The sequence below is a fragment of the Gordionus sp. m RMFG-2023 genome, chromosome 5, assembly GCF_954871325.1.
Source record: "Gordionus sp. m RMFG-2023 chromosome 5, tfGorSpeb1-WG-v2, whole genome shotgun sequence".
Classification (NCBI taxonomy): domain Eukaryota; kingdom Metazoa; phylum Nematomorpha; class Gordioida; order Chordodea; family Parachordodidae; genus Gordionus; species Gordionus sp. m RMFG-2023.
This window is the reverse complement of record NC_088779.1, coordinates 1,298,221-1,421,478: the sequence shown is the minus strand read 5'-3', so window position 1 is coordinate 1,421,478 and position 123,258 is coordinate 1,298,221. Positions and strand designations below refer to the sequence as shown.

The window sequence follows — 123,258 nt, the reverse complement described above, 5'->3', positions numbered from 1 at the left end:
TGTCCCTCCCTTCCACAATAATAACACTGACAATTCGTAATTTAATAATTTTAGAATGAATATATAATTTTTATAGAAGGGAGAAAACCAATTTCCAAAAAAAACTATAGAGTGATTTTATAATTAATGCTTCCAATTATTCACATTGACTGAACGATCTATGTATATAAAGGGAAAAGGTAGATTCTTGTTTTATCGTGGATAATATTTTTTGTTTAATCTTTATGTATGTTTTAGTATTTTTTACTTTTGACCTTATCACCAAATGTTAACAAACATATTTATAGACAAGTTAATAAAATAAAAATGTAAAAAATTGAGTTTTATTTCCAATAATAAGTTCATCAATAAATTTAATGGGTTAGTAAATAATATTTACTATATTCAAATTATATTTCGTTTTTCTCTAAATTTTATATCTAAAATATAAAAAGGGGTAGAGAAATTATTAAAATGAGAAACTGAGTGAATACTGACTACATTTACTTAAAATATTTTGATAAAATTTCAAAGATAATAAATAGTTTAGGGATTAGAAATTATTTAAATATGAAATACTAATACTGACAATATAACACAACAATATTTTTTTTTAAATATATAAACGCAAGTGATAATATAGCAATAATAAAATTATTTAATTATTTTTTGACTAATTTTAGTTTATTTAGGCTTGGTTAAATTAGGATATGCGTAAGGTTATAATTCTTGGATTTTTTTCCCCCTCAAAATCAAAAATAGAAACAATTACATTTTTTACTTCCCGCACTATTTTTCACGAATAATTTTTAATAATTAAGCGATAATATTGGTTAAAATTTTATACTGAATGCCCCATTTATAATTGATAATTAATATCCTTGCCTTGTAATAAACTGATTAAAAAAGGTTCTAATAGAAAAAGAACTCTATTTTAAAAGTAATTAATTACCTCACTTTTCCTGTCACGTCAATAGGGCCGTTCTTCTCTTTAACGTTAACTTATATCCTGATAGAATATAATATAATTATTGTTACATTTTTTTTTAACTGTATATTTGCAAAAAAAATAAATAACAATAAATAATTATTTTAAAAATATGTAACTTTATAACTGTATTTTTATAGTGTAACAATAAAAATAGTCTACAAGTAGTTACATGTCAAAAATATTTTTTCAATAACACTAATAACGGTGTACCTATCTAGTAGAAAATGTTCAAATAAAAAAAATTTGTTTACAAAAAAACGATTAAATTAAAAAGAGTAGGATATTCAGATATGTATACTTAATAAAAAAAAGTTCATCCATCATATTACAATAATACCTACTATAAAATAAACCATAATATTGTTCAAATTTAACAAAAGAGGAATACATAATTATCAATTAAAATATAGCCTGCCCTAGTAGAAATAGTTCAAAATATTTTTTTTAAAACTGATTTAAAAATAGAAAAAGAGGTTATTATACTGATAAAAAGGTTGAATTCTATCAATAGTGTAATAACACCTTATTTAAGTATGTAAGAAACAATATTTATTTATACTTTAAACTAAAATTAACATTAGAGTAATTACAGAAAATATTAAAAAATAATATTTTTATTTCGATAATAATATAGAAATCACTTATTTCTACCATAAAATAAACGATAATATTATTCAAATTTAAAAAAAAGGGAGTTCCGTAATAATCTATTATAAATAGCTATACCTAGTAGAAATAGTTCAAAATATTTTTTTGTGGTTATTATACAGATAAAAAGGTTCAATTCTATCTAGTCAATTCTATTAATAGTAACAACATCTTAGTTAAGTAAATAAAAATAATAGTTATATATTTTAAACTATAATTAACTTTAGAGTAATTACATAAATTATTACTAATACTGTTTTAATTTTATTTCTACCATAAAAATAAACGATAATATGGCTTAAATTTTAAAAGAGGAGTACATAATTATCAATTAAATATAGCTTATCCAGTAGAAATTTTTCAAAATATTTTTTTGTGGTTATTATACTGATAAAAAGGTTCAATTCTATCAATAGTGTAATAACACCTTATTTAAGTAAGTAAGAAATAATAGTTATTTATACTTCAAACTATTATTAACATTGGAGTAATTACATAAATTATTACAATACTGTTTTAATTTTATTTCTACCATAAAAATAAACGATAATTTTTTAAATATATAAATCAGATTATCAATGAAATAGAGCTTACCTAAGTAGAAATAGTTAAAATTATTAAACAATTTTTATAAACAGATTAAAAATAGAAAAAAAATAAGAGGTTATTATACTGATAAAATCAATAGTAACATAAAAATGATTTCTCCTTTTTTAAATAATTAAAAATTCCTTATACTATATATTTAAATATTAGGCTATAAATACTTACATTATACTAAAATATATTCAAAAGAAAGAAAATTTCTTAAATATTTTTACGAAATCGATATGATTTACTCTATTTGGTGCTTGTTAATCCTAATTAATTACAATGTTTTGCGAGGTATATTAAATATATCAATTTTTATATAAAAAGAAAAATATTTATTGATAAAAATGTTATCTTTTTTTGATAATTATTTATTTTTTGTTACTAGGAACGAGAATTGTATTGTCGTAATACATTGTTCCTACTTTTTTTGTGTCAACTTAAATTGTTCAATAAAATACAATCTTTATGAGGATTATACTACTTAGATGTTGTTCGAATCATTAAAAATTAGCTGAAAATCTCAAGAATGATTAGGAATCCGAATTTTATAAATTTGATGATGGCTGAAACCGAAATCAGCCTATCCTGATTTATGCATCTTAAAAAAAACATTATCCTTAATTAACACTAGAGATCCCGATTGTCAACATTGCTTATGGCTAACCACCGCGTGAAGATGGTAAATGAATTTTAGGGGAGCAAAGAAAAGAAAAAAGAAGAATGAATAAAAGATATAAAATATAAGAAAATTTAATAATTTGTTTATACTTTAATACTCGAGGAATATAGTGTTTCAATATGTATTTTGCAGCCAGAGATAAATAATATAAGAAAATTTATAAATATGTCATAGATATGTCATAAATCATCTGAAATGTTAATAAGGGTAAAAATTGGAAGTTAAAAATTAGAATTTACTGTTACGGATGATGATGATGATGTTGTCAGTTTGATTAATATTAAGATAAAAAAATTTTTTTAAAGAGTATAAGATTTACTGTATATGGTTAAAATATAACAATAATTAGAATTTAAATTACTTATTTTTTCTGCTAAATTATTACTAGGTTTTCTCTAATACAAGTCTGACCCATCAAACTTTAACCCGAATAGGACTCTCTCCAAACTTACTTCTAGATCACAACTCTATTACTTTTTACAATTTAAATGATTTCTCTTAATTATGATTCTAATCATTATATTTTTTTATTAGCATTATTTCCTATTTTTTAAACGTATATTATATTATTATAGTAACTTTTTTCTAAAAAAATTTAAACAGTTTTTCTAAACTATTTGATGGTTCTGTAGTTTCTAAATTATTTGTATTTGATATATCTATGAATAAAATTTTTTTATAAAGGTTGCGAAATCAAAACGTTCTCCAATGGTAGCCTTGAAGAAAGAAAGATAAATGGCCATGTTTTATACTTAATTTCTGGTAATAACAAAAATATTTATTGAATTTACTTTTGAATATCATACGATTGAAATGTGGATGCTAAGAATTGAACAAACTAAATATTTAATTGGCCGTATGTGACGGATCACCTTAAGGAAAGCATCATTTCATGTTATAATAAACTGGGCAAACCGTTCCTAAGATATAGAGTCTTTAGGAATGTCCAGTCTTTCAAAATAGACCTAAAAGGTGGAAAAATAATTTTTACGATTTAAAATTATTATATAAAAAAAGATTGAATTTTTAAAAAGTACAGAAAATTTTCTTAAAAAGGCTTATCAGGTTATAACGATACTTTAGAGCCAATGCTTTATGGCAAATTTTTATCGTGAATATTTTTAGCGAAAACAGTGAAACATTATTTGAGAAATAATAAATATATTGCGAATACACTTGCTTAATACAAGGACAACGATCGCGATGTCTTATACTTTGTCACTTTATAGATAGTGTTTTTATTAAATTCGTCCTTTTTTACGTCTAAACATTTCCGAATTGATCTCTACTAATTCCCAAATTATATATCCCTCGACAAATATTGAGATAGAAATCCTGAAATCCCTATTTCCCAACCTCATAGGATTTTCCATCCTATGTTTATCATTCTTTTCTTTTAAAGATTGTTTCAATGAAATATGGGTAGACTAATTGGAATCAAAAAAAAATTTAACGCTCTTTTTAATTTTTTTTTAAAAAAAATTATCATTTAGATCATGAAGCTGGATCCATGAATAAGGATTACATTACCTTTAAAAATTGCAATGGAACACTGAACATTTATTCTGAGAGGAATGATGGATTTAGTAATATTTTTGTTACCATTTCTAACATAAACATCTGGAATTTCCTAAAAATGTTTTTAATTTTTTAAGAAGTTAAATTGGGTAGTTTTGAATTTCCATTATTATACAAAGATAAATATCATATTTATATTAAAGATAATATAACTTTTTTTAGTCAATATAACATGTTCAAGATTGCCTAAATAAGAGAATGTTACGTTAAAATCGATGAAAAAGTTTTAATTGAAATTTTTAACACTTTAAAATGTAACTTTTGTAAAATATATAGTTTGCAAAAAATTTGTGTATAAGAATTTTCGCGTTTAAATTTGTTATCTTCTATGCTTGTTAACTGTTTCCCAAATAATTTCATCTCGTATAATTTAAAACTCATTTCGTTAACATTGAATAAAATCACGAATGAATCCCAGTTTTACTTATTGGAAGTGATGTTCAAGAATATTTAAAAAAAATTACATATTTTTTTAAAAGGTTTTATCAATTCTTCTTTCGTACTTTTAAATAGCGATTACAATAGTAGAGGTGTTATGAATAAAAAATATAGATTTAACAACAAAGGAACTAACAGAACTATAAAAGGATGGGTAATAAAGTATTTATTTTTTTAACCATTTATCTTCTAACATTTAAATTATTATTATTCAATTTTTTTTTATTTAATAATTTTAAGCGTATAGCCAACGATCAAAATAATATTTTCGTACATTGGCGTAACTATTAGAAAAATTATTTCCTTAGCGAAAAATATAAAAATTTAAATTATCATGGTTTAAAAATGGGAGTCCTTTTAATTACAGAAATTTTTTTATTTTAATATTACTTATACATATGATTCCGGTTTATTAAAACTGAAAAGATGGGAATAAAACCATTAAATTATAAAATAAAACTTTATTTATATATTTTTTTAAGGGGGTTTTAAATTTTATTCTAAAAAATAATTTTTAAATTATCATGCTTTAAAAATTTAACCAAATTATAACATAAACTTTATGTATAAATATATTTTTAAGGTGGAAATTGAAATTTATAATATAAAATGAATTTTAAATTATTGTCACTTTATCGTATCTTAAATAAATAATTAAATAAATGGTAGCAAGGAATATGTACAACAGAGATCAGAATGCTTTCCCCAAACTAAACCAGGAGAAACATTGTTTCCAATACAATACGAATTGATATCTAATAGTTATAATTTTTCTCAACATTTTTATTTCTATTCATATTTTAAATTATCCTTTTCGATTTTAATTATGCCTCGTTTTTTGTGAGGGGGAGGGGGTTACTTGTAAATCATGTCCGATTTTGTAAAGTGACCATTTTATTTTTCTTATTTTGTATTAATTATGTTTTATTAAACTTTTGAAATGGGAAATCTCTTTATCTAAATCATATATATGCCCACCCCCATACTTCGTGATGACCACAGGACGCTTACTCCTGACATTTCTATGGACTTGTTTGAAACTATCCGATTATCCGATTATTGTATTTGTTGTATCTGTCGATATATAATTGACATTTATGGACATTTTATCAATTGATTTCGCATAAAAGATTGAGAGATTATTATTCTGCTGTTCTTTTAGATTTTATCAGGTGATCTTTGGTATGTAATAAAATTAGTTTATAGAGTTTTGGAGTGGTGTTACATTGTTAAGGTTAGGGTTAGCGTTAGAGTTTATTTAATATTAAATGCAATCATTACATTTTTTATCTTATCAGAATAGTATTATTTTATCTTAAATTCAAAAAAACTTTAAAAAAAACAATATGATTCACCTTAAATAAATGTGTATATAAGAAATTTATTTCTAAAAATAAAAATTCTTTAACGTTTTTTCTGATCATTCTTCATTCCAGTCTTATTTCGTAATTTAATTAATATATTAAAATTTATTAAACCATATTATCAAATTCATCTAAAATTTAATTTTTTGTTAGATTACTAGCTGATAGCTTTACCAAGAATGAAGGGGAATCAGTATTTTTTTCCATCTTATTTATTTAGATGAGAGATTATTCTAAAAATTTTCCATTATTTTTTTTATAAAAATATGTTTATGAAGTATATATTTAGTAATTTTAATTTATGTGCACAATAAAAAAAATCTTTTAAACTAAATTTATTCTATTTGTATTTGTAATTTATATTCCAAAAATTACATTCTTGCCAGTGGCGTCGCTAGGAGGGGGCGCGCAGGGGCTCGAGCCCCCTGAAAAATTTGAATAGCCCCCTGAAACAAAATTTATTTTTTAAATTGCTCCTTAATATCCTCTTGAACTTAAAAATTTTTTTAATTGCCCCCTGTTCTTTTACCAATTCTATTGAGTAATATAGAGATTTAATTCTATAATTTAAAAATTAATAAAACTATCTAAATTTTTATTAAAAGAATACTATTTTAATTATTAGATTAGATTATACATATAAATTATATGTTCACTTTGTCAGCTTGCAATCAAATTCTGAGTTAGAAATATATCAATATCACTCACTAAATATTAATTTAGCATTAACAGTTGAAGCTTAATTGACCTTTATTATTTAAATTATTATATAACCTTATTAAATAACTATAATCATTTATTAATTGAAAATTAACAAATTTAATATTGTAATTAGCCGAGTTCAAAATCATTTATCAACTACATTTTGATTTTTAAATTTAATTATCATGTCTCTTCCTAAAATGATTTTCAAGGTACAAATCCAAATGAGTATAAGATATTTATTTATAAAAAGTAAGTAGATAAATAGTTTATGATCCCTTATAATATATAATTATTTATTAAATATTAGGTAAAATGCCACTTTTACAAACATATTTAACAGTTATATAATATATTACAGTTAATAATTTTAAAATTTTAATAATAAATGTTGATAATAAATATAAGTAACAATATCCATTTAATTATTTAACGCCATCTATTTATTAAACATATTATTCAAATTAAATTTCTTATTAATTATTCATCCCACAGTGGATGTAATAAATTAGATATCTTTTCTTCTCTTTATTTACGTGTTTTTAGAAATATTTTTTTCTTTTTTGAAAAACAGTTTTGAGTTAAATTTTTAATACGAATATATTTTTGATATTATTACAATCTATTATTATTTTAAAATATAATATACCAACTAAAGGTGGTGCGACAATAATATATAAAATCTTAATTACTTTCATCATATCACTCTGGTTCTTATTTTTTAGTTACAAAATGTTTCATTTCTAATATGGCATCCTTGCCGTGTAAATAACTCAAAATTTCAATATATTTGTATAATTTCTTCTAAAGATTTTTACTGTTTTTGTTTTATCAATTTATCAATTTATCAATTTATCTAACATACTAAATTCGGATATGGGTTATCATCGTGAGTGTCATGGCTATGACTGCAAATTAACCAGCATATATTATTTGTGTGACTATGTAATTTAAGATTATTACTATAGCTGCTGAGAGTATATGATTGCATATTTTAGATAACAATAATGGTCAACTGTTTAGTCGTTTTTATATCATTAAAAATGGAACATAATCTTTTGGAAATTTAATATCTCACAAAAATTTTCTCAATTACTTATCTAGCTTCCATCATGTCATCTAAGTGGAAGCTCTAGCCACCATATAGTTTTATGATTTGGATTGATAGTTTATATTTTCTTCTTCAAGAATTGTTGATTTGATTAGGCCTATAAATTTTCCTCATTAGTCTATTCTATAAAACATTGTCTAAAATGGTAACAGAGAGTTATATTAGTTTCATGACCTTTTGTCAATGTAACTTGCGAGAATTATATAGCCTTATGTGGTTTGAACCATTATCAATTGAGGCATATGTATGAATTAATTAACCTTTTTATCACTTGTAATTCTTTACGCATAATTTTTTTATATCAGCAATCGTAAATATTTTATACTGAAATAAATAGATTTTGTATTATAAAATATTTTTTTAAGAAATGTCTTGTATTGTTTTAATTATTTATATGCTAGTTTATTTTGTAAGCAAAATATTATAAATGACAAAATATGAAATTCAGAATATTCTCTAGTGTTACCATATTTTAAAAATGTATAATATATTAATATAAAATCTGGGCAAAAGCGGGCCAAAGGCCCGCAAATTGGAGGGCATGGTGGGCGAAGCCTCCCATAATTTTTTTTTAGCTGAGCCCCATGAGATTGTAAAGGCTAGCGACGCCCCTGATTCTTGCTATAACTTATTTTCAATTTAACTTTGCCCCACAAAACACTCTTCTAGCAAGAATTTATTTTTTTTTAGAAATACAAATGAATAAAAAAATTTTTTAAAAGATTTTTTTGTGCAAATAAAATAAAATTACTAAATATATACTTCATTAACATATTTTATCAAAAATAATGGAAAAGTTTAGATAACCCCTCATCTAAACAAATATAAATGTCTGAAATCACATCTCATAAGATAGGAAAATTTCAGATTCATCCATTATCAAATAAAGGTAAAATTTATTATTCATCCATCATTGAATAAAGGATAAAATTATATTTCCCCGTCATTCTTGGCGGGCTATCAGCTAGTATATAAATTAATTGCAAATAAGTTTCATTAATATTAAATGACAATTTTGTAATTTAAATAGAGAGCATTTTTTTTTATTAACATAAAGATATAGCCCTTATCAAATTCTTCGCATAAATAATTTCGGAAAGGCAAGACATACATTAAATTTATCTGAAAAACAACAATAAACTAATATAATAAACAACAATTTATTTTCTAGATATAATTTTAATTTATCATTAGTACAAAAAGGTATAAGAATCATTTATTTTTATGTCATGGATAATGTTGCAAACATTATAAAAAATCAATTTTGTTAGAATTGTTGCAGTAGAGTTGAATTTCAATCCATATTTTTTTCCATAACTTAATTTTTGAGGTTATCTCCAATAAAACGAGGTAAAACATTTGTTATTTCTTATCAAAATATTAGGACAGACCTTATTTTGTTCTCTAATAAGTGGTGTTGAATATTGAAATTTAATGAACACGAATTGAAGATGCCAGTTTAATTTATTAAATATAATCAAAATCATTTAATAATAACATAAATAAACTCAAACGTAAAAATATAAAATAGAACTAAAAAATTATATTATATTAAAATTTACATAAACTCGATTTATTTTATAAAATTGTCCTTTAATTTGTTTACAATTTAAAATTTTCAATTTTACCTTTAAAATTTTTCAATTATCTTTACAAATTCTATATTCAAATTAACTGTTTTTTAAAATCATCATTAATACAATACACGTATTCGACAAGTGGTTCACCAGGGCTTTCCCAGTTTGCCTTATTACAAATTCACGTGTTTTTTTTAAACCCGTAGACTAACTGGTAAATCGGAGATTTCCCCTTCATTTATTGATAAATTAATTAAAAATTTAACTATCTCCGGTGTGAAAAATTTTTAAAAATTATTATGGATTAGGCTGGATATTCCTCAAAATTAATATGGACTTGAACCTGGCCTGGAAAATTTTTTTAAAATTATTAAGTGTTGAACCAGTGTTAAGAAAAAATTTTCAAAAATTATTATAGGTTGGGCTGGGCTTGGGAAATTATTTTAAAAATTATTAAGGTCTTAGATACTTAGATATTTTATAATATATAATATGGGCATTGGCCTAAAATAAATTTCTGATTAATATTAAATATTAGCCATAGATTTTTTAATTTTAAACATTCGTCATATAGGTAATCAGTAATATCTTGTCAAAAAATTTTGATATAGGGTAAAAGCTATTAAATATATTTTGACTCAAAATAGAGTATTCACTCTTTGTCATAATGGGTTGAAATTGACCTGAATATGGATGGAGGTTACAAAGTATCAAAATTGGATATGATTTTTAAATAAAAGGTAACATCTATCATAATAGAATGAATAAAATTATCTTTCCGTATCATTTATGACGGGCTATCTACTAATATATAATAATAACGAAAAACAGTTGTATACCTTAAATATAAATGTGTAAAAATTAAGCCACTATACTATTTATATATATTAATGTGAAGGCTTAGTAATATAAATACCAATTTTTATACTGAAAACATATCATAAATTTAAATACAAGTTTAATATATTAAACTATCAAAAGTGATTTGTGCAATTTGTTGCTGAAAGTTAATAAAATGAAAAGTAACTTATTAGAAACTTCCAAAATAGTTGGAATAATTTAACGCTACTTCTAACTAATCAAAAAATTTATACTTAGAAAATGAAAAATTTTTATGCATCCATTTAAAAGTGGTATATAATTAATATATAACGGGGCATTTTCTCAAATACCTTTGACAAATATTTTACATAGAAAAAATCTCTAGCCTATGGATGAATAGGTATAAATCGAATACCCAATGCGTGATAAAATAAAATGCCGTATTATTATTCGTACTTCTGGTTATTAAAGCTTTTGTATAATTCATATCTAAATATATAAAAATAAATAATAGCAGTTTCAATCATTTAAAATAAAATTATTTTCAAATTTAAGGGAGGATTTCTTTAAACATAAGATTTTAATCTTTTTTGGGCCATTTGCTCCATTTTCGATTAAAATGATTTTCAAAATTATTATATTATGCATTTTTTATATATCAGATAATTCTAAGCAATTTTTATCAACATTTATGGAAAGACTTGTTTTATACTATTTGGGCCTCGATGATCCCCAACTACAATATATGTTTTTAGAGTCCAAATACATATATTAAGGGGTAATAAAACGGACACAATTAATTTTTGAATAACTAACCGTTTATTCCTAATCCTAAGATTTCTTTTGTAGCCTTTTTCGAGTATATTTTATATAAATTTCCTCATCTTTGGACTTAAGTGTGGAGATTAGGTAATCCTAATAAATTAACAAAAATTATATTTTGTCAGAAATATGATTGACTGAATATAAATGTCAGTTAACAATCATATGTTAATCCATTATCTATGCAATGAGTGGTTGTAAAAAAGTCGCAAAACTTTCAAACGAAATTACCCACTACATAAAAAATGTACAAAATAAATTAAATATGGTGTATGAAGAACTAAATTGGAGATCAGACATTACAATCAAGGTTATTATATACATCTTTAACACATTTACTTATTTTATTCAGTCAAAAACCGATTATTTGCAATGTCCATTTAATCTTAATCATTACATACCTGAATATTCATTTAAAACTCATGTCGAAAGGTGCAAGTTAATATCTCTAGGCTATTCACTAAAAGATAAGGTATAATTTTAATAATTATACAAATTATTTTTAATCTATAAAGGAACTCCCAAGTTCAACATTTTTTTATCAAGGCAGAATTAATATTCAAACTATATATATTAGTAAACTTTTATTTTAAAAATATTTTTTTAATTAGCTATGTTTTTAGATCAGGAAATACAAAATGAAATACTAAAGGAGACAGCCAAAAAATACAATGCTCAAGGTTATTTTTATATTAACCAATTAACTTTCATAAAAAAAATAAGTGAAATATATATTTTTTATTCTCCAAAAGTTATTTATCTCATATGGTTAATGTTTATAGCTGAATTGAATGTGACTTACTAGATATTTTTCTTTTCTTGTTTCATATAAAATTACAAAAAATATTATCATATTTTTAGGTACCCTATCAAATAAATTAATTCATTAATATGAAATTATTGCCTAAAATAAAGTTATAAATAAAATTATGGGCATGGCAAAAATACACTTCCCTGAAAACTATGCATTTCATATAGAAGTTCAAATTTAAGATAATGTTATTTTGATTTTAAGATTTCCACAATAAAATTAATATAGAATCATATTTAGCTCTTTGAAGAGATTTAGAAAATGGTTTCTTTATATTTTACTAATTTACAAGTTTTTTAAAAAATATTTAAAAAAAAACTTAAACACTATTCAATAATAATTAATTTTATTAAATTTGCTCTTCTATAATAGGAAATACTTAGGGATGGTTAGTTTTTAAGGATGCCTATTTTAGTCATGCTCAACATTACTTATATATGTTAGTGTAAATGTGTGTTTTCTGTCAATATGTTATTTAATTAAATATGGTTTTATTAGCTAATTTTTTATAAAAAAAATATGAAAGGTCTGATTTTTCTGGAAATGTATTTCAGCATTTAGAATATCTACCCTAAGACTTTTATGCAATTTTAAGATTAAATTTTATAATTTACAGAGTTGTTAAAGTAGCTAGATGCAGAAATGTCACATCTGGATATGTATTTAGATTCACTTTATAAAAAGTATTATCTATATACATATATTATTCTAGAGGTAGATACTTTTATTAAACGCTTTTTTAATCTAAAAAATAAAAATTTGAATGCAAAATTTATTTTATCTAATATGAATATATAATTTAAATATATATATTAAAAAATATTTTGACTAATATAAAAAAATAATATATAGTAGCCTCACTAGTGTATATCCTTTTTTAAACATTATTATGATTATTTAAAGATTTGTGTAAAAAAAAAGATTTATATAAAGATAAAATGGTACCATTGAACAATGAAATATTCTCCTCTCGATTCCTTCCTGTTGAAAAACTGGCTATACATGATACGATAATTAAATTAGCTAATGACAAAAAATGTCTGCAGCATGAAGATGTAACAAATGGTATTCATTATAATATATACTTTTTATGGATAATTTTATTTACCTAATTTACTCATGTAAATATCAATAATTAGATTTCATAAGTTGCTATCGAAAATTATTTAACATTTTATATTTCTAGATAAATTTTTTTAACTGTAGTTTTTAAGATTACAATTTTTAAATAATAATTATTGTTTTGTTTATTATTTAAAATAACTAGAAAAATGTTCTAGAGATGCCAGGAAACTTTGCAAAGAAGTAGCCTCACGTAGGAATATTCCGATCAATAACAAAAATTATAACGAGGTTTTCCCTTCGTCCCGTTTTAATATAATTATCCTAACCCATATTTTCGTATGATCTGTTTTAATTGAAATACACTTCAATCAAGTGTTTTCATGTCCATAAATTTATTTCCATATAATACTTAATAATATACATATATACGGGATAGGTTCTAAATCGCTAAAACAAAAATCTTTTAGCGATTTTTTTTTAATTTTCAATTTAAATACAAGTATTTAATCCCTAAGTATCTATATTAATTTCAAATTTACTTTAAAATTTTCTAGGAGATATAAGCCATGTTCCCAATTTTTAGCGATTTAGAACGGGAACCATATATACATCTTAATACAAATCCTAAAACGAAGATAAAATAATTGCAATATATACACTCACGTGTATTGTTGTTAAACGGCTCGTTTTGAGCCGATTTTTAAAAACCGCTAGCTCAATATTTTGCCCTGAAAAATAGTAACCCAAGTCATAAAAATTTTGCTCATATATAGCACAAAGGTCTAGACATCGACTAACTGAATCTCAAGGCAATGAGCAACAACACTACTCACGTGATACGAAATCTTAACACAAAGATTAATTATTGTGTTATTGTATCTTCACGAAAAAAAATATTGAAAAACGTCACAACTATAATTATTTTATTTTTTATATCATATAAAATTAAAATTTCCCTCTAATAAAAAAGATGCTGAAGGATGTAATAGGAAACCAAATGACCCTTTTTGATGACGATACAGAAACAAGTCATGATATTGGATCGGCCGCCACTTCTAAATCGTAAATCAATTTAAACAAAGATAAGCGTTTTATTAAATTGTAATTGGGAGTTTAAGATATCTCCTCCCTACAATTTGAGGTTTATGTTTTATCCTTTTTTGGTTATTTTTTAAATATGACATTATACGTCATTTACTGTTAAACTATTCATGTGAAAAGGTATTATCGTGAACACGTTTCCGAGAATGCAATCAGGGGTCCAAAACCATAATAAATATTGGTTTCGCAAGTTTAGACAAAAAAATAAGTGTTGATCTCTAAAATAAGAAACTAGTAACGCCTGATTCAGTTACATTTTTTTTTTGGAATGTAAAACAATAGTAACTTTTGAAATCACGTTTTATATGTTATATATTAATATATGTATATATATCTCATTCATCATTTTCTCAAATTTAAAATGACCGCTTCTTAAATACAATGTCTCACTTTCATCCTACTTTTGTTAGAACTCATGGATTTTAAAAGGGTTCCAGTTCATATAAAACACGATTTAACAGCTGATTGATTATTAAAAAAAATTAATTTTATCGTTAATTCCAATTCATGATAATAATCATTACATTTTTAGTGTTTAATAAATAAATTCACCATAATTCCAAATTAAATTCCTAAATGATGAGCCTTGCATAATACTTTATCCATAACTATTATAACTTTTTTTTTAAATTGTAAGAAGCAAGCGAAAGATTAACAAAAAAGACAAGAGTCGGCACAAGAAGCATAAAAAACATAGGAAAGAAAAATGACAGATGCCAACGATACTAATTGATTTTAAAAAAATGTCACGAGATTATAACTGATTAGATTTTCTAAGAATCCTTATATCCCTTCCGGTGTAGCAAGCGTGTGCTCACGTGATCATAATTATTCTACGAGTTTTTTTTATATAAGATTTTATTTTCTACCATATAAATAAATATCATTTCGGTTATATAAAAATGTATCACATATACAAAAATCTGCAATTGTATATAAATTCGTTCAAATAAAGAAAACCCAGTCAACATGTTATTAAATCGAAATTGGTAAATGAATTACAAAATAATGGTAAAAATTTAATTTATAAAACCCTGTTAAAAAAATTTTTTGTGAGATGAATTCATGTTTTTGGAATATAAATAGGATTAATAAAATTATATGCGGATAAAAATGTAATTTAAATTCAAATAAAAAATTTTTCTCATAAATTTATAAATGGCGTCACGTATTGGGATTCAACTTCGAAACCGGAAATGAGTATAGAATGCTTGGTATAGGGTAAGTTTGTGTAAATTATTAGATGAGAAAAAAAGTGAATATCAATAAATATATTATCATTATAATTATATAAGCCTTAATAATAATGATAGGAAAATTTTTTTAAAATCAAAACACATTTCATTCTAATTTTATTAAAAAAATATAATATTTTTATATGTAAATATTTGTTTAAGTTGATAGAATAAATTTTAAAAAAAGATTCTATAAAATATCACAAAATTATACGAGACCAACACCTAAACTTTGCTATAATTTGACCAGTTATTACGGTCTTAGATGCGGCAAAATGTTGAGATTGATTAACCCTCCTCAATTCGTTCCAAGATGGCGGACAATTGTTATTGTAAAGGTATTAGAATTAAGAAAACAAGATAAAAGGGTTTTTCTAAAAAATGGATTCAGTTTGCGGAGAAATTTAAAAAAATCCCGCCAAAAAAATCATTTCGAGCTACTCAGAACGGTCCAATCGTAAGACATATTCTTGAGGTAAGTGACGGGTAAGCTGGGAGGGATAGGTGGCCATGCCCAGGAGCCATCGAGACGTTCGTCTATGCGAGTGCACGCTAGGTAGGGCGTTTTTTGAAGTATCTCGTGAAATTCTTGGTAATCTCTGCTGCGTTTTTGGGGATTGGTGGTCGCGGTCAAAATGGGAAAAGTGTTGACCTCTAAAGTAGCCGCGTGACCCATTATCAAGAAATCTCCCTCTTTTCGAATAAAAGAATAAATAATTATGTTTAAAACGTCACGAGAAGACTTGTCTGTCAATTTTTAATTAAGGTTTGGTAAACAAAAGAAAAAATTTAGATATTAGATCTTTCAAAAGTAAAAATTCGTACATATTTTCTTGGAATAGATTTATTTGAAAAATAATTTTTTTTTAATGTCACATGAATATAAAACAATTTCGTCTCAATGATTGGATAACCTTGACACCCTGTTAAAAATACTATTCTCTTTTTGTTTTGAAAACTTGGCTAGGCGCCCTAAAAAGGATTAATTTAACAAATAGATGTTTCAATATTTTAATGTTCTATGTCTCTTTAATACTATACTTCCAACTTCCATATACAACTATTAAAATATAATCCTAAATTTATAATTATAAAAAAATTGACATAGAACATTATAATAATAACTCCAACATCTCAAGGACTTAATATTAAATCTATACCTTGTTGATCATGCCTCTTAGCTAGGAGCCTCATGAATTTTTCCCCTCTTGCGTAATATTCTTCTAACGTTTCGCTGGGGTTGTATTGAACCTCAGGCATCTTTAATAATAATTATTTTTTAAAAATAAATTAAATTTAATAAAAATAAATAATATCAACAAAAAAAAACCGATTTTAAAACTTAGTTAAAAAAGTGTTACTTTGGAAATATTCGAAGAAGAAATTTCTAGATATTTTACGAGTATTGTGATGTAATGTAACTATAATAAAAAGATCCAATCCTAACTATTATGAGCTGGGGAACAAAAAATCTTAGTAAATACCCCCCCCCCCCCCCCCCCAAAGAGATTTAAAATAAATAAACCATCGTAACGTATGTAGTGTCTATATTGAAGCTGCAATTTTTGAATCTCTGAGGACTCATAAACACGGGTTTAACTTCTCGATGCCATCCATACCATTCAAAAAGCCCCGGTTCTATTCGTATCTTGAGCGCTTCGTCTAAACCTAAACCTTTTTTTTATTGTTTTAAAAAAATGGTTTGAAGATAAGAAATAGGTAGGGTATAAAAAAAAATTTTGTCGATTTTGTGGGGGGGGGGAAGGAAATAGTAAGCATATAATACAAGTAAATGAGATTTGGTGTTTACAGAAACAGCTTTCTAAGAAGCCAATCAAATCTGATATGAGGTTGATATCTGCCGGATAACCGATCCGATATATAATCACTACAACTTTTTTATGATTGAATATTGTAAGAGGACGCAACTGTATATCATTAGGCACCCATTCTAGGAGCTCTCGCTTGTTTGCCCAATTTTTTTAAAAAAATACAATTTTAAACATCTTACAGCGCGAGCTGTTATGTGTAAGATTTATACAGCTGCCTAATGAGGCTAAAATCCCACTAGGCCAAAAAAATGAAGCGTGGAAGAATGGCAAAGGCGTAAAAAGGTCTTAAGTCCTTCGATAAATTATAATTATCGATTGTTTAAACAACATTTATACAATTTCGATATATAAAATTATGAAAAGATATTTTTACCAAAATATTTTTAAAATATAACAATTATTTATGGGTAGGGGAAGAATGTAACAATGCTTAAATTTATCCTTATGAGTGTAATTTTTTATGAAAATACCATTTAATATTATATCCCCCCTCCAATAAGCCGTAGAGAGAGCTGCAAATTAGATGGATTGTAGTTAATGAAAGGACTGGGCAACATGGGTTAACCTGAAAAGAGCCATTAACAAGAAGAGGCTATAACCACCTACTTCCATCTCTCAAACAAAAAAGATCATTTTATGGCCTGCAGGCCCGCTTCAACTCGGGTTCTTGGCCCGCGGGCCTCTGATTATGATGGTCGGGTGGTAGGTGGGAATCGGCTCGAATCTAACGGGGACGCGCTGCGGATAACCGGTGAATATATTTCTGTTTCTTTCTTCCAAAAGTTGAAATGTTACCCACCACAACTTCCTTTTTTTCTAAATTAATAATTCAGGCTTTCACCGTATTCTAGCCCGCTAAAAAAAAACAAAGTTTTTACTACACATTTTTTTTAATATATATATATATATATAGTATATATGTTAGCGTCAATGTGTTTTTTCCGGCAATGTGTTATTTTTTTCAACTTTAAAGCAATTTTTAAGCGCGTTTTTTTAAATTTAAAAATCTGATTTTACCGGAAATGTACTCAATCATGCTTGGAATACCTACCCTAAGAAATTCAGATAATTTTATCATGAGCTTTTGAACCTAATATAATTTATATTATTTCTTCCATAAATTTTTCATATAAATTATAATTAACTCAAAATTTAAAGGTAAAATTCTCTACAATTCATAAGATAGGTATTCCAAACATGCTGGAATTCATTTCCGGTAAAATCAGATTTTTAAATTTAAAAAAACGCGCTAAAATATTGTTTTAAAGTTGAAAAAAATAACACATTGCCGGAAAAAACACATTGCCGCTAACATATATATAAATAAAGTATATTACCTTTAAGAATGTAATGCACAGTTTGAACGCACCTGAGTGACGGAGAGCAGTACACCCAATTTAGAGTCTCGTAGAAGCGGATCTTTTTAAAATATTGACCTAAATGCATATATGCAAAATTAGAGTTTTCTATTTTTTTTAAAAAAAATTTAAACCAGTTAAATAGGCTTCAAACATCCCTATTTCCGTGATAGAGGGATCCTTGAAAAATTCTCTGAGTCCAGTTTTCCTCTTGGGTAAATACCTCGGCATGTTCAAGTCTCTATAGCTATAATAGGGGGCTTTACGTGAATTAAAACAATAAATACGTGAATTTTGGGCATTATAAAAAGGCGATCCTTCATTCATCCGCTCTTGAGCGGGCACAATGAGTTTTTTTTTTTTGAAACTTAAATTTTTTTTAAACTCATATTTTCTGTCTCCTAGCGAGAGTTCCTTCATCCGAAATCACCAAAAATTATATACTAACTTCTTTTTTTTTTTAATCATTCAAAAATTTAATACACAAAAGTTTCGTAATAATTTATACTTGCTTTCATTCATTCTTTCTTTCTTTTTTCTTAATTTTATTATTTTCTTTCTCTTTAATCATTTCATTCATATATGATTGACATTTATTATTTCTCAAATTTACCAATGTTAAAATTTTTTATTTAAATTAAAGCTACAGAATTATTACTCTCGATGAGTGCGGCTCATTTTGAGCCGATTTTTTTAAAACGGCTAACCCAATTATTGTATAAGGAAAAAAAATATTATTGCGAGCCTTAAGATTTTGCCAATAGGTGGCACAAAGGTTTAAACATCTGTTACAATCTCGAGGCTTTACTCAATAGGTGGCACAAAGGTTTGAACATCTGTTACAATCTCGAGGCTTTGCTCAATAGGTGGCACAAAGGTTTGAACATCTGTTACAATCTCGAGGCTTTGCTCAATAGGTGGCACAAAGGTTTGAACATCTGTTAACGCAATCTCGAGAGACTTAGACAATATTTCTTCTGTCTAAAATACACTGAGTTACCCGGTTTTTAAAAAACCGGTTTAAATCGAGCCGATTAACAATCACTAACTTTTGATGAATTAATACATATTTAATAAGATGGAGGTTGTAATCAATGCAAGCGTTCCCCTTTATTTAATCATTTCTTTAAAGAAATAGATTCGCCTCTTAATATGGTTGGGGTAGGTGTTATCCATTATGATACCATTTATTTTTTATAAAAAAAAAATTTAAATTTTATTTATATAAGATGTTAAACGTCAAATAGGTTATTTTTTTAATTAAGTTTAAATCATATTTTATTAAGCGCCATTTTGAAAATTTTGAAAATCTGATTTTACTGGATTTACCAATGACATATATAATACCTAGACTGATGATTCATTCATTAAAAGTGTACATCAAGTGCAAATCAACTGGAGACGCCATCTTGGTTACACTAATCATTATTAAAATTTTAAATGCGTGCCTAATTTATTCCTATATCTATGCAAACTTTATTAAAGAATTACCGGATCATCGAGATAACAAGGAAGCAAGTTATCAATTTAATAGTAGTTTATAAACATGAGAATAATTACTATATATGATATCAAAATGGCAGGTCCAGCTGATTTTCTTTTAACGACGCTTAAAAACGCATTTTAATGAATGAATCGTCAGTCTAGGTATTATATATGTCACTGGGATTTACGTATATCTAACCTATGAATTTAGGACAAATTTGTTAAGAAACTTTAGAAGTTAATATAACTTAAATTAATTTTTCCATATATTTTATTTATATATAAATTTAAAAATGAGTCAAACGGAAAAATTTGTCTATAATCTTATAAAGTAGGCATTCTAAAAACAGATGGAAATATATTTCCGGTTAAAATCAGATTTTTTAAATTTAAAAAAAAAACGCGCCTAAAAAAATGATTTTAAAGTTGCAAAAAATAAGAAATTGCCGGGAAAAAAAACATATTGGCGACTAACATAGATATATAAGATAAAAAATAAAACTTTTCAACTACGACAAAAAAATCAAAAAATTATCGGCACTTTTTTTTACCGAGCCCTTAAAAGGTTTTTTTTTTTAAAAAATATATATATAAATGATTTTATCGGAATTAAATCTGTACCGAAGATATTGATTTAATATTTTATTTTTCGATTTATTTCTTTTAATAACAATATTCTTTGATTTAATTTTGCTTAAAGATTTCGTTATATCAAGAATCGCGTTTTAACCCCTCATTTACCGTTAACCGTTAGCTGTGATTCGCGCTAATTGTGAATGAGGGGTAAAGTTCCTAACTCAGGGTATGGGCCGAGATAAAGCTCCAAAGTTTTGATTTGGCTTAAAAAATTTACAACTTATTAAACTAACTATTTGAAAGTTTAAAAAAATATACGATAAATCGCCATTTTTTGGAGCTATTTGTCAAGGAATGGCCCTTTTATACATTCAAAATAATACAGCGATACCCACTAAAAGGTGACCACATCATAATCTCGACTCCTTTAGGTTCAGCCCCATTCAAAACTTTAAGGTGTTTATTTAATTTGGCAATTATCTCTGTTTTACCCCACAAAAAAGATATAATCGCCCAATTTTATGTGGCCACATAACGGAGGTTTCACCGTATAAAGTGTACTTATGTTTAAAATATATTTATTTTAAATTTACACGTTTCGGATTTGAAGACCGAATCGTACCAATCGGGCGCGAACGTTTGATCCGACCTCTCTCCGTGCCGCAACAATAAGTACCTATGTTTCACGGTCAATTTTTCCGCCTCAAAGTCGATTTCGTGATCAGGCTACGAGAGAAGATGAGGGGAGGGGGGGGGGTAATCGAATTTATTTTAAATAAGAGTTTATATTATATTATCAGATGTTATGATATCAATAGGGTAAAGAAAAACGTATTCTAATTCGTGGTTGCGTCATTCGCGAACTATATTGTATAGGTAGTGTTGTTAATTTGCTTGATCGGTGTACTCGGGACTGTTCTGAGCACAGACCCGGGGATCTAACCCAGACCCGGCACAAAAACCCATTTATTTTTAGATTTGGGGGGGGGGGAACTTAAGAATATAAGATTTATTCATTAGGAGAACAAGCGTTATATCTTGACTGTAGTAATCATAATCACTATTCTGGGTTGGTCTGCTGTTGTGAGACCTAAAATGGAAGGTCTCATAATGGCAAGCTCGTTTAACTAACGAATTTTTTTTTAACCGCGTTTTATTGTCATTTATTTGTTTTAAATGTATTTTTTCTATCGCACTTTAAAAGCTCGTAAGGCTAATATAATAATCCAATCAAAAATAAATTATCAAAAATAGGCATTTTACTTTTACTTATATATATATATTCCACAATAAATTTTTTGTATTTTAAAAAAAACTGGATGTTAAAATTAAAATACATATGCTTAACTTTAACAGTACATTTCAGTTTGCATTTGATTTTTCGTTTGCCTTAGAATAATTTGATTAATAACTTAGTTAACCATCAGTTCGAATTTATGATTTCTTTAAAAATTCATATTTAGAACTTTCCGGCTTTAACATCAGGCCCTAGTGTTGTTAACCGGCCCGTTTTGGGCCGATTTTTAAAAAAAACGATGCCTAACTCAATACTTCACCCAGAAAAAATATTACCCATGCCTGAAGATTTTTCTTCATAGATGGCACAAAGGGTCTGGACATATGTTATCGAAATCTCGAGGCTTAAAGCAATATTTTCTGGCTAAAATATTGAGTCAATCGCTTTAAAAAATGGGTTCAAAGCGAGCCGTTTGACAACACTAACAGGAACATTACGAGCGGAATTTCCCTCCATTTAAAGAGATTCCTATTCCTAATTCCAATGTTTCAAATGAGTCATGTATTGAAATTTTTTATAGGAGTTTAATGGGGGGGAGAGGTGGAGGTTTGTATGACTCTATCATCATTCATTCGATCATTACTGATCTCCGATATAAAAAAAAATAATCCAAAATATATATATTTTTCTATAAGTTAAAGAACGCCATCTTGCGGAAGAAAATATATTTTTAGTTTGAAAGCATTTACGTATTGATTTGGTTGTATTTTTTTTTCAAATGATATAATTTTAAATTAATACAATAAATATCTATGTAAGGTTAACATTAAATTGTACTTTTTTAAAAAAAAATAAAAATAAGCTAACGTTATTAAATAATATATTTATAATCGTATCCAATAATTCGTAATTTAAAATCTATATAAATTAGGAGCGTAAATTACCTTAAAACCTTTTTTGGTGGGGGCGTGTTATGATATGTTGTTACAAGTTGTACATTATAGTCATATGTGGAATGTATTTTTATTCCCCTATCTCTTATATAATGTCACATAATTTTTTTTATTTTAAAAAGGGTCAATTTTAGAAAAAAATAATTTATAGCGGACTTCACAAGTGAACAAGTTATAATTTATTTATCCATTTCTTTCAACGATATAATGTCTAACTAATAAAACACCAAAAATAAACCCCCCTTTTTAAAAATGGAAATAGGTTTTCTTTATAAGAAGAAATCTAATAGTTTTCAAAATTTTGAGAGTAATAAAAAAAAAATTTAGCGGTAAAACCGAGGACCGAGTTTAAAAAAACAAAAACTTTGCGAGGCCACAAAGCGAAAAAGAAATTTGGCGGTTCTTTAAACAAAAAAAATGCTCGGTTTACATCAAGGATTCCCAAACAGAGGCCTAGTTTAACCTGTAAAAACCGTTTTTGAACTCTTTTTCATATAAACTTATATTGAATTATATATATATGTTAGCGACGATGTGCTATTTTTTCAATTGTTTTAAATTTAAAAAATCTGAGTATACCGAAAATGTATTTGATTATTTTTGGAATTACTTTACCCCATGAATTTCAAACAGATTTTTACCACGAAATTTTAAAACTAAATATAATATACGTTAGTTTTTTTTTTCCATAGATTTTTTCACATAAATTATAGAATGACTCGAAGGTTAACGGCTAAATTTATCTACAATTCCTAACATAGGTATTCTAAATATGCAGGAAATATATTTTCGGTAAAATTATATTTTTATATTTTATAAAAACGCACTGAAAAAAATGACTTAAAAGTTGTAAAAATATCACATTATAGCTAACATAAAAAACACCCTTTTCCCTCTTCCATTTCATCATTAAAAACTAGTGTTGTTCAAGTCACCTACCCTTGACCGTCTTCTATTGTAGCTTAGCCAAGCTTGTTAGCCTAAAATAAAATTGAATTAAGCTTCTAGGTTGAGTTTCAACTTGAAGATTGATTCTAATACTTTTGGATAAAAATATGGCTATACGCTGTATTTATAAGTTGAACTTAAGTAATCTAACAACACTAATAAAAACACTTGTACACATATATATATTATATGTGTTTTTAAACGGCTCAATTTCAGCTGATTTTTAAAAACGGCTTACTCTATATTTAAGCCAGAAAAAAAAATTGATCAAGCCTCCTAATGTGGCTATGAGATGTCAAGGCTTTTGTATCTATGAGAAAAATCTTCAAGCTATGCCTAATATTTTTAAGGATAAAAATACTGATTTAGCCGTTTTTAAAAATCGGCTCAAAACTGTGCCGATTAACAACACTACTTATATATATTATTTTGATTTTAAAAAGGAATAATGTGATTAGCTTATTAACGTTGACAACAGTTATAACCTTAACTATTTTATGTTTTTTTTAGAATATTTCGAACTTTCCGGCTTATAGCAAAGCAAGCCCATTCCATTATAAGTGGCAAAAATTATAATTCGTGTATCGTAATTTTTTAGGAGGGTTTAAGGGGGGAATGTGGTTCTATCATCGTTCAATAAATCACTACCGGTTTCCATATGAATAAAAATAGTCTAGATATATTTTTTAAATATATAACGCCATCTTGCGGAAGATTATATATTTTTCTTTAAAAGCATTTTTATTTTTGTAGTTGTTTATATTTGGTTATTTTTTCCCCATTTTCATAAAAATAATATAATTTTAAAATTTATCTACTTAAAATTTATAATGTTAGGTTAGCCTTTAAATTGTTTTTTTTTAAAGTTATTAATAATTCACTTTAATCGTATCCGATAATTCGTTATTCAAAATCCATATAAATGAGGGCGTAAATTACTTTAAAACCAATTTTAGTGGGGGGCGTGTTGTAATATGTTGTTACTAGTTGTACATTATAGTCATATGTGGAGTATTTTTATTCCCCTATCTCATATATAATGTCACATAATTTTTTTTATTATAAACATCAATTTTTGAAAAATAAATTTAGTCGCGACTTCAAAGTGAACAAGTTATAATTTATCCTTTTCTTTCAACGATAATGTCTGAACTAAAAATTATCGGTAATTAAATCCCCTTTCCTTTTTATAAAATGGAAAAAAAATTTTAAAAACATTCACATTATTTTTAGTAATTTTGAGAGTTTAATTATGTATCGAAATCTGCAGGTTTATATCTGGAAAGTAATGTTGTAGACAAACGCTTTCGTGAACGAAGTTCGTAAAAAAAAATGACGAACAGCGTTGCCTGCCTCTTATTTTTGACGAACTTTGAACGTGAACGCGTTTCTTCATTTTTTTTGACGAACGCGTTCGAATTTAACGTTCGTTCAATTTTAAAAACACAATTTATTTTTTTATTTACTCGAAAAATTTAGTGCTGTTATTAAAAAAAAACGCGTTGCGTTCACGATGATGAACGCGTTAACGTTCGTTCAAAATTTTATGATAAATTTTTTTTTAAAATTAATTTTAATATAATAAATGACTTATATTTTTTTTTTATCACGACATATTAGCCATGTTAAAAAATAATATAGTTTTATTTTTTATAATATAAATTATAAATACAATATAATATAACAATTAATTTTTAATAACAAATGTTTTTCAAAATTTTTTATGTGATAGGACAGGAACGCCTGGCCAGTTAATACGGCATTGGATATATTAAAAACGCGCTCTACAGGGGCAGATAAGGTTATTGCTGTATTGTACGTAATAAGCAACTCCTTTTACAAGGGGAATTTATTTAAAAACATTTTGTTTTGTCCTTAAGCTTCAAAAAAAATTGAGATAGGTTATCCTCCTCCAATCCATCCTCACTCAACTTTCTCGTCAAAAAATGGGATATTTCGAAATTAATAGTTCTTGCATTATCATTTCTAAGGTTTCCAAATGCATTCCTTTTCAATAACACTATAAGTTTATTTTTTTTAAATAGGTTCGTTCTGTGGAAGTTTTCTCCCTGGCCATTTAAGCTTGAATACCAGATGTAATTGCAGGAAGAACATATTGATCTTCATATATATGTTCAAATCTTTTTTTTTTTTAAATATATGTAAATAATTTGATAGTGATAATCATATTTAATACTGCGTCTCTCAATAGTTGACCATATTTTAGGCCACAAATTTGTTTTTATTTTTAAAATAACTATCGATATTGTTGGGGTCAAATAGGCCCAAATGCATTTTTCTTCACTTTCTAAAAAAAATAATGAGAGCATTTGCAATAGGTTTCAATGATCTATTTTAAAAATTTAAAACAATTTATTCTGATTCTATAAAATTTTATTAGGAAGAGTATTATTCCAAAAAATGTTTTATCGTTGCGAAAGCCTGAATAATCCATTCCATGTCACACACTTCGTCAAACAAAATAGAATTTTCCTTTACTAACGAATCTATCTATTTTAAGGAAATATAATAAGAATTTCATCTTGTAGCAACCTTCTTTATAAGCAACCGTGAGAAATTTCTCTAAAATAAGCAGAAAATGATGTGGATTAATCTTGTTTATCCCAAAAATTTTTCCACTTATTAAATGCACTTTTTAAGATGTTTATTATATAGATAAATTTTTCTAATGCATTTTCAGCATATATGGATATAAAGTTTTCATCTTCTTATTTTGATTTTCAAATACCACATTTAATGATAATGGTACAAATTCATCTTCCTCATCTTCAGATATTTTTCTCAAATAATCTATTAAATACATTTAGTAAAAGAAAATTCTAATTTGTTTGACAAAATGTGTGACATGGAATGGATTAGCCAGGTTTTCAAGCAATGATAAAATTTTTTGGAAGCATTCTGTACAGTAAGTCCTAAAAAAATATTTTAGAAATTAAAATAGATCATTAAACCTAGTGCAACTGCGCTCATTATTTTTAAGAAAGTGAAGAAAAAAATGCATTTGGTGCTATTTGCCCCCAACAATAACGATAGTTATTTTAAAGTTTAACAAAAAAATTAGAGGCTTAAAATATGGTCAATCATTGATAGGCGCAGTATTGAATGGGATAAATAAAAGGTATTAAAGGTATCACTATCAAATTAATTACATATATTTTATTTTTTCCAAAGATTTGAACATATATATGAAGATCAATATGTTCTTTCTGCAATTATACATACAGTATTCAAGTTTCAATGGCCATGGATAAAACTTCCACAGAATGAACCATAAAAAAATTAACTTATAGCGTTATTAAAGGACAAAACAATAAATGTTTTTAATAAATTGCTCGCGTGAGAATAGTTGTTTATTAATACCACAATATCCTCATCTGCCCTTGTAGAGCGCGTTTTTAGTATAGCCAATGCCGTATTAACTGCCAAGCGTTCCTTGTCTATCAATTAAAAAAATTTGAAAAACAATTGTTATTAAAAATTAATAAATTTTTTATCAATATAAATATCTTTTTATTCACCATAATCAAATAAAACTATATTATTTATTTAACATGGCTAATATTTATTTATATTAAATTAAATTTATATTTTAAAAAAATTTTCATAAAATTTTAAACGAACGTTAAACGCGTTCATCCACGTAAAAGCTTCTCTTTTTTTGTCCAATGAACGTTGAACGCGTTTGATTATTTTAGAAATGTTTACAGCACTATTTAGAAGTAAACATTTATATTTATTGTCAACGTGACAGACCAGCTGTTGACCAATTTTTACTACCCGATTAGCGCGACAATAAAGATTTTCCCGACTCGGCTCAACTAAAACCAAAATTTGATTTTAAAAAAAAATTAATAATAATTAATCTTCAGATCATAAAATTGCGAAGATTTTTTTTCCTTTCAAGAAGATCAAAAAGGTTTTTTTGCAAAATAAAATTTGGAATTTTTAGGATAAAATTCGATCAAAAATCCTTTTTTTTGAAGCGTTCTCATAAAATCTTCTTTTCCAAAATCTCTTAAAGAGATTTGCATTTTTGGAAGAGCATTTTTTTTAAACTCCGACTAGGAACATAAAACTAATAGTTATTTTTTTCCAATTTATCTAAAAAAAATAAATATAAAAATTTTAATTTTTTTTTACCCCAACATTTATTTATATTCTTTTGGTATCATGTTTAGATAATTAAATTTGAATTTGTCAATTAAAATTATAAATACGTTTTTTTTATTAGAAGTTATCGCAAGTGAGACAACAGATATGCGCCATTTTAGTTTCCCCCATATTTAAAAATGGCAGTATTTTTTTATTTTTTTTCCACTATAAGATTTTCGTTAGCAAAAACGAACTGGTGGTTCTTTAGCAGCTTCTGTTACACAAATTCAAATGCGGAAAATTAGTTAGCCACTTAATACATCACCGTGCCAGAATTGTATATATTTATATAAAAGTTGTCAATCACATTGATGCCGCAACGTGATTGGTTGAAAATATTATATACTAAAATATTATTATTTTCTAATTAAGAAAAATGATAATTTATCTATAAGAATATGATATTTATATTCTACATTCTTTGTTTTTTTTAAATAAATATTTTTAATAAATTAGAATTTTACGAATAAAATATTTGATATAAAGAAATTAATTTTTAAATTTTAAATCAAGAATAATAATATCCTAAAAACTTCGGAACAGAATAATTATAATTATCATACATACCTTAGCCACGTTCCACCATTCCGATAGTTCTTCGGGAATAGACCTAGAGAAATCCTGGTATTTGGTAAACATCCTGTAGAAGTCTATCTTCGACAAGATCCTATTTCTCCTAGAAGGAGCCCCGTCTACTTGAGAATAGTTTTCGACCCCGTTAGATGTAGCCACGTTTTCCGGAGGAAGACAAAGGTAGATTGTACTTATTTAAAATTAAATAATATAAATATAACTCGCGAAATAAATATTTTTAGCAAATATTTTATACGTATTATTATATATATTTTCTATAAGATCTATATTCGAGAATCAACTTCATTCAGATAGGAGCAATTCTTTTTTTAAAAAATTTTTTTATCCACTTACTCTATAACATTCCAAGCACATATCTTGGGCACTTTACGCAGCCATTCCGTATGAACAGTTCTGTAAAGTCCCGTTTTGTGGGATATGGCTTTGACGGATTGGGATTTGCTGGAGATCAACGCCCTCGATTTCCGTTCTCCGGAGGAGCGAGTTCCCGCCAAAATGGCATCATCCACGCGCAATTCCTGGCTAACTTCGCCGCTAGACAAAACTTTGACGATCCCGCCGATTTTAACGAGCAGAGAATCCGACTCGCTTCGAGGAATGGTAGCAGGTACGCATAAAAGTTCGTCGTCGTCCTAGTTACGTTTAAATGAAAATAATAAGAACACAAGTATGGCTCAGTAAATAAATAAGGCGACCCATTAAGGGTTCGCTTTAACCCTTAGGCGACGTGGCAAAAAAAGATAAACTAATTACAGACCCTAATAATAAAATCAGGGGTGGGAACTGGGAATATTGATTTTTTTTATAAACCAGTCACGGATTTAGATCAGCTGATTATTAAATATTCCTATCAGGATTTTGTAACAAATTTAATTATCAGTATATGAATTTTTTTTTTTTAAATATATCTATCTTCCTTTTTCTCTCGTTTTTGTCCCATAATTGTTCCCCGATAAACAAAGAACAAATTATTGGCAAGCAGACGATAAACTTGTGTGAATTGGGGTGGCGAAGGGGGGGGGGGTAAAAATTTAAACTCACATCAAAAAGATTGACGTTGTGAACCGCGTAGACCGAACTGCATTTAGGGCTACCAGTCAGGGAGCGAATATCTATTCGAGAAATATCGTTAACCGGCTTGAACGAGGCCGAGTTTTCGTGTTCCTTAGCCGGGGTGACCAGTGATCTAAATATCTGGATAAATGTATAGCGTATAAAATAAAATTTTTAAAGAAAAACCCAATCATTTTATTTTGTGTTGAATAAAATATCACATGATTTTATTTCTTACAAAAGGAATCTAAGAAATATAAAAAAAAACATATAAAGTTTGAATCTTAACTTGGCACTGATTGAGTGTGTCGTCGATGGAAAGTAGATTTATACTGAAGGCGTCAGGTGATAAGCAATCTAACTCATTATCGCCATTTTTATCGACAGGGAAGAGCCCTTGGGGATAACAGTAGGTGTTGAGCAAACCCTTAAGCTTATTGGACAATTCCTGGAATTTCGTGTTGTCCATTTTATTCTCCAGCAGTTGTTGGAGCGGCGTAAAATGTGGTGGTGGAGGAGTATTCGGACTAGCGGCCATATTGGAAGAGTCTACCCGCTTTTCGGGATCGGATAGTAAATCCGGATCAACCGAAGCTAGGATTGGGAAGACGAGTTTGTCTTGACTTATCGGGGAGCACGATCTGTCCCACAATAAGGAGTAAAGCGGAACGGGAGTTATGGTTTTGAGTATATCTATTTAGTCATATTTTATAAGATAAATTAAATTTAAAAATTCTATAAATAATTATTTAACTAGCGAGGGGAACCAGTGTTGTTCGATTAAGGTCGATTTTTTTAAAAAACGGCCCGACTAAAATTATAGCCGAAATAACATTGAAGTGCGCATGCGTTGCAAGCGCTAATAATGCATTTCAAATGGCCTCGCGCACATTGGTATAAAAATTACCGTTCGGGCGTTAGCAACCATCATAAAAAACGCAAATAGGTTCGCTACGCTTTGTAATAAATAAACTTACTTATTCTCCTGAAAAAAAAGGGATATATTTTAGAAAATTAAAAGAAAATAAGAAGGCAGACGATAATTGCAATTTGCAAAAGACAAATCCTATTTTTTTTATTGAGAACTTATTTAAAATTTTGAATCGTCGGATATTAATTAAAAATAAGAAGACAGCCTCAATTCAAACAAGTTAGTCTCGAAATTATTTAATTTCAATATTAAGAAGAGAAATCACTTTTGCTCTTTAATAAATCGATCAGTTTGAGCGAGAATTCTTGAATAATCTCCTGAAAGTCTTTGCTGAGAGCGCAACCGATCATGTATTCGTTCATGTAAGGGGTCAAGGATAGGTGAGTCCTTTTCAATCTTTGGATCACGGTGGATGATTGATCAAAAACTTCCAGTAAAATGTTTATGTTCTTAGTCGATACCTAAAAGATATATAAAAAAACGACTTAGGATTGGTCAGTTTCGTTCACGAGATATAAAAATAGTGAGAAAAAAATACATAGCATTAAATAGGATAAATGTAAAAAACTTAGATAGCGAATAGAAAACCAAAGAAACTACTTACTTAAACCCTCGTTCCCAGTTGGCGCGAATTTGCAGTGGAGAAATATAAAAATACAGAATATTTTGTATAATTCGCCTCTAATTCCCGCTGACTGTGGAATATAGGGTTAAACCGTTGATTCATTCATTAAAATATATTTTAAACGAATCTTCTGATGACACTCCATTTTGTGTTTCCTGTATATATATATGTAGGATATTTTATAAGTAAATGAAACTTAGTATTGATAATGCAAGGTAAGATTGATTTGAAGATGGAGGAGGGTTATGGAAGAGAAGGAATTTAAAATTAATATAGAAAAAAGATAAAGGTAATGTCTGGAGGAGAAGATTTAGATTGGATCGCAGAGACAGACATGTGGTAATATGGTGTATGTGGGAAAGGAGTTACTTAAAAACTCCATCCATTTTACCTGCTGTTGTCGCAAATGTGTTTATAGTATGTGTAATGGTATATAGAGAACCTACATTAGGCAAACATGATGTTTGATTAAGTGTATGCATTGCACATTTATATAACCCTTCCATGCACCCTAATCAATTTAAAAAATATATATTTTACATTTTTTATATTAATTTATATATGTTTAAATATAAATTAAATTGATTAAAATAAATCTATCTAATATAATTTTAAAAAAATTAATTTCCTTGCTATATTATTTTCTATTTTCTTTATTATTCTTATTCCCCAGTAATATCACTATTCATGTTGGATAAGCAGATAATTGCACAAACATTTGCTTTAAAAAATTGGATTAAACACCTTAAACAAAGGTGTTCATGTTAAAATCCAATCTGTAGATTTATGAAAATAATACTGTAAAAAATTTAAAAAAATACGTTTTTTAAAAATACATATTTCAAGAATATAGCTATTAGTGGTTCCTATACAATAATCTTACAGTGTCTTTATGAGAGAAAAAACTTGGTAGAGATTCAATCCTCAACCCTTCCCACTCCCAAAAGAAATTTTAAACTTATCATATATAAACTGAGTTGAATATATATATATATATTCAAAAATTTAACAATAGTATGAAGGAGTGATCTGGTTCAACTTATTTTTTTTTGTAGGCCAGGCTAAACAGCTTTTGAACTAGGACACCCCTTAATTTGGTTTATTTTAAGTATTTAGTGGCATTTTATTTATTTTTTGCTATTATTTTAGACTATTTAGTAAAGAGTTGAACCAGTACAAACCCTTAGATTTGTATACAAGTAATGGCCATAAAATAAATGTAAAAACATATATATAAATTATCCCCCCCTCCAAAAAAAAATTTTAAGATAAAGAAAATATAGTATAATTATGAAAATCAAAATATATAATGAAATTGAATAATATATATTAAACCGTAAACATTGGAGTCAAAGGAATTGAAAAATAATAATCACATGTTGATGGATAAACATTCAAATGATTGACTAGATAGTCATAAATTTGTTTAACCAGGTAATTACTTGTACAACAGTTAGGAGAAAATGATAACAAAACTATATAATTTAGATCTTCATCTTTCTTTAATAAGGGGTCTTGATTATGAGACACAATCCTATTTATTACAAGAAGAACATAAAATTTTTATTATGTAGATTACCAATTAATCAACTTAGATAGGTCATTCTTTCCATTTATGGCAATGCTCTTCAAGCTATTGTAAAATTATAAATAAAAATTCCAATTTTATTAGTTATTTAACATGTTTAAAATATATTTGAATATTTTATTTATATTATAACCTTATTTCTTTTGAAAATCCAATATTAATCAATTGTTGAAGAATAGAATCCATTTTTTTTATGTATATAATAACTAGAAGCAAAGGTTATGATCATGCTGATTTAACAAAAAAATTTGAACATTTTATAACATATGGCATCTGGATCGCTGATAAGAAGTTTATCTAAATTTTTACTATATTTATTCTATTTACTTTGTCTACTCTCAAATATATAATAAGCATAAGATATATAAATCGATAAATTTAAAACCCAAGAAATTATTTCCCTGATTTCATGATTAAGCCTTATTCTAAGTAATATTTTTTGTTACGTTTTATTTTTTTACTTTTAAAATTCCAGTGTTAATGGGAGGGGGGGGGGGTTAAGTCATTTTCTCGATATATCTTATAAGGGGAGTAAGTTCACACAAATTTTTCTATAGATAAATAATTTAAAAACCCAGGGGGTGGTAGAAAAGGCTCTCAGGGGCAAGCTAATGTCTCTGAATATAAGGAGGTAACAGTAATTCCCCTTCCAAATTTTCACAAAAGAGCACTGCGAGGCATTTGTAAACTTTTTGAATATACAATTTTATAAACATATTGAAAAATTTTTTATATATTTAATTAAGCATAGCTATTTATTTTTTATATAATTTTACCTTAGACATTCAAAAAACTTATCATCTTAACTAAGATAGTTACAGGTCAGAGGCAAAGTATTATAGTTTACGATTTATTCTCGAATTTAATACAAAGTTTTATTTTGGTATATTTTACAAAATAATTGCGTTGTAAAATAAGGAAAAGCTTAATTTATTTATTAAATTTTTTAATAATAAATAGCTTTTAGTAACAAAAGTAAAGTTTATAAAATCCAAAAAATATTTTTTTAAATTAATAGATATTTTAATAAAGAGGAAAGGGTATATTTTGTTTTAAGTTATTCTTCTAGAGGAGTTGTTTTAGTTTTCGTAAATTTTTATTTGGGTAAAATTAATAATATTTTTAAGATAATATGTGATAACAAAAAAAGCATTTTATTTCTCGAGTTAAACTTGCATAACGAGAGAAATTTTCTTTTCCATTCTTCTTGCGAACTTCATCTCGCATTTAAAGAGTGATACATAATTCATTCGTTGACATTTAGGCGAAAAAATCTAAGCCTAAAATAAATATTACTCTTGTCTAAACATCAACCGATTGCTGGCTTCTGCCAAAATATCAATTTAAAATTACAAATAAATTATGTGCAAAAAAAAATAAATAACAAAAAATTTATTAATGTTAATATAAATGCACATAAAATAATTACCAAAAACAAATAAAATACTCACAAAATGTATAATAACCATAAAAATATCAAATAATGAAAGAGATGTGATTAAGCAAACAAATCATTGTTTAGAAAAAAGTTACAATAACATTGAAAGAAAATTAACCCAATTATAAAAAATGGTATCATGTAACGTAAGCAGATATATTGAATGGGTAAAAAAAAACCCGAATAATATTGGAAGGAAAGTAAACCAATAAATAGGCATTGTATTTGTTTCCTATATAATAAATATATTGTTGTTATTTTATTATGCGTGATGGTTCATAGGGAGAAACTTGGTCTCCGGAAGTAGAAAGTAAGGGTTTAAATCTCTCTGCTGCCAAAAAAAAACTTTTCATTTCCGAAGTCAAATTTAAATTTAAAACGGATTCCGGACTTCTATTTGGTCGGGCCGGATTGACCGAGGTTACAAAAATCTAAGTCGCCCTCAATTTTATAATATTAAGAAGATAAGAAAGTAAATTGATACATTTAAATTGATAAGATAGGAAAACGATCACTCATAGATTTTGGAGATTATATGTTAGATTTCCATTATTTTTTTCTTTTTGTGGATCATCTATGGCATACAATCTTCGAGATATATTTAGAAAAATTCACAAATATGTAAAAAAAACTTTGATGGGAATTAGCCGAGATATCGTTTGACTATTAGAAACTGCTCTTCAAATATAAAAAAAATTAAAAATTTAAATGGATAATTTTTTTTCTTCTTGTAATTTAGCTTACTCTCAGAAATAAAGGCCTTATCATATCGGTTCCATTAAAATTATAATTTGCAAACAATACGTTTAAGCTGCCGGGATTCAGAAAAAAGGAATAACAATTTACTATAGAAATGAGATATTTAAAAAAAATAAGATTGTCTTTATTTCATTTATACATAAAGAAACTCATTAAAAATATTTTGCCAGAACAAACAATAATAAAAAAATTTTTTTGAGAAAATTGAAATTTTTATTTAGCAATGGTATAGGATTTTTTTTTAAAGAAATCAGTGAAAATTTAGCGTTATATTTGATTCCATGTAATGGAAAAAAATTTTAAGCATATATTATAAAAAAAAAATTTCAATCTATGTTAGATAAAAAACACATTTAAGCCAACTCTTACTTACTTAAATAGACAATTGGCGCTTATGATTTAAGAATCAATGTGGGTAAATTATAATTAAATATGTCTTTTGATTAATGCATCGCAATATATTCATTGATTCGCAGTAATTCTTTCGCAATTTCGCGCATAAGCATTCGCGATAAAAATAAACTCACTATAATGCGTTCGCAATTAAAGTTTTGCTAATAAAGGTTTCGCTGAAATGTATTTACTCTAAAGTGTTCTCTGTTCAGTTTCGCATAAATAAATTAGCGGTAAAAGATTAGCGATATTTTCTCAGTGAATGTTTCGGGGAAACAATTCTCGAAATTGGTTTAGAAATATTACCTTTTCTCAATTTCTTCTCTATAAATAACATTCGATATAAAAGTTTCGATAAAAATTTTGGCGATAAATATTATTGATGCTGGGTTGGTTGCCTTCAAATTTTTTTTTATCAGTTACCTATTTAGTAAAAATACATTTTCATTATGTAAAACATTATTTAGCATTATAAAGGTCTACTGAAAACCTGGTCACATAAGTTTTTTTGAATAACAATTTTAAAAGCTCTCGTGTGTTACTGCTTCATTATATTACTCAGAGATTAAGGATAATAAGTACCTAAGGTTTTAAACAAGTCGGATTTTTGATTTTCTTGTTTGGATTACTGCCGCCATAAATTTATCAACCATTTATATATAAATATTAACCTGTATTTTCTACCACTAACCATTTTATACTTATAAATATTTAAAATTCATATCCAAAACTCTTATAATTATTACTGTATTTTTAATTTTTTACTATAAACGATACCACTAACCTGAATAAATTCTATTACTCTTATTTTATATAATACTTTAGGTAAAAATATTTACATATATCGGATCTAAAAATACTATTGACTTATCTTTATTAAAAAAAACTTTTAAAAAGTACTTAACATACTAAATATTCGTTTGTGATGCTGAACCCAAAGTTTTATTATAAATTGGAAAGAATAATGTATATTTATAAATCACAATTCTAGTACCATAATATCCTTATAATCTTGATTAAAAATGTTATAATGATGTTCCCGAAGATTTATTATCATAAATTCGATAGAATGTAAATATTAATTAATCACAATTTTAGCAAATATACCAAATGCCCTATAATCTAAAAATTGTTAAGTAAATCTAATGATTAATTACATCATAATTATGACAGTTAAGATTTGAAAATAACAATTAATATATAATTTTATTGTTTCATATGGATTCTTCTTTTTCTAAATTCTGTTTTTAATAATAAATAGAATAATTATATTATATAATGAGGAGATAAGTATAAGATGACTTTTAAAGCTAATCCTGGCTTACTCAGTCTTTATTACACGTATTTATTGACTCCAAATAATAACGACAAGCGAGTATCCTGCATCTACTTTAAAAATGTCTTTATCTACTAGTTCAACATCAGATATTAGTTAACCCCTACATTAATTACGAAATTTGTAATTTATATCTAAGATGTTTTAAAATAATTTTAATCTTTCCTTTGTTTATTTGTTTTTATATTGAGATTTGTAAAAAATTTACAAAATAAACCGTCTAAGCTAATGCATTTTTTTTACATTATATTAAGCAGAGCAGAAAATATTCCGATACATGAATCTGAAGTTTGTATTATGATAATCCTTCAATAGTAGCAAAGTTTTTAGTCTTTTCATAAATATACAAGATCCACTATTATTACAAAGTATCTATATCATTTTCAAAAAAACAAAAATTACTCAATGATATTTTAATTAAATATTGCAATTTTATATTTGTGGTAATAATTTTTATAAGAGAAATCATCATATATTTGGATTATATTTTTTTAATAATAAAAAATTTCAAACTCTGAGCCGACCTATTGAATATCAGTCCAACCCGATATAGAATTTTGCAATTTTTCACATCCTAAAGTATGTGATAACTACGATCTCCATTTTCATCTTGAAAATGCGGGAAATATAATTTAGGCATTTTTTTGCAGTTAACATGCAATACAAAAAATGGGTTATACTAATATTACTCTCTGATTAAAACAAACTTAATATATTCTTTTGGCATAGGCTATTCTTTGAACGAATCCCCACCCCTCGTTGGAGAACAAAAGCTCTACCTTTAATTTAGGGTTATGATGATCCAGCAATTCAGGGCCAATCTCGATTAACCTGAACTTATGAGGAGATTGATTTTTAAACACATATGCGTAAGTTGTGAAAGAAAGGGGTAGAGGGTAAAAATAGTTCCGATATTTAAAGTAGATTTCTATATAAAACTTATTAAGCTATTTTAGTGTTGTAAACGTTACTTGGAAACGGTATAGCTATTTTTTCATTGCAGTCCGAAAATAAACCAAATTTCCTCATATTTTTTATGTTATATTTTCAAAAATAAATAATGCTGTTTACTTTTATAATAAAATTGAATGACAGTTAAAAAAATTTCTCTAGATATTATGTTTAAAAAATAAACGTGATTGAAAAATATAGTTATTGATATAAGATTTACTATATAAAAGTTGTAATAATTATATTTACAAATACATTTTCTATTTTAAATTATTTCAAAATTTTAATCATATAACCAGAAATGTTTAGTATTTAACCCAACCTTTGCTATTCTTAAGAATCACTCAATTGCTGGTACCTGTAATCAATGTGTGTTGTTATATTTGATACAATTCATAGAAATTTATTTATCATTTAAAAATTTCTCTAATTTATTGCATTCATAAATTTTCTTTATAAAAAAATATTTTTTTCGTTTCTAATTGATTTAGCCAAATGTAATTTTTTTAATAATGTTATCAATTAATTAGCTTAGTAGTTTAAATTCATGTACAAATATGTAGTATTATAATACAAAAACAACATTCCAAAAATATTTTATCATTCACTGATTATAAAATAAATAATATATTTTCTATTATACTTTATTTAGGGTTAACTCTTTTTCTACCCTTAGCTATAAAAATTAAATTTTTCAAAATGATGATTTAATAATTTGAAATTCAGAATAATTAATGGTAAGCATTAAGAAAGGCCTCTTATTAGAATATACAAAACACTAGATAGCCATACAAAAATTTAGTTTAGGCTAGATTTATATAGAAAAATTCTTATGGAAACATATAAATCTTCAATAAAATTTTTTCTAATGTAATATCATCCTTCTTATTTGATAGATTTGCTTAAACCATTAAATATTTTTACATTTTCCTTAATAAATACTTATACTTAATTATAAATGTTATTTTAATTTTTCAATAGATAATATTGTTCTTACCAGGTCTAGCTTGCTTTTTTTCTATTTTCATTTTCAGGAATCATAAATAAAAAATTGATTAAGTGAATTAAAATAAAGAAATTTTAAGTTCTTTAGACTTTCGAAATAAATTTGGAGGTAAAATATTATATGTATCCTGTTAAGGTTGGCAGGGAGTAAGGAAGATAAAACAAAAAGATTTAAAACTTTTATTAAATAAATATATTTCATAAAATATTTCAACTATAATCTAACTCAACAATTATAAAAAATTTATCATTTATATATAAAATAAAACTATTAAATAATTAAATGAAACTATTAAGTTAATATAAATTATGTAAATTAATAATATGCAACATATAAAAATTTGCGCTATATAATAACCATTATAATAAAATAATAATCCATGTTTAACACATCCTTATCATCAATATTTATGACCTGTGTTCATAAAATGAACATTAATTATTTGATAAAATTTACAAAATTTTAACAGGGTTTAGTTAGGTTTAACAGGGTTTAGTTAGGTCATAATATATTGGAGAAGGGTAACTGCAGGGCTTTAGATTCTGCTAAACAAATTAAAATTAGGAACTTCACATTAATCGTTGATAATAAATTTTAATGGAAAAGTAGTAAAGAGGAATGGGGTTAGTTATTCTTGAAGGGTTATTTATCAAAGCTGAAAACATGATAATTCGAGAAATGCTGAGATTCTAGATTTTATTAAATTAACATTATGCCCTAGATATTACACTCTAGAAAGTGGGGTAATGGAGAGAATGATAACCCAAAAACGGAAGTTTGGAGGTAGGATATCATAGCCTAGTAAGATCGATAGAAATTCTTAAATATTTGTTAATTCATATCATAAGGTTAACACTTCATTTAATAACTAAGTTTAAAGGGTTGCCTACAATTCACCAGTGAGAGAATGGATAAGTTTAAAAATTATAGGGGATAGCTTTTAAATATTGGTATTAAACGAAATTCTCCCTTAAAATTAAATCTAAATTATAAAAGATATACACGTGGTTGTAATATCCTTTAGCGAATTGGAGTTAAACAACAAATAAATACATTTCGGCTCATAATAAAAATCGAGCCAACTTGGGGCAACTCGAGCCAACTCCTGAGATGACTAATGACCAATTTTTACAACTTTAGTGCAGATCCCAGAAGTTATTAATTAAATAAACATATAATACCCTCATTTTTTTGATAATATATGAATCACATATCTAAAAATCGATAAATTCTTATAATAAATATTTCTCCCTTAGAAGATAATCATTTCAAATTCGATATCAATTTTATTTAATTAATATGGAATTGAATTACTCATCTCCTAAATTTTAATTTTAAGATTATAAGATTTTTTTAAAAAAGGAATCTGGTTATTTCTATGCTAATATTGAAATATTCGTCCTCTATGCATAAAAATATAATTGAGTAAAATATTCACAATAAAATAATATAATAACTTGGTTTTGAGTTGGTGCTCGGGTCGACTCGGGTGGTGCTCAGATCGGTGCTCGGTTCTATGGATTTGGTCCACTAGGTCTACCCATTTGGTTGGGTTGGTTCTGGTTCATTTATTTTAAACCAAAAACCAGGGTAGTGGAATTGTAATTCTAACTAATTAACCACAATAGGTATTAGGCATGGCAAAGTATAACCCGTGTGGTATAAAACGCATTTCTATATACTTCAGAAATAATGAGCCACATATATGTTAAGATTTTAAAACCATTTGAGCTTATGAGATTTTGTTACCTTTCTTAGAAATATAAATTATTTATTCTTAATTTATGTAACATTATAACTAGAGCGTGTGGTAGATTAGTTATTATATTTTTCCCTCAACTTGAATAAAATATAAATCATCTATGCATATTATTTTTTTCCTTTTTTATCTAAAATCATTATTTGCTAAAAACAAAGAAAAATTTGATAGATTCGCATTTCCCTCAATAAACATATATAATTTATAAATATCATAATTCTTTCATGCACCAGAATCATAGTCGCCCTAGAAAAAGATATAATTAGGGTTACATGGAGATAATAATCTCCTGATAAAACCGCCTAATGAAGAAATGTTGATTTTTATTATAGGGTTATAAAATTTATTTTTAGTGACAAATGGCCTTGTTTAGTTTGATTCCCAGTTTCAAAATATAAAATATATAATAGTTTTATTTACGTCTATTTTCCTTTCTCTTTACTAAGATGTGAAATATAAATTAAATTACAAATGAGAAAAATTGTGACTATAAAAATAGAAATTAAAACATCAAAAGGTCTTCATCTCAGTTAAATCCTTCATAAGTTCGACCTTAAAAGGTTCATATTAGACTTATTATAACATTCAAATCAATTTCAAATTTTTTTTCTAAACTCATAACACGTCTGTGTGGTCACTATGGAGATTTCATCAATGTATTTATTATTTATGCATTGTAAATAATTACCTTAATTTATTTTTGGCATTTGTCATGTATCAGCCAGTGAGTTTTACGAATATTTATTTTATATCCCTGATTTAATAATTCGAATGTGCGAATTTTAGATGTATAATAAATTTATAAATTTTTATATATATTTTTTCCTATGGTAATAAAAATATGGTAACTCCAGGTTACGAAAATATGTATTTTTTTTAAGCTGGATTTATAAATATAACTTACATAAAATATTTACTTCCAAAACATTATTATATTAGTTGTGAAAAAAAAATGAAGTCAAAATTATCTATTTTTGTCATTTCATGTTTTGTATGATAAGTCTTTAATCATTGAAATAAAGATATTATTAATGTTTCTGTTTCCTGAATTTTTTTTGTAAATAAACTATTTAATAATATTCAATAATTCTATAGAATATTAGATAAAAAAAAATTATTAGATGAATAATATATTTTTTTTCTTTTTCGCATTGGATTCGAATTTTAGAATTGAATAAATTCGTTATTCATAAAATACGAATAGAATCGAATAAAATCAAATCGAATATCGGATAACGAATAATTTTTTAAGGTATATTCCTTATCAGATGGTTATCGTTAATAGCCGATATTGATAGAATTTTAAAATGTTATAAAAAACCTCTAAAAACAGTATATTCGAATAAAAATTTATAAAAGTTGTCCAAATATTTTCCAAAAACTTTCGAAAATGGATCCGAAACATATAGACACATTTTATATAATGGAATTCTACTACATACTGTTAATATGCAATTGCGATAAAAGAATTTTTTATTAGTTTAGATTAACTAAATTATTGCTATAGCTATGTTCTTTCTACAAAAATTGATATTAATTTTGCGGCTCTATTGTTATAAAATTGTCATTTCAAATTTTCAAATGTTGTACAATTATTGTATTTATAAATGCATCAGATATTTTTTTACTAAATCTATTTTAGAGTATTTATAAATAAAATTTAATTTTAATAATTGTATTTATATAAATTTATAAACCTTATATCACATTGGAACAAAGACCATCAGAAGAATTTAAAAGTACGATCTTGTTTGAGCAGATTTTTATGCTCATCCAAAAGCAGAGGAGAAATGGGCATAATTTTTCTGTAATAACGTTAAATCTATTATTATACTTAGATAGCCTGAAACAGATCTTGCCAAAAACTACTTAGCAATACAAATAACCGATGTCTTTATATTTCCCCAGTACTACAATAATGAGAATTGTTGTAAAAATACACAACGGCTGTTCATTGTCATTAATTAAATTTGTTTTTGAATAATAAAACGTGAGAGAAATTTTTAAAACTTTCCTCTTTTTCTTAACATTTGAAAAAATTATTAAAATTTGGGTATTTCTGTCAGTTGTCTTTTTTGTCAGGGCTTGTCCAGAAGTATTTCTTTTTCCAGGCGTAAAGCCGTTTTGTTCTGAATATTTTTTCCCAAGGATACTTCTGACCTATTATCGGGTATAATAAACAGAGATTATTACAAAAATTTTTTCATCTATTATAATAACAATAAAAATAATAAGTATATTTTTTAAAATTGTTATATGGATAGTAGAAAATTGTTAAAATCAAAATGTTTGAAAACTATATGTGCAGATCCGCATGAGAATTAGGGCTAAATAACAAATAAATACAATTCAAATCAAAATTATACTCGAACCAACTCTTCAGCTGACCGGAGTCACCTCCTGAGTGCGAGCCCACTTATCAAGTCGGCTTGACTTATCACCTTAATTCAATTAGGGGATGGAGTAATTGGCGGATGTAAGGCGGTTCAACATATTATATGTCTTCACTTTGAGGGAAATCTCACAAATGAAACACTTATTAAAATTAAATTTGATAATATTTACAATATCTTTTCCCGTAACTTATTGCAATTAGTGAGCACATTATACCCATGCTCTATTAAATTTCTATATTATTGTTATCAATATCCAATTTTTGCAATACAATTATAAAAAAAAATACCTTCAGCCTAGTGGATAAAAGGGTGATCTACTAATATCATAGGAACCCTTTTATTTTGTTTTGGAATTAATAAGATAATATAAACCATTATTTCAGAATGACACTTTCATTCAAGGTCTCGTATATAGAACACGGAATAATTAGTGAACCTCAAATGAAAATCAACCAAAAAGACAATTAAAAAAAAAAACTCTTAGGAGGAGTTAACATCTAGGTTCTATAACAAGATACACTAAAATCAGTTTCTTCCCCTATTCTACATTTGATGTCCTCTTTAAGCTTGGAGACTTTCTTGACATGCTACTCTCTAATAAATCATTCTTCCTTCTAAAAAGTTTTTTAACATAATGCATACTTTATGCTCTGGGCTTAACTCGTATTTTTTAAATTTCCCATCCCTCTTAGCATTTAACAAAAGGTAATAAAAGATCTAACAGAAAATATCTTTAACCTAAAAATTCTAAGAAAATCAATCGACTTAATTACCTACCAAAAGGGGTGCTTTCGATGCTTAATTTCTAGTTGTCTTTTTCTAAATCCACAATCATTCCCACAACTTAAATAGGACTTTACCTTAGATGGTGCTATCCTGTTATTTAAGACAGGTGTAGTTAATTTCCCATGGCCTGAATCATACAGGTCGAAAGATTAGGATACGTCAGTTGTAGTTTGCGGCGTTGAATCTCTATTATCTAGCATACTATCAAAGGTTCTTTCATTAATCCTTTAATTAGTGAATCCGGGCTTTAATTTTTGGAAGTTATCCCTATTAAAAATTTTCAACTCCAACTCACTAACTATGAGCTTACCCACGCTATTGTAGTCCACCTTAATTGTATGATAACCTTTTATGACTTTTTAAATCTAGAATTTGGGCCAATTTCACGTTTGGTTTTATTCTAGTAAAGATTTATTAGGCCTATCCTGTCAAACTCTAAACTCTCGAGTAATAGCTTAAAATTTCAAAATATATAAAAATTCCAGAGATCATATCTTTATTCCAATAATATCCACAACCTTAATTTCCTTTCATAGTACATTATCCTTGTTCAAAGATTTACAATTTCACACCTGCATTACTGGTTAATGGTCTTTATAAACAATTCTAAGAAAGTCTATTTGGATAATAAATCTTTAAGACAAAATGAAATGTATAATAAAATAATACAAGGTTTTAAAATTTTTTAATATAATTTATATTAAAAGTTTATTTGTTACATTTTCGCACATCGACATTTTATATAAAATTATTCCCAAATTTAACTAAATATTTTTAAATAAATTAATATTTCTACAAATGTATAAAATTTTTATAAAAGTATAATTATTGGTTTTACTCTATTTTATTTGAGAAATAAAAGGGAATTTAGTCCTCAATGTGTGAGAAATAGCAATCCTAATATTAAATAAATGATTATTAAATTAAAGACTTATTATTGTGTAACAAAGATGAACAACAATTTGTGCTCTATTTTTACGGCTTGACAAGCAGTTTTTACATAATTATATAAAGAAGATAATCTATTTTACTAGCTTTTTGGATCCTCTTCTCTAAATTTAAAATATAGACATATTATGTACAAACGGATTAAGATTTTCATAATTATTTTTTTCAGAAATAATTAATTAATATTTATTGTTAATTACTTATAACTTTAAGCCCATTAACTTGAAAATAATTAAAGTATTATATATTTAATAAAAAAATAATAGACAATGAATATTATAAGGCAGGTAACATAAACTATATTTGATTACTTTTTTTTAAACAAATATTATGCCCGACGCGTGCATTTAAAAAAATTTTTTTTAGTCCGTGCATGGGTATATTTAAAGTATTCAATTTCTTCCTGGTCTATTGTATCAAAGGGCATAGCCCGGGCTTAAGTCCCCTGGTCGGGCCAGCAGGTTTTTGATTTTATCAAAATATTTTCTACGAAGCGAAATAGAAAGATAATAATGGCGATTTAAAATACTTGGCCCAGCCAGAGTATTTTTTAAATACGTTTTGCAGGCCCGGCCATGTTATTTTTTTAAAAAAAATATCTTAGACCCGATTTGGCCTAGGTATATATATATTTAAAAAAATTAGTAATGCCGGGATAGCACTGAGCCTGGTAGTTTCTTATATATATTTGTAATTTATTTATGTTAATAAAGTGCACAAAACATATTAATTTTCAAATTTGACTTTAAATGTATAGTCATGACCAGGATTTGGCTAAGTTTGGGGATAATTGTATTTAAAATCTTTAGGATAACTGATTGTAGACATGCGCGAACGCAGCGGGATGTGGGGCAATGTATTATTGCATATATAATTTACTTTACATTTATTTATTACTAAAACAAACAAATATGGCTAATTTATTTTTTGAATTAATATCGATTTAAAATTTTCCTTGGAGTTATATTTATCCAAATTTTTCACCATATTATTTTGAAATTTTACATTAAATAACTCGAAAACCATTGACAGTTACGATTTACCCTTCAGTGCGTACTTTCCCGATTTGGCGTATGGATATTAGAGGCTTCAACATCTCAAACCTAGTGCTTACTTTAATTTTGAAATATTATAATTTAAATCAAAATCAGTTAACTCCCACCTATAATTTAATTAAATTAATCCGCATTTCATAGGTGTAGGCTCGTCCTCTTTAACTAGCCTACAGACGTTTAAATACGCCTTGCGACACTTTATCACTGGCCTCATGATATTTTCTCAGAAGAACTAAGGACCTCAATTGGCCTCCATTTTAATTCAAATAAAATCACTCTACATCTTATTTTATGTAAGATCTAGGTCCATAGTTATGGACAATAGTTATTATATTGCAGATACTCAAAAGGCAAGCATTAGCATCATCATGCAATAAAAACTCTCATTCATTTCTTATCAACTACTCTTATTCAATCTATGTTAGATAGGACGTAATACCTTAGATAGCAAGCATCCAGATGGAATAACATTAACTACTTAAGTTAGAGGAGTATCTCTAGCTTATGACTATATCTGTTAATTTGTGTACTAAAAATTGTCAACCACATCAGTCCTAATAAATTTCTGAAACATAAAATGTTCTTAAGTAACTCCTATATAAAATATTGAATTAGCCCATCCTATACCCCCCCCCCCCCCTATTTCTATAAAAATTTATGCGCACCCACCTGATTGTAGACCTTTGGCAATATTACATTTAAATAATAATTTTGGGTTTGCACTTAGTCTTTTTTATTTAAAAAATTTTTTTTTTATTTTACAGTTATAATATTATGTAAACATTTTTGAGGGAGAGGGAGGTGGGAATGTGTAGGATAAAATCTTTATTAGCTTAAAATGATACATGAGAATATCCAAGTTTTTTTAAGAGGGGAAAATTTCTCTTATATTAATTGGCATTTTTATGGTTTGTAATGAATTATATTCCAGAGTATTTTGCTAAACTGCGGATATAAATTAAAATACTAATATTACATAATTAGTATTTTGGATTACCAATACTAACTTTTGAAATGAATGTAAAAAATTAAATTTAAATCCTATTAGTTGAAAATTATTATGAATGTGACAATATTTTTTTATATGAAATAATATTATTTTATATGAAATCAATATTTATAAAATAGGGTTAATTATACCAGGATAATTTGTGCATTGAATATATACTATCTGTTACGCCATAATATAAACAAGTTCTTATTCTCCTCAATTATACCTTATAAAGTATATAAGTAATCCCGCATCAAAAAAGTACAAATTCTAATACCTCTCTTCAAATTAAGAGGAAATTTCTGACTTATCCGTCATTTTTTGATGGGCCATTTGATTGTACATTATATTAATTATTTTTTAAAAAAAATATATTAATATAAATTATTTTAAAACTTTCTATTATCCTTCTATTTGGACAATTGTGAAGAAATATATTCATATAACATTCAATTTATACTTTTATCATCATAAATATAATTCTCATAAATGATATTACCTAAACACGTTTCTTTTTATAAAAAATAATTTATAAAAATTAGATAATTTTTAAGAATATTTTTACTTATTCAAATAATAAAAAAGTTAGGGAGGATTGAAATCATTAAAGGTTTTATGAATATCAAGTAAAGTTTTATATACAAATTATAAAAATTTAATAATTATTTAATATAAATTAAAGAAATTAATATGACAAATTATGTGTAAATATAATAGTGTTGTATTTTTTTTTACCTAAATCTTTACATGCTACATCAAATAAAAAAAAAATTTTAGATTTCTGAAAATTGAGAGAATCGAAAGTAGTATCTACAATTGTCTTCAGGTAGAGGTTATAAAATAAATATTAATATTTTTAAGGTATAATATGATTATTTTTTATTTGTAAAAATATTCATAATCGCATATAAAAGTTTTTTTGATTTTCTTTATTAACATTTAAATTTGCGATATGATTTAACCGTCACTGTTTCAGGGTAGAAACGTCAGATTTACGAAGTGTTGGTCTTAAAAACAATCGTTTAGCACAGATACTGTAGTTGGACATTCAAGTCCAACCATGTTCGATAGAGTTCCAAGGTCCGAAATTGTCGGAGAAGGGGGGACCTGACGGTATAAATTTTAGTCATAGAATTAATTTACAGAAAGTAGAATATTATTTTAAGTAATCATACAAACATTTATAATCAAAAAAAATCAAATTGGAGAAAAAAAGATTGTATAAATGTTCATCCACATAATTCATTTTAGAGGGTCAATATATCGTAAACATTTTACAATCCAACAACAATAACAAAATCTATAGGTTTTTTTATAATATTAATTTCATATAATGGTCAATCTCGAAAACTGACTAGGACCAGTTTTAAATGAATAAAATTATAAAAACGGTTTGTATAAAATATCGTATAAAAAAAAGAAATATAATTAGGGTACCATTAATACACATTTCACAAACATACTCTGAAAAGTTTGAAATAATTTTCTTTCTTACTTTGATTTTAAAGGTTATGACGTCCAAATAATTGTATGATCTATAACATTTATAAACTAACCCGTAGTGGTGATGTAATAAATTCGAACTTTTTTCGAATCTTTAAAAGAGGCTTCACTAAATTTAATTTTCTTTGGCTTTAAAATTAAATTCTCTTCAAAATTTATCAAGACAATCACCTTGGTTATTATGAATTTTGATCAAAATTTCTAATTTATATTTACCATTTTTGAAAATATGATGAAGACCTTTTAAAACTTCTACTCTCTCAAATAACATTATTAACATTTTTAAGAAATAAAAATTTGTCAAAATGCTTTTATTTTATGTAATAGATTAATTAATTTGTTCATTTAGCAAACATCGCGAAATGTATTTCTAATTTCTAGTGAAGATTTTATGATTATTTCATAATTTCTTTCTATTGATTTTAGTTATATTATTAGCATACGCCAGCGTTTAGAATATATACTGCAGAATTTAATATATGATTTGCATAATATACATAGATTTCTCAAGATTTTTCAATATGAGCGGACAATATCCAACGGTTTTCTTTTATAGATATATCCAAGGTTTCAACTTGGATTATCGGGTAGAATGTAGCAGATTTTATAGATTTCACAAGTCTATTTCAGTTCGTAAGACATGGTGAAAAGTTCTATCATGTTATATCTACTTATAGTTTCTACAATCCACCCTTCTTTTAACAAAATTATCCTCAGCTATAAGTTTTATTGCATTGTCTTTTTCTTTATGCTATTTTAAAGCCATGTGTTCCAAGATAATGAATAGTTTTTATTATTTTTTCAATGCAATTCTTTACTTTTTATGTATTTCAATATTGTTTTTGAAATTATTCCGTGAACATTTGTCCCCTGTCTTTCATGCTAACATAGATAGAAGGCGATGTGGATTTTCATGAGTATTTAATGATAAATCATCTGTTTTATATTTTGGTGAAGCAAGAGAAGAGAGTCGAAAGAGTATATAAATACAGAAATAATATAATTTAAAATGGAGAGCCTCGCTACCTTCATGAAGTCGGAGCCTATGTATATAATTGTTATCGAAATGCACATCCAAAGATATTAATATTATCTTGTTTATAAATAAATATAATCTTAATATCTGAGGATGTTAGCAAATTTATAGGATTAATGTAATGTAAATTATGAAATTAATATCTGTTAATGCCATATAACTTGGCCCAATATCTAATAATGTAATAAGAACCAATAAATATAAAATTTAATGCAATCAATCAGGTCAAAATGATAATTTCGAAAGAAAAATATATTTGAAGAACAATATATAAAGGTCATAATCACAGTACCTAATAAATAATAGGTAGTTTCCATGTTTGTTAGACCATAAACATATGACGTAGAGAATAGCCTAGGGTACTACATCAGCAGTTAATTACTAAATGTTTTAGCCTTTTTGCAAGTGGAGTATGGATTCGACTTTTTCTTGTATGGGCCTAGCATATTTCCACAGTCGTATTATAGAGTTGGTCTTAAGACTCGGTATTATTTGAGATTCTATCAATTTAATGATTTCTTCACTGGTTTACTAGTCGAACAAATAGTTAAGTGAATACTTTTTTTTTCAATTAGTTAAAAATAAGTTTTTATAATTATACGAATCTTATAACTGTTGACTTTTAATGATGTGACATAAAATTACAAGAATATTATAAGAATAAAAATCATTTGACTTGATCATTCTAATATAAGAAATCGGAATCTAACCGAATTTGAGAAAATGTCTGTTTGAGTCTGACAGATTTAAATTAGTCTGTATTATACTTTTTATCAAAAAAAAGTTTTTGCATTATAACTTTTATAAAATAAAATATGAAAAAATTTTTAAATGTTAATTAATTTGAATTTGGTTGTTAAAGAAATTAATAATTATAATTAACTAATTATTTGTAAATACCAATCATTATCTCTCTTAAGAATAACTTAAAATTTTTTTTAAAAAAAATATAGGTGACAAAATTAAATTCATTATATAAATAACCCAAACAATTTTATAAATTTTCATTTTATCCCCTATTGATTTTATTTTCTTTTATATTTTAAATTATATTATATTTTATTTCATGTTAAACAATATATAAATAAAAAAAATATTTCTTTTTATTAAACATTATTTATTTTTTAAAAAAATTTATATATATTAAAAATTTAAAAAAGGACAAATACATTAAATTTTTTAAAAATTTTAAAAAGGAGAATGCTAAGTGAATAATTCGGGTTGCTGATACCCTCTACAGATTTAATGATAAATCATTGAACTTAAGTAAGAAATAAGAGTCTTAGCTGAGATGTTTATAATTGTGATAAGGGAAGGTATTTAAGAAGGGATCGGTCACATTATTCTTTTTAATTAAATTAAAGGAATTCGCAAGTTTTACAATAAATTTATCTCGTTTGATGTTGGACTAAATTAATGAACTGCAGTGAATTGCGGCTTCACTGCCTCTTTTACTTCGAACCCAACTTGGTGAGAGGTGGGTATGTAGAACCCTTTATTTTTAAATTTTATTGATTTTTATATCAAAATTTTAATAAAATAACTAAAATACATTCTCAGTGTTAAAAATAATAGTTTCATCCACATCTCAAAAAAGCATCTTTTACATACACAATATAAATACTTTTTATATTTTCATTTAGCCAAAAATAAGGATAAATTTCTGATTCCTAAATCTAATTTATAGAAAATATATGAGTAATCGTGCATCAAATAAACTATAAATATTCTGCATTTTTCATCTGGTTAGAAAATTTTTGACTTATTAATTATTATTTGACGGACTATTTGCTAGTATGACAATATATTTATTCCATTTTAAAGAAATATATTATTATGAATAATATTAAAGCTTTCGGAGACCTGAAGCGGTGAATTAATATCGTAATTCAATAAGAAAATTGGACATATTTTGAGATTATTATTTTTATTTCCCTACATATTCAATAAAGTATAAATGATTACCGTAACACGGTTCTTCAATAAATAGAAATAAATTCATATAATTTAATAGAATGTAAAATTATGTGATACGTAATATTAAGTGCATTAGCCCTAAACGTCATATATATATACCAGAGATATGTATACAACAGAGCAACGCTTGGTTCTCTAATGAAAAGCACATCAAACTGGTATAAAAGATGGGAAATAATTAAGAGGACCATCCACGTTTATTAGGCAGGCCGCAGGTAACTGTGGGCACAAGAGGCAAAGCTCCTTACTTAAGCGCACATCGGAAGTAAGAGGAGTGGTAAAAAGCACATGTCCGATTAAATAAAAACTTTGATTATGGGAGGGTTATATTGGCTATTATAATTTTTCTATAAATTAAAATGCGAGTAAACCTAGAAATAAACATGATTAAGTAAAATAAATACCAGTACAAATACAGTACTATTTATTCTTTCAAAATTATTGCACCGGATGAATCGCACCCATCTGATTTTAATTTTCAATAGGCAAACTTAAAAAAATAATGATTTTCAGAATATAAAATTAAAATATATGTCATCCTTCCAGCAGCTGTTTTTTTTTAAAAGTTAAAAGTAATTAAGCTAAATATATATTAATCAGTTAAATACCACTTAAAATAACATTATATTCACTCTGATCTAATTTCAATTAAATAAATTTGAGATTCTAAATTACAGAATTACCCAAATCGACCACAAACTGGAATGTTAAATAAGGGCCCTTACCGTCATTGAGACATATTATACTGATCTATTGTATCTAAGTGTTCATGTATACACTCTCTGGTCCCACTCACTATCTGTATTCCTCCCTCTCCAGCACAAATCTCACAATACAATAATGCTATTAATAATGAAATAGATTAATTATCCTATTATGAAACCATCTTTGCAATCAAAGCTTTCATATCATGACAACATATAATAAACTCATTTAAAGATAGAAAATCAAAATTAGATAATTATTCCATATAGAAAATTTTAAATTTATTAATAATCATAAATTTTATGATATTCTACTTAAATTTTTTTACAGAACAATACATACATTTTAGCTATAAACACAATTGTGAATTTTAACAAACCTTCACCCTAAATCTGGTAAAAATTTATAATTCATGAACCTACCAGACCTCAGCACGCACCTACCATATATAACTGTCCATGTGTAATAAACTTATTAAAGTAACCAAATTGGGGCTATATAAAGTGTTCTCTTCTGGGCTACCCATCTTATCACCAGCTCCTCCTACCCTTAATGTCTTTTCTGCCCTTGCCCTTACAACTATGCCCATAGTCACCATTCGGCTCACTAGCCCAATAGTCCCTATCTCCACTGTCGCAAATGCTTCCACGTTTGATCCAACCACCACAGATGTATAAATATTTTTAACACCAAAACCATTTGTATTTTAACGAATACCTAAGGGAGCCAAGGCTTCAAGTTGAGAGACACCTGTCGAAAAACTTGGTTTCTTTGATAAATAATATTCTTTTGTAAAACACAGGCTAGACACACTGTAATTTGTTTTTATTACCTTACAAATTCCTGATCCTGCCGGCAAAAAATCCCTGACTCAGCAAAAGGATGCAAATATCTGCCCCTTGCCCGTCAATCACATTTCCACATTTTCTTAAGGGTAATGACACAAATAAAAATCACAAAAATAACCTGCTCACCAAGACTAAGGCAAATATCTAGAAAATTGGATAACCTGAATGTTAAATCTGCCATACGTCTGGTAACCTCTGGACGAGGGATTCTACCTACGTCGATACAACTTATATTATGTATTTTAAGTGGTGTGTTCAATTGCATTTATGTTTAATATTACTTTTTGACAAATGTTTCACATAAGGCGAAAAGAAAATATATTTAGATTGTAATAATATATTAAATGTTGTTAATTATATAACGTGATTGGAAACAATTGATTTTCGAGATATATAAAGAATGATTATTTTTGATATACATACAGACAAAACCATTCCATTTTGATTTTCTTTTTTATAACCATATTCAATAAATTTATCACTTGTTTAACCATATTATCAAATAAAAAGACCACATGACATTCAAGTTATTCTATATATTTATTCTTATTCATTATGGTGGAGGATAGAAATGATGTAAAGATCAAGGTATTATTGAAAACATTGGATCTGAAATTTTTAGCCGAAAATATTGTTGATGAGGCAACTAAGAAATGCAAACTGCTCGAAACAATTGACAAAGATATGGCTGTTAGCATTATGGACAACATAGATAACTTATCATATCAACAGATGAAAGGTTTAGTATAAAAAAAAGTTGAAAAAAACAAGATTACGCGCATATTCGAATTATTTAATACAAAACCGGATAGAGTCTTCCAGAGAGTATCTCGATAGACTGAAAGGGTATGGTTCGGGGCTCATTCCTGAATTTTTGTCGATGCAATTCATGTCAAATTGTCGTAATGAAAAGCTAAAGACAAGCTTGATAGAAGAAAATTACCACAGAGCTCACCATATCGTAGAGGACATTGCTGTCACCTGTCAATCGTTGGAGATTACCACTACAAAACATATGTAGATAAAGATTCTTTGAGCCGAGATTATCGCGCCGATTGGCATTAGGCTATTCGTCTTGGAAAGGAAACAAGGATTTTAAGGCCAACACTAACAACAACTACAACAATAACAACAACAACAATATCGAAGACCAAACGCCATATAATTTGAGGCCAAGGAATAAGATAAATTCTTATTAATGATTTCACAGTTAATATGCAACTTAATAATCTAAATTTTTCTTTTTTGATAGATACGGGTTCTTCGGTGACATCCTTGACCTATTAAAGATTTTGAAACATTGGAGAATTATGAAGAATTTGAGCTGGAAAATTTTTCTAAAAAGTTATGCTCTTATGAGGGTTCTCCTATCACAGTCGTTGGTCAGGTCTCGAATGATTATGGCTAAATATTTGAATACAATTAAATATTTAAATTTGTCAAGTATTGGATGGGGAGGGACCATCGCTATGTGGTCAAGTACTGGATTAAAGAATTTGACATAATCAAATGCAACGTTGATGTAAACACTATTAATAAGAAAAAGGAGATAGGGTAAATTTTTTAACTTTTAACAATCCTTTCAAAGATGCTGATAAATTTTATAAAAAAAATTATGTCATTCAATAGTTATTTACTAAAAAAGGTATTTTGAAGAGAGTTGTGACATCAACAAACTAATTAAGAAATCTGATTGTGTTTCTAATGATAGAATTGGAAAAGTCAACACTTTGGAAATAGACATTTTATTAAAAAGTGACTTTAAGCCAAAATTTGTGAATGCCAGGCGAGTGCCCCTCGAGTTAGAAGAAGAATTAGAAAACTACCATAGAACAATAGCGCAGCACAATTAGCCGATCAGATTTTCACAGGACTCCATTGGGAATATCCGCTATAACCAAGGATAAATGACAATAATTCCACTCCCAAATGAAATTGTTTATTATATTCCAAAAAAAAAGCCAATAATGACAATAATTATTCATCCCAATTGTAATTGTTTATTATATTCCAAAATAAGGAAATAATAACAATAATTGCCCGCCCAAATGTAATTGTTTATTATATTCCAAAAAAAACGCGAAATAATGACAATAATATCCCTTGCCAATTATAATTGTTTATTATATTCCAACATTAGGAAATAATGACAATAATTCCCCCTTTTCAATTGTAGTTCCTACGAGCCCCATATATACATTATTTTCTATATAATTCCTTGTTAATCTTAATGTAAGTTTTGGGTATTATTTTAATAATTAAACCATTATTGTAACATTAAATATTACCTATTACTCATTTAACATTATAAGAGTTACCTCCCGCATGCCAAACGAGTTCTTTCCTTCCCCATTTTTTGTACCATGTTGTGTTTTTAAGACTTTAATTTTTTTTATATATTTTTTTTTGGAGGTGGTTCATGTTGTATGATACAACTTATATTATGTATTTTAAGCGGTGTTTTCAATTACATTTATGTTTAATATTACTTTTATGTTTCACTTAAAGCGAAAAGAAGATATATATATAGATTGTAATAATATATTAAAGGTTGTTAATTATATAACGTGATTGGAAACAATTGATTTTCGAGATATATAAAGAATGATTATTTTTGATATACATACAGACAAAAACCATTCATTTTTATTTTCTTTTGTATAACCATATTATTCAATAAAAAGATCACTTGTTTATCCATATTATCAAATAAAAAGACCACATCACATTCAAGTTATTCTATATATTTATTCTTATTCATTAGGTTAGCCCTAAACATAATAAAATGCAATTATCTTAGCTCTATACTCTCTGATTGACAAATCATTCTGCATAGGATAGACTTAGTCTATTTTCCCAATTATAACGTTGACGCTAAAAAGGAATTTGGATCTCAATCGATAAAAAGCAAAATATTAATGACTTTATATAATTCGTGAATTAACTAATATTATATTTTTTTCCAATAATTGTGAAAATGAAAATTAATAATAGTCATGTATTTTTTTAAACCATTGTCACAAGGATTTTCTATATTTTAATAAAATGAATATTAGTTTAGAATTGGAGAATCATTAGAGTTTTCAGAGATAAGTAATAAAAAAAAATGCGAATTTTTTTTGCCTTCTCTATTCATGGAGACGTTAAGCAAAAACTCGCTATATAATTATCATAGCCTAAATAGATATTTATAAAAAAAAAACGTCAATCAACAATAATGCATAGTGTTGATTGGTGGAAAATAAAATAATATTATAATAAAGAGACAGAATTATTATTTTTATATCAGGATATTATTTTTATTCAATGAATAGATTATTATTATATTTATATTTATTTTTATATTAAAATTATCAGTTGTTTTGTAATTAAAACAATTATTCGATTTATAGAGTTGAAAAATAATAAAAGATTTGAAGATTAAAAATTGTGTGACTTTTATTTTAAGATTGCAAGTTTTAATAGAAATTAAGAAGAAGATATTACATAAAATTTAGAGAAAGTTAGGTTTTAAAAATAAGTGAGATAGAAGAAAATAATAATTTCTTAGCAATTTATTTAGGAAACAAAAAATGAACGACTTCACTTATCCAATGCATTATTTTATATTAATACCACGTGCAGCATTCGATAACTGCTATCAAAAATAAACTGATAATAAAATTCCTTCATTCAAAAATCTTTCTATATTTCACTATTTAACACTTTTTTTGATATATTTTCTGGACTGATTTGAATTTGGAAAATCGATAACAATTATTTAGTCCCAAAATTGAAATTGCATTTATTTAAAAAACTTATTATCTTATATTGCTTTTCTAAACTAAATTATAGGATTAATAAATATATACATATTTTATGTTAAGAGGATTGTAGAAGATGTATTAAGTAAACAGCATTAATCTGGGCAGTATCTTTTATTAAATATAAAAGCTAAATCAGGCAAACAACTCTATGGTATTTGAATAAAATATATGTTGAAGGCTTTAATATAGGAAATTTTTAGAATAACAAGATTTTTAATTATTAGTGCACATATAAATGGATTATAGATCGATTTAATAAATAGTAATAAATTTTTGTTTAGTATTTTAAATCAGGGAAAGGGAAAAGATTTTGGGCTAGACTGGGAAATTTTTATTACCACATAAAATTAATATCTTTTTATATGTCTCAAAATTTTAAATATTTTATTTTTATACTAAAATTAAATAGAATAGGAAATAAACTCCATTTTTAAAAATAAAATTCTATTTTATTATATATATATGTCGTATGGGGTTTCGGAATCTCTCAATTTTAAACCATTAACTGAGAGCGATTTTTGGATTTTAATAATCTGATTTTAGAGGAATTGTATTTCAGCATGTGTAGAGTATTTACCCTATAAATTTCAGCCAATTTCAGCGATAGACATTTTAGTATTTTAAGTTCATGGCAAAACTGTTAGAAATTTACAGTTTGGGTATTCTTCCCATGCTAGCCGGTTAAATTAAAAAAATTTTAAATCGCTCTAGGTAAATGATTTATAATCAAGAGATTCCGAATTTCCTATTTACTATATTTAAACTATAAATATTGTTTGTATATATTTATAAATAAATATAAATATTTACCTTGAGCTATTTATTTAAAACAATATAAATATGAAATATTTATTCCTCATTTAATTTCTATTGGATCCCATTTTTAGATCCAATGAAAATTAAGAAATTCATTTTTTGACTGTCAGAAGCCTTACCTTTTAAATTTTTATTTCCTTTATAGTAGCGCTTATAGTGCTATATTAATTTAACCAGAAAATAAAATATTTTAAAAAATCTTTTTTCTTTCCTAATAATCTTCAAATTTTTGAAATCTCAAAGCAGCTTTTTCCTATTAGACTTACTGACCAGTCTGTTCCTGTTACAGTTTGGTTTTCAATCCCCAAACATTAGCGTTTACTTCCATATAGCCAGAATCACAGAGGATAATAATTACAAAATTTTTAGAATTATTTAAAAATATTTTATGTATTAGAAATTTATTAGAGAGACTATAATATTAACAATATCTAATGTACAAGAATCAAATAAAGATTAATTATAAAATATCAAAGGTATATAAATATAATATAACCGGAATATGAATTATTATAAAATAAATGTCGCCTAAAAAAACTTAGCAAAAAAATATAAATTTTTTAAGCATAAATTTGTTCTACATATTAATTATTTTAGATTAATGCACAACTTTATTATTAAGAAGAGACATATAAATTTATAATCTAAAATTTAATATTCTATAGGATCAAGCTATCTTTTCAATGATTTCATCAGTGCCTAAAGTAGTATAAAATGTGTTTTAAATTATGCAAATCAAATATAGCAGTTTTTGGAATACTATTAATCATAGTTAACCCTTTACATCATAATTTGCATGCTAGTAGTGCCAATGATGGGATACTTTAACATCCTCAGAATAAAAATCTGTAAAATAGATAATTTTTTCTCTATCAAGATTTCCAATATATTCAATAGGATTCAGCGGTAATAATATTTTAAGATTTGTGGTGCCTGATGACTCAAATATCTTATATTATTTGAGTTAAATTAGAGTTTGATAAATACATTTATTTCATAGTATTCTTCTACTAACAATATACTAATATTGAAGTGAATGACTTGTTACTGGAAGTTAAGTAAACAAATATTAAATTATAAAGTTTAACATTTGATAAAACAAAGATATATAATTTATGATTTATTATCTACATTTGCCCAATTTTTTTTTTAGTTTGCTTTAAGTTCAGATATAATGTTTTAAGCTATTCTCATAAATGTCATTTTTTTATAATAAATGACATAAAATACTTATGTATGTATGTAAATAATTTGTTAATATATTTGTAAAAAAAAAAATTGATTGTAGTATTGTGTCTATAAATCTGCTTTGGGATTAAATGCTATTTTCAGGCCTTTTTATTTCAGTAAGAGAATTTATAATAGTCACTTTTAAAACAGGAGCTTATAAATTCTTTGAAAGCTTCATATCCTGACTTTGATCTATATGAATGATTCTTCATCTAGTTATATTTATTAAGTGAGAGATCCTTAAGAATAAATAAAGTTATAAAAATTGTCTTTTATATATTTTTGTTTTTGCAAGATGATTGGAAAAAAAGGTCCTTATATTAATTTTTTAAATAAATATAAAACTTATTAGATTTTTGAAATATATTCATTATTTTGGGGTGATATAGTTTCTAACAATTGTGGAAAGTTGTAAAATAGTGGCCAAGAAAAATTTAAAATTAGTGTATTTATTTATGCCGTTGGAAAATTGCATATATTATTTAAATCATTATTTTTAATTGTCACTCTATACACAATAAAATATAGCTAATTACCTATACAATCTGTTTCTAAAACTAAATTATTATAGTTGAAATATTTTTTAAAAGTGTTATTTTTAGTTAGTTTTTAAACATTCTAGTTATATCAAAAATTCCCAATAAAATTTTATAGGAATATATTTTATATTACAAGCAAATCAATATATTAAAATTAATAATTTTCAAGTAAACGTTTTAGTTTTCAAAACACTAATAATAAAAATGACAAAATATATAAATTTATAATCGATATGTACATTTATCGCAATTCTCTTCTATATAACAGAATAAATAAGAGGTTATTATTTCGATTTTGGTAAAATGAGATAAATCGATTTTTTTTATATGCTTATCTACTATTACTTTCAAATTTTGGTAATAAGAAAAATTTAATTTTTTTAAGTTAATTAGACAATTGATATTCATAATGATTTAGCACTGCGATATTTTATTGCTCAGATCATCATGAAAAAAATAATATAAAGAAATAAAGTAGCAAAGAAGTTTACTTATCCATTATTCCTTATATTTTTGTTTGTTTTTTGCCATGATTTGAATTTAGAAAATCGATAGAAAATATTTAGTCCCGAAATATGAAATTGTATTTATTTAAAAAACTTATTATCTTAAATTGCTTTTCTAAACTAAAATTTTAGGATTAATAAATATATACATATTTTATGTTAAGAGGTTTTAGAAGATGTATTAGTAAACAGCATTAATAAATATATACATATTTTATGTTAAGAGGTTTTTAGAAGATGTATTAGTAAACAGCATTAATCTGGGCAGTTTCTTTTATTAAAGATAAAGGCTAAATCAGGCAAACAACTCTAGGGTATTTGAATAAAATATATGTTAAAGGCTTTAATGTAGGAAATTTTTAGAATAACAAGATTTTTTAATTATTAGTGCACATATAAAAGGATTATAGATCGATTTAATAAATAGTAATAAATTTTTGTTTAGTATTTTAAATCAGGGAAAGGGAAAAGATTTTGGACTAGACTGGGAAATTTTTATTACCACATAAAATTAATATCTTTTTATATGTCTCAAAATTTTAAATATTTTATTTTTATACTAAAATTAAATAGAATAGGAAATAAACTCCATTTTTAAAAATAAAATTCTATTTTATTATATATATATGTCGTATGGGGTTTCGGAATCTCTCAATTTTAAACCATTAACTGAGAGCGATTTTTGGATTTTAATAATCTGATTTTAGAGGAATTGTATTTCAGCATGTGTAGAGTATTTACCCTATAAATTTCAGCCAATTTCAGCGATAGACATTTTAGTATTTTAAGTTCATGGCAAAACTGTTAGAAATTTACAGTTTGGGTATTCTTCCCATGCTAGCCGGTTAAATTAAAAAAATTTTAAATCGCTCTAGGTAAATGATTTATAATCAAGAGATTCCGAATTCCCTATTTACTATATTTAAACTATAAATATTGTTTGTATATATTTATAAATAAATATAAATATTTACCTTGGGCTATTTATTTAAAACAATATAAATATGAAATATTTATTCCTCATTTAATTTCTATTGGATCCCATTTTTAGATCCAATGAAAATTAAGAAATTCATTTTTTGACTGGCCTTACCTTTTAAATTTTTATTTCCTTTATAGTAGCGCTTATAGTGCTATATTAATTTAACCAGAAAATAAAATATTTTAAAAAATATTTTTTCTTTTCTAATAATCTTCAAATTTTTGAAATCTCAAAGCAGCTTTTTCCTATTAGATTTACTGACCAGTCTGTCCCTGTTACAGTTTGGTTCTCAATCCCCAAACATTAGCGTATACTTCCATATAGCCAGAATCACAGAGGATAATAATTACAAAATTTTTAGAATTATTTAAAAATATTTTATGTATTAGAAATTTATTAGAGAGACTATAATATTAACAATATCTAATGTACAAGAATCAAATAAAGATTAATTATAAAATATCAAAGGTATATAAATATAATATAACCGGAATATGAATTATTATAAAATAAATGTCGCCTAAAAAAACTTAGCAAAAAAATATAAATTTTTTAAGCATAAATTTGTTCTACATATTAATTATTTTAGATTAATGCACAACTTTATTATTAAGAAGAGAATATAAATTTATAATCTAAAATTTAATATTCTATAGGATCAAGCTATCTTTTCAATGATTTCATCAGTGCCTAAAGTAGTATAAAATGTGTTTTAAATTATGCAAATCAAATATAGCAGTTTTTGGAATACTATTAATCATAGTTAACCCTTTACATCATAATTTGCATTTAGCTAGTAGTGCCAATGATGGGATACTTTAACATCCTCAGAATAAAAATCTGTAAAATAGATAATTTTTTCTCTATCAAGATTTCCAATATATTCAGTAGGATTCAGCGGTAATAATATTTTAAGATTTGTGGTGCCTGATTACTCAAATATCTTATATTATTTGAGTTAAATATCTAAGAATTTGATAAATACATTTATTTCATAGTATTCTTCTACTAACAATATACTAATATTGAAGTGAATGACTTGTTACTGGAAGTTAAGTAAACAAATATTAAATTATAAAGTTTAACATTTGATAAAACAAAGATATATAATTTATGATTTATTATCTACATTTGCCCAATTTTTTTTTTAGTTTGCTTTAAGTTCAGATATAATGTTTTCAGCTGTTCTCATAAATGTCATTTTTTTATAATAAATGACATAAAATACTTATGTATGTATGTAAATAATTTGTTAATATATTTGTAAAAAAAAAATTGATTGTAGTATTGTGTCTATAAATCTGCTTTGGGATTAAATGCTATTTTCAGGCCTTTTTATTTCAGTAAGAGAATTTATAATAGTCACTTTTAAAACAGGAGCTTATAAATTCTTTGAAAGCTTCATATCCTGACTTTGATCTATATGAATGATTCTTCATCTAGTTATATTTATTAAGTGAGGGATCCTTAAGAATAAATAAAGTTATAAAAATTGTCTTTTATATATTTTTGTTTTTGGCAAGATGATTGGAAAAAAAGGTCCTTATATTAATTTTTTAAATAAATATAAAAACTTATTAGATTTTTGAAATATATTCATTATTTTGGGGTGATATAGTTTCTAACAATTGTGGAAAGTTGTGGGCCAAGAAAAATTTAAAATTAGTGTATTTATTTATGCCGTTGGAAAATGGCATATATTATTTAAATCACTTTTTTTAATTATCACTCCATACACAATAAAATATAGCTAATTACCTATACATTCTGTATCTAATACTAAATTATTAAAGTTGAAATATTTTTTAAAAGTGTTATTTTTAGTTAGTTTTTAAACATTCTAGTTATATCGAAAATTCCCAATAAAATTTTATAGGAATATATTTTATAATACAAGCAAATCAATATATTAAAATTAATAATTTTCAGGTAAACGTTTTAGTTTTCAAAACACTAATAATAAAAATGACAAAATATATATAAAAATATATAATCGATATGTACATTTATAGCATTTCTTTTCTATATAACATAATAAATAATAGGTTATTATTTCGATTTTGGAAAAATGAGATAAATCTATTTTTTTTATATGCTTATCTACTATTTCTTTCAAATTTTGGTAATAAGAAAAATTATGTTAATTAGATATTCATAATGATTTCCACTGTGATATTTTATTGCTCAGATCATCATGAAAAAAATAATATAAAGAAATAAAGTAGCAAAGAAGTATATTTTATCCATTATTCCTTATATTTTTGTTTGTTTTTTGCCATGATTTGAATTTAGAAAAGTAACACTTATTTTTTCTGGAAATTAATTGTATATTTACACAATCTTATATTATCTTTCCTGTACCTAGCTTTAAGAATAAGTAATATATTTTATAGGGTTTTTATTTAAAAAATTAATAAATATACAAATCTATATAATTTTAGCTAATTTTTTTTGATTTTTATTGTTTTCGTCTATTAGAGATATATTTATCTAATGGCTTCTATAATCTAAAATATATGATCAGATGAAAAATTATTGAAATCATATTTATATCTTATTAGTTACATAAGAATAAATTATATATAAAATTACGTCAATTTTCTTTGAATAGAATAACCCAAATATATAAAGGGATATCTTTTTTATTCTTATTAAATTTAAAAAATAATATTAATGCTTGCGAAAATAGTTCTTCGAGAAAGGTTACGATAAGCTAAGATATTGAGAATTCAATTAATTTTTTAGAATAAACGGTAGAGTTTATTTATTTATGAATGACACTCTGATGGTCTTAACTTTTAATATAGTTTGATCCCTGTCTACTATTGAAAATTATTGGTATCTTTCAATTTAGGGAACTATAAAGTTGGGTTTTATGCCCGCTCAATGTGCCTAGGTAACCCTTATTGTTATTTAATTAAGAGGTTCTGCTACATATTAAAAGCTTGACTTAACAAGTAGTCATTAAGTGCGATAAAGCCGGATAATACTGAGTTATTTAATGGCGGTAAGAAGAAAAATTTGAGTAGCAATATGCCAACTCATTTTTATAGCAAGAGATTTGGCTAATTTCTTAATGGAGTAGTCAAATTGAGATTATAAAATCTTTCAAAAGGTTTTTCACTGGTCCAAAAGCTTAATTTCTTTGTACAAAAAAGGATAATGCGCAAAAAGATATAAATTTTAAGAAAATATAAGCAAACATAAGCATTGCAAATAATAAAGAGGCCTTGATGCGATGGGAAAATGTTTAAGATTAGATCTAAGCTGAGCATGTCGTTCAAGGTTTTGGCTAGACATTCTACAGAAGGCGGAGTGCTAAATTATGAACAGCACAAGGAGTTATTTTAGATTCAACTGGTTTGTATTCAGATTATTGTCATGTCATCTAAAAAAAAATTCATTTTTCTTACTTTTATTTAGTAATAGGAATATGTTTTTAATTGGTTTTCATAAAATCTAGAATTTTTATAACAGTGGAGGGCCACAAATAGTGTCAACATCTTGATACCTTATGTTAAGAGCGATTTTTAAAAAAAAATAATAATGTATCTGCGTTAAAAACTATTTTCCTTGTTAAAAATTACAATTATTACAACCTAAACATTCTGATTAATTTTCTATATGTGTTATCGAAAATTCTTTACATAACTTTCTTATTAATTTGATCAAATGTCATTATATTACACCGCTTTTCATTCTCCTTGCTATTTATGCTAAATACTAATATTTTTATTTTAAACTATTTTAAATCTTTATTTGTGCAAATGAATAATGAAACTACACATATATCATTCAACTTATATTTTTATCATCAAAAACTGATATAATATAATGCGTTTATAAATTCTTCACTAGAAAATTGATCTTATTTTTAAATTTTTAGTTTAATTATCACTTCAAACACAATAAAATATAGATAATTACCTATTAATGAGTTATCTAAAAATAAATTATTATAGTTGAAATATTTCTTAAAAGTGTTATTAATAGTTATTAAATATTAAAATTATATCAAAAATTTCCAATAAAATTTTAAAACTTTCACAAATTATTAAATTTAGAAAACTACAAAAATTTTTATTGAAATATATTTTATAATACAAGCGAATCAATATATTAAAAAATTTATAATTTTCAGAATAAATCTAATAAATAAAAATGACAAATCTAATTAAAAATTTATAATCGTTAAGTACTTGTTTTTGTTGGGCATAAAAGATCTATATATCAAAGTAATAAATAATAGGATATATTTTCGATTTTGGGAAAATGAGATAATCAATGTTTTTACATGCTTATCTATTATTTCTTTTAAATTTTGGTTATAAATTTGAATATTTACTGATTTCCAGAAATTAATTAAATATTTTATACAGATAATCTTATATTAGCTTTTCTAGACCTAGTTTTTTGGAAAGACCAATATATTTTATAAGGTTTTTATTTAAAAAAAAATAAATATATAAAACCGCTCTACAATTTTAGCAAGTTTCTTGGATTTTTATTTTTTTTTCGTCTATTAGAAATATAATTATCTAAGGGCGTTATATTCAAAAATATGGATTCAAATGAAAGGAAGAGAAAATCAAATTTCAAACTTATTAATTACATACATACGAATACCGTTAAATATATAAAATTGAGACATTTTTTTAAATAGAAAAGGAGAAATAGATATTCTTTTATTCTTATTAAATTTTATATAATAATATTAATGCCTGCAAAAATAGTCAGTTTTGAATTATAGGTTGCATTTGAAATACTCGCAATTAAAATAAATATAAGGCTTTTTATCTAAACATACGAATTTTTATTTAAATAGATGATTTTTATATAAAAGGAATGCTATACAACATAAGTTAGACTACAAAATAGACTATGTGACTAATAAGTAGTATGTAATAAAAGGTTTAACATTTACGGGGAAGGTGTTAACTGTAAAATCCTAGAAGAGATTTACATATAACTCAGGGATAATTTTCTGGCCATCAGGATTACGAGGTTCTAAGATAGTGAGAATTCATTCCTTTTTTTAGAAATAAACGGTAGAGTTTATTTATTTATGAATGGCACTGTCATGGTCTTAGCATTTGATACAGTTTGATGCCTGTCAGCCCTTAGCAATTATTGGTATCTCGCAATCTAGGCAACTATGAAGTTGGGCTATATTGCAGCTATATGACTTAAGGTAGCCCGTTTTGTTTTTTTAATTAAGAGGTTCTACTACATATTTAAAGCTTGACCTAACAAGTAATCATTTGGTGAGATAAGGCTGATAGTACCTTATTTAATAAGCGGAGAGGAAGGATGGGAATAGCAAAGTATGAAGAGATAATAAAGATGCCATTGCTATATTTGAACAAACGGTTAGACTAATTTCTGAATTGAGTAAATTGAGATTATAAATTATTTCAAAAAATTTTTTACAAAATGTTCTGAAAGCTAAATTTTTTGTATGGCCTTGATGAAATGGGAGAATGTTTAAGACAGGAGGTAAGCTGAGAATTTTGTCAAAGGTTTTGGTTAGACATTTTACAGAAGGTGGAGTGTTAGATTATGGTCAGCCCAAGGATTTGTTTTAGATCAACGGGTTTGTTAGATATTATTGTCATTTAAAAAAAAAACATTTTTCTTAGTTTTGTTTAGGATTAGGTATAGTTTTTACATGGTTTTCATGTTCCATAATAGTGCCATCGTATTATTTAGATCCAATTCTTTAAAAAATTAAAACTTATAATTTGTACAACCTAAACCCGATAAATTTTAACTAATCTCAAATATCATAAGAGATATACAAAATATATTAAGGAATCTTTAATATCGTAAATTCTTTACATAATTCTCTTATTAATTTGAATAAATTTAATTATATTATACCGGCTTTCCTTACTATTTTGTTAATAATAATAAATATGCAATTAAATTGTAGTTTAATATTTTTTATAAATAAATCTACCTAAATCCTTATAAAACTTCACTAAAAATAATAAATCATAAAATAAATCAATATTATACATTTAGAAATTTTTTAATTAAGAATGTAACATATTATGCATGTATTTAAAAAATAATTGCCTATCATATTAAATGGGACGATAAATAATCATGTTTTAAAAGATTTTATACTGCTAAGAAATTTTTTTGAAATTAATCTCAGATCTATTTGGATTTTTAGGATTTAATCAAATGTTGTGTAGGATTAGTAGTTATATTAAAAGTTTATTTTTTAAATTAGCTAGTAAGGCAGAGGATTAATAAAAAATGTTACTTAAACCTAATAATAATTCAATCTTTCATGCAATTTGGTTACAAAATATTTTTGAAAATAAATTGTGACATATGATCGCAATGAAAATTGAGAAGAAAATAGTGGCTATTTATCCTTTTTAGTTTTAAAAGCAGAATACAAACCTTAGAAGAAATAGATTGTAGGAAAAAAATTTAATCAGTAAATCTGACTGTGAACTTGAGAAAACAGATAATCAACGAAATATGTGATAAAAGCTAGGAAAATGTGATGATATATAACGATATATATGAATGAAAAGCCGCGAGAATGTACATTCAAAAATAGGATTGAAAAAAAATTTGCGACATAAAATGGAACTCATAATAAATAAATTCCAATCATTATAATTGAAATAACTAATATTGCCTGAACAGGGCCTATCTTATAGAAGATATTTTTTCCTTATTCCTCTAAACTTAAATCTTAAAATTGATTTTTTTGCACCTTTTGCCTCTTATAAGTGAATTTTAATTGCAAACAAATACCATTTTAAAGATGAGCCTAATTGTTATTAATACTTAAAAACGAAAACCAGAATAGGATTGAAGTACATATTTATTTAAATGTTCAGCTCCCAACCTCATATTTCCCAAGTGAAAAGTTCCAGATACGGCCCTAAACCTAACAATAATTACCATTAATCTAAATGATTGACATGGGAACATAATTACCTTAAGTAACACAAGAAAATTATCGAAATGAAAAACCATATCTAACCACAAACTCCCCTCAGTCATGAATATCAATTTTATAAATTGTAAATATAAAATAATAATGACCCAACGTATTTAAAATTATGACCATGGATATCATAAGCCAGATAAAGATACAAATTTTATGATTGGACTAGAAATCAGTCTCAGCAAATAGTCTAAAATAAAAAATATACACAATAATAACGATAGTTTCATCCAGCAGAATACAAAAAACGATATATTTTATTAAAGATAATATAAAAAAATTAAACATGCAAATAAAAAAATTAAAAACTAGTCCTGAATTCTAATTATATTTTATTCATCAATATTAAAAATCATTCAATCAGAATATCTTCCAACATATCGTCGCCAAATTTAATTTATAATAAGTTCCCTTTGGGGTCACACGGAGTTGAACCAGCTTGGATTTATTCTCCGTTTAGAAAAAAATGGCTCACAAACTCCGATCAGAGCTCAGATATTGGTTCCAAACCCTGCTCAAAAGTATTTTTGTATATATATTAATAATAAATATATACCCTTCAAAAAATGTATCAATTACAAGGATATAATATTTTAGAATTGGAAAATAAAATTTATTAGTATCTACCAAAATGGACTATATAAAAAGATATATTATTATTCATAAATATAGAAATATATAAATTTATAATAAAACAAAGTAAGATATTTCGGATACTTAAAATTAACCTATCTATAGTTAACTTATGAATTAAAAATTATATGTTTGATTTTTATTTAAAATAAATAAAGTATTAAAATTAAAATAATTTATTACGTTAGAGAAATTTGATAAATAAAATCCATCTTAGATTTTGTTATTTATGAATTTATTAGTTTAACACTCATTAATTAAAAATCAGAATAGCTTAATATAAGGAATAAATATGCTGAATTTGAAATACAAATCACAACGTATTCTAATCAGATTATTAACTTATTTGAATTTTAGAAAAATATTTGGAAGAACGACCTTTTATATTCTACTTCATACATTACTATACTCATTCCTAAATACATATATACAGCTAGGATGTAGTTCCACAATTATATAACTCGGTTACAAAGTTGGTTACTATCCTTGTTGACGTAATTATATGGAGTATGAGCCTTCATATAATTCAACTAGGCACACTTTAATCAGTGACTAAAAAATAAAATTAGGAAATCCATCTTCTTTATTATTTATTTGTTATAATTGGAATAGATCCCTTTATTAGTCAAAGGAAAATAGTTGAAAATTTATATTCTAAATTTTGTTTGTCAAAATATATTTAATGATTGGTATCTAGCCTTTATGCAGAAACATATACTATTAGATTATTGTTGAATGTTGCATTTTTATCTTCATCTACTCGCATTCTGTTTTGATTGATTTGCCTAAATTTTTATCGAATGAGCTGCAAGATAAAATTTTTATATAAGATATGTGATGAGGGAAAAAGTGTTAATTTATTTTGTGTGATATGAAATCTTTTTATAAATTATTTATAACTAATATATTTTCTATTATGGCAGTTCTACCTCTTATAGAGAAACTATGATAGGATATTTAGTTTTTGATTAAATAATAAAAATAAATCTGTTTGATAATTTAATAGTAAATAATTATGAATGCATTAAATTTACTGGATGGCATATTTTTGGTTTTATATTAAGAAATCTATGACTAATTCATCAAAATAGGTTATATAAATATATACACTGACAATTTGGCACTATAGCAGCACCTTTTATAAAATATGTAAAATAATGGTTAAACATAATTCTGTTTATTAGCTAATTTATCTTCATATATTAAAATTGAATTAAATGTATCTGTAATTTTAATGAAGTGAGAACAAACACATCAAAACTGACTAAAAGACAATCAGTTAAAATAGTAGTATTTTTGATATATGAGAATATTGGTATATTATTTGTGTTTTATTTTGCTGAAAAATATAATCAACTAATTTATAAATTGATGATATAACTTGCACAAATGTGTCATCATAAACGAATATATTTTGCTACTCGTACGAAAGTATATTTCAGATAAAAAGTTAGAACTGCAGAAATACAAGTTAAAAAAAGCAAAAAAAAACATTACACAATTTAAAAATATTGTGTGTTAATGCATATAGCTTATGTACTAATCAAAATATAAGTTGAAAATTATTTTCTGTTATTTCAACTAATTTTCAAGACGAATAATAACTATAAAAATGATAAAAAAATTATAATTAATAAGATGGGTATAAATTGCAAAATCTTTGGAAGCTCTAATTAATTATTTTAATTTTTTTGTTTATTAAAAATTTAATATTTTCATTTGTGTCCTTCATTTTGTTTATTGGACAGGTATCCTTAGCACCCGGCTGTCCAGGCCTGTCGGTGACCGGGGTGTCATCTCTAAGCTCCGAAATTCATCATACCATATGTCTTTACACATCAGTCATCGAAGAAAAACTTGAAAGTTTTTATGGTTCTTACCAGGATTGAACCCGCGTCCTTGTTCATGCTCGTGTTTCCAAGCCTACATCTTACCCATTAGGCCACCCCGGAGCTCCGAAAGTAATCAAAAATAAAGATGGGAAATTGATAATAAAGGAAAAAGAAATAATGAATAGATGGAAAGAATATTTTCAGGAGCTTCTCAACTTTAATTCCCACATATTGCATCTCGACGAACACTCCCCTTGTCAAAACCTTGTACAACCTATAACAGAACAAGAAATAATCACATGCCTCAAGCATATGAAAAACAACAAAGCTAGGGGTCCAGACGATATTCCAATAGAAAGCCTTAATGCACTAGGAGATGATGGAATACATCTCCTCACAAATCTGTACAATAAAATACTTGGAAATGAAGAGGTCCCCCAAAAATGGAGGCAGAGCTATCTAGTTCCTATCTTCAAAAATAAAGGGGATCCACACAATTGTCAAAATTACAGGGGCATAAAACTAATGTCACACTGTCTAAAACTATACGAAAAAATAATAGAAAAAAGATTAAGAGATATAATCGAAATAGGAGAGACACAGTTTGGCTTTATGCCTGGAAGATCAACAACCGATGCTATCCATGCAATTAGGCAAATGAGTGAAAAATACAGGGAAAAGAACAAAAAGCTACACATGGTCTTTCTCGATCTAGAAAAGGCCTTCGATAGAATCCCAAGAAAACTTATCTGGTGGGCGCTACGCCACAAAAATGTTCACGAAAAATATATAAGAATAATACAGGATATGTATATGGGACATACAACAATGGTCCGTAGCACAACAGGTACTTCAGCAGGCTTCACAATAGTGAGGATGATTGCTGGGGTAACAAGAAAGGATAAAGTGCGCAGTACAAGAATACTAAGTAGTTTAAAGGTAGTGCCCATTAAGACTAAGTTAATGGTAAACAGACTTAGGTGGTATGGGCACACAATGAGAAGGCCTATGAACTACATAGGAAATAAAGTTGAGAGTTTGGAAGTGATGGGCAAACGTAAAAGAGGAAGGCCAAAACTTCAATGGGGCCATAAAGTTAGAGCCAATATAAAGAAGTATAAAATAGATAAAAGAGATTGTATGAATAACATAAAGTGGAGAGAGATGTTGAAGGAGATTACCACCAGAAAAGGTGAAAGCTAAAGAGAAAAAAATATATTGGAAATAATGTTTTCACATATCGTTTATAAAATAGTCGGTGTAAGTGCATTGATCACTAATCCGATAGAGAATCCAGCAAGGGTCATAATTTTTTTGTAGACAAATTGGTGATACTTGAGGGGATAGTATAAATAAAATCGGACTCAACGACACGTGATTCAGTTAACATTTTGGCATAGTCGTTGTTCGAAAAAGTCATTTTCCTATTTCTTAATCATACTTTATATGATGATTAATAAAAAATATTTTTTATGTGAATATAGCTTAATGAAAGAAATTACTAAAAAAAATTTATTGAGTAATAGAAATAAAAATGAAGAATTTGCTATTATTTCTAGAGGGTGCTAAGGGACATATTTGAATATTATTTTTTATTAGATTATTTAATTATATAAATTATTTTAGATAGGGTACATGAAATAATAAATATAAATTTGGTAAAATATTTAGACAAAATAATGTCATAGATAATAAGTTAAAGGGAGGGGGGGGGGGGGTGTGGCTAGTAATTCAGATGACATTTATCCACGCTCCTATTACCCGAAATATTATACTAAAATTTATATTTATTAAAGGAATTTAAATATAAATTAATTTCGTTTGTCTTGAATATGTTATAGTATATTGTATCTCAAAAAATCGTAAAATTATAAAAATAATACATTATATATTAAAAAAAATAAATGTTTTATTTCTTTATTATAAATGTTTTGAAGTCTATATTTTTAAAATATTTTTTTTTAAAACCTCCTATTAGCACATACGATATTTTATGACATGCGAAAACTATTCACCTTAATATAAACTTAAATATAAACTCTGTTTCAAGGCTTATTTCGCAACCTGCATGTTAGAGAATGTAAATTAAAATGGGTTTAAATCTTTTTGTGTTATCTCGTTTTACACGTTTTTTGTAATTTCAAAATTAGGATATTTATATAATATTAAAATATATAATAAAATACCTCTACACTCATAAGGACTATAGAAATCCATAAAGTTTTCTTAAAATATAAAGTTAGAATTATAATAAACATAGGTTAAAATTTAAAAAACATTGTATTAAAGACTCCTCGATAATATACTTATCTAATTTTATACATTATACCCTCGATCGAGAATAATAAACAAACTATAAAAAATGTATTATATTCTTCTTTTTAATATTGTATTATTGTTTTATTTCAATTGTCTAGTTTTACTGACTTATTAATCCTATATTTAAAATAAAAACTGTTAATTTAAAACGCAAATTTTTCATCGCTCAGTTAATTATACTGCGATTTAAATTTATTTTTATATTCATATTGTCTATGATTTAGTAATGACCAAATTTCGCTTAATTAGTTTACCAAAAATTAAATTTCCATTTATCGTATATTAATAATTCACAATTATATCTGCTTGCTTTGTTTCGGAATTTTTTATTTTTTATCTAGCAGCATTTTTCTAGTTATTCACTATCAAGCCACTCTACATATTGATATATTCCCGCTATATAATAAAACTTATCTTGTGATAGTAAGCCGAGTTCACGCTTTCATTTCGTCTACCAATAACATGATTTTATGTTAATTGTTTGATCTGCATCATATTTAATTTAATTTCGCGTTATCCATTAGCTAGTATTTTTATCAATTATAACCCACTTCTCGATTACAGCTTAATATTCATCATTATCACATAATTCATTATGCCTAAGTGTAGCCGCTCCAATTATTCGATTAATTTATTTGATTTACGCTTTTGCTTCATGACCGAGTTATGATATTATAACAAAGGCAACCTTATTTGAACCAATAATCTACTCTTCCTGGCTGAAACATAAACATTTACCAAATAATGCTGCATATAGAGTTATGGAAAAATCATTAGCAGGTGCCTCATTCGGGACTTTCAGCTCACCCTCTCAGAACGCTTACCCGTTCCTCAGCACATTCATAGAACCCCCTTTAATTGACCTTTTTAATACCTATTTCTAAGACGTATTTCTCAAATCCACAAACTACAAAACTTTATCAATGAGATGAAGAGGCTTAAATTTCTATTTATTAACAAATTAAAGATACCATCTTCATTGTTCCCATCTTCAAGTATTTAGCGGTATCTTTTTTATAACAAAATAAAGCTCCTCCAATTGAGCTTAAAGCTAAATTTATTTTTAAGAAAATCGAGTGTATAAATATTAAAGGTGGTCTCAAATTAGCCTTAAACTATGTTTTGTTAGCTGAAGACTCAGATGGGAGATACATAAAACTCATCCTCCTTCCATTTTAACACTCACTCAACAATCTCATTTTAATTATGCTTCGATTTTAATCAGACGAAATAAGGAAGGCTAACATATCTTTCCACCGAGACTCATCTCACAGCCATTATTGGATTAACCCCTTCAAGATAGCAACTCTCTATTATTCAGCTCCAAATTTCACGTCCAAATCACAGATTTGTGCAAACGAATCTTATGGTGATGTTCCTTTCTTTGCCCCCAACCATTCATTTTGGAGCCAGGCATATTGCCTTGCAGAAGATAAAATATATCAGACCATATAGCCATTATTTAAACATTCGATTTTTTTGCCGCTAAAATAAATAAATAAAGAATTAAATATAAAATCTCTTACCTACTCACCACATTTCAATTAGTCAGAGTCATTGGCTGGCTATATATTACACGTCTTCACTAGGAGAGAAATCTATTGATTTTGTAAATGTTTACAACATCCTCTCCCGTAACTTATTTTGCATTCAGTGAGTACATCATTCACATGCTACACCAAATTTCTTACCATCAATTTTGCAACAACTCTCAATGATTACTCTCAACCGATAACATCAAAAAAAGTGATCTAGTAGGACTCTTTTTATTTCTTCTCGCAATCCATAAGATTATCCAAACCATTAATTTCGAATGCTCACTCACTTCACATCTAGTATATAAACTAAAGAATTATTAGTGGATCTCAATTGGAAATATATAAGATCTTAGACATTATCAAGGAAATGGGATGGACCGTTGTTATCATTCACAACCCCACAAAATCAAAATTTACCCAAGTTAGCTTCTGTTATCAAAATTTCGACAATTTCATAATCATCTTCAAGGAAGACCTAACACATCTAGATATGCATACAATCTCACAAAGCAAATATGTTAGACCTTCCAAAATATTGTTGCAAATAAAATATGACATAATGGTCTTTATGAAAAAAATTGAGAGGAAAATAGTGCATATGTAAATTTCAAATCAGAATGCAAACGGCCTAGAGAAAATATAGATTGTTGAAAGAGATAATGCAGAAATATGAATTCAAAGTAGTACGATGATACTATGAACTTGAGAAATCAGTTAATCAATAAAATAAGAGATAAAAAGCTATGTGTATGTAGTTTATAACGTTAAATAAGAAAGAAAAGCCGTAAATATACATTCTAAATGATAAACACATTGAAAAAAAATTAGTTACATATAAAAAGAAATTCTTAATAACTAATAAAAATTCCAAAATTCATCTTTATAATTGAAATAAATAATATAGGCCTAATTTACAATCCTAATTTTCTCCACATTCCATCTAAACCTAAATTTTACATTTTTAATTTTTTTGGCATATTGCTTATGAATTTGAAGTGAATTTTGATTTCAAATAATCCTATTTTAAAGATGAGCTTAGGTATTATCAATTCCCAGAAATAAAACCAGGATAATCATTTATCTAAATGTTCGGCCCCCAGCGTCATATTCTCCAAGTAAAAAGTTCTAACTACAGCCCTAAACCCAAATAAACAATAATTATCATTATTCTAAATAATTAATTTGGGACACCATAATTACCGTAAGAAACCTACATCAGGAAATGATGAAATTAAAAATCATACTTACCACTAACTCACGTCAGTCATGAATAACAATGTTATTAATTGTGGATATTAAATGTATTAATGAACCAATTTATGATAACCATAGATATCATAGGCACGTAAAGATACAAATTATATTAACAGTAATCAATTTCAGCAAATATACAATAATAATGATAATCTGAGTAGAAAAACTGAAAACGGTGTATTTTATTAACCGTTATAAAAACTAATTACACATGATACATAAATAAATAAAAAATTGGTCCTAAATTCTAATTATATTTTATTCATCAATACAATAAATCTAATTAACTCAGAATATCTTCCAATATATCCTTAGTAAATTTAAATTAGAGTAATCATCGGTTTGGAACACACGGAGTTAAGTCAATTTGGGTTTTTTCTCAGTTTAGAAAAAAATGGTAAAACTAACTCTGCTCAAAGCTTTGAGTTTGGTGCCAAGCTCTACTTAGAATTTTTTTGTAAATATAATAATAAATATATGTTTTACAAAAAATATATTAAGAAAATGATATAACAATTTAAAATTAGATAATTAGATTGATTAATATCTACTCATTTGGGGATATTCTATATAATATTAAAATATATAAATTTTTATAAAGTAAAGTAAGATATTTTGGGTAGTTAATCGTAACCCATCTATATTTAACTTATAAATTAAAAATTATCTTGATTACATTAAAAAAAAAATTAAAATTTATAACAAATAACGATACACTAATTTTAATTATTTGAATGTTCTAAGTGCTATGATTAACAAATAACAAAATTTTTCCTGTTTTTTCATGATTTTCGTAAATTACTAAGCAGATGTCAGAAACGTCATATGTTTATTTTAAGAAAAATATTAAAAAAATTGATGTTTTCAAAATCGTCTGTGACATAGTCGGTTAAGTGCGTTAATCATTAATCCGATAGAAAATCCAGCAAAATCTATGTTGTTTTTAGCCATATTTAGGGGGGGGGGGTGAATTCATTAATTTATATTAGAAAACAAGTTATTATTTTTTTGACTAAGTTTGGTCGTTGTTTAGCAAATATTTTGGCGTAAAACCTTTAAGAGATCTATGAAATCTGGCAAAATATTGAACTGCCCTTTTTTAAAAATCGAGTCGCATAACAACACTACTGAAATATTATTAGTTTCGTTTGTCTTGAATTTTTTATAATATATTGTTGCAAAAAAATTCTAAATTACAAAAAAAATTATATTATTTTATGAGATAGATAATTGTTTTATTTCTTTATTATAAGTTTTTTGAAGTCTAGTTCCCTAAAATATTTTCTTTTAAACCTTATTTTATAGCATATACGATATTTTTTATTACACGACCTTAACATTGACTTGAATATAAACCCTGTTTCAAGGTTTATTTATCAACCTGACATGTTATAGCATGTAAATTAAGATAGGTTTCAATCTTTCTGTGTTTTCTAGATTTACACCTTTTTTTTTGACTATTTAATATTAGGAATAATTATATAATATCAAAATATATAATAAAATACTTTCATGTGGATCGTAAGGCCCACCATAACTTGTTTCCATTACATTTTCTTAAAAATAGAAATTTAAAATTAAATTTAAAAAAAAATTGCATTAAAAACTCTTCTATAATATTTTTAAGCCCTTTCATTCATTACTCCCTCGATCGTGAATAATAAATAAACAAAAAAAGTCTAAATTTTCTTATTTATCAATAAGGAATTTAAAATAATAACCGTTTATATAATATAAACAAATTTTTTTATAGCTAAATTAATTATAGCGAGATTTAATTTTTATTTTATATTCCATATTGTCTATTGGTTTAGTAATGCACAATTTTCAACTTAATTAGTTGACAAAAATTAAACATTCATTTATCGCATATTAATAATTCTCAATCATATTCGTGTTGTGTTTCGAAATTTTTTTAATTTTTATCTCGCTTCATTTTTCTAGTTATTCATTATTAATCCTCTACATATATTTATTCATTCACGCTAGATAGTAAAACTTAATTTTTGATAGTAAGCCGAGTTCACGCTTTTATTTCGCCTACCCATAATATGATTTTACAATTGTTTAATCTGCCTAATTGATTGATTTCGCTTCATTTCATTGGTTGTCTTTTTATCAATTTTAACTTTAGCTTCTGGATATATAGCTTTAAATTCATTCATTATCAAATTAATTTATTATTCTTAGTTGTAGTTACTCCGATTCCTCAATTAATTTATTTGCTCCGTGACCGTGTTATAATATTATAACAAAGGTAACTCCCTTTGAACCTATTATCTGCCTGGTTGAAACGTAAACATTTACTATATGATGCTGTGAGTTATGGAAAATTTATTAAATTTTGCTCTCATTCACGACTTTTACCTCTATCACAGAACGCTTATCGGTTACCCAGCACATTAATAGAGCCCCCTTTATTTGACTCTTCTTTTACCTATTTCTCAGGCGTATTTCTCAATACCAGAAACTACAAAACTTTATCAATAAAACGGATAGGCTTAAATTCCTATTCTGTGTTTATAACACCTTTAGGTTACCTAACAAATCCTCAAGATTTTTTTTAACCCAACAAATTAAAGATTCTACCTGCAATCTTTCTTTCCATCTTCAAGAGTACGGTGCATAATTTTTTATAACAAAAAATGTTTCTCCTATTGTGACTTTTTAAAAATTAGTGCTCTCAAATTGGCTTCTACTTATGAATAACTAGCTGACGAGTAAGATAAGAGATACATAAAACTCATACATATTACATTTAAACACCTCATTCAACAATCATATTCTCATTGTGCTTCCGATTTTAATCTGACGAAATAAGTAAGGCAAATTTATCTTTCCGCCGAGACTCACCACAAGGCCATTATGGGATGAAACTTATATTCAGAGAACAACTCTCTATATTGATGAGCTCCGAAATTTTTATCTTTCCAAATCACAGATTTGTGAAACCGAACCTTAGATGGTGATGTTCCTTTTTTTGCCCCTACCCCATTCTTTTTGGAGCCAGACAAGACTTATTGCCTAACTGAAGATAAAAAAAAAGTCTATAGAAGGATGGAAGACATTGGCGGATGCGAGACGATCAAAATTGATATTGCCAATGCCTACATCATCTCCCGAGAACATCACTCTACACTAAATTTCAATATTCTTGTTATCAATTCCATCCATTTTGCAACAACTCTCTAAAAATACCCTCAATCGATAATATCAAACAAGGTGGGTGATCCATTAGGGTTATTTTTATTTCTTCTCGCAATCAATAAGATAATCCAAATCATTAATTCCAAATTCTCACTTTAACTTCACATCTGGTGTATAAACAACGGAATCATTAGTGGACCAAAATTGGAAATGTAATGGCCTTAGATATTACCAAGGAAATGAGATGGGACGTTCGTTTCATTCACAACCTCACAAAAACATGTCCAAGTTAACTTCTCCGATCAAAATTTCGAAAATTTAATAATTATCTTCAAGGAGGAGCTATCACATCTAGATACGAATACAATCAAAGCAAATCTGTTAGACCTTCCAAAATATTGTTGCAAAATATGACATAATGGTCTTTATGAAAAAAATTGAGAAGAAAATGTGCTAATGTAAGATTTCAAGTTTGAAAACAAAATTCAAATGGACTAAAAAAAAATAGATTGTTGGAAAAAAATAATGCGGAAATGTCAATTCAAGGAGTACGATGAGACCTGGAACTTGAGAAAACCGTTAATCAATAAAATAAAAATAAAAACTAGAAAATGTAGTTTAATGATATATAATGATAAATAAGAAAGGAAATTTGCAATACATCCAAAATAATAAGCACAATGATAAAAATTAGCTATATATATTTAATAACTAAGAGAAATTTCTAAGTTCAATTGAAATAACTAATTTAGCTCAAACAGGACCTAATTTACAATCAAAATTTTTCCCACATTCCGTCTAAACCTAAATTTTAAATTGTTAAATTTATGGTATATTATACCTCTTATGATTTTAAAATGAATTTTGATTTCAAATAAATCCCAGTTTAAAGATGAACCTATTTATTATTAATTCCCGAGAAGTAAAACAAGAATAGGATTGAATATTATTTAAATTTTCGGCCCCCAGCGTCATATTCTACAAGTAAGAAATTCTAACTACGGCCCTAAACCCAAGGGTTAACAATAATTACCATTATTCTAATAATTGAACTGGGAAACCATAATTACCGTAAGCAACCCCATCAAGGAATGATAAAATGGAAAACTATACATACCACCACCTCACGTTATCATGAATACCAATGTTAAAAATTGTGAATATAAAATATATTAATGGCCTAACATATTCACAATCAAAATTCCACCATCTGTATTTTAAGCATCTAAAGATAAAAAATTTTATTACCAGAAATCAATTTAAATATATATACAATGATAATGATAATCTCAGTAAAAAAATTAAAATCGGTATATTTTATTAAAGAACAATTTAAAAAAAAGTATACACACAACATAATAAAAATTAGTCCTAAATTCTAAATTTTATTAATCAATATTACAAATCTTATTCAATCAGAATATCTTCCAACATTTTCTTGGTATATTTAAATTAGAGTAATGATCGATTTGGGTCATACGGAGTTAAGTCAGTTCGCGTTTATTTTCAGTTTAGAAAAAATAGTAAAACAAACTCCGCTCACAACTCATAGATCCACGCCCTGCTAAAAAGTTTTATTGTAAATATTTTCAAAAGTGTATTAAGACAAAGAACATTTTACAATTAGAAAATAATATCTATTAATATATACCCTTTTCCCAAAATACTATATAAAAATATATTATTATTCATAAATTGGATACTTAAAATTGTAATTAATCTATAATTAACTTGTAAATTAAAAATTATGATAATTTTTTATTTTTATTAAATAAATAAAGTATTAAGAAATAAAATTAATGTGAGCATACATAAATTTGATAGATATCCATAATCGATTTTGTTATTTTTAAAACTTATAGAATAAATATATTGGATTTGATATACAAATCATATATCCCAAATCTAATTAAATATAAACTTATTTGCTTAAATTTTTAAAGTATATTTGGATGAAGGCCCTATTATATTCTACTTCTTTCATTATTGCTGATGCCTTAACATATAGATTTATACTGCTGGTGTAGTTCTACCCATAAATAACTCTATATCTGGGTTAAAAATATCTATATGTTACCTAAGAATGAAGTTTAAACAAAAATATATCCTGAATAAATTTTTAGCTAGATAATCTTGAGTGAAAATCATAATTTGGCAAGTCAACTCTTGCATCATGATGTTGATTCAAAATATACCAGGTGATGACGCTAATTTAAGATATCAATCACTAATTATGAACTATAATTATAAAGAATGGACTTATCCAACCAATATTTTTGTCTGATGTCGAAACATTATTTGTTTTGGTTCAAGTCTTCGATTAAATTAACAATATTTACAAAACATAAATATTTAATTAAATATATTATACCAAAAGGAATAATAGTTAATGAACAATTTTTTTTTCTTTTAATTTATTTTATTTTGGCGATAATTAGATATGTTACATGTTAATAATTATATATAACTTATGTCACACGATTTTTAATATGAAATAAGATATGGCAACGCTAATTAGCGTAGATACTTCTAAATTATGTATAGAGCTATTTTCCTTTAAAAACACTAAAGAGTGTATTATATGAACCTCCATTTATGTGGCTTGATGGGAGTAAATTTTTTTAAATATATGAGCGCTTTAATAATTATTTTTAGGTCTTTATTATCAAATTTCCTTATAATATAGGGGAGTAATAATATTAACAGTTAACTCTCTACATCATTAAAAGGTATAATTGGTTGTGATTAATCATTCTCAATAGAATAGAGATCCTCTAAAATAATGAGATGTGAAAATTATTAGAAAACATAATCATCTGTAATAAAGAAGGAATGGATATTTAATATATCTTGATTACATTTAAAAATAAATTAATTAAAAAATAATATCAAATAATGATGAAATGTGGGGAACATTAATTAATTATTTAATGTTCTAAGTGCTATAATAAACAAATAACGAAATTGTTTTCCTGTTTTTTCATGATTTTCTTTTTCAAGCCTTGTTTAGAAAATGTTTTTTTTTAAATATCTTATTTATGTATAACTCAAGAAAACTGTTGACCTTAACATTGACTTTATGAATATAAATTTCAACCATTTTAATCTTTTTGTGTGTTGTAATTTTAAAATTAGGATATTTATATAATATTAAATAATATAATAATACCTGTATACGCTGAAAGTGTTTGGTCGCTTATAAAATTTTCTTAAAATAGAAAGTTCGTATTAAAATTAAATTATAAAGACTTCAGTTAAATTTTTTTAAAACATTGTATTAAAGACTCCTCGATAATATATGTCCTTTCATTCATTACTCCCTCGAACGGGAACAATAAATATACAAAAAAAATTAAAATGCTCTTCTTTTTTATATTATATTATCGTTTATTTTATTTGTCTAGTTTTTAAAATTTACGAATCCGATATTTATATCACTAATATTATATTCCATATTATTGTCTTCTCAATTATATTCGTTCGCTTTGTTTCGTATTTTTTTCATCTCGCATAATTTTTCGAGTTATTCAGTATCTTCCACATATATTGATTTATTCACCTCCTTTTGAAAAACCCTTTTTCACTTCAACACCAATCACCCAATCAGCTTATTCTCATTGTGATTCCCATTTTACCGACGAAGTAAGGAAGGCAATTCTATCTTTACACCGAGACTCCTCTCAGCCTAGATGGAATCAGAACCATACTCCTTCAGGACACAACCTTTCTTTGTGATCATCTCACAAACTTCTTTACTTCTTATAATCACAAACTTATACAACCAAATCTTATATAGTGATGTTCCCAGCTTTTTCTTCCACATTCTTATTGGAAGCATTCTCATCCACCTTGTTACTAAAACGATTGCCTTCAGAATAAAATATGAGGCCTCTCACCTTCTCATCCCATTTCAATTATGGGTAGAGATCATTAGCAGATGTGAGGCCGCTTTACATACTACTCTACTTTATTTGGAGAGCAATCCCACAAATGAAACACTTAGCAAAATTTATTTTGATAAAGCATTCAACACCCTCTCCCGTAACGCATTCTTGAAATCAGCGAAAACATCATTTCTATGCTACAACAAATTCTTGTTACCAATTTCCATATATTTTGCAATTCAACTATCGAAAAATACTCTCAGCCAAGGGCATCCAGCAAGGTGACGCATTAGGATCTTTTTATTTTGTCTTATATTCGATAATATAATTCAAACCATTAATTCAGAATGCTCATTTTTACTCTCATCTCGTATATGGACGACGGAACATTAGTGAACCTCAATTGGTAGCCAATAAGGCAGTGCACATTATCAAGAAAATGGAATGCCCTGTTGGTCTTATTCTTTATCCTACAATATCCGAATTTGCATAAGTAAACTCCTCCGATAAAAATCCCCAATTCAAAATTACCTCCAAGAAGGGGCTAGCACATCTATGTTCCCTAGTAGGCAGATTCAAAGCAATCAATGCCTACCTCCACTCTATTCTTAATATACTTCGCATAAATCATATTTCTTCTTCAAAAATTTCTACTTGCATACTCTATGCGCTGCGCTCGACGCCTATTTTTAAATATCCTATAACTCTCAGTAATGGAAATGGAATAAAAGATCTAACCGAAAATATTTTGAATATAAAATTCAATGAAACAGCATGGGTTCAAGCTTTCAAAAGTGGTGGTTTAGGGATTAGATCTCCCAATGATCTTGCTTTCACTGCTTTTATTTTTGGCAGTTTACTTTCGAAACCCACCATCTTGTCCCAAACCTCACAAAATGATTTTTCCTTAGATGTTGCCATTCTTCCATGGAGGACACCTGCTGATGATGTCCCATCATCGAATCCAATAGAAGGATTGAGACAGACCAGTTGTAGCATGCATCGTTGAATCCATATTATCTAACATGATCCTAAACGACCATTTTCTTTTCATTTCTTTACTTAATGGATACGAGCATAAATTTTAGGAAGTCATTCATTCCAAAAATCTTTAAATCCATCTAACAAACAATGAGCTAATCCACGCAATAGGAATCCGCATACATTGTATAATAACCTTCCCACACTTCTCCACTGGCTGCAGAATCCCCATAGGCACCAAAGGAAGACAAATTTTATATTGCACAAAGGATAAATTTTCAGGCATACCCAATGATCCTTGATCCAGAGACCATTGAGCTTCGGCAAATACCCGCTATATCGAACCACCAAGACTTTTAGATCAGATAGAAAACGGCCTGACGCAATCATAAACGGGGCTAATTTCTGGTTTAGGACTTATAGATCCTTAGAAGGTTGTTTGCATAATTAGATTATTCATTAAATTCCTTTTCACATCTATTGAGTTATTCCGGAGCTAACATACTAATTTTTAAATATTTAAATTCAATTCTATCTAAAAAAAAAATTGAGACATTATATTTCTAATTATCAGAGACCAGTTATATACATTTACTATTTTATTATTAATTCTAAAATTTGTATTTTATTTATATTGTTAAGCATTAAGAGAAGAAAATATATTAAACATAAATAATGCATATCAAATACTAAGGCTAGCAATAACTGAGTAAAACGGTGATCACAACTATAGGTGGCATATTTATTTAATTAGATTTCCTCTTGATGTAAATGTAAAACAGAGTTTGAGTTGAGTCTTAAAGAAAAAATATAAACAAAGAAAAATCATATGATAATTATTTTCAACTTTTCTAGCAGGTAAAAGGGTTCACTGAGAGAAGATATCTTAATAATAAATTAGTGATGTTCATAAGTTGCACACGCAAATATCTGCTACATACTTACAAATCCTAATGTATATATGTTCTAACTTTACAATGTAATTGAAGTTCAACTTCTTGCAATTTTTATAGATGACATATGAGCGGTTGAAGATAAATGAATAAAATTACTTTGTGATAGAAGTCTACAAAACAATATCATAATTTGATGGCAATGTCTAGAAGGCTATCAGGCAATTTGATTAGCTCATGGATTATTAATGATAAATAAGCTTTTAGTAGGATCCTTGTTCTAACCTATGTGGTAAAAGAGGTAAATTGAAGGGGGGAGGGACATCTTACAATTTTTATGAGAGATCTTGATTAGAGAACCGCTTGAATAAAATGGTTTCTATTCTTTTCCAAAAGCAATAAGAAATTTTAAATTGGTAAAAACTGTTGGTTAAAAATTAACAATATTTAAAGGATAGATAAACTCTTAGTGAATAGGATATTTTAAAATTGTTGAAAATCATATCGAAAATGACGCAACGATAGAAGAGGATTCAGTAAAAAGTAAAATGAAGGCTTGAAATGAGGTAATATTTAATAAAGGAAGAATGTGGGTGTGGTTGGAAGAGAGAGAGAGAGCAGGTCTGATTTATTACAGTTAGTTCAATTGATATCTATAAATTCTTCGAAAAATGGAGTATAGGTGGTTAGTAAGACAATCTACTATATTTGTTTGAATATATAATTTTTTTTTAAAGTATTAGTATGTAAAATTTTTAAGTTATGATAACATAGTGCAAGAATTAAATTTATTTATACACCATTGTCAACTATTTAATATATCCCAATTTTAATCTTTGTGAGATTTTTGTAGGATAAAATTATTTTTAAGTATTTTATTTCATTATTACTAAAATTTTATTTGTTCATACCAATATTGAGATTTTGGATAGATATAACCAAAATTTTTAAAAATGATATTCCAATTTTGAAATCTTATAAATTATGCTACTTATTTTAATATGTGAATTATAAAAAGTCTGAAATGCACATATTAATCCAAATAAAAATTTACCTAAATCGGCAACCCCTCTTTCTATTTATTTAAAAAAATATTAAGAAAATTATAAAATTATACAGTTCTTGATAAAATAAAAAAATCATTTGTTTTTATTTGATGTTTATAAAATTTAGTAAATATATATTAGACATATAGGGATCAACTTAATCAGATAATCATAGCGTTTTAAAGTCTTACGGTCTTATAAGTTATAAAAATGAATTCCTTTTGTGATTATTGGTAGGACAATTATGTGTATTAAGTATATGAATATGATAGAAAGAAATCATTTGAATTTATGGATAATGCTAGAGAATAATATTTATTAAGATTAAATCAAAGATGAAAAAAATTTAAAGGAAAAAATTATTTTAAGTTTATAATACAAATATTTTATCGAAATATTAATTATTAATTTAAATATAAATATAAATATGAAATACATTATTATAAAGTTATTAGCTAAGAAAAAGAGTTAAAATGACAACAATAATAAAAATATTCAATAATTTTCCTAAAATCAAAATATCTATTATAAAATATAAAAAAATGAGAAGGATTTTTGGGATATTGAGTTAATAAAATAAACATTATTTACAAGGATAGCTATTTCTATTGTTTATCTTTAATAAAAGTCATCGAGAGGGTTATCTGATTTATTATTGATTTAACGACCAAAATATTTAAAAGAGTTCTTCAGCATATCATCATTAATGTTGTCTGCCTGTTAATTGCGTCTTTATTAATATTAAAACCGGATTTCTATTCTATGCAAAAAAATCTCAAATTATAGTCTTTTCATGAATGTATTGCCTGTATTGTCAGAAAATATATTAGGAGGTTCTAATGTAGTGTAAAATTCTGATGATCCTAATGTGAGTATTTGATTGTATTAACAAAATTGCGGGCCAGAAATACAGATGCAATAGAATGCGATGCTAAAATCTGTAAAAGAGATATGAGGCCTGTTAAATATATTGTAGGTGCTCATGATTATTTGATTCCAATTTAAGATTTATAGATAGGATAACCTATAAAAATTTGTAACCCTCATTTGAGTTTATTGAATGGGTATTTAGCCAAGGTGGAAATCGATGGTAATCAAAATTTTTAACAAGTAGTAAATAATCATTCTATTATAAAATTTGGAAATTTGACTGTATTTACGCCATACTTTGTACATTCCATCTTAATTATACCTAAAAAAAGGAATGCGAACTGATAGACGCTGATTGAATAAACTATGCAGATCTTAACCTTGATTATACTGTTTAGAATAATGGCTTGATGCCAAGTAACATATGTGAACTAAATGTTTATATAATCACTAATAATAGTATATTCTTGTCTCGTGTCTCACTGATGCAATTCCACTAAAAAGATTGGGCTCATGGATGTTGAAAAAGTTCTTAATTAAGAAATCCTATGACCAACTAAATATTTGGTCATGATATTTTAACCGTTTATATTATTCCCGCAAATATAAATAAATAAATTATTATTATAAGGTTGACTTAATAAATATATAAAATATCAGAATAGATATATATATATTATAATTTGAAAGTATTTTACATTTTGTTTGAAAATAAATAAAAAATACCTTGAAACATGCCTCAAAAATAACCTTGAAAAAACTTTGTCTGGAAATGATCTTATGAATATTAAACATAATAATTATTGTAATACATACCTAGAGTTCTTAAAGGTGTACGATCTAGTAAAAATTAAAAATATATGTAAGACTTAATTTTGTTACTTAATTTTTTTGGCTATTTAGTAATAAATCGACCTAGGACGTGGCTTAAATTCTCCTTATTTAAAAATTTTTTATTGTTAATAAAAAAAATATTAAGAAAATCATATAGTATTATCAGCTTAAAATGTCTAACTTCATGAATTATATAAGCCTAAATATTTAATTACTTTTTAATTATTCCATAATTTTTTTTTATAAAAGTATATAAAATTTTTTAAATGCTTATTAAGAACCCAATATAATTTATTTAAATGAAAAAATGATAGTTATTGTTCTTGTAAAAGATTGATAAATATTTTTTTGTAACCAAATATTTCTTGTAAAATTATTATCAAAAAAATAAATATAATATTTATAATAAAAAATTATTTTCAAGGGATATTTTCTTCTAAGTATTTGTTTAATCCAGGTCAAAATCAAAATTTAATTTATTTAAAATGAATGTTTAAAATTAAAAAATCACTATCATTATCCAGGTGTCTGGATTTAAATTTTCATGGGAGATGGGGTAAAATGAATGGAAATTTGAATTTACTATAAAATTTCAAGATAAGAAATAAAAAATTATTAATAATTATTTAATCCAATGGCTCATTTATTAGATGAATTACGTGAAGTATTCATTCGCCAATATAACCCTTATACACAGGTAAAATGGCTAAGAATCGTAGTAAAAAGTTAAAATAAATTTCAACATAAATTTATTATTTTAATTTATTTGCAATTCTGAAATCTATTAGCTACTTTACACGATTAATTATTGATTAGTATTAATATTAATAATACAAGGTAAAAATGCAATAGATATAAATATTTTTTCCTAGTTGTTCATCTCTGAAATATGGCTTCGTCGATGTATCCATTACCGAGCTGAGTTGTCTAAGTTTATCCCAAAAGAATGTTAATTCATTTTAATATAAAGCTGTGATAATTACACTTTATTATTTAGAGCTAATCTGACATAGATAGTTTACTAGTTGGTATCTTCAGTCCTAGCAGAGAACTGGTACCCATACTTTTAGAAAAAATATAGGGCTTGTTTAACTTTTGTATCGATTTTGCCGCTTCATACAGCGGATCTTATAAAAATATAATTTCTAGCAAAATTATCTCTTTATTCATGTTACTGCTCATTAAGAGTTTTTTAAAATTTTAAAGCCAAATTCGATAGATCCTTAAGAACGATAAATTAAACCCAACTTAAACCTGCCTTATTTCTTATAGAAATATTGCTAATGAACATCAGAGTGATTTTATTTATCTATTTAAATTAACATCATATTAGCTTTAGAGAGATGGCTGTTTTCATGTGAATAAATGGGAAAGTGAAATGATAATAATATTGAATGATACGATACCTGCAAATGGTTAAAAAAAACTCAATTCCCTCATTAGATTCATACATTTTAGTAAAATATCTAGAAGATCTTTTTCAACTTTAAAGACAGTTTTATAGTAAAAAATAGAATTGACAATTGTCTAAACCTTTTTTTAAATTTGAATATTGTAAAATTTGATATTTTGAAAAACCAAAAGATTTGTATATTAACATGTGTTATAATTTTTTATTTCAGGTATATTTAACAAAATGGCAGAGAAAGTTATTTTGTATCTTGGAGATTTAAATTTATATTACTGGTTAAAGCTAATTACGTGATTTATTATTTATTTGTTTAAAATCGTTATATAATGTATGAATTTTTTTTAATATAGTTATAAAGATTAAATAATATTTTATTCGAATGAATGAAGGTAGAATATTAAAATATATTTTTATAAATTTATGTTTAGGAATATAATTAGATAATGTTTAAAATGTTTGAAAATTAATTTTTTAAATTTTTTTAAAGGTCTTAGTTTTTGATAAAGATCTTAGTCTTAAAAACCACTTGCAAAACTTTCTCCAAAAAATAAGATCAAATTTAAAACCTAAAACGTATATTTTTTTAAATCCTAAAAAAAAATTAAATATTTTTTAAAATGATTTATTTTATGTTATGTACTATCATAATATTTATAAAAATATAAATATATCTGATATGTTAGTTATATTTGTTGCTTTTATAATTAAAACGCAAAAGAAATATTTTATTCCTTAAGCGAATGTAAAAGAATATCTTAAATAGATTATAAAATTATCTATAATAATAATCTTTTATATAAAGATAATAATAATTTCATGATCAACGATGAGTTAAGATCAATATAAATAATTAATAAATGAATTATATCTATAAATTTATAGGATTTCTAATTTTTGATGCTGCCTTGATTTTCAAGTAAATAATAAATTCTAAATATTATCTTTCAAATAGGTGCGATTCTTTCATCGCATCAAATAAAAAAATCTCAATTAAGTATTATTTTTAATTTTCAACATCACCTTATTTTAAACAAAGCTGTAGCAAACAAAATATGTCAGCACTATAATTAAGGAAGGAAGATTATATGATTGTAAAGGACTAGCGTTGCATTGATGTAACACACAAATAAGGTTTTTTTTTATTTTTAGCATATCTGAAAAATGTATAAAAAATTTTATTATTTTTATTTATGAAAGGATATAAATCAATTCGTCATATTTATATTATTTAATCATTTTTTTTTAAATAATATATAATTTTTAAATCTTTACTATATATTCAAAAAATTTTAAATTTAATAAAATTTCTTTTTTTACACCATTTAATATTGTTTGGAATATATTATGATGTCCAAATTGCAAAATTTATAAATTTTCCCAATCATAATTTGCTTGATAGATTATAAACCTAGATCTCGTTATAATTTATTTTATTTGTCAATTTTTTTTTTTGATTTTCCTATATCATTTTATATATCTTTGAAAATCATAATTTTTTGAAAAACACAAAATGTCTAATTTTTCTTTATGTCACTATTCTATATTAAGAGTAGATTAATATTTTAAATATATTGATCCTCAAACTTAATTATATGCATTGAACTCTTGTCTCTTTGTAGAAATTTTGCTGATTAAGATTGGATTGGGGTGATCTTATTTATATCTCCAAATGACCATCAGATTAGATTTAGAGAGATAGCTTTTCCATTTTAATAAAAATTGGAAAAAGGAATTATAAAAATATTGGATGATATCAATGATGACTGGGAAAAAAAACTTTCAAAAAGGAAATATTTTGTATTTTTCTCGATTAAGGTATAAAGCCAGACTTAAAGCAATAATTTCTTTCATATTTGTGATTAGTAATTTGATTATTTTATAATCAGGATTGAGGATAAAATAGATAATATTTTCAATAAAATATAGTGTAGTAGTACTGCATGAACTAAATGATTCTCAAAATTCAATATACTATTTTATAATTGATCATTTTTATATTATTGGAATATGATGAATTTGAATAAACAAAATTATTATAAATTGTTATTAAATTATACAAAATAATAATTTAAACAAGATAACTAACCTCTCATAGCATATTTAGAAAAAATATTTTTTTTATATAAATTAATTATAACATTAAAATTCAAAAATTTGCTTTTGGTATTATATTATTTTTGATGTTTCATTAATACAATGATATTCTTATCGGTTCCATCTATCATCCTTGAATGTCCCACAAGGTCTGGCCATCTTTCATTTTTGTGATGGACCTATCCTAGCACCCGGCTGTCCAAGCCTATCGGTGACCTGGGTGGCACCTCCCAACTCAGAAATTCATCCTAGTATATGTCCTTACACATCTGTCATCAAAGAAAAACCTGAATATTTTTATGTTCCTTACCAGGATTGAACCTGGGACTTAAAAAAATCCAGTATATTGTTAACTTTAAAAAATATAAGTGCTATATTTTAATCCCATGTTCATTCTTGTTATAAAATTTGTATTGCAATAATCTGATAATAAGCTTAAAAAATATAGTAATATTTATATCTATGTACATATTCCATGGTAATATTATGTTTTTTATTGTATACCAGAATTGACTGAAGTGTTTTCTAAAAAGTTAATCATTAATAAACACGTCTAAAATGATAAATATATATTTTGATCTATTTATTCGATTGTGTAATTGTTTATTAATATATTAAATTGCTTCATATTTATATTATAATTTTTCTAATTATTATATATCTTCATTAGAGGTCAGATAGTATTTGTTTATTGGGTTTCACTAGACTTTCAGTTTAGGTTTGAAAAGAAGTAAAAGTATTAAATTGGTAAAAGTAAAATATTAGACATGTTTTATTTATCAAACAAAAATTTATGAAGGAGAGGGGTATTCCTTAAATATTTTAAGAGAGAATTAGCACTATAGTGACTCCTAGACAATTTATTTAATCTGTATTTAACATGAGTCCAAATTTGAATAAAAATAAATAAGAATGCGATGAAGTTGAGCCTCTACATTTTTTATATATTGTGAATAAAATCAAATCTTTAAAGAAAATATAAATCATGTTTAGCTGTTAGAAAATAATCGTATTGTATTTGTTATCAAATAATTTAGATGTTTTATATATTTACCTTGTACAGCTAAAACTATTTTTATTTATTAAATATTAAATACGATTAGTATAATATAAAACAAGAATAATAAATTAGAATTATTTGATTATTAAGAAATTCTATATAGCCACTAGAGCTATGATTTAGTAATCCGATAAAGTCATGTTCTAAATTAAATATTATATTGTATCTAGTCTGAGTTCTATTAATTTATTTTCCAATTTTAAATATAATAAATTAATTTTATATACATCTTTTAAACTGGTCTCAATTAATTTCGAACCTCAAATTATTCCGACATGGATCTAAAATTTTTTTGACTCGTTTAGAGTCATGGACTTAACTCACCCATATTTTTTAAAAATACTTTCTTTTTAAATAATTTTGGAGGTATTTTTTTTTCATGTCCAGATATAATTTTAAAATTTAATATCGGATAGGATTTAAAATTTATTTCTAAGCTCGGCAAATTTCTAAAATTATACTATTTAACGATTTTTAAAAGTTGGAAATAAAAGCCTCTTTGAATTTCTAGCTGAGCCTGCTCTTTGATAATAATAGATAGATAATTTTTAATTAATATTATTAATAATAATAAACCTAAAAATTTTAAAATAATTGTATTATTAAATTACTCATGATAAAAAAAATTATATCTATTTATCCTCGAATTGGCTTATAGAAAGAATCAATATAAAATGCATTGATGGAAATTCATTAATTTTTTTAGTATTTTTTAGCTTATTTTTTTTTCTCTTAATTTGTTAATCGTATAATTTTTTGTTCTTCCACAAAATATCAAAACAAAACTATTCAATGCTATTTTACATTATTTTGATTAGGTATTATATTTATGATATCTTTTTATATCCATTTTATAAAAATAATAACCAAATTTGTTTTTTTTCAGAAATTTGTTAATATAAATAAATAATATAATTTTTAGGAAAATAATTTTCATTATTTTATTATCCCTTTTTATTAATCTTAATTTCTAGAAATTAATTTTCTAATATCAGAAAATCTCTATTTTATAAAGTGTTACATTCATATTGGAGTTAGATCCGTTTATATCCGTTCCGTCAAAGTCAATTTCATTAAAAATGATATAAAATTACACACGGACTTCCTTTCCGATATGTTATAACAAAAAATTAAATTTATTTTAATGTTTAAAATTTTTAAAAATTGACTACTTGCTTATAAATAGATATAGAAAAAAAATTTAATTTTCAATCTAATTTATAATACAATAGCTGTAATAATTTAATATTTATAAATTTGATATTGAGATTTTATTTTCAATCCTATAATACAATAGACGTAATAATTTAATATTTATAAATATGATATTGAGAATTTATTTATAAATAGATATAATGAATCTTATAAACAAGATTACAAAATAAAAGCAGAATTTTGTGAAAGCTCAGCATAGAAATGCAAATGATATATACACAACCTAATGAACAATATATTTATTTTGTATATATTTTTAATGAAAATAAATTACATATTATATTATAAATATTTTATCTCATATAATGAATTAAATTTAGGATATAAGAAAAAATTTAGGATAATTTAACAAGAATTATTACAGTGAAACGAGTGTTAAAAATCAACTAACAATAAAAGGGGATAAATATAATAAAGTTTTATTTTAATTTAATACATATTGAAATTAAATATGGACAAGTAATTAATTAACAAGATTAATCGTTGTGTTGGAAATTTAATTAAAAATAAAAAAATGTGTTAGACTTTTATTAATTTTTTAAATTTTTCTTAAATAAGTAACAAAATATTTATTAATTTTTAAATTTTTCTTAAATAATAAAAAAAAATGTTTAATATAGAATCTTTATTATCCAATAGTAATATTAGTTTTTCCAATTTAAATGAAAACTCCCGATCTTCGTCGAGAATTCAAAGACCAAAATTTCTTTTTCATAATTTTTAAATTTTAGTTATTTTAAATCAATTTAGGTGGAATAAATTAATTTAAAATAATCTATTATATTCTAACTATTGAATTTAAATATTTCAGATATAATTTGTTATAATTTTTTTTAAACATCGGCTAGGATTTAATAAAATACCTATTTTAGGTAACTCAAACATAACCAATTTGCGTTAGTTTTGAAAATTTAAAAAAGATTATTATGGGCATAGCTTAAATAATAAAAATAATTTAAATAAATAACAAAAAAAAATGTAGATATGAATCACGAATTACTTATGGTATAAAATGCAAATATTTTTAAGTCAGAATTATGTATGTATATAGCACCTATTTCAAATCGTTTATTATTTTTTTTTGATTGAAATCTAGCCAAATTTAAATATCACAGCCTCAATTTTATTACATATAGTTGAAATTTAAAGGAAAAAAGAAATTAATTAACTCTAACTTAAAACTCTGATTATAAATATTTAGACTCGAGACTGAGGGTGTAAACGCTATAATATTTTTTCCGTTTTTTAATATTTAGTATATTACTATAATATATTATTATTATATTATAAAATAAATTTTATAAATTTGCTTATAGTTGCTTTTTTTTAGAAAATAATATTAAATAATTTAGAGTAGTCATAACAACTTCGTAATGGTAATAAAATAATATTATAATATTTATTTATTACGTAATTTATGATTATAATATTTGTAAGAAATAATTTCCAATGTATAAAAATATTGCATCATAAAATTTTAAATATTATTATACAACAAATAATAAATCATTACTTATTATATATACTATTAAATTTGTAAAGCTAGGAAAATATGTAGGAAGTAGAGAGGGTCAGTGAATAGCTCTTTGGCAACCATTGAACAATATTAAATTTATTTATTATCAATACCGGTTAAATTTTAACAATAAAATATTTTTTTATATCTTTCTAATAAAATCACAGATAAAGGGATATGAAAAATAAAGTTGACCGGAAAAATTTTGGATTATAAAATAAAACGGATAGATTCATTCAAATATTAATGACTTAGCCTTAAGATTCTATATTTTTATTATATGAGCATGTCCAGATAAAATTTTATTAGTGAAAAGTAAAAACTAAATAGTATATCCAATATAATAAATAAAAACAAAATCTTTCTTTCTCCTCATTTACTAATTTTAACGATGAGTAATTGTAATAATATTTATGATTTATTAGTTTAAGATAATTCTCAAGGTTTCCATTTGACTTATATGTAGGAAACACTCAATGAAAGATATATTATCAAATATGTATAAGTTGCGTGGTAGTATGAGATTGTCTAAAATCCCATATATGCATCTTATTTATTTCAAAAAAAATTGATTCTAGTAAGATTTCATATTTCAAGATTCTAAGGCGCAGTTAAACAGTATAAAAACAAATAAAGATTCATAAACATTAAAAACAATAAGAATAATTTTGATAAATGATATTTTCTTCAACTGCATATAGCAAATCCTGTTTTAAGAGGTTGGCGGCTCGAGTAAGTCTGTAATGCCCTTTTAAAATAATTATTCCTAAAGATTTAATATAAATTAGTAAGCAAAGAATGCTGGCATGTAGCATATCACGAAAATATTAAGAGCCGAACAAATTTTAGGAATACAAAAGATTCATTTTTAATATTTAAAGTGAAAGAAATCTAGGACAAATGATCATCCCAGTCTAGGATTTTGCACAAATAAAAAGAAGTATTATGTCTATCTTAAATAAAATCTCAAAAGAAAAAAATCAGTTTACTTTTTTTTATTATTAATATGACGATTTATTAAAGAGCTATTATTTAAATTTGATTTTGGCTAAATTATTATTTGAGATATTAAAAATTAAATAGTTTATTTTTGAATTTTTGCATAAAGGTGGCCATTAGAAGCAAATACAGTCATTATACAAATTTTTAAAAAATCAAATAAGATTGGGGTTAGATCTTTATTTGATTTGCGATTCAATGTAAAATAATATTTAATGAAATAAATTTTATCTAGGTGAATTTATATAATTTTATATTAAAAATTATATTTAAAATGCAAATAGTTTTTTAAATTGTATAAATTAAATTGATTATCAGAAAATTTGAATATCATAATGGTTCGAAAAAGAATTACAAATAAGATTTATTTTAATATTTGATTTTATAAAATTAGCAAACTAATAAAAATAAAATTAGACAACTTCCAATCAAGTAATATTTTTAATGATAAAAAAAATGATTTACTTACCATCAAATTTGCAGATGAAGAGAATAGCAGTAAGAAATGATAGTAGTTTATACATTACCTGGAAATTTATTTTAAGTTTTGCTTAAATGTTTAATATAATTAAAAAGAATTTAAATTTAAGTATGTAGAAAAAAGAATTTTTTTTAAATACAAAAAAAATATTATATCTTTTTTAAGTTATAAATTTTTAAATCCAATATTATTTGTTTACAATATCTTTTTTAAATTTTATAGAAAAAAGCGTGATAAGTCTTTTTTTTAAATATTAAGGGTATAGAATATCTTTATTAAATTAAAAAAATTTTTTAATTTGATTGGAGAGTACCTTTTTCATAAACTTGCTATTATAGCTATACGAAAAACTTGTTACAAATTTTATATCCGATTATCAATTTATTTTTTTTTTCACAAAATTATATATTTAAAAAAATATTATATTATCCCATTTTGTTTTCATAATTTTTATAATTTGATCTTTTTAATATTAATTTAGGTGGAGTAAATGAATTTTAAATAGTTTTTATCATTTTATACCTAAAATTTAATTTAAATATTTCAGATAGAATTTGTTATTTAAATTTTTTTTAGACATCGGCTAGGATTTAATAAAATACTTATTTTAGGACACTCAAACATAAATTTGCGTTAGTTTTGAAAATTTAAAAAAAATTATTATGGGCATAGCTTAAATATTAAAAATAATTTAAATAAATAACAAAAAAAGTAGATATGAATCACAAATTACTAATGGTTTAAAATACAAATATTTTATTTATATGTATATAGTATCCTCTATTTCAAAACATTTATTATTATTTTTTGCTTGAAACCTATATTATTGCCAAAATTAATTATCTTGCCTCAATTTTTTTTATATATAAGTAACTTTAAAGGAAGTATGACAATAATTAACTCAAACTTAAAACTCAGATTAATAATACCTTATAAATTTTTAAACTCGAGACTGAGTGTGATACGTTCCTATATTTTTTTCACATTTTTAATCTTTAGTATAATACTTTATTATTATACCTTTTATAAAATGAATTTTATAAATTTGCTTATAGTTGCTTTTTTAAAAAAAAATATTAACATTAAATTATTTAGAGGAGAAGTCATAACAACTTCGTAATGGTAATAAAATAATATCTTAATTATTTATTAATTTATGATTATAATATTTGTACTAAATAATTTGTAATTTATAAAAATATTGCATCATTAAATTTTTAATTTCTAATTTAATTATACAACAGAAAATAAATCATTACATATTATATTATTAATTTTAAATCTAGGGAAAAAAATAAGAAGTAAAAAGGAGTCTAGTATAACTCTTTGGCTAGTAGACTACAATTGAACAATATATTTATTATCAAAATCTGTTAAATTTTGGAAATTAAATATTTTTTTTTATAAATCTTTTTTTTATTAATATTTCTTAATATAGTGTGGAAAAATCGGATAAACTGCGAATAAAAAACAATACGGATAGATTCATTAACTTATTTTATTTCAAAAACATATTAATTATATGCACCCCATTTAAGGTTTATATATTTTCTTATTTTTTCCAAAGATTGAGGGTTTGGTATTTTGGTTATGTACAGAGATTCGATTAAAACAATATACTATAAATCATTTGTACGTAAACTTATATATCAAGACTGCTAACTAAATTTCTACTAGCATAGCATATCTTGGGCCAAACTAAGCACATATCTTGCAATAAGCTCCATTGTCTTGGATAGAGTATGCTAGACATAACTATCTAGTAAAATATCTGTTTTGAAATTTTAACTTTCGATTAGCACATATAGTTTGTGGATATTGAGAGGGATGGAATATAAATTTATTATTAATTAAAATGTTTAGCATAGGTATCTTTAATCGTTTTTAAGGAGTATATGTCTTTTTTCTAAGCTAATTATAAAATGTTATAAAATTATTTGTACTTTCTTGCTTTTTTGTAAGATAGCTAGGATTTTCATCATCATCAATATGTTTAAAAAATTTCTTATGTCCATAATTATTATTTGACTTGAAATTTGGAAATGATAGATAAATATTATGCCATTAGAAATTTGAAAATACTAGATAAATATTGTGCCAAGAAAAACTTGAAATCGAAATTAATTGATAAAAACTTAGTAAATGATTGTGATAAATAAATGTAAAGATATATTTAAAAAGAAAAATATAGAATAAATATTATAAAATATAACTTAATAAACAATAATATTTTTGAAAAATATATCCGGCATCTACATTTTTAATCCACCCCCCCCCCCCCCCCACCGCTGCGTACCCGCCTGGTTGAAATTGAATTGTATGATCTAACTAAAAGAAAATTTGGTTTAAAAGTAATATTACATTGAAGTTATATTAAAATGAAATTTAAGCATGAAGTTGATATGAAAATGATATTGTATGTTGAACTATATAATTATTTTGTTATCGTGGATGATTTTTTTTCTTTCTTTAACACATAAAAATTTTTGTTATTTTATTTTATAATCGTCTAAAATATTGCTTTGGTGTGTAAGGATAATTGGATAAAGTTGATCACGTGAACGTAACCCGTGATTTCTCTCTTATAAATCATGAGATAAAGAATTTATTTGTTTTTTTTTTGGACGCAGTTAAAAAAAATTAAACAACTTTATCATTTCGACAAATATAAAGTAAAATAAATAATATTCCCATATGGAATCAATATATCTTATCGCTTATTAAGTTCTGATAAAATAGTTTTAGGTAAATCCTTAAATTTGGAATTTACAAGAATCCCTTCTTTTCTAGAAAATGTAAATTCGAATCCCATTTATATAGCTGTCAAAATAATATTAAAAATTAAAATTTTAGCTATTAAAAATAAATAAATTTTGTTAAAATCAAACAAAATTTGATCATTCCATATTAATATCTAAGTAGATAAATATAGACATGGCTCAAGAAATCCAGAGGAAAAGCCCATACTTACTATCATAATAAGAAGGCAGAAGTACTGTGTCGGCATGGATATTATTACTGGCTTAGTAATAAGCAAATATAAATATTTTTTCGAGATTAAAACTTGATACTCTGCTATTTTTTTTGTTCCTAATAACTCCTTATCTAGATTTTTAGCTTTCCTAGAGATCAGGGTAGAAAAATTTTAGGGATATTTTATCTATAGATAGATTATTTAAGAGAAGATAGGTCATAAACCAATAATACATTTATATTATTCGCCTAGCGAAATTTTATTACGTTTCTCTTTATCACGAAGACACATAATCACGCGATTTTATTTATTTATTTATATATTTTCTGAAAAATTAATATTTGATTTTTCCTTCTATATTTGTTTCTCAATTTTTTTAAAAAAAATTAATATAACATGCACTAGACTGGAATTCACAATACTAGTTACTTTCTGCTGCAATTGGGTGAAATGGCAATAAATATAAGTAGTAATTGAATTTAGGATGTTAAGTAAATAAATTTTTATTCAAGAAATTTTATTTTATATCTATGTAAAAAATATCATTATATATATATAAAAGAATTTAATTTATTTTTCTTTTTGAACAATTAACTTTTAAACTCAAAATGAATATAATATAATGTCCAATTATTAAGTATTGATCAAAATACAATGTAAAAATAACGCCCTAAACTATAACATTAAAGAATGAAAACCACAAAAAAGTTCAATTAAAAAGTCATAATTGAACAAAATACAATAACGCCAACACTGATATATAAACATTAAAATACAATAACAAAATATTGTTTTACAATAATATAACACTTTCAATATCTGAAAATAATCTAATCCTATAAAGAAAATATTATAAATATTATTATTTTATTTAAGAGTTTTGAAAACGCTTTACTCTTTCCCCGATATTATAGAATGAATTAACTTATGAAAAAATATGAAAATATTTATGAAAAAATAGAATATTCATCAGAGTTTTTTAGTTTATTTGATTAATTCACAATTCACGAATATCATAGAAATATAGTATCTAGAATTGTTATCCATCTACTTTATAAAAAATCACAATTTTGAATATTTAAAGTTGAAAATTAAAATTAATAATTAGAGTAATGTGATTCAAAAACAATAACCGATTTTATTCTATTTTTTATGATTTCAATAAATTCCTAGAGAAATAATTTAAACTTTGGGATAGTTATTATGAATTGACAAAATTAAAGTTTGTTATCTTGGTTATGTAAAACAAAATAACGTTTGATATTGTTGGCTGATTGTATAATATCGCATTTATATGTCCTTTTATTCGTATTTTAGCTTATCCTTCTGCTTGTCTCACTTATAATTCATAAATTTACTAAATTAATTAAATATCTATTTTTAAGATAATATATTAGGATAAATTTCATAGGATGTGTAGCTTATGATAAGACGGATGAGTTAACACTAACATCTTAGCAACATTATGTTTAAAAACAATATTAAAATGAAGTTAATATTGTAATGAAATTTATATATGAAGTATATGCGAAAATGATCTTGTTCGTTGAACTATGTAATTATTTTGTTATCGTCGATGATTTAATTTACACGTAATAATTTTTGTTATTTTATTTTATATTATATCGTCTAAAATTTTGCATTTGGTGTATAAGTATAATTGGCTAAATTTAATCATGTGAACATAACCCGTGATTTCTATCTTTAAAATCATGAAAAAATGTCATTAGTTTTTTTTGGATGCAGTTAAAAAAATGTAAACAACTTTTTAATTATCTCAACCTCAATTTTTTTTAAAATATAGTTGATATTTAGAGGAAATATGAATATAATTAACTCAAACTTAAAACTCAAATTAATAATACCTGATTATGAATTTTTAGACACGAGACTGAGGGTGTAATAAGCTCATACTATTTTTTTTTCACCAGTTTAATCTCTAGTATAATACTTTATTATTATACCTTTTATAAAATTAATTTTATAAATTTGCTTATAGTTGCTTTTTTGTAATAAATAATTTACAATGTATAAAAATATTGCATCATAAAATTTTAAATATTATTATACTATTAAATTTGTAAAGCGAGGAAAAAATATAGAAGTAGAAAGGGTCAGTGGATAGCTCTTTGGCTACCATTGAAGAATAAAAAAATTTTTGTTACAAATACCTGTTAAATTTTAACAATAAAACATTTTCTTATAAATCTATCTAATCATAGGTAAATGAATATGAATAATAAAGTGGACCGGAAAAACTGTGGATTATAAAACAAAACGGACAAATTGATTCAAATATTAATGACCTACCTTTAAGATTCTATATAATAATTTTATTTCATATACATTAATTTTATGCACCCCATTTAAGGTTTAAATATTTTCATATTTTATCCAAAGATTGAAGATTTGGTATCTTGGTTATGTATGCCAAACAACGTATGATCTTGTTGGGTGATTGTATAATGTCGCATTTATATGTCCTTTTATTCGTATTTTGGCTGTTCTGCATGTTTGCCCGATTAATAAATTATTATTAGCTATTCTTAAAAACATATAATCGAATAGATTTCATACTAAGGATGTGTAGCTTATGATAAGACGGATATAAGCATATCTCTTCAATAATCTTGTGCAATTTATGCTGGCATGTTGAAGAAATTTTAATAGCATTGATAGTTACTATCAACAGAAAACTTTATAATATTTAGTTTGATCAAAACTTAGTATCAAACTATTTATTCCAATAATTTATTTACACATAGAGTATAGTATATTAAAATATATTTATCATATAAAATATATGATTGCCCTTATAAACGGAGAGCATTATAAAATGTCCAGTTTCCCGCTTGTGAGTTAATCCTTAAAAGAAAAAATATTTATATTTTGAACATTTTTAATTTTTAAATCGGGCAAATGTGTTATCCGATTAAAACAATATACTATAAATTCATCCATTCCCTATTCCTTACCCTAAATTATTTTTAAACATATTAATTTTGTAGAAATATTGATATGTAGTCGAGTATAGTGTTGCAACAATATTAGTAATATTTACAATCAATACAAATATAAAAATCATATTATGAGTATTTAAATCAATATAACTCAGCCCCAATATTAGTAGTCGAAATATTTATCTAACAATATCAATTGGTTTAAAAATAATACCAAAATAATTCAAAATACAAATATATCATATTTGTTAGATATATTTTATTTATGTATTATTTCATGGATAATGCTAAGAATATTTCATCATATTCCTAATTTACCAGTGATATTATTTGTTGTATAATTTCTTGAAAAATATATTCGATTTCTTTAGAAAGATGAAAAAATTTTATATATTTATCTGTCATAATAATATTTTTGTATCTATAACGAGAATAAAATAAAAAATATCATAAAATTTATAAATTGTAACACAATAATTTCATATGAACGTTGAAATCGAATTGTATAAAATCTAACTTAAATTGAAAATTAAGTTTAAAAAGAATATTACATTGAAATTAATATCATAATGAAATTTAAACATTAAGTTGATATGAAAATGATATTGTAATTGTATGTTATACTATATAATTATTTTGTTATCGTGGATGATTTTTTTCCATTTAACACGTAATAATTTTTGTTATTTTATGTTATATCGTCAAAAAAATTGCTTCGGTGTGTAAGTATAATTGGATAAAGATAATCACGTGAACGTAACCCGTGATTTCCCTCTATTTATTTGTTTTTTATTGGTCGCATTTAAAAAAAAATTAAAAAACTTTATCATTTCAACAAATAAAAAGTAAAATAAATAAAACTTCCTCATTGAAATAGTTTGAAATCAATATAACTCATCCCCCATTAAATTCTGATAAAATAGTTTTTAGGTAAATCCTTAATTTTGGAATTCATGAGAGCTCCTTCCTTCCTAGAAAATGTAAATTCGAACCCGGTTTATATAATTGTGACAAAAAAATATTAAAAATAAATATTTTACATAAGGAAGCTAATAAAAATAAATAAATTTTGTTAAATCAATCACGAAATAATTTGATCATCCCATATTAATATCTTAGTAGATAAATATGGACATGGCTCAAGAAATCCAGAAGAAAAGTCCATCCCTACTATCATAATAAGATGGCAGAGATATTGTGTCGACGCGGATATTATTATTGGCTTAGTGATAAGCAAATAAATATTTTTCAAGATTAAAACTTGATGCTCTGCTATTTTTTTTTGTTCCTTATAATGCTTTGTCTAGATTTTTTGCTTTCTAGGGATCAGGGTAGAAAAATATCAGGATCTTATGTCAAGAGATAGATTATTTGCGAGAAGATTGGAGGGTCATAAACCATTAATACTTTTTTAATTTTATCACGATGACATTTTATCGTGCCTATTTTGTTTACATTTTTTCAAAAAATGAATATTTTTTTTTCTGTTTTTTCTTTCTATCTATTTTTCTCAATTTTGTTTTTTTAAATTAAAAATAAATATATAAAAAGTAGAATAATTTATAAAAAAACTATATCATGAACATTAAAAAGAAAGGCAAAATTAATAAAAATATGATAAAAATCTCTAAATGTAAATACAAATAAATTATAAATATCATTGAAGAATCCCTAAATGGATGTGCAAATTTGAAAAAAAAACTATGACTTAATACGCCTTAATATTAATCAATTTTCTTCCACACATGCCTGTATTGAGCCGTTTTTTTTACTTAGAAATAAAAATTAAACGCTGTTTTGACTCGTTGTTACATTTAGAATATTGTTTTTTATTCCTAATTTATTTTTAAAAAAAATTCGTATAAAAATTATAAATAAATTTCTAAGAAATATGCTCTCTATTATATTTTCCGATTCAATAATTAATATAATTTAAAACTTATACGTAAAGATTTCTATTTATCTAAATTTTTGAATTATATTATTTAATGATCCTATCTATGCTCGATAAGATATATGAGCATGTCCAGATAAAATTTTATATGTGATAAGTAAAAACTAAAGAATATATACCATATAATAAATATAAACAAAATCGGGGAATTTTATAATATCCAACTTTGTAGAACCCTATGCTTTATTAGTTTAAAAAATAACTCTCAAAGTTTTCTTTAGACTTAATATGCAGGCAACACTTTATCATTGAAAGATAGAATATCTAATATGTATAAGATGTTAAATTGCGTAAATGTATCGGATTGTCTAAAAACCCATATATATATATGCCAAACGAATTTCCGGAATACAAAAAGGTTCATTTTTACGATCAATATTTAAAGTGAAAGAAATCATCTATCACAAATGCCCCAGTCTGGGATTTTGCACAAATATAAAGAAGTATAATTTTCTATCTAAAATAAAATCTCAAAAAAAAAAAAATTAGTTTCCTTCTCTCTTTTCTTTTTTATTATTATGTTGTTTTATAAATTATATTTTAATTATTATTTAGGATATTAAAAATTAAATAGTTAGGTTGAAATTTTATATTTTTATTAAGTGTACCTACTATCATCATACAATGTTTAAATAGATCAAATAGGATTGGGGTTAGATCTTTATTTTGGAATTCAACATAAAATAATATTTTATTATAAAAATTTTGTCTATACTAAAAGTTTGGATATTATATTAAAAAGTAAATTTATAATGCATATGTTTTTTTTTAATTGTTTAAATTAAATTGATTATCAGAAAATTTTATTTTCAATATAGTTCGGAAGGATTACAATCAAGATTTATTTTAAAATATGATTTAGAAAAATTAGCAAACTAATAAAAAAAATATTAGGTCACTTCAAATCTAATATTATTTTTAATAATAAAATAATAGATTTACTTACCATCAAATTGGCAGATGATGAGGGTGACAATGAGTAATGATAAGACTTTCATTATCTGGAAATTTATTTTAAGTTGATATCTTTTGCTTATATATTTAATAAATTGAAAAATTTTAATATAAGGTAAATAATTTTTTTTTTTAAATACAAAAAAAAAATAAAATGTTTTTTAAGTTCTATATTTTTATATCCAATATTATTTGTTTACATTTGTTTTCTAAATTTTATAGAAAAAGCTTGATAAGCCTTTTTTTAAATACGATAAGATATGATATCTTTATTTAATAATTTATTAGGGCAACTTAAAATTTTATCGGAGGGTAACTACATTATAAACTTGTTATTATAATATTTCTTAAATACGAAAAACTGATTTCAAATTTTATGCCCGACTCTTATATCAGTTTAAAAAAGTTTTTATTTACAAAATATATATTATTATCCCATTTCTTTACATAATTTTTTAAAATTTGTCATTTTAAATTAATTTAGGTGGAGTAAATAAATTTTAAATAATCTATTATATCATTAGCTATCTATCTAAAATTGAATTTAAAGGTTTCAGTTATTTATAATTATTTTTTTTTAAATATCAGCTTGGATTTAATAAAATGCATATTATAGATCGCTCAAATATAATCCATTTGTGTAAGTTTTTAAAATATAAAAAAAATTATTATGGACATAGTCTAAATTATAAAAATAAATATGACAAATAAATGTAGATATGAATGACAAATTATTAAAATGGTATTAAAATACAAATATTTTATTGTCAGAATATTATGTATGTATATAGTATGCTCTACTTCAAACCGTTTATTATTGTTTTTTTGCTTGAAACCTTATATTTTAGCCAAAATTAATTATCACGGCCTCAATTTTTTTAAAATGTAGTAGAAATTTATAGGAAGTATAAAAATAATTAAAACAAACTCTGATTACTAATACTTTATTATAAATTTTTTAGACTCGAGACTGGAGGGTGTAAGAAGCGCATGCCATTCTTTATCCCTTTTTTAAATCTTTTGATACTATAATTTATTATTATTGTACCTTTTATAAAATTAATTTTATAAATTTGTTTATAGTTGCCTTTTTTTAGAAAATTATATTAATATTAAACAATTTTAGAAGGGCAGTCATAACAACTTTGTAATAAAATTTATTTATTACGTAATTTATGATTATAATTTTTGTAGCAAATAATTTGCAATGTATAAAAATATTGCAGCATAAAATTTTAAATATTAATACACAACAAAGAATAAATTCATTACTTATAATACTATTAAATTTGTAAGGCGAGGAAAATATTTAAGAAGTAAAAAGCGTCAGTGGATAGCTCTTTGACTAGTAGTCTAGCATAGAACAATATAAAATTTATTTATTATCAATACCTGTTAAATTTTAACAATAAAATATATTTTTATAAATCTTTCTTATATAATCTTAGGTAAAGGGATATGGAAAATAAAGTCGACCTGAAAAACTGTGTATTATAAAACAACACGGATAGATTGAGTCAATTTATCAATGACGTAGCTTTAAGATTTCTATTTATTAATTTTATTTCAAAAAAATATTAATTTTATGCACGCCATTTGAGGTATAAATATTTTCATATTTTCTCCGAAGATTGAAAGTATTGAAGGAAGGTAAAAAAAATCTGGTCCTATCCATCATATACCAACCTGCCGATTGAAGAGATCTATTTTTTGAGAACAACATTCAGTTTACTTTTTACCTTTTACGTTCTACTCATGGTCATGGCCTCGACTGGTCATTCATTAATATGAAAGTTTGCCCTATGCCACATTATACAATTAATATTTTTTTGTAATTTTTATTTATATTTCCTTTTAGGAGACATTTTAGTTCATTTTTATTTTGCTATATAAAAACCATAAGTTTGTCATGTAAGCATTTTACTGAAAAGTCCTTTAAAAAACAAAAAAACATAAATAATTTTTTTAAAAATAAACAAAATAAAGAGAGACCCGGTTATTTTTTAAAAATGATTTATAAGAAAAATGTTTAAAGAAAAAAAGCATATATGTATATATATTTTAGCCAAAATTAATTTACTTGGCCTCAATTTTATTATATAAACTTTAAAAAATAATTAACTCAACCTTAAAAATCTGACTTATTTTTTAATCACATTATTTAGTATTGATATGTTAATATTATGATTTTTATTTTGGATATTAAATGGAAGAATAAAAAGATTTCGATATTTTACTACACTAAAATGAGATTACATCACAAAAAATGGCGCAGTCTATAAAAAGTCTATCGGATTCGAACCCGTGTTACAAAGATTGGTACAACTTATTTTCAAGAATTTAAAAACACACAACCAAGTTTAACATCATCACAAGTAAAATCTCTGTTATTAACAACAATAGCATGTGATACTTACAAAATACTGGTAAATTTATGTGCACCTAATAGACCGGGAAACAAAGAGGTATTAGAAATACATAATATTTTAATCAAACATTTTCATCCCAAACCTAATATAATAGTAGAGATAAAATTTTTATCAATATAATCAGCAAAATAATGAAAAATTAATAGACTATATACAAAATCTACGAAAATTAGCAACGACTTGTGATTTTGAGGAATATTTAAATATTAAGAGATAAATTTATATTCGGAATAAATAATCCAAAAATTTTACAAAGATTACTAGAAGACGATATAGACATAAATAGAGCTATTCAGATAGCTACTGCAGTAGAAACAGCAATAAAAAATACAAATTAATACAAAATGATGAAACTAAAACCGATCATTTAGAAGAGGAACATATTGATATTATAAATAAAATTAAAAAAGTTAATAATGATAATGATAAACAATCAAAATCATATAATAATTATAATGCGAGCTACAAAAACCTAATCCATCCTACTTCTGCGACGGAAATCACAGAAGGGAAAATTGTCTTTTCAAGAATGCCACATGTTATGCAACAAAATTTGGCACATTGCTCGAGTCTGTAGAAAAAAAATAGTGAATTTTATTAATAATAAAACAAACGAATATAATCCAGAATTGTGGGTGGATGTCAAAATATACAACAGAGATATAAGAATGGAATTGGATACTGGAGCTGGGGTCAGTATAATTAACGAAATAGATTGGAAAAATAAACTTAATCATCCTTGCATGCTAAAACCTAAAAGCTATACAGGAACCAATATATTACTATTGGGTCAGACTGTAGTAAAAGTACAATAGAAAGGGCGAACATTAGAACTACCTCTCATAATTATATAAGGATATACCAAAAATCTAATTTAAAATTGGATAACTAAATTTCCCAAAATGACTGAATTACTTGAAAGGACCATACAAATAAATAATATAATATATAAAATGAATTTCCTCAATTATTTACCAAAGAATTATGCTTGAAAGATTTTAAGGCACAAATATATATGAAAAACGAGAAACCAATTTACTGTAAATCACGTCCCATACCATACGCATTAAAAGATAAAGTTGAAGAAGATTTAGATAGATTGCAAAAAATATGAGTAATAGAGAAAATTAATCATTCACTTTATGCATCACCCATAGTAATTGTTCAAAAGAAAGATAAAACATTAAGAATTTGCGTGGATTTTCAAAGAACTATAAATCAAAATATAAATATTAATTCATATCCAATACCAAGAATCCAAGATTTATTAGCCAATTTGGGAAAAGGAGAGGAATTTTCAATATTGGATTTCTCAGATGCCTATTTTCAAATTAAAGTGGGTGAAGAGTCTCAAAATATCTTGTAATCGATACGCATAGAGGATTATTTAAATATACAAGACTACCTTTTGGTATATCGTCTTCTCCAGCAATATTTCAACGAGCCATCTAGAATTTATTAAAAGATTTTGAGGGAGTAGCTTGTTATTTAGATGATTTTATAATAATCTAGAAAAATAGAGAGAAACACGAAACAAATTTTAAAAAGTTACTAAAATGTCTAGATGAAAATGGAAAATCAGATATTCAGTAAACTTTTTGAAAATCAAAGATAAAACCTAAACAATGATATTCAAGAGATTAACTCTTCTACTCAAATAGTATTCCATTATAATTTAATAGCATTGGCAAGGAAAAATAATACACTTGGAACAAACTTATGATTAGTGTTGTTAAACGACTCGTTTTGAGCCGATTTTTAAAAACGGCTAACTCAATATTTTAGCCAGAAAAATGTTGCCTAAGCCCTGAGATTTCGTTGATAGATGTCCAAACCTTTGTTCATTCTACAAGCAAAATCTTCAGGCTTGCGTAATATTATTTTGGGTGGAATATTGAGTTAGCCGTTTTTAAAAATCGGCTCAAAACGAGCCGTTTAACAACACTACTTATGATGTAAGAAATATTTTAGATTTTACTAGAATAAGACATAAAGCTATACCTAATGTAATAATTCCTATAATATTTAACATTGAAATTTGATCATTTTAATCATTTCGTAATCAAGATTGAAGATGATATAGATGTATTCTCAATAAAGACATAAAAGAGTAATATTGCAGGAACCAAATGATTCTCAATGTGAAACATATCAATTTTATAATAAATTATTTTTATATTATTTGAATATGATAATTTCAATAAAAAAATAAATAAATAATATATTTGTTGTTAATTATTATTCAAAATTATAATTTAAACAAAATAAAACACGGCTCACCATTTAGAAAAAGATTAAAGTTTGGTAATGATTTTTTATACAAATTAATCAAAACATTAAATTCAAACATTTGCTTTTGATTTTTTATTGTTTTTGATGCTGCATTCCATTATTTTTTGTGACAGTAAGAGCTTATTTTTGGTAAATATTGCGTAAATAGATAATAATAATAGGAATAAATTGCCTTAAATTATTATTTTGACGTTCTGCCTTAATCCCGCAGTGGAGTTAAAGGAGAATGTTATTTTTTAATTATATATTATATTTAATAAATAAATAAAATCGAGTATTGCTTAATTCCTTGTTCATTCATGTCATAAAATTTGAATTACAATAATCTGATAATATTTTTAATAAAATGTTGTTAATTTATATTCATAATCCATGATAATGGACCATTTATCAAAGCATTAAAATAGACTAAGACATTTTTCTAAAAAGATTTATCATGAATGAACAGGTCTAAAATGGTGCCTTTAAAGAAGTGTCGATGAATATATCTTTTGATCTGTTTATTCAAATGTTTATTTTTTTTTTATTAATATATTAAATTGTTTCATATTTATATTATAATTTTGGAATTGTTATAATTATGTAAATACCTCTGGATTTAAAAATAAATGTGAAAGGATTACGGTTAAATTTAAAAAAAAATAATTCTATTATAGGGTGACTTTCAGTTTAAGTTTGAAAGGGGGCTAAAAACGAAATTAAATTGAGCAAAACAAAAAAAAAATGGAAAATAAAAGGAAAATAATAGACAATAATTTATTAATCCAAAACAATAATTTGGGAAAAGGGAGGAGGTTTATTCATTAAAAAATCTAAGGGCATCTAGCACTAAACTCCTCCTAAACAGAATTATTTAATCTGTATTTTAATATAAGTTGGAATTATAATTAAAATGTAAGATGGCGATCCAGCTAAACCTCTAGATTTTTTTTTATCCGTTGTTGAATGAATTCAAATCTTTAAAGAAAATATAAATAATGCTTAACCTATAGATAATAATAACAATAATAATATTGTAGTTGTTTTCAAATAATTAAGATGCTATAAAATATTTACTTGAAGGAGCTTAACCTAGTTTTTTGATTAAATATTAAATGGGCCAAAACTAATTAGTCAAAAAATATTTAGTATAAATATAAAAAAAAATATTTAAGGCTATGCATATCCTATGTAACGCGGTCGTAAGACTAGCAAAGCTCCTTAGCCGATGCTTAATTACCTTCCGCCAATGTTATCATCTAAAAATTTGACAAAGTCGTTTTGGAGTCCACAAGCTAATTACACAGCACTATATTTATGTCCATGGAATATAGTAAGGGGAATGAACGTTATTATATTAGGTATATCAGCTGATAAAATATTAGAAACTCACTCAATTCCAACTTTTCCTTTTCTTCTCAGACAACTGAATCGCTTCTCCAACAAAAAACCTTGACGAGTAAACGTTGTTTTGATTAAAATTAAACCGAAAAATCAGATGAAATATTAATTCTGGCGATGTTTAAAAATAGGATTGAAATAAAAAAAAAATTTTCAATCTTAAATGCATATTTTAATATGATTTTAAAAAAATTCAATTTATTTACTAAATTTAATATCGAATCCATGATGGCGAATTAACTCTTTTAAGATATTTCCCACGTTTGCGCGATTTTTAAGATAATGATAGAAAATATATGTGTTGATTCAGAATCTGTTAATATTATTATTATCACTATAAAGATTGTGGACATATGAAAAAAATATTCTTAATTTAATTTTAGCGATTTAGAACTTCCTATCGAATTCCATTTCTATCTCCAAAAACAATCTTATTCGACTGCATCTAAATTTTTTTTTAGCAATTTCACCAATTATAAAGTGATACTTTTATTAAATTTCGAATAAAGAGAAATTTAATGTTTTATTATGTTAATTCCTAATTCTCATTTGTTTCGTTTTAAATATGTATTTTTATTTATTGAACCTATTTTTAATATAATAACTGATTTTTTAAAAAAAAAAATTTTAGACAAAGGGTTTACCTTTTTAGTGTTGTTAAAAGCCTCATTTTAAGCCTATTTTTAAAAACGGCTAACTCAATATTTTAGCCAGAAAAAATATTGCCTAAATATTTCGATAATATATATCTAGACATTTGTTCCTTCTATTAACACAATCTTCAGGCTTGCGTAATAGTTTTTCTGAATGAAATATTGTGGCCGTTACGTTTTACTTAAAAAATGTTAAATATAAATTTTATTTTTTTCAAATGGATAATAAAAAAATTAAATTATACAAAAATTATATATATTACAAGCTAAGTTCTTTTTTGTAACAATTTGTCATTTATTTTTTAAATTTAGATCAGATATACAAAAGCACTTAGCAGCACAGCTCACGTTTAATTGGCACAGAAGATGGAAGGGTTGTATTATATTTAATTGAAAATATTTAAAGGATGACCTTTATTTTTTAAAAATTTATTAAATCTTTTTTACAAGAATCTTCATTTGTAACCTCATCAATTTTTTTTATACCATCATCAGATCATATGATGCCTTGACAGAAATATTTGGAGAATTGAATAGCTCATCTGTGCTTATTTCCTACCGTGAGTAGATCTATATCCAAGGATGTATAAATCCTAGTAAAAATATATATTTTTTGTTGTAATTTGTTTATAGGACATCAAAATAATTTTGTCGCTCATCTCTATAATATAAGATTGTTGAAAAAACAATTCTACTTTAGATGGTACCAACCAAACAAATTGATCTGAAGGCAATTCCATCCCTAAACCAATGTTATCAGTCAACACTTTGGGGAATTTTAGAAGGGATTCAAAAAATATGCAAAAACATAAGACCCTTATAGATTTAAGCCATATTGGGAACAAAATTATACCTCAGAAATATGTAGATTTAAAATAAACGATTTCATACATGTTTCGAATTATAAACTAGGATTCTTTTATATTTTTTATATTGCCCATATTTCAAGCAATAAAATATTTTATACATAATTTATATTTTCTACTTGAGCAATATTGGTTTATAATAACTAATAAAAGGAATAAATTAAAATCATTCCTTATGAAATTTTAAGAAATTATACTTATGAAAAATATTAGTTTTTTTCAATAAAAAAAATTTACTTTTTTAAATATCGAATTTTAAGGGGAAAGTCAAAAAATCAGATATTATCACAATTTAACTTTTCAAATATATTAAATTCAGTATCAAGTATATATTGATAAAGTTTTGCCTGTTCAAATGTCGCATTATCAAATAACTGAGTGATAAATTGCCATCTTGATAAAATGTCTCCAAACCACCAACATTCACCAATATAAAGGTTGTTTTATTTTAAATGGCATAAGGAATGAAATATAATCTGTATTGCCTTGGGTTACATTATCGACAGCAGACACATAATTAGTTGATTAAAATTTATAACTAGTTGATAATAATTGTATAACCAATGAAAAAATAATAATAACAATTGAGCTTTTATCTATCATTTAAAAATAAGTTTAAAAAATTAGCATATTTATATAAATTTAAATACATTAAAACAAAGACCCACAAGCTTAGTTGATTTTTGTTACAAGTTGCCTGGCCCATTATTTAAATGTCTGCCTCTAATTTTCTGCAGCTAGGTCCATTAAAGAAAAAATTCAATTATGGTTAGCTGTTAATTTTTTTTGGCATAATGCCCAGCCAGTTGAATTTTTGCCCAGTCTAGTAAAATTGTCTGGTCAAGCTCACGTGTTCTCTGACAGACCAGGTAATGTAGAACTCTAATTCAAAATCAATATTATAAAATCACATATCACTGTTGTTGGTTATGCAGGTTTTAAAATAAGTATCTATAACACCTCTCATTTGCTGAATGTCTTCCTTGTAAACCCTGCAACACCCACCTATGTAAGTTGCACCCAGTTCTACCCATTTATTTAGATAACCTGATAAAGGCAATTGATTTTTATCAGCATTTCGCCATTTCTTGTTCATGGGATCCCATATTTCACCTCTGTTGGGGTAAACTATCAAAGCTGGACAGTTGGGTGATGAAAATTTTATAGTCTTAAAATTATTTGTCATTTTTAAAGCATTTATAGATCTGACTTCTTTGCCTACTCCCTTCCCTGATTCATGGTCAAAATAGTTATTTTTGACTATTAATCGATGGCTAGCAATTTCACACAATAATGGTTCAATCAGCCCAGGATGGACACAATTCACCCCCATAGCTATGACTTGGGGGTAAATTGATAAAATATCATAAGCTTTTATAAAAGGTTCACCACTACTTATCATATGTCTCGCAACATTTTCTTCATTGTTTTCTAAATTGGATCTAATTGTAAAACTGAACCATGCCTTAATATCTGATATAAAAAAATAAAGCATGTTATAAATTTAAAATGAAGTATTTAACCTTTATATTTAAATGCAAAAGACAATTCTTTCAATAATTCTGCTATAGCCAGAGCTTCCTTAATACAAGGAATAGTTTCGCATGCTAAAATATCTACACCACTATCAAGTAATTGAACAATTCGAGGCCTATGCCATTCCTTTAAAAATATTTGGGTTACATTCTCCAAATATATGTTTGAATATTCACTCTGGTCACACAATGAGGCTCCATATGGCCCTACAGAACCAGCTATCATGATAATTTTTTTGAAAGTTAATAAATTATAATCATGAGTTTTTTCAGTATTAATCTTTTGATTGATTTGTAAGTTATGGTTATTTTGCTGATTTAAGATGTCTAGTTTGTTTTGATTTTCATATGTTTTATTGGATCTTAGGCAACCTGTTTCATGAATAGCTCTTTCAGCTAATTTTACAGCTAGGTCTATGCTATCTAATGCTTGTCTGCTATTAAAATGAGAGGTTTCATAAAAACCTTTGATACTTGCTTGATAGGTATTTGTGGTAATTATATCCGATCCTGCAGCTATAAATTGTTTATGAACTTCTACCACAGATTTTGGATCTGTTATTAAATATATTGAGGACCATATTGAGTTGGTTTCAGGTATATGATGACCATTTCTTTCAAGCTGAGAAGCAAATCCTCCGTCTAGCAAATATACAGAGATGAATCTTGCCATAAAATTATATTTTTAGTAAAAAATTTATAAAAATTAGTAATTTTGTTATTTTTTTAAAAATTTTTTTTAAGAATGTTAATTGAAAGATGTCAATTTAAGAAATAATACGTCCTTTCATTTTTTAAATTAAATTAAAATTAATATTTTTATTTTCATTTTACATAAAAATCCTATTAATTTTACCAAAAAATAAATTAAAAATTATCGCCAAGGATAATAATTTTTTTTATATCGTTATTAAATTTAAAAAAATTTAAATTCATTCATATTTCTTTAGACATCATTCAAAAAACAGTTGTTCTGATATTTCTAGTCACTCTTGCCAGCTATGAGATAAATAATTTGCTAAAATTTATTTTTAATGAAATTTTCATATTTAAACTCAGGACATGAAATGCCTATGCTTGGCTGTAATATAGTATATAATCATGCTAATTTTTTAATTATAGTAGGTACATATAAAATAACTGAAAAAGAAGAAATGTTCAAGGTATTTAAGTATGCTCTTGAATGTGGATATAGGGCATTTGGTAAATAAAATTATATATTTTTGTTATATATCTACCTCTAAAAAGAAAATTATTAGCTAAATATAATGTATGAATTAAGTTATTAGTTAAAATAATTTATATAATATTCTTTAAATTTTTTATTTTTTTAAAGACACTGCTCAGATGTATGGAAATGAAGAAATTATTGGAGAGACTTTGGAAGAACTTTTGCCTAAATTCAATTTAAAAAGAGCAGATGTATTTATTACATCAAAATTAAGTAATTTTTTTATATTATATTTTCCAAACAACTTTTATTTTTACAAAATTATTTTTAACATGTTAATAATTTATTGTATAATCAATATGATTATATTAAAATTCCTTTTATATATATATATCTGAACTATATATCTGAGATTTATATAAACTAATTTTAAAATATATTAAATTTATTATAGCCCATCTAATATGGGTATCATTGTGACTAATATTTTTGGCCAACTTAGACAGCTAATTTATTAAAAATTTGTTTATTTTTATTATTGCATCATAATTATAAGTAAAATTATATATATATTATATTCATAACAAAATAAGAGTATATTTATATAAAATTAATTTATTAAATAATAGGATGTTATCTTTATTGATTATGTTTTATTTGCAAAGCGGGTTTATGAATATTGAGAGGGTTCCTTTAGAAATGTTGAATCTTTTAGTACATTATCAGTTGTTTTCTAGAAGTGTTCAATATAATATTGGGATGAATAATAAGAAACAGGTTTATTTTATCAAAGAATCCCATAATATATTTTAATAAATTTATGAACCAAGTTTATTTTATTAAAGAATCAAATTTATTTTACACTGAAAATACAAGTAAAATTTGTTGTTTATATAATAAAATATTTAATTTTATCACTGAAGGTAACGAAATGACGTTTCGGAATAAATTACAACTTGTATAATGATTTCATACTGGTTCATCATCACTTCTTCCCCTTTTAAAATTTAGCCTATAAGGTATTGTATTATAACATTTGTATAAGGGATCAGCTGTGTCTGCAAAATTACATATAAATTTTTGATAATAGCTCACCATCTCCAAAAATGTTGCCAATTCCTCTTTTGTCTTCGGTTCTGGCATGTTTGAAATAGCTTTAATCTTATCTGCATTTGGATGTATACCTTTATCTTCTATATCATGCCCCAAGAACCATAGTTTTTCTTTAAAAATATACTTTTTTGTAAAATTTGGTGTAAGTTCATATTTTTTATCTTGTCAAATACAATTTTTATGTTATTCAAAAAAGCTTCATCATCGTCCCCAGTAATCAGTAGATCTTCAATATAAAATATAACATCTTTTATACCTGTAATAGCCCTTGTGTTGATATTGGGAAAAAATCTCTAGATTCTTTGTGTATAGGCACTTGAAGAAATGCGTTTTTTAAATTCAATCTTTGTAAATTTCTTACCTTTAGATAATTTTGCAATTAAATCCATTGATGCGCGGTATGGGTACTTAAAATATTCTAAAGCAGGGCTAATAGTATTTTTGAAGTCAGCACAGAGCCGAAGTGAGTCATCGCTCTTAAAAACGGGAGTGAGAAGACTAGCCCATCTAACATCTTCAACAGGTTCAATGATTTTGTCGTTTATCTACTTTTGAAGTTCTTTTGTTATCAAATCAATTCTTGAACATGGTATACGCCTTGACGGTACGATTTTCGGTGTGGCATCTAGTTTTAAACGTAATTTGACATAGCTGCGGAAGTATTTAGCTTTTTGTTAAGTTTAAAATTGCATTGCTTAGTTAATTCTTGTATAGTATTATCATAATCTTCCTCAACTAGATTCACAAATTTATCTAGTATATTTCCAAAAACTGTTATCCAAGTCCTCCCCAAAAGTGCAATCCTGTCACTTTGGACCACGTTAGCATTTAAGATTTGAGTTGGTCAGTGCCTAATACTTTTATTATTTTTCCATCGTATCCAGTTAATTTTGTACCCGATTTATCCAATCTTTCTCGCGGTATGAATCGGTAGGATGCTGAATCTAGAACCTGTATCCATCTGCCTTAATATTGGCACGACATTTAAATGTACTGTAACTTTGTATGCATCAATTAGCCGTGTTATCATTATCGGCATCCATGTTGTTCTAATATTTACAGTGTCAGTGTTGTATACTTTGTTCGTGTATCGTGATTGCCGTTTTCTTGAAAATTGAACACAATGTTCGGAGGAATAATTAGAAACAGGTTTCTTTTATCGAAGAATCCCCGCGATATATATTTTAATAAATTCATGAACGAATCAAATTTATTTTTCAAGTTTTCGCCCTCCTATCATCTTATCGTTTGTCACCGGTTTCTATATCATTTGTTGGTCGCTTGTCCTTTGTTGATCTTGATAGTTAACGTTAGTTCATAACTAGTATATTTCATTAATTTTTCATCCACAAAAAAAAATATATTTTAAATTTAAAAATTCTTTATAATGATTTTTTTTTTTAAATCTTTTTTTTTAGGCAATATTATATTTCTGATTGGTCTTTGACTGACTTTTAAGACCCTGATCTTGTACTTGTATACTTTGATTTCGTAATGGTTCGTCATCACTTAGACTTCAAAAAAATACTATAAACCCTGCTTTAGAAGATTTTAAGTGCCCAATACCACGCACCAATGATTTAATTGCAAAATTATCTAAAGGTAAGAAATTTACAAAGATTGATTTTTAAAAACGAATTTCTTCCAGTACCTAATACACAAAGAATCTAGAGATTTCAACACAAGGGCTATTGCAGTTTTACGAGACTTCCGTTTGGATTAAAGACTTCGTCAACAATATTCTAACAAACCATGGACACTAAATTTCCGTGACATGAAAGATGTTATATATTATATCGACTATCTACTGATTACTGGGGACGATGATGAAGCTCATTTGAATAACATAAAAATGGTATTTGACAAGATATCAAAATATGGGGCTATTTTTACAAACATGATATAGACGACAAAGGTATACATCCGAATATTATATTGAATTTCCAGTAAACAACATGGTGCAAGTGTTGCGATGTGTTCAATTCCATGATCTTCACAAAATTTCTTGAATAAGTTACTAGTAAAGTTATTTCCATTATCACTCACTATTTTTTTCAGGTATACCAGATAAGCCTATTATTTTCATCGATTCCTTAATAAGTTGATTCAGTTGTTATGTTTCTCATTCTTTTATTAATGGGGAACTTGCTAAATGCGTCGACATATACCATAAAATTGCTATCTTAATAGTAAATAATAGGAATTTGATTTGGACTCAATATTTTGGTAAAATTAGAAAGTTTTACAAATTATCACCGTATTCGAAAGGTTTTTCTAGAAACTCGTTTAATTGATGCTGTAACATATCATTTACTGCATATTGATCTCCGAGCACTGCTCTGAAAGCATTAGAGGTAATTCCATTACAAATCAGCCCATGTTTTGGACGTCCATCCCAAAAAATGAATGAAACTTGGCATATGTTTCTAAATTTTGATAATATCAAACTTTTAGACTCAACCAGATCGAAAGATAGGTATACACTTCGAAGTCGAAAATCCAGCAGTGCAAGATTTCATAGATCTTCTTTTTTTGAAGGAAAAATACTTAGGATAGAGTTACAAATAATGTATCATTTTTTAGCCCTTTAAATTCTACATTGGAAAATATCGATAAAAAATTTAAAAAATTTTAACCGTTTTCTCACTTCCGGTAAAAATAAAAATAGCATTGTTGAGAAGGTATATTTTTTTATTCACTAATTTAGTTGTTTGATGAAAAATAATCGAGAACATTTTCTTCTATAAATTTTATCTAAATTTTTATAAATAAAAATTTTTAATATAGATGGCGTTATATTTAAAAATCATTATAAGATGATGTCCTGCAACGATATGGAGCAAGCAGCCCATATGGATATGATTATAGGGTGCTACAAATTTTATATACAAAACTATTATTTAAAAATACCTCTTAATTTTAATGTATTCCATTTTGTGCTTATTAATAGAATTTCCTGAGGCGATAATTTGTATTTCTTTCTTTTTCTTTCTTTCTTTTGCACGTCCCGTCACTGTTATGTCATCTACTATCGTTATTATTTGATTAATATGGCGGTCACCTTTCTATATTGTTATGTAAAATAAGGATGGCGTCGATTTATGGGAAATACAAAAAAAAATGAAATATATATCTCCTCAGTCTGACCACCCAAAATTGTCATAAAAGCACGTGATCGGCCTTTATTTGACAACCATGGTTAATCTGGACTGGTCTCTTTTTTTCTAAACACGTGTTTGTGACGATTTTTGGTGGTTTAGCCACGTTCCTAAAACAAAGAGAACGAAATTACTGTGCAGAGATTTATCCTTCTTTTACCCCGCACTGTGACGTCAAAGAAATAACGATAGTATTCCCTAACAACGACAGGATATACCCCTACCCCCAAAATTATGGGCTCAATAAATTCTACCGATAAACGGTAAACGGAATACGATAAAGTTGATAATAATTTTTTTCTTGATAATAATCATCCGCATGGGCTGCTTTTGCTCGCATACATATCGCCTCTAGGACATTGTATTCGTTAAACTCGATGAATTTTATTTTTATTTTTTAATACCAATTTAAAATACAAATTTTTTTTAAAAAAATTAAATTTGATCAATATTAGAGAGTTAAATGTGAAAGATAAACATTTTTTTTATAGCTAATATCAAATTAAGGGTTGCTTATTTAAATAACTTAAAAAATAATGAGTATAGGCACTCCGGTACCTAAAGCGGAACGTAACGAGGTGCGGCCAATAGTGTTGTTAAAAACCCCGATTTGGGTAAAAAAATTTATAATCGTCCCGATTAAGATATTACCCAAAAATAATAATGTGTAAGACTCAAGATTTGGTGAGTAGAAGCCCAACACTCCATGCCATCCATGATCGAAATCACCGGGCTTACACGATATAATTTTGGTTATACTTTTAATAATCGGACTTTTTTAACAACACTAGTAGTGGCCAAGTAATAAATAATGCAGAATATAGCCGTAAATCCCGCGACGAAAAAGGGGTTAATCTAATTGTCGATGTTCCTTATAATGGCCTCCTTCCTGTATGGCAGTTTAATTCCCCTTGGTTTCCGTCTACGGAACCCTTGCTGGAATTACTCGCGATTTTATGTAGAATCGTAAAATCTACGAAACGATATATAAATCGTAACTCTAAGATTTAATGAAATCACGCCTCGAGCATATTTTTTTTTCTGCACTTTGAAGACGCGTACCTTTGGATCCGATTGAGTTAGCGTTTCGGAAATTTTGATTTTACTATAAAAAAAATTACAGTTACAAAACTATCTCACGCCGAGTTTATTTATTTTTAAAGATGGTCGTTCCCAAAATCTCCCTATTTTTCCGCCACTTTGACGTGGAATGACCCATAAATAAATTAGGCAGCAGCCTTGGGTCCTACAAAATTATATTATTATTTGAAGGGGCTAAAGTCCTAACATAAACCCCGAATGCAAGTATTTATTAGCGAAAAAAAAAGATGTTAACGTCATTACTTTGGCTTAGAGCCAGCGTTAAACATTCGCATAAAAATGTTTTGCATCGGTAGAAGCACGTATTCCTAGCTTTAATTTTCACTCATTTATTTACATCACATTAAGTGACCGACCAACATGGAGACAAAGCCGCCGCAGCTATCGATGAAACTTTACGTAAACTCAGGACCGACTATATCGACCTTTTCCTCATTCACTGGCCGTATGTAGATGGGCTAGAACGGTCAGATCTTAAAAATGGGGAAATCAGAGCTTCAAGTTGGAAATTCTTAGAGAAGGCCTGCATCGCGGGCAAAATAAAGAGTATAGGCGTGTCCAATTATACCATCAAACATTTGGATGAAATGCTGAAAGATGGTAGCCCGTACAAGGTTAATACATATATTTAGTCAAATTTTTATTTTTCGTAACCTTTTTACTATTCGTACCAGGAGCTGATTTACTTCTCGAACGTATGTATTGAATGCACGAATATATTAATTATTAATCCTATCAGTGTCTCTTGTGAGTCTCTATCACCCCCATGCGTCTTATAATTAATATTTACTTGATAATGGTTACTAGCTTCATTAAATTTATCTCTTGGAATATTATATATAACCAAAAAAATTATTTATTTTGGGCTCAAGACATTTATGACTCTAAGGAAGTTAGATCCGCCCACGTGAGTGCTGCGTGTTATAGATTTGCATTATTTTTTATTATTTGTCGAGTTCATTTTTTTTTGTTATTTGGACAAGTCATCATGAGAAAAATTAAAATTAACCTTGTTATAAATATTATTTTTGTCTAATAAATAGAGAAAATTTTATATTCTTAAAATTAGTAAAAAATTTTGTATTTTTCAAATCATTAGTTAATTTTTTTTGGTTAATTTTGAAATCATATATGGGAATTATTAAAAGTTTTAATATATTGCGTACAATATTTTGGAAAAATAGAAGAGATTATTAGAAGAAAAGCTGAAGAGCGCAAACCATAAAACTGTGCAGCTTGGACCGAATCACGTGGGCCTGGCCTGTATAAAATATTTTCTTGCCGGGTAGGATAGAAGTTAAGAAAATGTTTTTTTATAAGAGTTGATGATTAGTCAAATTTATTATAATTTTCCTTCATAAAAAAAATTTTCCGGGCTCGGTCGATAACGGGCTGGGTTTCTAAAAATTTGATAGAAAATAATTTTCACGAAGCAGACCGTTTTAAAGTAAGGGTTATGTCAGACTCCGCAAGAGCGTTTACGCCATTTTTTTTTCGCGAGAGTACCGAAGGGTTAAACGCATCCATCCTATGTTATATATTCTTGATTACAAATCAGCCATGTTTATTTTTTTTAAAAATAATTTTTCTTTTTTTTGTGGATACATCTACAAAAATAATTACGAATGCTAAATTTTCGATTATATATATATTTATATAAATAAATAATTTTCGGGTTTTTAGATCAAATGCCTTAGTTTCTTTCGCCATTTTTTTTTTGAGCATCCTAGGCTACGTCTTTGCGGGCAACTAAAAATATAGCTACTTTCGTAGCGGACAATAAAAAAATGGTTGAATATATTTCCTAAGATAACTCACCTCTGTTTATGGCCACATTTGTAGCAGACATTTAATATTAATGCGCATAAAAAAATGGTTGAATATATTTCCTAAGATAACTCACCTCAGTTTATGGCCACATTCGTAGCAGACGATTAATATTAATGCTTTTTTTTATTAAAAAAAACTATGGCTACGTCGTAGCAGACGATTAATAAAAGAGCTTTTTATATAATAATTTTTTTCAAAAAAATATTTATAGGCCAGAATCAGGCCGGCCATCGATCAGGTCGAATTCCACCCGTATTTGTACCAAAAGGAAATGCTGGATTATTGCGATGAGAATGGGATGACTCTGGAAGGGTATTCACCGCTGGGCTCGCCCAAATCCAAGGACATCCTGGAGGAAGAGGTCATCAAGAATCTTGCCAAAAAGTATTCCAAGCAGCCCGCTCAAATCGTGCTCAGATGGGAAATTCAGCACGACGTAATCGTTATTCCCAAATCAGCTAATCCGGAAAGGATCAAGGCCAACATCGAGGTATTCGATTTTTCTCTCAGTCCGGCGGAAATGGAATCGATCAACGCGTTGAACAAGAATAAACATTATGCCTCTGATCCGGTCGATATCGCATGAATAATGGGAAAAATATTTTTTAAAAAAGAATCAAATAGATTATTTATTTTATTTAAAAAAAGTGTATATTTTTAAATTATAGTAGATTTTTCCCTGCCAAATTATAAGTTTCTAGTCAAATTATTTTTCATATTTTATTGATATGATTATTTATAGACAAATCACAAATAATGCAAATTATTTATTTTTTAATAATACATAGAATAAAAACCCGGTATAGCTTGAACACTCATTATATTCTTAAACATTTATCACGTGACATCTCTGAATTTTATTGGAAGGGAGTAAAAAGGTGAGTTACCAATGAAATTTGTCGTGAGTGAAGCTAGTGTGGATGAAAATTTGTGCGTAGGTACTCGATTTGAGACGATTTTATAGAAACGGCTAACTCTATTTTATCCAAAAAAATTTATTACGCACGCCGTCGTATTGCTTCGTAGATGTCACTAAGGTTTGGGCATCTATAAGTCAATACCGAAGCGATCTGTAATCCTCAAGTTCCGTTTTCGAACGCCTCCGCATCTTTCCGATTCGCATCCCTCATTCACAACAGCTAAAAAAAATAGAATTGGCGGTAAAAATATAAATGTATTGGGTGAAAAGTGAGATAATTGTTTATTTCTAATAAATTTGAATTTCGAAATGATGTCATCTAGACTAGATACCATCGATATTTTTAAATATAA

The 123,258-nt window shown here is 25.6% G+C and overlaps 5 protein-coding genes and 1 long non-coding RNA gene across 7 annotated transcripts; 3 read left to right on the top strand and 3 right to left on the bottom strand.

The window, feature by feature from the left end:
- Positions 1-11,504: 11,504 nt before the first annotated feature.
- On the top strand, positions 11,505-11,881 carry LOC135929320 (uncharacterized). Its single transcript, XR_010572560.1, has 3 exons — positions 11,505-11,615; positions 11,658-11,777; positions 11,821-11,881. It is a non-coding gene; the product is annotated as an uncharacterized LOC135929320 (long non-coding RNA).
- A 41-nt stretch (positions 11,882-11,922) lies between these two features.
- On the top strand, positions 11,923-15,298 carry LOC135929369 (uncharacterized). Its single transcript, XM_065465911.1, has 5 exons — positions 11,923-11,985; positions 13,038-13,181; positions 13,384-13,469; positions 14,152-14,243; positions 14,920-15,298. Exons 2-5 carry the CDS (start codon positions 13,055-13,057, stop codon positions 14,990-14,992), a joined length of 378 nt encoding a protein of 125 aa, XP_065321983.1. The 5' UTR covers positions 11,923-11,985; positions 13,038-13,054; the 3' UTR covers positions 14,993-15,298.
- LOC135929767 (uncharacterized) lies at positions 15,232-33,106 on the bottom strand. Its single transcript, XM_065466477.1, has 13 exons — positions 33,004-33,106; positions 32,862-32,915; positions 32,618-32,816; positions 30,923-31,118; positions 30,016-30,419; positions 29,715-29,867; positions 29,007-29,305; positions 28,647-28,842; positions 21,362-21,494; positions 18,687-18,785; positions 17,043-17,191; positions 16,678-16,777; positions 15,232-16,210 (listed from the first exon to the last, which is right to left on the bottom strand). The coding sequence occupies exons 1-13, from the start codon at positions 33,054-33,056 to the stop codon at positions 15,945-15,947; spliced, it is 2,301 nt and encodes a 766-aa protein (XP_065322549.1). The 5' UTR covers positions 33,057-33,106; the 3' UTR covers positions 15,232-15,944.
- Positions 33,107-36,477: 3,371 nt separating this feature from the next.
- On the bottom strand, positions 36,478-104,583 carry LOC135929542 (uncharacterized). 2 transcript variants are annotated; one of them, XM_065466168.1, is made up of 20 exons: positions 104,451-104,583; positions 91,400-91,414; positions 90,850-90,870; positions 86,823-86,846; positions 85,145-85,165; positions 81,502-81,540; positions 79,984-79,998; positions 76,694-76,741; positions 75,737-75,751; positions 72,261-72,299; positions 66,596-66,616; positions 66,517-66,528; positions 64,836-64,859; positions 64,564-64,578; positions 44,843-44,863; positions 44,726-44,746; positions 40,933-40,953; positions 38,745-38,765; positions 38,391-38,423; positions 36,478-36,701 (listed from the first exon to the last, which is right to left on the bottom strand). In XM_065466168.1, exons 1-19 carry the CDS (start codon positions 104,500-104,502, stop codon positions 38,392-38,394), a joined length of 477 nt encoding a protein of 158 aa, XP_065322240.1. In that variant the 5' UTR covers positions 104,503-104,583; the 3' UTR covers positions 36,478-36,701; position 38,391. The 2 variants fall into 2 exon arrangements, with proteins under 2 accessions (XP_065322240.1, XP_065322241.1); XM_065466169.1 differs by lacking the exon at positions 79,984-79,998.
- Positions 104,584-112,548: 7,965 nt separating this feature from the next.
- On the bottom strand, positions 112,549-114,361 carry LOC135929682 (homocysteine S-methyltransferase-like). Its single transcript, XM_065466374.1, has 2 exons — positions 113,602-114,361; positions 112,549-113,551 (listed from the first exon to the last, which is right to left on the bottom strand). Exons 1-2 carry the CDS (start codon positions 114,284-114,286, stop codon positions 112,986-112,988), a joined length of 1,251 nt encoding a protein of 416 aa, XP_065322446.1. The 5' UTR covers positions 114,287-114,361; the 3' UTR covers positions 112,549-112,985.
- A 188-nt stretch (positions 114,362-114,549) lies between these two features.
- On the top strand, positions 114,550-122,786 carry LOC135930530 (glyoxal reductase-like). Its single transcript, XM_065467331.1, has 5 exons — positions 114,550-114,696; positions 114,736-114,816; positions 114,950-115,057; positions 120,505-120,770; positions 122,198-122,786. Exons 1-5 carry the CDS (start codon positions 114,648-114,650, stop codon positions 122,570-122,572), a joined length of 879 nt encoding a protein of 292 aa, XP_065323403.1. The 5' UTR covers positions 114,550-114,647; the 3' UTR covers positions 122,573-122,786.
- The last annotated feature ends 472 nt before the right edge of the window (positions 122,787-123,258 follow it).

What these genes read in the sequence shown, in the direction of transcription:
- LOC135929369 (XM_065465911.1), top strand. Translation starts at nt 13,055, where the DNA reads ATGGTACCATTGAACAATGAAATATTCTCCTCTCGATTCCTTCCTGTT. An exon ending in GCATGAAGATGTAACAAATG is followed by an intron (nt 13,182 to 13,383) that starts GTATTCATTATA and finishes TAAAATAACTAG; the next exon opens with AAAAATGTTCTAGAGATGCC. An exon ending in ATAACAAAAATTATAACGAG is followed by an intron (nt 13,470 to 14,151) that starts GTTTTCCCTTCG and finishes CTAATAAAAAAG; the next exon opens with ATGCTGAAGGATGTAATAGG.
- LOC135929767 (XM_065466477.1), bottom strand. Translation starts at nt 33,056, where the DNA reads ATGGATTCTATTCTTCAACAATTGATTAATATTGGATTTTCAAAAGAA. An exon ending in CGATTTATTAAAGAGCAAAA is followed by an intron (nt 30,420 to 30,922) that starts GTGATTTCTCTT and finishes ATGACTAAATAG; the next exon opens with ATATACTCAAAACCATAACT. An exon ending in TGTGCTTGGAATGTTATAGA is followed by an intron (nt 28,843 to 29,006) that starts GTAAGTGGATAA and finishes ATTTTAAATAAG; the next exon opens with TACAATCTACCTTTGTCTTC.
- LOC135929542 (XM_065466168.1), bottom strand. Translation starts at nt 104,502, where the DNA reads ATGAAAGTCTTATCATTACTCATTGTCACCCTCATCATCTGCCAATTT. An exon ending in AAACACTTCAGTCAATTCTG is followed by an intron (nt 86,847 to 90,849) that starts GTATACAATAAA and finishes AATTTTTACTAG; the next exon opens with ATCGTACACCTTTAAGAACT. An exon ending in AAGAGGGGTTGCCGATTTAG is followed by an intron (nt 81,541 to 85,144) that starts GTAAATTTTTAT and finishes TTCTATTTTAAG; the next exon opens with AAAATTTTATAAGCGACCAA.
- LOC135929682 (XM_065466374.1), bottom strand. Translation starts at nt 114,286, where the DNA reads ATGGCAAGATTCATCTCTGTATATTTGCTAGACGGAGGATTTGCTTCT. An exon ending in TTTTGCATTTAAATATAAAG is followed by an intron (nt 113,552 to 113,601) that starts GTTAAATACTTC and finishes TTTTTATATCAG; the next exon opens with ATATTAAGGCATGGTTCAGT.
- LOC135930530 (XM_065467331.1), top strand. Translation starts at nt 114,648, where the DNA reads ATGAAATTTTCATATTTAAACTCAGGACATGAAATGCCTATGCTTGGC. An exon ending in TGAAATGCCTATGCTTGGCT is followed by an intron (nt 114,697 to 114,735) that starts GTAATATAGTAT and finishes TTTTAATTATAG; the next exon opens with TAGGTACATATAAAATAACT. An exon ending in AAGATGGTAGCCCGTACAAG is followed by an intron (nt 120,771 to 122,197) that starts GTTAATACATAT and finishes AAATATTTATAG; the next exon opens with GCCAGAATCAGGCCGGCCAT.